General features: G+C 42.6%; 1 protein-coding gene across 1 annotated transcript; it reads right to left on the bottom strand.

Annotated features, from left to right (window-relative positions):
- Positions 1 to 36,790: 36,790 nt before the first annotated feature.
- CEP78 (centrosomal protein 78) lies at positions 36,791 to 139,993 on the bottom strand. Its single transcript, XM_056523610.1, has 16 exons — positions 139,853 to 139,993; positions 129,758 to 130,031; positions 119,762 to 119,937; positions 116,275 to 116,347; positions 105,753 to 105,856; positions 102,525 to 102,699; positions 89,028 to 89,141; positions 85,707 to 85,771; positions 78,210 to 78,309; positions 76,258 to 76,387; positions 74,387 to 74,417; positions 71,505 to 71,651; positions 70,573 to 70,650; positions 68,582 to 68,748; positions 43,830 to 43,977; positions 36,791 to 38,292 (listed from the first exon to the last, which is right to left on the bottom strand). The coding sequence occupies exons 2-16, from the start codon at positions 130,008 to 130,010 to the stop codon at positions 37,828 to 37,830; spliced, it is 2,226 nt and encodes a 741-aa protein (XP_056379585.1). The 5' UTR covers positions 130,011 to 130,031; positions 139,853 to 139,993; the 3' UTR covers positions 36,791 to 37,827.
- Between the last annotated feature and the right edge of the window lie 708 nt (positions 139,994 to 140,701).

The raw sequence follows: 140,701 nt of genomic DNA, 5'->3' as shown, positions 1-140,701 counted from the left end.
TCAGGGCCATAAATGTTGCCACCCCTGCATTTTTTTTCTAGAAAATGAAGTATTTCTCACAGGAAAGGATTGCAGTAACACATGTTTTGCTATACACATATGTATTCCCTGTGTGTATTGGAACTAAACCAAAAAAAAAAAAAGCAAAATTGGACATAATGTCACACCAAACTCCAAAAATGGGCTGGACAAAATTATTGGCACCCTTTCAAAATTGTGGAAAAATAAGATTGTTTCAAGCATGTGATGCTCCTTTAAACTCACCTGGGTCAAGTAACAGGGATGGGCAAAATAAAAATCACACCTGAAAGCATATAAAAAGGAGAGCAGTTCACTCAGTCTTTGCATTGTGTGGCGTGGACAGAAGAGAAAAATTGATGAAAGGTGTCAATGTAGGATAGTCGGGATGGTGGATAAGCAGCCCCAAACAAGTTCCAAAGATATTCAAGCTGTCCAGTAGGCTCAGGGAGCATCAGTGTCAGTGCGAACTATCTGTTGACATTTAAATGAAATTAAACACTATGGCCGGAGACCCAGAAGGACCCCACTGCTGACACAGAAATAAAAAAGCCAGACTACATTTTGCCAAAATGAACTTGAGGAAGCCAAAATCCTTCTGGGAAAACATCTTGTGGACAGATGAGACCAAGATAGAGCTTTCATCATTCTACTGTTTACCGAAAACAGAATGAGGCCTACAAAGAAAAGAACACATTACCTACAGTGAAATATGGTGGAGGTTCAATGATGTTTTGGGGTTGTTTTGCTGCCTCTGGCACTGGGTGTCTTGAATGTGTACAAGGCATCATGAAATCTGAGGATTACCAACAGATTTTGGGTCGCACTGTACAGCCCAGTGTCAGAAAGCTGGGTTTGCGTCCGAGATCAATGACCCCAAACATACGTTAAAAAGCACCCAGAAATCTCTCTCTGGAGAGATCTTAAATAGTGTTGAGCGGCATAGGCCATATTCGAAATCGCGAATATTTGCGAATATATGGACGAATATTCGTCATATATTTGCGAATATTCGCATATTCGTTATATTCTCATTTTATTTTCGCATATGCGAAAATTCGCGTATGCGAAAATTAACATATGTGAAAATTTGCATATACAAAATTAGCATACGCGAAAAATCGCATATGCGAAAATTAGCATATGCTAATTTTTGCATATGCAAATTTTCGCACGCCAGTCTCAAACAGTAGTATTACAGCCTTCTTTACACCACACAAGCTGGAAGCAGAGAGGGGTGATCACTGTGATGTGTACTGTGAAGAAAAAAAACCAAAAAAAACAATATTCGTAATTACGAATATATAGCGCTATATTCGCGAAATTCGCGAATTCGCGAATATGCGATATTCGCGAATAATATTCGAATTGCGAATATTCGCGAGCAACACTAATCTTAAAATTGCTGTTGGGAAAAGGCTCCCTTCCAATAAGATAGACCTGGAGCAGTTTGCAAAGGAAGAGTGGTCCAACATTCCGACTGAGAGGTGTAAGAAGCTTATTGATGGTTATAGTAAGCCACTGATTTCAGTTATTTTTTCCAAAGGGTGTGCAACCAAATATGAAGTTACGGGTGCCAATAATTTGGTCCAGACCATTTTTGGGAGTTTGGTGAGACATTATGTCCAATTTGCTTTTTTCCTCCCTTTTTTTGTTTAGTTCCAATACACACAAAGGAAATAAACATGTGTATAGCAAAACATGTGTTACTGCTATCCTTTTCTGTGAGAAATACTTCATGCTTGTAGGGTAAGTACACACTGAGGGACTTCTATATTAGTATAAACCCCTTCATGTACATATATACCTCTAGCAACAAACCTGCATTTGGAGGGGGGCGGAGCCTTACTTCGGACAGCTGTACACTATGTAGACACAGGAGGGATATTACATATATTTATATCTATCTATAAATATATATAAATAATGGTATAGACCGCCTTCATGTACATATGTACATCAAACAAAAAAACCTGCATGTGGAGGGGCTGGAGCTTCACCTCAGGGGACAAACCAGTACACTAGAGAGACATATGGATAATACATATTTTATTTATCTTTTCATTTATATATAAATATTAGTATAGACCCCTGTATGTACATATATACATCTAGCCAACAACAAATCTGTACAATTTAGAGACATGGGTGACATACACAGGACACACAGTCAAATACTGTACATATATAGATCCATTAGTATAGACCCCTTCATATACACATATACAGTGGTCCCCCAACATATGATGGTAATCCATTCCAAATGAACCATCGTTTGTTGAAACCATCGTTTGTTGAGGGATCCGTGCAATGTAAAGTATAGGAAGTTGTACTCACCTGTCCCCGCCGCTCCGGACCGTCACCGCTCATCACCGCTGCCCTGGATGTCGCCCTCCATCGCTGTCACCGTGTCCCCGCCACTCCGAAACGTCTCTGCTGCCCGGGATCGTCGCTCTCACGTCGCCGCCATTGCGTCACTACGCACACCGCTCCTATTGGATGACGGGACGGCGTGTGTGGCGAAGTGATGACGACGATGGAGAGCGCCAGCGATGCTAAGGATCGTGAAGAGGACGCTCCGGAGCCCCGAGGACAGGTAGGAGACCATCATCGGAGCACACGGGGCACCGTAAATGGCTATCCTGCGGCAGCTGAAGCAGTCAGCACTGCCGGATAGCCGTTTATGCGATGGCCCCGCCATAGAAAAGCATCGTATGTTGATGCTGCCTTCAACATGCGATGGCCTCTGAGAGGCAATCGCATGTTGAAATTATCGTATGTCGGGGCCATTGTAGGTCGAGGGGTCACTGTACATCCAGCAACAAACCTGCACGTGGAGGAAGTGGAGCCTCACCCATGGCACACAACAAACCTGTACACTATAAAGGCATATAAGCGACATATACAGTATACGCTCCCTCGTATATTGTACATATATAAACCCAGCGAGAGCCCTCCTGTACAAAGAGTTCTCAATGAGGAGCATATACCGTATACACTCACTTATATACTGTACATACGACATATACGGTATACTTTGTATTTTATACTTGAAATGTCCCTGTACAGGACATGGTCCTGTACTACCCTTAGGCCCTGTCAGTGACCTGGGGGCTCCCCTGCAGGGTCCCCCCCTGTTGTTTCCAGAATGTTGTGTGTATTGCTTTAACCCCTTAAGGACGCAGGACGTAAATGTATGTCCTGGTGCGGTGGTACTTAACGCACCAGGACGTACATTTACGTCCTGTGCATAACCGCGGGCATCGGAGCGATGCCCGTGTCATGCGCAGCTGATCCAGGCCGCTGATCGCAGCCAGGGACCCGCCGGCAATGGCCGACGCCCGCGATCTCGCGGGCGTCCGCCATTAACCCCTCAGGTGCCGGGATCAATACAGATCCCGGCATCTGCTGTAGTGCGCGATTTGAATGAATGATCGGATCGCCCGCAGCGCTGCTGCGGGGATCCGATCATTCAGAACACCGCACGGAGGTCCCCTCACCTTCCTCCGTCCGACTCCCGGCGTCTCCTGCTCTGGTCTGAGATCGAGCAGACCAGAGCAGAAGATAGCCGATAACACTGATCTGTTCTATGTCCTATACATGTCCATACATATTAGCAATCATGGTATTGCTATGAATAGTCCCCTATGGGGACTATTCAAGTGTAAAAAAAAATTTAAAAAAATGTTAAAGTAAAAGTAAAAAAAAAAGTGAAAAATCCCCTCCCCCAATAAAAAAGTAAAACGTCCGTTTTTTCCTATTTTACCCCCAAAAAGCGTAAAAAAAATTTTTTATAGACATGTTTGGTATCGCCGCGTGCGTAAATGTCCGAACTATTAAAATAAAATGTTAATGATCCCGTACGGTGGAAAAAAAAAAGTCCAAAATTGCTACTTTTTTAATACATTTTATTAAAAAAATTATAAAAAATTTATTAAAAGTTTTTTATATGCAAATGTGGTATAAAAAAAAAGTACAGATCATGGCGCAAAAAATGAGCCCCCATACTGCCGCTTATACGGAAAAATAAAAAAGTTATAGGTCATCAAAATAAAGGGATTATAAACGTACTAATTTGGTTAAAAAGTTTGTTATTTTTTTTAAGCGCAACAATAATAGAAAAGTATGTAATAATGGGTATCATTTTAATCGTATTGACCCTCAGAATAAAGAACACATGTCATTTTTACCATAAATTGTACGGCGTGAAAACGAAACCTTCCAAAATTAGCAAAATTGCGTTTTTCGTTTTAATTTCCCCACAAAAATAGTGTTTTTTGGTTGCGCCATACATTTTATGATATAATGAGCTATGTCATTACAAAGGACAACTGGTCACGCAAAAAACAAGCCCTCATACTAGTCTGTGGATGAAAATATAAAAGAGTTATGATTTTTAGAAGGCGAGGAGGAAAAAATGAAAACTTAAAAATTTAATTGTCTGAGTCCTTAAGGCCAAAATGGGCTGAGTCCTTAAGGGGTTAATGCTTAGACAGTTTCCTAATGTATAGGTAGTACAAAGGACCTGTGGGAGGTCTAAAGGACCTGTGTAAGTCTGTCACATGTTATGTTATGCAGTCACATGATTTGTTGTCACATGTTCTCCCAGAGAGCAGCACCAGCGTAACCTATGACTCACAGCTTTACCAATGGGCTTTAGTCCAGCCCCCCAATATATAAAGGGGCGGCATTACAATTCATTCTCTTCCTTTACTGAGAACCATCCAGTACAGATCTCAGTGCAAGTGATCAGCATCTGGAAGACCCCAAGAGCTACAGTCATTCCAGTAAGTCAAAAGTCTATGTCTGCTGTCACTGAAACTAGTCAAGTCCTGCATATAGTCAAGTCAAGTCCAATCTCGAGTCTAGTTAATTACAAGTATAATTGGTCCCAGCAAGCTGCGAGGTCCTTCTGGGTGTTACGCCGAGCGCTCCGGGTCCCCGCTCCTCCCCGGAGCGCTCGCTACACTCTCCCCACTGCAGCGCTCCGGTCAGATCCACTGACCCGGGGCGCTGCGATTCCGCTTCCAGCCGGGATGCGATTCGCGATGCGGGTAGCGCCCGCTCGCGATGCGCACCCCGGCTCCCGTACCTGACTCGCTCTCCCTCGGTCCTGTCCCGGCGCGCGCGGCCCCGCTCCCTAGGGCGCGCGCGCGCCGGGTCTTTGCGATTTAAAGGGCCACTGCGCCGCTGATTGGCGCAGTGATTCCAATTAGTGTGTTCACCTGTGCACTTCCCTATATCACCTCACTTCCCCTGCACTCCCTTGCCGGATCTTGTTGCCATCGTGCCAGTGAAAGCGTTTCCTTGTGTGTTCCTAGCCTGTGTTCCAGACCTCTTGCCGTTGCCCCTGACTACGATCCTTGCTGCCTGCCCCGACCTTCTGCTACGTCCGACCTTGCTTCTGTCTACTCCCTTGTACCGCGCCTATCTTCAGCAGTCAGAGAGGTTGAGCCGTTGCTAGTGGATACGACCTGGTCACTACCGCCGCAGCAAGTCCATCCCGCTTTGCGGCGGGCTCTGGTGAAAACCAGTAGTGACTTAGAACCGATCCACTAGCACGGTCCACGCCAATCCCTCTCTGGCACAGAGGATCCACTACCTGCCAGCCGGCATCGTGACAGTAGATCCGGCCATGGATCCCGCTGAAGTTCCTCTGCCAGTTGTCGCTGACCTCACCACGGTGGTCGCCCAGCAGTCACAACAGATAGCGCAACAAGGCCAACAGCTGTCTCAACTGACCGTTATGCTACAGCAGTTACTACCACAGCTTCAGCAATCATCTCCTCCGCCAGCTCCTGCACCTCCTCCGCAGCGAGTGGCCGCCTCTGGTCTACGCCTATCCTTGCCGGATAAATTTGATGGGGACTCTAAGTTTTGCCGTGGCTTTCTTTCCCAATGTTCCCTGCACCTGGAGATGATGTCGGACCAGTTTCCCACTGAAAGGTCTAAGGTGGCTTTCGTAGTCAGCCTTCTGTCTGGAAAAGCCCTGTCTTGGGCCACACCGCTCTGGGACCGCAATGACCCCGTCACTGCCTCTGTACACTCCTTTTTCTCGGAAATCCGAAGTGTCTTTGAGGAACCTGCCCGAGCCTCTTCTGCTGAGACTGCCCTGTTGAACCTGGTCCAGGGTAATTCTTCCGTTGGCGAGTATGCCGTACAATTCCGTACTCTTGCTTCAGAATTATCCTGGAATAATGAGGCCCTCTGCGCGACCTTTAAAAAAGGCCTATCCAGCAACATTAAAGATGTTCTGGCCGCACGAGAAATCCCTGCTAATCTACATGAACTCATTCACCTAGCCACTCGCATTGACATGCGTTTTTCCGAAAGGCGTCAGGAGCTCCGCCAAGATATGGACTCTGTTCGCACGAGGCGTTTCTTCTCCTCGGCTCCTCTCTCCTCTGGTCCCCTGCAATCCGTTCCTGTGCCTCCCGCCGTGGAGGCTATGCAGGTCGACCGGTCTCGCCTGACACCTCAAGAGAGGACACGACGCCGCATGGAGAATCTCTGCCTGTACTGTGCTAGTACCGAACACTTCCTGAGGGATTGTCCTATCCGTCCTCCCCGCCTGGAAAAACGTACGCTGACTCCGCACAAAGGTGAGACAGTCCTTGATGTCTACTCTGCTTCTCCACGTCTTACTGTGCCTGTGCGGATGTCTGCCTCTGCCTTCTCCTTCTCTACTATGGCCTTCTTGGACTCTGGATCTGCAGGAAATTTTATTTTGGCCTCCCTCGTCAACAGGTTCAACATCCCAGTGACCAGTCTCGCCAGACCCCTTTACATCAATTGTGTAAACAATGAAAGATTGGACTGTACCATACGTTTCCGCACGGAGCCCCTTCTAATGTGCATCGGATCTCATCACGAGAGGATTGAACTTTTGGTCCTCCCCAATTGCACTTCTGAAATTCTCCTTGGACTTCCCTGGCTTCAACTTCATTCCCCAACCCTGGATTGGTCCACTGGGGAGATCAAGAGTTGGGGGCCCTCTTGTTCCAAGGACTGTCTAAAACCGGTTCCCAGTAACCCTTGCCGTGACTCTGTGGTTCCTCCAGTAACCGGTCTCCCTAAGGCCTATATGGACTTTGCGGATGTTTTCTGCAAAAAACAAGCTGAGACTCTACCTCCTCACAGGCCTTATGATTGTCCTATCGACCTCCTCCCGGGCACTACTCCACCCCGGGGCAGAATTTATCCTCTGTCCGCCCCAGAGACTCTTGCCATGTCTGAATACGTCCAGGAAAATTTAAAAAAGGGCTTTATCCGTAAATCCTCCTCTCCTGCCGGAGCCGGATTTTTCTTTGTGTCCAAAAAAGATGGCTCCCTACGTCCTTGCATTGACTACCGCGGTCTTAATAAAATCACGGTTAAGAACCGCTACCCCCTACCCCTCATCTCTGAACTCTTTGATCGCCTCCAAGGTGCCCACATCTTTACTAAACTGGACTTAAGAGGTGCTTATAATCTCATCCGCATCAGAGAGGGGGATGAATGGAAAACGGCATTTAACACCAGAGATGGACACTTTGAGTATCTGGTCATGCCCTTTGGCCTGTGCAACGCCCCTGCCGTCTTCCAAGACTTTGTTAATGAAATTTTTCGTGATCTTTTATACTCCTGTGTTGTTGTATATCTGGACGATATCCTAATTTTTTCTGCAAATCTAGAAGAACACCGCCAGCATGTCCGTATGGTTCTTCAGAGACTTCGTGACAATCAACTCTATGCCAAAATTGAGAAATGTCTGTTTGAATGCCAATCTCTTCCTTTCCTAGGATACTTGGTCTCTGGCCAGGGACTACAAATGGATCCAGACAAACTCTCTGCCGTCTTAGATTGGCCACGCCCCTCCGGACTCCGTGCTATCCAACGCTTTTTGGGGTTCGCCAATTATTACAGGCAATTTATTCCACATTTTTCTACCGTTGTGGCTCCTATCGTGGCTTTAACCAAAAAAAATGCCGATCCCAAGTCTTGGCCTCCTCAAGCGGAAGACGCCTTTAAACGACTCAAGTCTGCCTTTTCTTCGGCTCCCGTGCTCTCCAGACCTGACCCTTCCAAACCCTTCCTATTGGAGGTTGATGCCTCCTCAGTGGGAGCTGGAGCTGTTCTTCTACAAAAAAATTCTTCCGGGCATGCTGTCACTTGTGGTTTTTTTTTCTAGGACCTTCTCTCCGGCGGAGAGGAACTACTCCATCGGGGATCGAGAGCTTCTAGCCATCAAATTAGCACTTGAGGAATGGAGGCATCTGCTGGAGGGATCAAGATTTCCAGTTATTATTTACACCGATCACAAGAACCTCTCCTACCTCCAGTCTGCCCAACGGCTGAATCCTCGCCAGGCCCGGTGGTCTCTGTTCTTTGCCCGATTTAATTTTGAAATTCACTTTCGGCCTGCCGATAAGAACATTAGGGCCGATGCTCTCTCTCGTTCCTCGGATGCCTCGGAAGTTGAACTCTCTCCGCAACACATCATTCCTCCTGACTGCCTGATTTCCACTTCTCCAGCCTCCATCAGGCAAACTCCTCCAGGAAAGACCTTTGTTTCTCCACGCCAACGCCTCGGAATCCTCAAATGGGGTCACTCCTCCCATCTCGCAGGTCATGTGGGCATCAAGAAATCTGTGCAACTCATCTCCCGCTTCTATTGGTGGCCGACTCTGGAGACGGATGTTGTGGACTTTGTGCGAGCCTGCACTATCTGTGCCCGGGATAAGACTCCTCGCCAGAAGCCCGCTGGTTTTCTTCATCCCCTGCCTGTCCCCGAACAGCCTTGGTCTCTGATTGGTATGGATTTTATTACTGATTTACCCCCTTCCCGTGGCAACACTGTTATTTGGGTGGTCGTTGATCGATTCTCCAAAATGGCACATTTCATCCCTCTTCCTGGTCTTCCTTCAGCGCCTCAGTTGGCTAAACAATTTTTTGTACACATTTTTCGTCTTCACGGGTTGCCTACGCAGATCGTCTCGGATAGAGGCGTCCAATTCGTGTCTAAATTCTGGAGGGCTCTCTGTAAACAACTCAAGATTAAATTAAATTTTTCTTCTGCATATCATCCCCAATCCAATGGACAAGTAGAAAGAATTAACCAGGTCTTGGGTGATTATTTACGACATTTTGTTTCCTCCCGCCAGGATGACTGGGCAGATCTCCTTCCATGGGCCGAATTCTCGTATAACTTCAGAGTCTCTGAATCTTCCTCCAAATCCCCATTTTTCGTGGTGTACGGCCGTCACCCTCTTCCCCCCCTCCCTACCCCCTTGCCCTCTGGTCTGCCCGCTGTGGATGAAATTTCTCGTGACCTTTCCATCATATGGAGAGAGACCCAAAATTCTCTCTTACAGGCTTCATCACGCATGAAGAAGTTCGCGGATAAGAAAAGAAGAGCTCCTCCCATTTTTTCCCCTGGAGACAAGGTATGGCTCTCCGCTAAATATGTCCGCTTCCGTGTCCCTAGCTACAAATTGGGACCACGCTATCTTGGTCCTTTCAAAATTTTGTGTCAGATTAATCCTGTCTCTTACAAACTTCTTCTTCCTCCTTCTCTTCGTATTCCTAATGCCTTTCACGTTTCTCTTCTTAAACCACTCATCATCAACCGTTTCTCTCCCAAATCTGTTCCTCCCACTCCTGTTTCCGGCTCCTCGGACATCTTCTCCGTCAAAGAGATTCTAGCATCTAAAAAGGTCAGAGGGAAAACCTTTTTTTTAGTGGATTGGGAGGGTTGTGGTCCAGAAGAGAGATCCTGGGAACCTGAGGACAACATCCTAGACAAAAGTCTGCTCCTCAGGTTCTCAGGCTCTAAGAAGAGGGGGAGACCCAAGGGGGGGGGTACTGTTACGCCGAGCGCTCCGGGTCCCCGCTCCTCCCCGGAGCGCTCGCTACACTCTCCCCACTGCAGCGCTCCGGTCAGATCCACTGACCCGGGGCGCTGCGATTCCGCTTCCAGCCGGGATGCGATTCGCGATGCGGGTAGCGCCCGCTCGCGATGCGCACCCCGGCTCCCGTACCTGACTCGCTCTCCCTCGGTCCTGTCCCGGCGCGCGCGGCCCCGCTCCCTAGGGCGCGCGCGCGCCGGGTCTTTGCGATTTAAAGGGCCACTGCGCTGCTGATTGGCGCAGTGATTCCAATTAGTGTGTTCACCTGTGCACTTCCCTATATCACCTCACTTCCCCTGCACTCCCTTGCCGGATCTTGTTGCCATTGTGCCAGTGAAAGCGTTTCCTTGTGTGTTCCTAGCCTGTGTTCCAGACCTCCTGCCGTTGCCCCTGACTACGATCCTTGCTGCCTGCCCCGACCTTCTGCTACGTCCGACCTTGCTTCTGTCTACTCCCTTGTACCGCGCCTATCTTCAGCAGTCAGAGAGGTTGAGCCGTTGCTAGTGGATACGACCTGGTCACTACCGCCGCAGCAAGTCCATCCCGCTTTGCGGCGGGCTCTGGTGAAAACCAGTAGTGACTTAGAACCGATCCACTAGCACGGTCCACGCCAATCCCTCTCTGGCACAGAGGATCCACTACCTGCCAGCCGGCATCGTGACACTGGGTTCCTGGCCACCTCTCTGGGATTCTGGCCTAGCTGTGAAGATAATTCCATCTGTCTCAGTAAAGCCTCCGTTTACCCATAACTGGTTGAGGACTCTCCTTTCCCTACTAGCCATTGGAATAGCAGAGATATCGTGGTGTGGTTTCGGTACCCAAAACCACTCTGGCGTCACGAACACTAGGGGTTAATACCATCTTGCCCCCGAGGTTAATACCATCTGATCCCGCTACCTACACCGCCACAACCGTGGTCCCGCCATACACCAATGGTCCACCACATCCTGTACATACTTTCAGAAATACTTCCTGCTTGTACAGGGAGCACTCAATTAGGAGCATATACCGTATACACTCACTAATATACTGCACTTATATGACATACACAGTATATACTACCTTTTATACTACACATATATACATCCAGCAGATGCCTGCCTGTATGGAATGTACACCCTGAGTAACATACTCTCACTAGGGGACATTTATCAAAACCTGTGCGAAGGAAACGTTGCCCAGTTGCCCATAGCAACCAATCAGATTGCTTCTTTCATTTTGCGGAGGCCTTGTTAAAAATGAAAGAAGCAAGCTGATTGGTTGCTATGGGCAATGTTTCCTCTGGACAGGTTTTGACAAATCTCCCCTTTTATCCATTTTATTAGGTACATCTTGCTAGCTATTTACCAAACAGAGGGACGAATTTCATAATCCCCGCCACTGGGAGATGGGAGCTCCTGGCGGCGGGGATTATGAATTATGAAAACTGTATACAGGAGCCGGCATGGGAGCGCAGTTGAGCCGCATGTGCCGCTGGCTTGTACAGTTAATAAATGAGGATCGCAGCAGGTTTCTGGAGAATGACCTGGTGTGATCTGCCCTTCAGCCCCTGGACTCCCATAACTCCCATCATGGACAGAGTCAGTCCCATGATGGCTGCGATACTACTATTACTACTACTCCGATCATGGGACACAGAATGTCCCATGATGGGAGTACTAGTCCAAGGGCAGAGGGACAGTTCGCAGGGGGTCTCACTCCTGAGACCCCCTGTGACCTTCACTGCTCTGCCCCCTAGTGATGACATCATTAGGGGGCGAAGCAACACAACCCAGGCCTGAAGCCAGGGTGGGAAGTATGTCTCTGTTCTCATTATATGTTTTGCATAATGGGAACAGAGCCTTTCTGGCAGTGTGTTTCCAAACAGGGAGACACCAGCAGTTGCTTAAATATAGCTCCCCATGATGGGAGTTGTAGTTTAGCAACAAGTGGAGGTTCCCTGTTAAGGAACATGCTGCATTATGTGTGCTCTCCCCAGGGGTACAGTGAGTTGTAGCTTTGTAACAGCTGGAGAGCCACATTAACCTAGGTGATCAGTGGGGGTCCCAGCAGTCGGACCCCAAACAAAAAAAAAAAATTAGGCTGCTTATTCTGAAATGCCCGGGCCTATTTTTGGTCTAAGTCCACTCCTGGCGTGTGGTTGGGGATGGGGGACCTGAGGCAATTTTTTGCATTGGGGCCCTGGTGTTTCTAGCTATGCCCCTGCATCTATAGACAGCTGTATATACAGGATAGCGCACAAAGACTTAACCCAGAACTGCTCAGCAGCAATGTAGGTTAACTCTTTCCTTGCTGGGCTCCTGTATAGTATACATGGGTACACTATGCACTCTAGCATACTATACAGCTGGCGGAGGTACAGTGGGGATCAAAAGTTTGGGCACCCCAGGTAAAAATTTGTATTAATGTGCATAAAGAAGCCAAGGAAAGATGGAAAAATCTCCAAAAGGCATCAAATTACAGATTAGACATTCTTATAATATGTCAACAAAAGTTAGATTTTATTTCCCTCATTTACACTTTCAAAATAACAGAAAACAAAAAAATGGTGTCTGCAAAAGTTTGGGCACCCTGCAGAGTTAATATCTTGTACTGCCCCCTTTGGCAAGTATCACAGCTTGTAAATGCTTTTTGTAGCCAGGCAAGAGTCTTTCAATTCTTGTTTGAGGTAACTTTGCCCATTCTTCCTAAGGCTATGTTCACACTGAGTAATTTAAGAGTAATTCACGCCGAAAAATTTACAGCGGAAAAAATAATTTTATTTTAGCGCGAAATTCGCAAGCGGAAATGGGGGAGAAAGAAGTGAAGGGTTTTTCAGCCATTTCCGCGTGAAAACGATGTCGGGCGGAATTTTTTTTTACCATTGACTTCTATTGATTTCTGCTAGTGGATTGCGCTTGAAGAATGAACATGCTCATTCTTCAAGCGGAACGGAATTCAGCGTCGGAATTCCGCTAGCAGAATTTCCGCAGTGTGAACAGGACAGCGTTAAAAAATTAAAGTCAATGGGCAGGGGAGATGTGCATTAATTTGGAGCAGAGAATTCAAGAGGAATTATTCGAGTAAATACCTCTTGAATTACTCCGTGTGAACGAGCCCATACAAAAGTCTTCCAGTTCTTTGAGATTTCTGGGCTGTCTGTCACGCACTGCTCTTTTAAGGTCTATGCATAGATTTTCAATTATGTTGAGGTCAGGAAATTGTGACGGCCATGGCAAAACCTTATGTTTACGCCTCTTCATGTAATCCCCCGTGGGTTTCGAAGTGTGTTTAGGATCATTATCCATTTGTAGAAGCCATCCTCTCTTTAACCTCAGCTTTTTCACAGATGGCATCAAGATAGCATCCAAAATTTGCTGAAATTTTATGGAATCCATTTTTCCTTCTACTCATGAGATGTTCCCTGTGCCACTGGCTGCAATACAACCCCAAAGCATGATTGATCCACCCCCATGCTTAACAGTTGGACAGAGGTTCTTTTCATTAAATTCTGTTCCCCTTCTTCTCCAAACGTACCTTTGCTCATTCCGGCCAAAAAGTTCAATTTTAACCTCATCGGTCCACAGAACTTGTTTCCAAAATGCATCAGGCTTGTCTATATGTTCATTTGCAAAGTTGAAAAGCTGATTTTTGTGGTGAGGACGTAGAAGAGGTTTTCTTCTGATGACTCTTCCATGAAGACCATATTTGTACAAGTATCTCTTTATAGTGGAATAGTGTACCACAACTCCAGTGTCTGCCAGATCTTTCTGGAGGGATTGTGCAGTCAAACGTGGGTTTTGAATAGTTTCTCACAATACTGCGAGCTGTTCTGTCTGATATTTTTCTTGGTCTTCCAGATCTTGCTTTAACTTCCACTGTTCCTGATGACTGCGATTTCTTAATTACATTCTGAACAGAGGATATTGACATCTGAAAATGTTTTGCTATCTTCTTATAGCCTTCTCCAGCTTTGTGAGCGTCAACTATTTTCAGTTTCAGATTTCTAGACATCTGCTTAGAAGAACCCATGGTGCTGATTGTTGGGGCAAGGTCAGATGAGTCTGGGCATTTAAAACCTTTGAGATTGACATCACCTGGTCTTCCCAGATGATGATTGAGAACAATCCATGACACTGGCAGGTCTCAGCTTTGCAAAGGGGGCAGTGCATGCTATAATTTCTGCAGGGTGCCCAAACTTTTGCAGACGCAATTTTTTAGTTTTCTGTTATTTTGAAAGTGTAAATGATGGAAATAAAATCTAACTTTTGTTGACATATAAGAATGTCTAATCTGTAATTTGATGCCTTTCGGCGATTTTTCCATCTTTCCTTGGCTTCTTTATGCACATTAATACAAATTTTTACCTGGGGTGCCCAAACTTTTGATCCCCACTGTAAGTAGTGATGCTCTGCACCCTGTATAATTATATGCATATGTATATGCTATACATCACCCTGAAGGCAGTGAAAAAAATCGCCACAGGGTACAAAAATGACTGTTTCCACACCCCAGCAAAGAAGCAAGAAAAACTGCCAAAACGCAGGAAAAAGCTGTGACAGTTTTTCTGGTGTTTTTGCTGGTGGACAAAAAAAGTCCTGGCCTCAAAGCAATAGAACAAAATCCCTGTGTCAACTTTTCCTGTGAGGTGCAGTTCAGGTGTACAAATTGAACTGTGTGGAGATTTAGAACTTTGCACAAAATTTATCATGTGCCTTGCACAAGTATAGTAAGTTTGGTGCAATTGCACCAAATTTAGACCAACCACAATGATCAACAAAAAACTTCTACCTACACCAACATTGGACACCAAACCAGACAGGGGAGTTCAAGGAGTATGTAGGTGGGTGAGCGCCCGACTGAGAAACCTCATGCTTTCCGTTGCCTTGAGACGACTTCCTCAGGAGTTCTGCAGCATCTGTGGGCAATATACGTTTTACACATATAGTGGGAGATTTATCAAAACCTGTACAGAGGAAAAGTTGCCCAGTTGCCTATAGCAACCAATCAGATCCCTTCTTTCATTTTTGAAAAGGCCTCTGAAAAATTAAAGTATCTGATTGATTGCTATAGGCAACTGGACAACTTTTCTCTGCATAGGTTTTAATAATAAAGTTTAATTCAATTCCATGACTCCTAGGTGCACAGTTTTTAGTCAATGAATATATAATTATATATTCAGCACCAACACAAATGAAATGATACCTTCGATATCTGGCACCAAGAAGTTAGTAGCTGATCCTTTGAAGGGAATATGTCAGTTGTATTTGCTGCTAGTAGCTGCAAACACTGTCAGATAGCTGTTATGGTGTAAAAGCACACTGTACCTTTTGAATGTCAAACTTTTTAAAATCACCTTTTTATTTATCTGCCAAGTGTCAAGGAGGCGGGGTCTAGCTGCTCAAGTGCAACAAGCTGGCAAACCTTCTCACACTCCCTTCCCTCTCAGGTCCTCCATGATTGCAAGCCGAGACCTGTAAGTTAGTTTTTTGTTGATTTTTGTAAATAAGATAACTGTTAAATACTTTGGGGGAAATTTATCAAAACCTGTCCAAAGGCAAAGTTGCTGAGTTGCCCATAGCAACCAATCAGATCGCTTCTTTCACTTTTAGAGGCCTTTTCAAAAATGAAAGAAGCAAGCTGATTGGTTGCTATGGGCAACTCAGCAACTTTTCCTCTGGACAGGTTTTGATAAATCTCCCCCTTCTGTTTCCGGTTTAGGGTAGCCAACTTTTTCTTTTATGCTCCCCCATACACAAAACGCTCCCCCATACGTCCTCCGCCGACACCCGTGTTATGCCGCGGGGTCACGCGGTGACCCCGCGTCATATCGGGTCGGTCCCAGCGGCCATCAACGGCCGGGACCCGCGGCTAATACAGGACATCACCGACCGCGGTGATGCCCTGTATTAACCCTTCAGACGCGGCGATCAAACCTGACCGCCACGTCTGAAGTGAAAGTGAAAGTATCCCGGCTACTCAGTTGGGCTGTTCGGGACTGCCGTGGTGAAATCGCGGCGTCCTGAACATCTTACAGGACATCGGGAGGGACCTTACCTGCCTCCTCGGTGTCCGATCGGCGAATGACAGCTCCGTGCCCGAGATCCAGGCAGGGGCAGTCAAGAGCCGAAAACACTGATCACTGTGTAAAAGATCAGTGTGTGCAGTGTTATAGGTCCCTATGGGAGCTATAACATTGCACAAAAAAAGTGAAAAAAAGTGTTAATAAAGATCATTTAACCCCTTCCCTTATAAAAGTTTGAATCACCCCCCTTTTCCCATAAAAAAAAAACTGTGTAAATAACAATAAACATATGTGGTATCGCCGCTTGCGTAAATGTCCGAACTATAAAAATATATTGTTAATTAAACTGCACGGTCAATGGCGTACACGTAAAAAAATTCCAAAGTCCAAAAAAGCGTATTTTAGGTCACTTTTCATACCATTAAAAAATGAATAAAAAGTGATAAAAAAAAGTCAGATCAAAACAAAAATGGTACCGATAAAAACAAAAAAAATAGCTCTCATACCGCCCTGTACGTGGAAAAATAAAAAAGTTATAGTGGTCAGAAGAGGACATTTTTAAACGTATACATTTTCCTGCATGTACCGTATTTTTCGCCATATAAGACGCTCCGGCATATAAGACGCACCCAATTTTAAAGGAGGAAAATCTAGAAAAAAAAAGTTTCTGAACCAAATACTGTAGTAAAATATTTTATATCAGTATAGTTCCCCCACAATAGTTGGCAGTATAGTTCCCCCACAATGGTAGGCAGCTTCCCCCCCCCCCACAATGATTGGCAGTATAGTTCCCCCACAATAGTTGGCAGTATAGTTCCCCACAATAGTAGGCAGCTCCCCCCCCCCCCACCCACAATGGTTGGCAGTATAGTTCCCCCACAATGGTAGGCAGCTCTCCCTCACAATAGTTGGCAGTATAGTTCCCCCACAATGGTAGGCAGCTCCCCCCCGCAGACATACAGTTTCCAGCCATATACAGTGTACGGCTGGAGGCTGTATGTCTGTGTGCTGCCCCAACAGTGTTCCGGTCACCGCTCCTCTGGCCCGGTGTCACAATCTACTGCTATGGCCTATGGACCATAGCAGTAGGTGCGGGACCAGAGGAGCGGTGACCGGAACACTGAAGATTACGCGCCGCCGGTCACTCACCAGGCCACGGCCAGCGCGCGTCTTCCTCCGGTCCTCCTGCGCCTCTATGGTTGTACGCACGGGACGTCACTGAGGTCCTCTGCGTACAACTATAGAGAGGCGGAGGATCGCAGGAAGACCGCAGGAGGACCGGATGAGGACGCGCATCGGCCGGGGAATGGTTAGTGACCCGCGGACATCCTTATGTCCCGAAAAGATTTTTCGGGACACAGGGATGTCTGGCATAGGAAAACCTATGATTATCTGCCCGGGCCGGCTCCTGTCTGCGGCTGCAGGCGGGGGCCGGCCAGAGCAGGTAAAAACAAATTCATGTATACTAAAAACCAGGGCGCCTCCAGCTGTTGTGAAATTACAACTACCAGCATGCCCGGACAGCCTTTGCTGTATGTTCCAGGCGTAGGGCAATAAACATAGCCGGTGTGAGGTGAAAAATTCACCGGCGGTCATGAGGCTGCTGCGGGCGGGGAGCGGGTAGTTAGCGCTGTACCGCACCGCCGCAGCCTCTGTACTTACTGCTGACTTCCCGCTCTCGCCCGCAGCAGCCTCGGGCGTATATTCGCCGTATAAGACGCACCAACTCCCCCCCCCCCCCCCCCCCCGTTTTGAGGAGGAAAAAGTGCGTCTTATACGGCGAAAAATATGGTAGTTATGATTTTTTCCAGAAGCACGACAAGATTAAACCTGTTTAAGTAGGGTATCATTTTAATCTTATGGACCTACAGAATAATGATAAGGTGTAATTTTTACCAAAATATGCACTGCGTAGAAACGGAAGCCCCCAAAATTGACAAAATGGTGTTTTTTCTTCGATTTTGTCGCACAATGATTTTTTTTTTCCGTTTTGCCGTGGATTTTTGGGTAAAATTACTAATGTCACTGCAAAATAGAATTGGTGACGCAAAAAATAAGCCATAATATGGATTTTTAGGTGGAAAATTGAAAGGGTTATGATTTTTAAAAGGTAAGGAGGAAAAAACTAAAATGCAAAAACTGAAAAACCCTGCGTCCTTAAGGGTTATCCAGAAAAAATCCAGGAGAAGCAAATCCCCATAGCAAACCTCTTCTACTCTGTGCAGTTCCCAAGACAAGCAGAGATGTCAGCAGAGAGCACTGTTGCCAGACAGAAAACAACAACTCAACTTCAGCAGCTAATAATTATTGGAAGAATTAAGATTTTTTTAATAAAAGTCGTTTACAAATCTGTTTAACTTTCTGGAGTTTTTTTTTCCTGGAATACCCCTTTAAGAACAAAGGGATCAGACAGTTGAAATTCAACATGCCCGATCATTCTCTCCCCAGACATCATCTGTCAGCGAATAGGGAAGGCCATCATGCAAATTAGATGGATGATATGGGTAGATTCTGTTCCATAAATATTTTTAAATACCTCAACAGACTAATTCCACTACATAAACTACACTTTTTTGCAGGCACATTGTGACTTTAGGTACGTTACTTGACATATCAATATACTCATTATTATCTAATGTTAAGGGGGAAAAAAGTAGCACATAAAATGTTCATAGGACAGACATGAACTACATGAACTCAACAAACTAAGTAAGGCACGTGATACAACCTGTGGTCTAAAGGTTGACCATTACTTCCAGCAAAACTAAGTACATTGCTACAGACTCTAAATGTACTGGAAAAGATATCAGTAGGCATATTTATTCATGGAATTCGGAAAAAAAAAAAATGCTTGTTTCTGCATTTGTAAAAAGAAAGTACACCCATGAAAATATATTTTAGTTCTACAAAGTGACCTTTATATACACAAACTAACTAGCAAACAGTAATTACTGTAATGCCAATGTCTTTAACCCTCTAACACAGTGGTTATAAACCTTTTTCATGACTGTAACCCCAAAGGGTGAAAGTATGTTCGCGGGTACCCCTCGCGCGTAAATTCGCACAAGGGGTACCCGCGGACCAAATAAGTAATAAAATTACTTATTTTCATAATGGTGTGTGCTTACCTTTATACTATATCAATACTTAATCCCCTTGTGCCATTATTCCCCTCTCCCTCTGATCTCCTTTTACCATTATTCCCCTCCATCTTAATCCCCTTGTGCTATTATCATCTGATATGGGGGACAAAGATGAAAAGGGGAATAGTGGCACAAGGGGATTAAGATGGGGGGGTATAATCATCACCCCCCCCCCATCTTAATGCCCTTGTGCCATTATTTCTCCCCCCCCCCCCCCTCCCCCGATCCCCCTGGGCTAATATATACGGTGCATATAAAATAACATCCCTCCCTCCCATACACTTAGTTTTAACCTTTATTTATTTTTTTACATTACCTGGCCTGTTCGGGTATACAGTGCGTCCCGTTCAGCAGGGCTGCACTGATGGTGAAGTCCTCCTGCGCTGTGCGGCACTTACGCAGGGGACGTCACACGTCTGCCTGCCAACTACGCAGCTCCCGTAAAGTAGCCGCGGCCGGAGCTGCAGCCGCGGTACTTTACAGAGAGCTGCTGCAGCCATTCCCCACTCTGCGCTGACAAATACTGGCCAATGCACGGCCGGTATTTGTCAGCGTATTGGTGTACCCCTAGGGGTACGCGTACCACCGGTTGAGAACCCCTGCTCTAACAGTCACATTAATAAAGGAAAAACCCTCCCAATAATGTCAATTTTTATTGTTGATTTTACATTTGTTACAAATATAGTTAAAGCATTTTAACTCCTTTTATGTAATGTAGATAATAACATTATATGTATATTTGTATTATATATTGGTAATAAAAAATGGTGTACTGCATATCTTTGGGTGAAAAAATGCCGTCACGTCCCTGCAGGTTTTGCCTGTGTCTCGGCTCGGACAAAATACAGGAAGTGTGAATGGGGCAAGCAGGTCTCTGTGTTGTGCACTGAAGCTCTGTGACACCCCTCCCCTTCCCTGATTCACAGAGCAGGCTGATTGACAAGACCGGAGCCTGCACAGAGCCAGTTGTCAGTTAGCCAGAGACATTAGCTGGGTTAACACCATGTTTACTTCACATGTATCCTTCGGCATTTTGCAAAGAATGGGAAACCAACATATACTGTGGTGCCATTCATTTTAATGGCCTGAATGGAATCACTAGGCTTTCTGCTGATATAGTCCCATTAAACTACATACACCAGTGGAAAACTTTGTGACTCCCTTCAGGCCATTTAAATGAATGGCACCAGCTATTGTAGGCTACAGTATACCGCTGAAGACAGGATGCCGACGGATACATATGACTGACAGCACAAACAATATGTTAACCCAGCCTTCCTGAAGTTACTGACTAATTTTAACTATTGAGTAATGGTGCAGTCCACAAGATTGTATACAGCCTAGTGTATCACATTGTACTGCAGCTGAAGCTCCATGGTGAACATCAATTACTACAGTCACAAAAACCTCTATGTAGGGCAGGCCTTCTATTTCCAGGAGAAATAACAAGAGGAACATCACTACACAAAGTTAAGTAAAAATACTCCATAATTATCTCATAAGTAATAAAACGATTTAAAATAGCACACATCAGGATGATGACAATCCAGTGACTCAAAGGTGATGTCTACTTTGATCAGAATCTTTGTCTTTCTTTTCTTCTCGTTCCAGCCTTTACCTCCCAAACAACTTCTGAGGACTGCAGTTTCTTTCCAAGACTTCTTTGGCCCCTCACTTCTGAAGAAATCCACATCCTCTACAACACAAGTAAATTCAGATGCCAAATCCTTAAAGGGGTACTCCGCCCCTAGACATCTTATCCCCTATCCAAATAATAGGGGATAAGATGTTTATGGCGGGGGTCCCGCCGCTGGGAACCCCCGTGATCTCTCCTGCAGCCCCCCTGTGATCTGGTGCACGGAGCAAGCTTCGCTCTGCGCCTGTTGACTGGCGATGCAGGGGATGGAGGATCGTGACATCCCACCCCCTCAATGCAAGTCTATGGGAGGGGGCGTGACAGCAGCCACTCCCCCTCCCATAGACTTGCATTGAGGTGGCGGGGCGTGACATCACGATCCTCCGGCCCCTGCATCACCAGTCATCAGGCACAGAGTGAAGCTTGCTCTGTGCACCAGATGACAGGGGTGCTGTAGGAGAGATCGCAGGGGTTCCCAGCGGCAGGACCACCGCGATCAGACATCTTATCCCCTATCAATAAGCCTACAGATATAGTGACCAAAATAGTATAGTAACTCACTATGTGAGATCTTTAGAGGTAAATACACAGTCCTACAAATTGACCTCACTAAATGTAGAAAAACTCTTACACTATAATGAAACATAGAAATCTTTGTTATCTGCAAAAAATTTATTACAGAAATCAATACCCCACATGAATCCCATAAAAAGCATAAAGGCACAAGACATGTTAAAAACAAATAGTAAGGGAAACACAGGAATGGCCAACAATTAATCAATAAAGACTCCCTAACATGGGAGTCACCAGTATTCAAGTAAATAATAAATAAAAGGGAGATACAGTAGATCCATGTGATTGGGAACCAGGGATAGACCACATACAAAGAATAAATAATGGATGTCATATAATTCATGAATAAATGATTGAAACCCCATACCACATAGCCCTATATCAAACTAGTCACTTGCGTTCCCCTTAGATGGAAAAACAACTTACACGTGTGGCGTGAGTTACCGGGCGCTCCATGCACATCCGCCGGAAGCGACTGCTGGGCGGAAGTGCGCACTTGCCATGTCAGAGAGGCCGCATTATTGTAGCGGATACACCCCCTTGGTGCGTCATCCCCGAGGATGCGCATAGAGCGCACCACCACATGGATCCATCTTGGATGTGGGCACGAGTGTGTGTAAAGCATGGTAATACAAAATACATTTACAAAGGTAAGTTAGAAGAAGGTAGTCATCAGAAATTCATGCAAAAATATATTGGATTTCTATATTAGCAGCCATGGGAGCATAGGTACTAGTTAAACAAAATACAAATCATTCCTTAATGTATTGCAACTACCCCAAGTAATAATTACCGTATTTATCGGCGTATAACACGCACTTTTTAGGCTAAAATTTTTAGCCTAAAGTCTATGTGCGTGTTAGACGCCGATACCGCCCCAGGAAAGGCAGGGGGAGAGAGGCCGTCGCTGCCCGCTTCTCTCCCCCTGCCTTCCCTGGGGTCTAGAGCCCTGCTGCCGGCCCTTCTCTCCCCCTGGCTATCGGCGCCGCTGCCCGTTCTGTCCCCCTGACTATCGGTACCGGCGCCGACAGCCAGGGGGAGAGAAGGGGCAGCGGCACCCATTGCCGGCGCCGCTGCCCCGTTGCCTCCCCCCATCCCCGGTGGCATAATTACCTGGGTCGGGTCCACGCTGCTCCAGGCCTCCGGCGTGCGTCCCCTGCGTCGTTGCTATGCGCTGCACGGCGCGGCGCATGACGTCAGTGCGCCGCGCCGTGCATAGCAACGACGCAGGGGACGCACGTCGGAGGCCTGGAGCAGCGCGGACCCGACCCAGGTAATTATGCCACCGGGGATGGGGGGAAGCAACAGGGCAGCGGTGCCGGCAATGGGTGCCGCTGCCCCTTCTCTCCCCCTGGCTGTCGGCGCCGCTTCTCTCCCCCTGGCTATCGGCGCCGGCAATGGGGCGCCGGCACCGATAGTCAGGGGGACAGAACGGGCAGCGGCGCTGATAACCAGGGGGAGAGAAGGGCCGGCAGCAGCGCTCTAGACCCCAGGAAAGGCAGGGGGAGAGAAGCGGGCAGCGACGGCCTCTCTCCCCCTGCCTTTCCTGGGGGTATATCGGGGTATACACGCGCACACACGCACCCTCATTTTACCATGGATATTTGGGTAAAAAACTTTTTTTACCCAAATATCCTTGGTAAAATAAGGGTGCGTGTTATAGGCCGGTGCGTGGTATACCCCGATAAATACGGTATACATGTAAAAATAAATGCAATAAATAATATGAATCATAAAAAATCACTATAATATGTGTGGGACTAATTAGTATATTGAATACGTGTATAAAAAATATATGTTACCATAATAAATAATGTGTGATAATATTGATGTAACGAATTCATTAAGAAATATAATAAAAATCCTATAATTAATAAATATGTGTACTGGTGTTATGTGAAAAATTATATATATAAAAGTGAAAGAATGTGCCAATTGTGCAAAAGTGATGGGTGTATATGCACATGAATAAAAATTGGTCTGCTAGTATTTAACTAGAACCCATGACACAAAACAATATTGTGTATGTGAACCTAAAAAAATATAAATAAAGTAAAGAGTGTGACTGAAAGAGTGATGTGAAGTCAAAAATTACCGAAAAAGATGTGCTGCACCCCACACAGAGAGGAAAAAAAAGAAGGTAGAAACAATAAATGAGTTATTAAAATAATTATTCATTTCCAAACAGCTGTTCTGTATAAACTTGTTCGATGTTGGAAGAAGACATGTTAATCAATATCTCTCCTGATGCTGTATAATACCTGGAAAATACAAAAACACAGAGAATCACATTCAATTTACTCATGACTGTAATTCCATCATTTTGTGACCCCCCCCCCCCCCTTCCAACAAAACACAGTCACTCATATATGGGTGAAATAGACATTTGTCTCACCCACCCCCACTACTAAAAAATGATATTACAACATAAATAAAAACTGCATTATAGGACCCAGAGATCAAGTGGGTTATAAAAAGCTAGTGAAACTCAATTGTTCATTAAGTCCATAGGGTGACATTGTTTTCAGCAAGGTAATCCACTTACATTCTGTCTGTGCATGTCTCTTCATCAGATTTCCTCCTCTAGTGCCCAGATGAATTTTGTCAATCCGCCTAAAGTACAATAACTTTTCTTGACAGTTATGACATTTTCTGAAATGACGTGGTATGGGTTTCAATTTCTGCATCTCTTCATAATCATCCAAGTCAACCTTAATTGCATTTCTGATGTTTCTGATATGTTCTTGAGCTCTGATACGTAATTCCCTGGATGTCATTCCAACATATGTTAAGCCACAAGGGCAAGTCGCACAATATATCACTGATGTTGATTTTCAATTGATCTGATGGTCAATTTTGTACTCAAGGTTACCTTTTGAATCACAAAATGTTTGTGTTCTGACCATTTGAGGACAGATAGAACATGATCCGTATGGGTAGGATCCCCACTTAGGCCCCCGGGATGAGAAAATAAACTTTGACTTTGAGGGTACATAATGGCTCTACACCAGCATGTCCTTTAAAGTTTTGGACCGTCTGGCCAATTATCATCCTCATGTCATGCCAAGTCATATGAAAATTTGTGATCAATGTTATCTGTTTCTTTTTTTTGGGGTCAAGAAATTTGCGTCTATCCAATGCTTTCACTTTGGCATACCCATTAGATATATCTCTTGGTCATACTCACTTTCTTGATCCCAAATTCTCCTCGTTCTGAGAAATTGTCCCTACGGGATGGCACAGATCATGTGTGATGGAGGAGAGGATTTGGCATGTAATAAGGCATTAACACTAGTGTCCTTTCGGAAAACGGTCGTGTGTAAACTTCCTGATTCATCTGTAAAGATTCTGATGTCCAAAAAGTCAATCGAATCCCTTTTAATAACATGGGTAAGTCTGATATTTAAATCATTCCGGTTAAAATCTGAAATAAAATTTTCAAGAGCATTTCGTGAGCCTTGCCAAATGAATAAAATATCATCAATAAAACGCATCCATGAAATGATCTGACCATCTTCCGTACCTTCATAAGTTAAAACACTTCTTTGTTCCCAGTATCCAAGAAATAGATTTGCATATGACGGGGCACATGTTGCTTTCCATGGCCACTCCCCTTGTCTGCAGAAAATACCTGTCCTTAAACAAAAATAAAATGGGGGAGATTTATCAAGGGATTTAGAGCAGTTTGTTTACTTACAAAAGTCGCACGAACACCTCAGCAAATTTTTGTGCGACTTTTGGCTGTAAGCAAAAATGAACAAAAGAGCTCACCAAAGCAAATTTCAGTTTTCACTTTGCAGTGGTCAGGGATTTATCAAGGACCAAAAATGTACTAACCAACTTATTTTTTTTTTTTTTTCAGCGTTTCAGATCCGTGTATGCAGAGGATTTCGGTGGATTATGGTGGTGAACTAGATTATTTTTTCTTTTAATATGGCTAACGAGGGCTGTGAGGGAGTGTCTTTAAAATAAAATTTTTTTTCCAATGTGTCCTGTTTTTTTTTTATTGAATTTTTAGGCTTAGTAGTGGACTCAGTCTTATTGACGGAATCCATTACTAAGCCATGGGCTTAGCATTAGCCCAAAAACAGCTAGCGCTAACCCCCCCCCCCATTATTACCCCAGTACCCACCGCCACAGGGGTGCTGAGAAGAGCCAGTACCAACAAGTCAAAAATTGTGCTCCTGGGACCAAGCCGTAACAGGCTGGTGTTATTTAGGCTGGGGAGAGCCAGTAACGATGGTTGCTGCTTGGTTGGTATCTGGCTGAGAAAGTTTTGCAACAATTGGAGGCTCTACATTTGGGAAGACATTGCATTTTGGGTGCTCTCTCCAGCAGAGAGTGCCAAAAATGTCCTAACCCATTTTCTATATTTCTCTTTTCTTCTCGTTTCATATGTGTGTATGCAGTGGATTACGGCGGATTCGGTGGACTACTGCAGATGAACTGTATTTTTTTTCTTTTACTAAAATGGCTAATGAGAGCTGAGAGGGAGTGTTTTTTAAATAAAATTATTTTTCCAATGTGTCGTGTTTTTTTTAAATTGAATTTTCAGGCTTAGTAGTGGAAGCCGTCTTATTGACATAATCCATTACTGAGCCGGGGCTTAGCGTTTACCCCAAAAACAGCTAACACTAACTCCCAATTATTAGCATTATTAGTATCCATTGCCACAGGGGTGCCGGGAAGAGTCGGTACGAACAGGCCCGGAGCCTTAAAAATGGTGCTCCTGGGCCTAGGCGGTAAAAGACTGGAGTTATTTAGGCTGGGGAGGGCCAGTAACAATGGTCCCGCCCACCCTTGTACCATTCAGGCTGTTGTTGTTTGGTTGGTGTTTTATTTATTTATGGGAAAAAACTAAACCGCATAGGGTTCCACGTATTTTTATTCTCAGCCAGATACCAACCAAGCAGCAACCATCGTTACTGGCTCTCCCCAGCCTAAATAACTGCAGCCTGTTATGGCCTAGTCCCAGGAGCACCATTGTTGACGCTGCGGGCTTGTTGGTACTGGCTCTTCCCGGCACCCCTGTGGCGATAGGTACCAGGGTAATAATTGGGGGGGGGGGGTTAGCGCTAGCTATTTTTGGGCTAATGCTAAGCCCACGACTTAGTAATGGATTCCGTCAATAAGACTGAGTCCACTACTTAGCCTAAAAATTCAATAAAAAAAAAAAAGGACACATTGGAAAAATTATTTTATCTTAAAAACACAGCCCTCGTTAGCGATATTATTAAAAGAAAAAAAATCAAGTTCACCGCCATAATCCACCGAAATCCTCTGCATACACGGATCTGAAACGCAGAAAAAAACAAAAAATAAATTGGTTAGTACCATACCAGACCGGGATGCGGCCGGGAGCGGCGGGGACCGGACCAGGATGCCTGCTGAAATCATTCCCATAGTACTGATCAGCGTTTTTTTTCTGTGTTATAGTGGCATATTTTTTTTCACACCCGTAGCAGGCCTGTGCTGTGTGGATGGACCGTACCTGTGTGTAAGGCCTTGCCCGACCGCTGTCCGTGATTTATCACTGATCACCATTTTTTGGGGGTTCAGGTGGGGGCTTTTTTTCCGGGTTGTAGCAGTGTGCACACCACTGATAAGGTAAAGTTTTGTTTTTTTGGCACAGGGCTTTTTGCGCTAGAAGTCTTTTTATTTTTTTAATGTTTTATTTTTTTGTTTTGTTTTATATTTTTGTTCTTAGGGCGGGTTAGTTAGTTTGGTTAGGGTAGGAAGTCTTGCACCACACTACATGCAGCACACACACACCAATAGTTTTTCCCCCACACATATTCACACTTCACCCCCCCCCCCCCCCCCATTAGAGTAGGGAAATGGCCCGCAAGGCGTTTTCAGCGGAGGAGGCATATGCCATACTTGCCTCCGAGACTGAAAGCTCCACAGAGGCGAGGAAGTCCCCACCTTCCTTATTTCTTCCGTGTCCTCCTCATCATCTTCTGATGATGAGCAGCCAAGGCGGCAGAGACACTGCCATGCGAGGCTGCAAACCTCCTCAGGTCTCGACCATGTGCCCCATGCTAGTATGAAATTTACCCATTACCCCGTGTGAAGATTTAAAAAATTGGGTAACCCCAGCATTTTAGTGTAAAAAAATCTAATTCTTCAAAAAACCTGTGAGGTGTAAGTACTCACTGTACCCCTTGAGGGGTGTAGTTGCAAAATTGTGGTCACTTTCCGGGATTTTTTAATTTTTTTTTTAGATTTTATGTCAGAACCTCAACCATTGCAATGCAAATCTCATCGGTGCGGTCTCACTCCTAAGCCCTGTTTTACACACGCATAGTGCTTTACCGCCATATATATGGGATATTTCCTTTTTCTGGAGAAATTGTGCTACAAATTTTGTGGAGCTTTTTTTCTCTTACTACTTGTGAAGCGAAAACATTTTTGGTTAATACCAGCAATTCAGTGTTAAAAATCAATTTAACTTTTACGGCCCAGTGTTAAAAAAAACATGTGAGGTGCAAGTACTCACTATAACCCTTGTTACGTTCCCTGAGGGTTGTAGTTTCTAAAATTGTGTCACATGTGTGGGGTTTCTGCTGTTTTTGCACAATGGGGGTTTTGTAAACGCACATGGCACCCAACTTCAATTCCAACAAACTTTTGCTCCAAAAGCCCAATGGCGCTCCTTCTATTCTGAGCATTGCAGTGCACCCGCAGAGCACTTTAAATCCACATATGGGGTATTTTCTTTCTCAGGCGAAAATTGCACTACAAATTTTGGGGGCCTTTTGCCCTATTACCCCATGTGAAAATGAAACATTTGGGGGTAACACTATCAATATAGTGTGAAAAATCAAATTTTTCCCTTTTACAGCCCACTGTTCAAAAAACTTGTGAGGTGTAAGTACCGTATTTATCGGCGTATAACACGCACTTTTTAGGCTAAAATTTTTAGCCTAAAGTCTGTGTGCGTGTTATACGCCGATACACCCCCAGGAAAGGCAGGGGGAGAGAGGCCGTCGCTGCCCGCGAGAGCGTGGAGGAGAAAGTGGTGTGACCTGTCCAAGTTGCTGTTGAGGCTGTGCAGGAACAACATTTACCCAGTGGGCCGTAAAAGACATGTATTGTCCCTGCCCGTAGTTAGTGTTGAGCGGCATAGGCCATATTCGAATTCGGCGAATATTCGCGAATATATGGACGAATATTCGTCATATTCGCGAATATTCGCATATTCGTAATATTCTCGTTTCATTTTCGCATATGCGAATATTCGCATGTGCGAAAATTAGCATATGCGCAAATTCGCATATACAAAAGTTAGCATAATCGAAAATTCGCATATGCGAAAATTAGCATATGTAAATTTTCGTATATGCGAAAATTCGCACACCGGTCTCACACAGTAGTATTAGAGCCTTCTTACACCACATAAGCTGGAAGCAGAGAGGGGTGATCACTGTGATGTGTACTGTGAAAAAAAAAAAAAAAAAAAACAATATTCGTAATTACGAATATATAGCGCTATATTCGCGAATATTCGCGAATTCGCGAATATGCAATATTCGCGAATAAAATTCGAATTGCGAATATTCGCGAGCAACACTACCCGTAGTTACAGCTCCACACGTCGGCGCTGCCGTGCACTATTGAACACACCACAGGCTCAAGGACTGGCCCACCTTCTCTTGTACAAACTTATGCAGGGCTGGTACTGCCTTCTTCACAAAGAAATGACGGCTTGGGACTCTCCACCTCAGCTCGGCACAAGCCATCAATTCCCTGAAAGCTGCAGAGTCCACCAGTTGGAAAGGGAGGGACTGCAACACCAGCAACTTGGACAGGAGCACATTCAACTTCTGCGCCGTTGGATGAGTGGGCGCATACTGTTGTCTCTTGGACATGGCTTCGCCAATCGATTGTTGGCGGAGTGGCTGACTACGAGCGGAAGATGCAGGAGCGCAAGAAGGAGGGTTTGACACAATGCTCCCTTCGGCTTAGGTGGTGGAGCTTTGGCTGGATGACGGAGGGAGCGGATGGCCACTGAGTGATGCGGCAGGCTGGACAACTACATCAGAGCCACGGTTATCCCAGGCCGCTTTATGGTGGCGAATCATGTGTTGACGCAGGGCCGTGGTGCCGAGATTGGGACCCTGGCCACGCTTCACTTTCTGCCGACAGATTTTGCATGTGACTACGCTAAGGTCCTCTGGATTCTTTATGAAGAACAACCACACTGGAGAGTATCTGATTTTTCCACCCGCAGTCCGCACTATTTCACTGCTATTGGTGCAGTCTCCAGGAACCCGTTCCACTACCTCCCTGAATGGTAGCTTGCCGCGAAGCAGGTGGTCTCCCCCTGGCACGTTTGGCTCCTGAATTTCCACTACTGCCATCACCACGCTGATTGCCAACCATGCTACCGCCTTGCTGCCTCATAGACAAAGAGCAAATCTCTTCTCCTGATGATAAAGCCCTGGCTTCTGCACCCGGCTCCCAATTGCGATCGGCTTCATCATCATCAAAAGATGTGTGCACGTCACTGATGTCCTCCTCGTGTTCCACAATAGTGTCTGCCTCAGGACCCTGAACAATTGAAACACCGCCTCCCACGTCACTCTCCACATCACTACTTGCCCGCCTTGCGGAGCAAGCAACGCATGTCTCCTCACATTCTTGGCTGCCCATTAGCTGCTCACTGTCCTCTATTGGATCGTCCTCAGTTAATAGTGGAGCTGAACCCAAAGCATGAGATACTTATTTGGGAGAAGGAATAGCATAGGACAAAGGCACTGGGATTACGGGGACTGCTCCCAGGCCATGCCAACTGAGGGTTGTGTCTGAGGAACCCACCGACTCTTGACTGGGGTTGTCACATGTCGCTTGTGATGATGGGGATGAGTGTGCAAACCAATTGACGAGGAGAGATGGGTCGACGACACGACCGATGGGTGTTAACGGGAGCTCAGGCCTATTGCTGCGACTCCTGCTGCCACTCGCCCCAATTCTGCTGCCAACTTTGCCTGACGTATTTAGGCCTCTGCCCCTTCTCTGTGCACGTCCTGGCACTTCCCTGCCTGACATACTTAGTGCGTTTATGAGGGTATGGAATCGCAGCAGGCAATTACTTACGGCTGTCCTTTCAAAGTATATAGGCCCTAGACAAAATAAACAGTTACTAAATAGTACACTCCTTTGTTGTATGCATGCCCTTTGCAATGATGAGCACACTGGTATGCGTGTTTCTACGCAGAAAAAACACTTTAAAAAAAAAAAAAATACACCAGCAGGTGTATACTAATGTATGGAATAGCACTGAATTTAGCACAGAGACAAAATAACAGGTAGTAAATAGTACACTATTTGGTTCTATGTATGCCCTTTGCAATGATGAGCGCACTGTTGAGCGTATTTATACGCAGAAAAAAACTTTTTGTTGTATACACCAGCCGGTGTATACTAATGTGTGGAATAGCACTAAATTTAGCACCGAGACAGAAATACAGGTACTAAATAGTACACTACTTGGTTGTATGTATGCCCTTTGCAATGATGAGCGCACTGTTAAGCGTATTTGTACACAGGAAAAACTTTTTTTTTTCCTTTAATACACCGGCAGGTGTATAAAGTGTGGTATAACACTGAATTTAGCACAGAGACAGAAAAAAGGTGGTATATGGTACGCTATTTTCTTGTATGTAGGCCCTTTGCAATGATAGGGCCACTGTTAAGCGTATTTGTACGCAAGAAAAACTTTTTTTTTCTTTAATACACCGGCAGGTGTATAACGTGTGGTATAACACAGAATTTAGCACAGAGACAGGAAAAAAAAAGGTAGTATATGGCAGGCTATTTGCTTGTATGTAGGCACTTTGAAATGATAAGGCCACTGTTAAGCGTATTTGTATGCAGGAAAACCTTTTTTTTCTTCTTTAATACACCGGCAGGTGTATAACGTGTGGTATAACACTGAATTTAGCACAGAGACAGAAAAAAAGGTAGTATATGGCACACTACTTGCTTGTATGTAGGCCCTTTGCAATGATAAGGCCACTGTTAAGCGTATTTGTACGCAGGAAAAACTTTTTTTTTTTCATACACCGGCAGGTGTAGAACGTGTGGTATAACACGGAATTTAGCACAGAGACTAACAGGTGAAAAATGGTAAAAAGGCACTAAAGTCCACACTAATATGACTTATTTCTGAACAGCAGCAGGACCCAACAGTGCAGCACCACAAAAGAAAAATCCAGGGATTAAACCCTAAATTGCACTCTGTCACACAATTCTGAGCAGCAGAAGATTTGTGGAGCAAATAAAATTAAACTCAATTGGGCTGAACAATGAGGAGATAAGATGGTTGATAAAGTTCAGGCAGCTTGGAGATCTGTATGAGGCAGCTGACAGCTATCTGCCCCTCTCTGCTGCAATGCTCAATAACGTGAATAGGAGGTTTATATATCGTAAGATCTTCCCCAGTGAGAACACAACAGCACTGCAGTCATGTCTTTCCCTAATGCTGGTGTGACTAGCAGTTGCAGTGTAACGCTGTGGTATGAGCTATTCACACACACACAGTCCCGTCCTCTCCATCTGAGTGCATAGATGAAACGGAGAGGCAAGATGGCCGCCGATTATATAGGGGCTGTGACATCACAGGGGTCAGTGAACACTGATAGGCTGCATCTCACATGTGATTCAGGGTCAGCCCGCCTACCTTCATTCCCGCCACTGTTTCCCGCCCTCCCATAATCCCCTGCCCCATGTACTCACATGTGGATCCACCATCTTAGGTCTCCAATAGCCTGGAAAGCTGTAAAATGGAGTTTAATGAAGCTATTCGCGCGATAGAATCGCGGCGATATTCATTGCGAATCAAATTTTTCATGAAATTCGTAACGAATTCGGGTTCGTCAACTTCGATTCGCTCATCTCTAATGTCAACATAAAGTAGACATATTGTATTTGTGAATAAATATATAATTTATTTGGAATATCCATTTTCCTTACAAGCAGAGAGTTTCAAAGTTAGAAAAATGCTAAATTTTCATGAAATTTTGGCATTTTTTCACCAAGAAAGGATGCAAGTAACAACAAAAATTTACCACTATGTGAAAGTAGAATATGTCATGAAAAAACTATCTCAGAATCAGAATAAAAGGTAAAAGCATCCCGGTGTTATTGATGCATAAAATGGTCAGAATTACAAAAAAAGGGCTGAGTCCTTAAGGTGAAAATGGGCTGAGTCCCTAAGGGGTTAAAGTGTGGCAAACACACACAAACATGTAAAAATGTTTCCATTGTACTCAGTGATATAAATGTATTATTGTAGTTCTAACAACCCACCACAATGTAAATGCCATGTAAAACAAAACCTAGAAATAAAATGTAAGATTGCAGATTAGGTGTTTTTTCCAACAAAAGTTATAAAATATATGTAGCCCAAAATAGAGCCATTGGAAAAAAAAAAAACAACAACAACATATCCTGCAATTAACAAGTGCTCATACATGTACATAAAATAAATATGGCCTTTCAAATAAATGAATATAAAATTATATATATGTATACACACACACATACAGTATTTCACATTAAGTAAGTCCACCCCTCACATTTTTGTAAAATATTTTATACAACTTTGCGAGAATGTGAAGTACTGGGTGCAAATCCAAGTTGCTGTCCCCTCAACTAAACTCAATACACAGCCATTAATGTCTAAACCTGGGCAATAAAAGGGAGTACACCCCTAAGTGGGAATTGGGTCCAATTAGCCATTTTAACTCCCGTGTCATCCGACACGTTCGTTTTACAAGGTCTCAGGTTTGAATGGAGAGCTGTTTTTTTGTGTTATCACTCTCACACACTCTAATACTGGTCACTGGAAGTTAAACGTGACACCACATGGTAAGAACTTTGCTTTACATAAAGCCTTATAGCCTAGGATATAAAAAGATTGCCAAGACGCTGAATCTGAACTGCAGCATTGAGGGCAAGACCATACAGCAGTTTCACAGGGCAGGTTTCACTCAGAACAGGCCTTGCCATGGTCGACGAAGAAGTTGAATGAGCATCATATCCAGAGGTTGCATTGCTGCAGAAATGCATTGACGTTTTGTGTACAGTTTTTTTTGTTTTCTTTAGATTTTTAACAGTTTTCCAATAAAGCCTAAAATTTTTAAACCAGGAGCTGGAAGTACAAATCTTTTTTTGCCTTGGATCATCAACAGACTCGGCTCAGCAGTTCTGAATCTGGGCTTCTGAAGAAGACATGTTTTTCCTGCTATGTGGATTTTAAGGCATCTATAGGCGGTAAGCTGATCCTATATACGTTTTTTGCTATGATACTGTCAGTGCTCAGACCATACACCGCATTAAATTGGTCTACATGGCATCCCAAAAGAAACCCTTTTTCTAAAGATGATGGCAAGAAGAATAAGGACATAGATTACCGGAACATTGTCCTGTCAGGGCAGTGGAGTCGAAGTCGAAGAGTCTGAGTCGGACAAAATTTTGGGTACCTGGAGTCGGCAAACAATGCACCGACTCAGACTCCTACTATTACTAAATTTAGATTGGAATAAAAAAAAAAGCAAGTTTAAATGTCCCAATTCACAAAAAGTTATAATTAATGACTTCTCTACTGTAAGAATAAAGACCAATGCATACAGTGAATCACGTAACCGCAAAACGAACACGTTAAGTGACCGTGAAAAAGCATGCTTTTCATATGCTTCACTATATGGCACGCAACGCACAATTAGGAGCGGCAATACTTATACTTTCCATAGTTTTGTGTTCTGCTGTTACAGGGAACCCATGGGTAACCTAGTCTCTCACTGATAAGGGATTAAGGAAATATGTTTTTTGCAGGACTAGAGAAACTTAAGTGAAGGGTCAATAGTTCAAGACTGAAGCTGTGAACCATTGGAAAAAACTGCTGCCATTCAGCTAAGGCTATAAAAACTTGTAAACTCTGATTTTTAGCTTAAAGGGGTTATCCAGGAAAAAACTTTTTTTTATATATCAACTGGCTCCAGAAAGTTAAACAGATTTGTTAAAAACTTCTATTAAAACATCTTAATCCTTTCAGTACTTATGAGCTGCTGAAGTTGAGTTGTTCTTTTCTGTCTAAGTGCTCTCTGATGACACCTGTCTCGGGAACCGCCCATTTTAGAAGCAAATCCCCATAGCAAACCTATTCTACTCTGTGCAGTTCCCAAGACAAGCAGAGATGTCAGCAGAAAGCACTGTTGCCAGACAGAAAACAACAACTTCAGCAGCTGATAATTATTGAAAGGATTAAGATTTTTTTAATAGAAGTAATTTACAAATCTGTTTAACTTTCTGGAGCCAGTTGATATAAAAGAAAAAGTTTCTTCCTGGAATACCCCTTTAAACTTTAACCCTTTAACGACCACGGACGTAAATGTACGTCCTGGGTTGACGGGACTTCCCGCACCAGGACGTACATTTACGTCCTGTGAATGACCTCGAGCATCGGAATGGAGCTTGCGTCATACATGGCAGGTTCCGGCTGCTATCAGCAGCTGGGGACCCGCCCGTAATGGCCGACATCCGCGATCCCGCGGATGTCCGCCATTAACCCCTCCGATGCCGTGATCAATACAGATCACGGCATCTGCGCCATTGCGGCACTTTGATTGGATGATCGGATCGCCCGCAGCGCTGCCGCGGGGATCCGATCATCCAGCATGACAGCCAGAGGTCCCCTTACCTAGCTCCGGCCGTCTCCCGGGGTCTTCTGCTCTGGTCTGAGATCGAGCAGACCAGAGCAGAAGATCACCGATAATACTGAGCAGTGCTGTGTCCTATGCATAGCACTGCACAGTATTAGCAATCAAAGGATTGCTATAGATAGTCCCCTATGGGGACATAAAAAGTGTAAATAAAAAAGTTGAAAAATGTAAAAATAAAAAGTAAAAAAAAAAGTGAAAAATCCCCTCCCCCAATAAAAATGAAAATTCCCAGTTTTTCCCATTTTACCCCCAAAAAGCGTAAACATTTTTTTAATAAACATATTTGGTATCGCCGCTATGTTAATGATGCCGTAAACGTAAAAAATTTAACAAAAAATGCTGCTTTTTTGTCACATTTTATTTTAAAAAAATTAATAAAAAATGATCTAAAAGTTTTATATATGCAAATGTGGTATAAAAAAAAAAAAGTACAGATGACGGCGCAAAAAATGAGCCCTCATACCGCCCTATATACAGAAAAATGAAAAAGTTATAGGTGGTCAAAATAGGGCAATTTTAGATCACTGATTTTGTACAAACAGTTTTAGATTTTTTTTAAGCGGTACAAAAATATAAAAGTATCTAGACATGGGTATCATTTTAATCATATTGACCCACAGAATAAAGAACACATGTCATTTTTACCGTTAAGTGTACAGTGTGAAAACAAAACCCTCCAAAATGTGCAAAATTTTGGTTTTCATTAAAATTCTCCCTAAAAATTTTTTTTGGGGGTTCGCCGTACATTTTATGGTAAAATGAGAGGTTTCATTAAAGTACAATTGGTCACGCAAAAAACAAGCCCTTATATGGGTCTGTAGATGGAAAAATAAAGGAGTTATGGATTTTAGAAGGCGGAGGAGGAAAAAACGAAAACGCAAAAATAAAATTGGCCTGGTCCTTAAGGTGAAAATGGGCTTGGTCATTAAGGGGTTAAACATGACTATGGGATTCTACTAGGGAAATCATGTTTTATAATAAATGCCCCTTCCTGGATCCTCCCACTGCCCTATCTTCAGCAGCAGATCAGCACACAAAAAGAAGGCATCAGCTTCTGCCCAACTACCTCTCTCTGCTAGAAGAGCTTAGAAGAACTTGGTGGAACAGCTTCTTGGATTCAACTGTAAGTGTTTATAAATACATTTGCATATTAATACAGAGGAGTCGGAAGTACAAAAACTGTGGAGCCCTGGTCCTGTGGTCTGATGAGAACAAGATGAACTTATTTGGTTCAGATGGTGTCAAGCGTGTGTGGCGGCAACCAGGTGAGGAGTACAAAGACAAGTGTGTCTTGCCTATAGTCAAGCATGGTGGTGAGTGTTACGGTCTGCATGTGTGCTGCTGGCACTGGGAAACTACAGTCCATTAAGGGAACCAAGAATGCCAACATGTACTGTGACCTACTGAAGCAGAGTATGATCCCCTCCCTTCAGAGACTGGGCCACAGGGCAGTATTCCAATATGATAATGACCACAAACACACCTCCAAGACAATCACTGCATTGTTAAAGAAGCTGAGGGTAAAGGTCAAGGAAGGGCCAAGCATTTCTCCAGAACCTAAACTGGTTCAGCTGATGTCCCCTTCCATATTATAACTAGGAGCAAGTCTAGTTGTACAACAAATCTGAAGTATATAGCATCCTGGAATGTAAAGGCTAGGTTTCCACACAGTTTTTTCTCTGTTGTCTTTTTTATAAAACTTAAAAAACAAAAACAAAGCCAAAGATCACATTATAAGTTTAGCTTTCAATATTACAGCCTCATTTTTTTTTTTTTTTTTATAAAATGTGTGTTCATTTGTTTTTCTTCTTTTACAATCGTTTAACAATGCAATTCAATATAGTAGATTTTATTTAATTATAAAACCATTAAAAAACTTTATTTGGTTACTAAATGATTTTTTTACATGTCATAAATATAAAATATAATGACAAACAAATATATGCACAACGTAAAGCTAACAATATATAAAAGTATTTATTGCTCATCTGATTGCTTTTGACACAGGGTAGTGCCACACACTGCCTATATACAGCGTATTAAACACTTTGCAAAATCAGCTGCGCAGCAGGAAATACACTCTGCTGTGTATCCTCCTATGAGCAAACACACAGGGACTCCCCACAGAAGCCCTGGGTGTGCAGTGACACTTGGAGGCGGGGCCAGCATGCCGACATGACTGATGCATGGGCCCGCATCCAAACCTCTGTGCATACAGGACCAGTGCTGGCTGCTTAAAGGAGAACATGCAGCCTATTTCCCGATGCATAGCGTGAAAAACACTGTGTATACTCTATGTGTGACCCTACCCTAAGTGTATCAATTAATGTAGGTAGACCTGTAGGGCATGTCAAGATCAAAATTTTAGCAAATTCATTAATTTTCAAATTTGTCTCCCTATCTTGATATTCCTGCTGCTTTCTTTCTCTTGTTAACAGCTTGTTTCCTGGGTTACAGACCCCCACTTCAATCTAGAGGTGTGGGGCATGATAGATAGATTAGACAGATAGATAGATGTACCCTACAAGTTCAATTCTGTTAGTTGAGATGGGAATATCCATTTAAAACATCTTTTTATTGCAAACACTATTCACAAAACACAAAAGAATAACTTTTACCAACAGTTTTACAAGACTATATATCTGGGGATTTTAGGCTCCATTCATCTCTGTATTGTATTTCTGAATTGTTTCTGCAGCTAAAGGCACCATTTTCCATAATAAAATGACATAAATTAATTGGTGTTTAATCAATGTATTAGTGTTGCTTTACTTTTTCATATTTTTGGCTTGGTATCTCTAAGTTTACCCACTGTTTGCTAAAAGTTACCAGAGACTCCTCATTCTACACTAGCATCAAAGAAAACTGAAGTTTTGTGTCTATCCTGATTGCCTAAATCATCGAGTGGAGCTCTGCTTGTCCCTTTTGGAAGGTTTCTTTTTGAAGAGTGTTTTTGATGCTTACTGCTAGTTGATTCCTTAGAATTACTACTGGCATGACTTTTTCTGCTTCTGGTGGAATCTGATGCAGAGCACGCGCTACCAGCTTTACTGTCACACAGGTTGGATTTTTTCAGAACATCTGCATCTTGGTACTTGGTACTTTGCTGTTCAGAGGCAGTGATGCTGTTCTTGCAGGTCTCTACATCCTTTGTAGAAAGATCAAAACCCATTTCTCCTTTGCTCATCTCACTGGTGACATGAATTTCATCAGATACACATGGTGGAGGGTTAGCTGTTACATCTGCTGTATAAGATCTCCCTAAAGAATCTGGGGGAGAAAGTATATTTTCTCTGCAGTCAGCCTAAAAATAGAAATCATTTAAAGACACAGAAAAAAATGTTAAGCTCTATTCATGCTTGTCTGTATTTTGCACTTATACAAATTATATATACAGTGAATATAAAAAGTCTACACACACTATTAAAATGCCAGGTTCGAGGGGAACAAAAAAAAATTAAAAACACACTAAAACATATCCCCTATCTGCCGGATAGGGCATAAGAGTTTGGTAGTGGGGGGTCCAACTGAAGACCCCTTCATGCATCTCTATGGGATAGCGGGAGATCCAACGCTCCTGTATCTCTCCCATAGAGATGCAGGGAGGGGCAGTTGGGATAAGGGCTGGTTGTTAAGCAGTCGCCCCACTCCCAAACCCCTCCCCTGATCTAAAACACCTAATCCCTATCATACGAGGAGGAATTTATAATTGTCTTTAGAGCTGTTTTTGTGTGTATAATAGTCACTGCCCAGCATTTCAGGTTTTTGGTCTATACTGCTTTTTAAAAAGTGTGTACGGACCAGCTGTTAAGGTTAGTTATTTGCAGTGGTAATTTATCAACTGCAACTTTTTTTCAAATGTTGCAAATTGTTGCGCAAATGCCATCAAAGACACAAAAAATACACCACCCCAGACTTAGCTTAGCTTTTTGGTGTGTGTGTGTGTGTGTGTGTGTAGAGTAGAATTTTAGGAATTGTGTACCTGCACAAAATATATCAAATGTCCTGTGACCATTTAATACATTTGGTGCACCTACACATTACCAGCACACAAAAATGCTTCATCTATACCTACAATTATTCCCTTAAGGATGCAGGGTGTACCTGTATGCCCTGAGTCCACTCCCTTTCTATAACGCGGGACCTGTGGCTAATAGCACGCTGCACTGATTGGGGTGCCGAATGCTATTAACCCTTTAGACGTGACATTCAAAGTTGATTGCCAGGTCTAAAGTAAAACAAAACTGCTCCCGGCTAGCTCAGTGGGCTGTTCGGGACCGCTGCAGTGAAATCGCGGCATCCCAAACAGCTGTAGGACATGAGGAGGGTCCCCCTACCTTCCTCCTATGTCCGATCACCGAATGACTGCTCAGTGCCTGGGATCCAGGCATGAGCAGTCAAGCTGCAGAATCATCAATATATGTTATCCTATGGGATAAAAAAATTTGATGTAAAAGATCAGTGTGTGCAGTGTTATAGCCCCCTATGGGGGCTATAACATTCCCCAAAAATAGTGAAAAAAAAAAGTTAAGATAATTTAACACCTTCCCTAATAAAAGTTTGAATCACCCCCTTTTCCCACTTAAAAAAAACCTGTGTAAATAAAAATAAATGTATCAGGTATCACCGAGTGCGAAAATGTACGAATTATAAAAATATATCGTTAATTAAACCGCATGTATTTTTGGTAACTGTTTATATCATGAAAAAATGAATAAATAGTGATACAAAAATGTATATGTCATATGAATGTGTTATGAGGTAGGATGGCAAGATGGAAACCTTTCCTTAAAAAGAAAAACATCCAAGCACGTCTGATGCGTTAAAAGAAACATCAAGTCCCACAAAAGCATGTGAGAAAAAGTGTTATGGTCTGATGAAATCTAAGTTAAACATTTTGTCCATGATCCCAGAAGGTTTGTTTGGCGCAAAGTACAATTGGTGGCGCAAAAACACTCACTCATATGGGTCTGTAGTTAAAAAAATAAAATAAAATAAAAAGTGTTTGATAGAGAATTCTATTGGATAATTAAGTTACAGACACTTTATCCCAAAGGATTAAATCAAAGACAGGACGTGATTTTACACTGTTAACTAACTTATTTTGGAAGGGTCTCAGATTATAATCATGTTGGGATATTGTAATATGTAACCACTGGGTGAAGTAATTTTTTTCTCTTTTTATTTTATGTACTTTGAACTTTGTTGAGTATATTATATAATTATATTGTATTTTATAGAGCAAGAGATTGTATAACAGGTCCATTAATTATATAGTTCAGCTTTCTGAGATATCGCTTTATGCAATTCTGTAAAAATATTTTGGGAAATGCCTTTTATTAACCCCTTAAGGACCAAGCCCATTTTGACCTTAAGGACCAGGCCAATTTTATTTTTGCGTTTTCGTTTATTCCTCCTCGCCTTCTAAAATCCATAACTCCTTTATATTTCCATCTACATCTATAAGGGCTTGTTTTTTGCGTGACCAATTGTACTTTGTAATGAAACCTCTAATTTTACCATAAAATGTACGGCAAACCCAAAAAATTTAAATGAAAACCACAATTTTGCACATTTTGGAGGGTTTTGTTTTCACACTATACACTTTACGGTAAAAATGACTTGTGTTCTTTATTCTGTAGATCAATATGATTAAAATGATACCCATGACTAGATACTTTATATTTTTGTACCGCTTAAAAAAAAATCTAAAACTTTTTTTTACAAAATCAGTAATCTAAAATTGCCCTATTTTGACCACCTATAACTTTTTCATTTTTCCATATATAGGGCGGTATGAGGGCTGATTTTTTGTGCTGTCATCTGTACTTTTTATTGATACCACATTTGCATATATAAAACTTTTAGATAATTTTTTTATAAGTTTTTTTCTTAATAAAATGTGACAAAATGTGCATTTTTGGACTTTTTTTTATTTTTTACATTTACGCCATTCATCGTACGGGATGATTAACATTATATTTTGATAGTTTGGACATTTACGCACGCGGCGATACCAAATATGTTTATAAAAAAAAAATTACGCTTTTTGGGGGTAAAATGGGAAAAACGGACAATTTTCATTTTTATTGGGGGAGGGGATTTTTCACTTTTTTTCCTTATTATTTTTACATTTTTCAACTTTTTTTTAAAACACTTTTTATGTCCCCATAGAGGACTATCTATAGCAATCCTTTGATTGCTAATACTGTTCAGTGCTATATATAGGACATAGCACTGATCAGTATTATCGGTGATCTTCTGCTCCGGTCTGCTCGATCTCAGACCAGAGCAGAAGACCCCGGGAGACGGCCGGAGCCAGGTAAGGGGACCTCCAGCCGCCATGCTGGATGATCGGATCTTTATTGCTAGCAGCCGGAACATGCCGTGTATGACGCGAGCACCGTTCCGATGCTCGCGGTCATACACAGGACGTAAATGTACGTCCTGGTGCACGAAGTCCCGCCAAACCAGGACGTACATTATACATCCGTGGTCGTTAAGGGGTTAAAGGGTATTTTATTTCATAGGTTGTGTAATATATAAATAAAATCTTTTTGGGAGGCACTGGCGATACTCAGAGAAGTAGATTAAATTGGGTTTTATCAGTATTGTTATGTGCATATACATGTATATATGGTTTTAACTCCACATATGTAGGAGAGGTGGATGGGTTAACTTTCAAATGTTTTACCTGATTGGAGATCCCACCCTCTTCTCCTATAAATATGAATTCACTCACTATTTTGTATGACTAAGGCCGCATACTGTGGCCGAAACAAGTCATTTGTGCATCTGCATGTTTGCTTAATTGCTGAATAAAATACAAGATTGCGCTGGACATTTAGTTTGTATCTACAAGAGGGTATGGAAGGGAGAAAGCATTGAACATACAGCAGCCGCCCACTTCCATTGCAGTTAAGAAGAAATTCCAAAAAACAAAAAGGACTTTGCTATTAAAGGGGTACTCCGCCCCTGACATCTTATCCCCTATCCAAAGGATAGGGGATAAGATGTTAGATCGCCACGGTCCCGTTGCTGGGGACCCCGGGGATCGCTCCTGCGGCACCCCGCCATCATTACTGCACAAAGCGAGTTCGCTCTGTGCGTAATGAGGGGCGATACAGGGGCCGGAGCAGCGTGACATCATGGCTCCGCCCCTCATGACATCACGGCCCGTCCCCTTAATGTAAGTCTATGGCAGGGGGCGTGACGACCGCCACGCCCCCTTCCCATAGACTTGTATTGATGGGGGCGGGCCGTGACGTCACGAGGGGCGGAGCCGTGAAGTAAGGGTGCTCTGGCCCCTGTATTGCCCGTCATTACGTGCAGAGCGATCTCGCTCTGCTCAGTAATGATAGCGGGGTGCTGCAGCAGCGATCCCCGGGGTCCCCAGCAGCGGGACCCCAGCGATCTGACATCTTATCCCCCATCCTTTGGATAGGGGATAAGATGCCTAGGGGCGCAATACCCCTTTAATCATACAGACATTGTAAAATACTACTAGCTGTGTCTGATTAAGGCTGCGTTCCCACATGCCAGTAAACACATGCGACCAAAACCATGTTCCCATGTGCTGAGTGTATCGAAAACATTGCACTCCCTTGAATGCATAGGAGCGTGGTTTTGTCCGCATGTATTGACCAACATGGCCTAACAGAAAACATTGTCAAATTAATAAATAATAAAATGTACCTTTTTTTTTTCTAATTTCCCCACACAAATAATATTTTTTTGATTTTGCCATACATTTTATGCTAAAATGAGGGCAATAATTCACAAAGTCCTCATATGGGTCTGTGGATGGAAATATAAAAGAGTTATGGCTCTTAGACAAGGAGGAAAAAATGAAAATGCAAAAAAACTTGGACGTGTCCTCAAGGTCAAAATGCGCTGTGTCCTTAAGTGGTTAAATGGTTAACGCTGCAAGGACATTTCTAAACAATTGGTCATCTATATCTATTTCCATTGTAGAGAGTAGAGTTCAAGTTGTATTACCATGCACTACCTGAGGACAAGGGTGGTGCTGTTTTTTGAAGAAATTAGCTCTGTTTTTCTATTCCTGGATAACCCCTTCATTAACCAGCAAAAACATTTTTGTTTGGCTCATGTTTATTTTTTTTTCCTCCTCACATTTCAATACCCATACCTTTTTTATTATTCCAATGACAAAGTTGTATTAGGGCTTATTTTTTGCGAGACAAGTTGTACTTTTCATTGGCTAAATTGAAATACATATGCAACTGCCCAATTTTGTGGGCATTAATGTTTTCGGAGTTCACAATAGGGTAATTCCGACATGCTAACTTTATTCTATGGATTTTTTTTGTTTTATGGGGTCAATGTGACCACTAGTCACCAGGGAATAGCGGCATTTAATGTTATAATTAGAGATGGTTGAAGTTACAGTGATTTGATTCATCGCGAACTTCTCGGCTTGGCAGTAGCTGACTTTCGCCTGCATAAATGAGTTCAGCTTTCAGGTGCTCCGGTGGGCTGGAAAAGGTGGATACAGTCATAGGAGAGAGTCTCCAGCCCTGAAAGCTAAACTAATTTATGCAGGCTAAAATCAGCAACTGCCTAGTCGAGAATGTTCGTGACAAATCGAATCGCTGTAACTTCGCTTATCTCTAGTTATAATGCTGTGATCTGTAAAGATCATGGTATTTAACCAGTTAAATGGACAGACATTGGCGTGATCTCTGATGTCCGTCATTACCAACAGATGTCTGCTGCTGATAGCAGCGAGCATCTCCCAGTCCGCCCACCCGTCCCATGACATACATGTATTTAATATTGGTTAATATGTAATGAAAACTGCTTCTACTAGATGACATTTACCTGATCAACCAGATAGGTTTTTTGTAGATTCTGGAATATCTCAGATGAAGGTTGCTGAGCTCTTGCAATTGTAGAGGACAACTGAGGATCTCCAGGTATGGCAAAGTCTGACTGATCAATGCCAGCCAAACTAGCAAGCTGTCCCAACCTAAAAACAAAGCATTTTAATGGTTATCATTCCTGAATGCAAAATATGTGCTGCAATGGGATCATGATTAATTTTTACCATACTACATTTACGCACGTGGCAATACCACATATGTTTATTTTTATTTACACAGTTTTTTTTTTTGTTTTTTTATGGGAAATGGGGGGTGATTCAAACTTTTTCTTTAGGGAAGGGGTTAAATGACCTTTATTAAATTTTTTTTTTAACTTTTTTTTTTTGCAGTGTTATAGGGACCTATAACACTGCACACACTGATCTTTTACCCTGATGCCTCCAAAGCCATAGCTTTGCATGGATCAGCGTAATAGGGGGTTGATTGCTCAAGCCTGTAGCTCAGGCTTGGAGATATCAAACGCCGATCGGACGCGACGGAAACAGGTGAGGGGACCTTCGCTCGCGTCCTAGCTGATCGGGACATTGCAATTTTATCGGGATAGTCCCGATCAGCCCAACGGAGCTGCCGGGAAGCTTCTACTTTAGTTTTGGTCGCGTTTGAACGGTTAATAGCGCGCGGCACAATGATCTGTGCCACGCGCTATTAGCCCAGGGTCCCGGCTATCATTAGCAGCCGGGACAGACCCGATGTGATGTGGGGTGACGGCGTGACCCCGTTTTAAACACTGGGACTGGTACGCCCTGCATCTTTAAGAAGTTTAAGATTGGTTATGGGGTCAGATTTAACATTTACTTACATTTATTACTTTATTTTTAACTATTTTTAAGTCCCCGTGGGGGACTATAACCTGCAATCTTTAGACTGCACAGCACTGATCAATGTTATCTGGAAACATCTGCCTCTCATGTAAGCTGATCTGGACCCCGCGATTACCTTGCAGTGGTCCCAATCAGCAACATACACCAACTATCCACAGTTCGCAACTGGTCCGCAATCCACTTTTATTGCAGGATCTAAAAAGGTTAATAACCTAGTAGCAGTGACCTATATGACCTTAACCCCATTAGGACACGCACCGTAAATGTACGGCGCTGCAGTGAGTAACGACGCACGTCGTCGTACATTTAAGCCTCGGCTATGATGCAAGCGGGTCCCAACAGCAGTCAGCAGCCACAGACCCGGCGATAATGGCGGACATTAGCGATCGCGCTGATGTCCTCCATTAACCCCCCTGATGCAGTGATCAATACAGATCACGGGATGTGCGGCCTTCCAGCAGACCAGAGCAGAAGATCTCCGATAATACTGATCAGTGCTATGCATAGCACTGAAGAGTTTAAGCAATCTGATGATTGCTTTAAATAGTCCCCTATAGGGACTAAAAAGGTGTAAAATAAATGTAAAAATAAGTTTTACAAAATTTGAAAAAGCCCATCCCCATAAAAATTTTAATCAACCATTTTAAACAAAAAAGCATAAAAAAATGATAAATAATAGACATATGGTATTGTTGCGTGCGTAAATGTCTAAACTATGAAAATACAATGTTAATGATCCCATACGATGAACTGCGTAAACTTTTTTTTTTTAATTTACGTTTTTTGGTCACATAAAATTGCAAAAAATGCAATTAATAAAAAGCAATCAATAAGTCACATATGCGTAAAAGTGGTACTTAGAAAATCTAAAGATCATGGTGCAAAAAAGAGCCCTCACATGTATATGGAAAAATAATAAAGTTAGAGGTGTTCAACATAGGGCAATTTTAAACAAACTGATTTTGTAAAAAAATAAAAATAAAAAAGTTTGAGATTTTTTATAAGCAGTACAATAATAGCAAAGTATGTAACCATGGATATCTTTTTAATCGTATTGACCCACAAAATAAAGAAAACATGTCATTTTTACCGTAAATTGGACAGCATTGATTTTCGTTTAAGTTTCAAAACACAAGAAATATTTTTTGGGGGTTAACCATTCATTTTAGGGTAAAATGAGTGATGTCATTATGGGGTTAAGCTATAAAAGCCTAGTGCTGATGGTGGTTGCCAGTCTTCTATAATTGCCTTTTATTTTTCAGCCAAGTGATATAGGGGTATTCACGATAAGGTGATTTTAGTACGTACCTGGCAGACAGTAATGGACATGCTTAGGAAGGATCTGCGCTCGTCTTGGGGCTAAATGGCTATGCTATGAGATTACCATAATACTGTGGCTAGCTTTTTGTGAATTTGTGTTTCCTGTTTGACTTTTCTTTTTTTACTACAAATTCCACAATTTCAGTTTCCTCCCTCCCACACATCAGCCACCCCACCCATTGAAACCTAAATGAGCTGCATTCATTGACAAGACCTGTGGTTTTCAATCAGGGTGCCTACAACTGTTGCATTAGTTGCAGATTTATCTCTATCCCCACCAAGCGATCCCTCCACCCATTCAAGCAGACAGGCTCCCTGTCATCAGCTGACTAGTCAGTCAGGTCTCGGCCGCATTGCAACCTGGGAAAAAATCTGAGACAACAGTCATTTTGTATGCTGTTAAAAATAAATATTGGGGTGAAAATCACATAAAAATTGTGAAAACCGTCACACAGGTACAGACACTATATTATGAACAACACTAACTTTACAGCCCCTGTAGCATAGTCAAATAAAAAAATTCCTGGAATACCCCTTTAAGGAGGTTAAGCCAAGCTGCTCAAGTGCCCCGGCCCAGCATGCTTCCTCGTTCACTCACACCTCTTAGCCACTTCTTGACTGACATACATTGTGATAGATACAGCTCTGTCATATAGACCTGACTAGCACCAAGACACCATGCAGTGACTTTTCCCTGATTTGCTCATGTCCAATAATGAGTACATTGTTGCCCTGATTTATCAAACTGTATGAGAGAAAACCTGAATAGATTTTCTCATAATAACCAATCACAGCTCAGCTTTCATATTTTAATGAGCTCTGGTAAAGTAAAAGTTGAGCGGTGATTGGTTGCTGTGGGAAAAAAAAAATCTCTCCAGTTTTTATCACGCATTTTGAAAAATCAGGGCAAATGGCCCAGATTTATCAATCTACCGGAAACCAAAACTGTCTGGTGTTGCCCATAACAACCAATTACAGATCACTTTTCATTTTACCAGAGTTCATCAAGATAAGAAAGCTGAGCTGTGATTGCTCGTTATGGGCAACACAAGTTTTTGGTTACAGGAAGAATTTTATGTATGTGTACATAGAGTCTTGTTTACAGTATAAAAGCATATGCAAAGAAAACATGAGGTTAAAAGAAATCTGTCATCAGTGTCACCTGCATTAACCTGTTGGTACAGACAGGTAGTGCAGGTGACACTGATGACAACGGTACTTACCTTGTCCCATTCTGTGCAGTCGTTCTCCAGCAATCCTCTTTGGTATCTTCAGCATCGGGCCTGACTTGGAGCATGGGCGGAGCTTAGTGACATCACTACTGCTGTTTGGTGATATCACTAAGCTCCGCCCATGCTCCAAGTCGGATCCGGAGCTAAAGATTCTGAAGAGGATTGCTGGAGAACGACAGCACGGAATGGGACAAGGTAAGTACCTCGGTTTTGTCTGTACCGGTTAGTGAAGGTGACACTGATGACCGATTTCCTTTAATGCTTATTACACCCTGTCAGATTTTCTGATATTGCTTCTGATCTTCCTTCCCAACTAACCTTAGGTTGTGCATCCTTGTTCTTGTGTTTTCTTATTAAATACAAATTATGTTCTTTAAGTAGTTCTTGGTAACATTTATGCTCAAAGGGTGGTCTAGCAAAATAAACAACCAACTTACTAATATAATTTCATTAGGCATAGTGCACATATCTCTCTATATCACGTGTGATATCACTTCACATTCACACTTTAGAGCTCCATCTATGCTCCAACCCCCTCCTGTCTGCTCAGGGAGAGACAAGTAATATGGAGGGGGAGCTCATACTACTGCTAATTAGATTTTAAGATAGTTTCCTTCAGAACAGGATAATTACTGTCTTATCTCTGATAAACACTTCCTTCTACCTTAAATTGGAATGAGCAGTAATATGAGCTCCCCTGTTTACACATAAATGGTCTGGTCCTCAGCAAAAAGGAGGGAATGGGGTAGGGAGAGAGCTGTGCTTTCATAAATTGTGAAAAGAAGTCAGACAGCTCAGTTGATTTGGAGAGATCTGTGCAGTATGGATAATAACATTATACACAGGTTGTTTCTTTGACTGGACCTTTAAGACCTTTCATCATTTTATTAGTCAGTCTTTGGAATCATTCTTTTTATAGAGGAGGTCTCCAGAACTGATCGAAGACAGACAGATTTATCGAAAGGTTCTTTAAACCTTTAAGGACACAGCCCATTTTGGCCTTAAGGACACAAACAATTTAATTTTTGCATTTTATTTTTTTATTTAACCAGTTCAGGATGGAGGGAGTATGGGTACGCCCTTGTGCCCTGGTACTTAAGGACGCAGGGTTATCAGTATGCACAGGTCCAGTTACCGGTGTTTGAAGAGTGCTAGGACCCAGGGTTAATGCAGGGCATCACTGATCGGGCCGATGCCTGGTATTAACCCTCTGATCGTGGTGTCCAAAATGAAAATAAACTGATCCCTGCAGCTCAGTGGAGCTGATTGGGCCATTGTGTTCTAATCGCAATGTCTCAATCAGCTGAGAGGATGGCAGGGGGGCCCTTACCTGCCACCTCGATACTAATCGACATACTAATTTTAAACATACTAAACATACTAATTTTGGTGCATGTAGTTATTTTTTATTTTATTTTGTGAAATAAAATAAAACCTACGAATTGTAAACCTATGAATTGGGTATCCTTGTAACCGTATGGAACTACAGAATAAATATAAGATGTAATTTTACCAAAAATTGCACTGTGTAGAAACAGAAGCCCTTAAAATAAAAAAATGGCATTTTGTTTTTTTTGTTTCGCTGCAGATGGTTATAAAATAAGTGATGTCAATACAAAGTATAATTGGTGATGCAAACAAGCCCTTATATGGGTCTGTAGGTGCAAAATTGAAAGAGTTATGATATTTAGAAGGGGAGGAGGAAAAAACGAAAGTGCAAAATCAAAAATTGGAGGGGTTAAAGGACTCCTTTAGCCGTACACTTTACGGTAAAACTCACATGTTTTATTCATTCTGTGGATCCATATGACTAAAACATTACCATTAATGTTTTACATGCTTTTCTATTATTGCACTACTTTGAGAAAAAACGTATGCATGTTTAAAATTACTCTATTCTAATTCCCTGTAACTTTCTCATTTTTCTGTATTCGGGGTTGCATGAGGGCTAATTTTTTGTGCTTCTGTAGTTTTTCCATCGATACCATTTTTGTTTTGATGTAACTTTTTGATTACTTTTTATACATTTTATGGTCTCACTTTTATATGGTCTCACTTTAGCTCTATACAGTAGGATCTAAATCTCCCTTGTCCTACTGGTTATAACTCAAGCTATGTAACCAACCATTCAATTTTCCACACTGTTGACTTATTTCAAAGCTGTCAAAATCCCCATCCCGTTTAACGTGATTTTTATTGGGATTTTTCAAAGAATAAGACAAAAGGAATACTTAAAGAATTAATTTGGAATGTAATATAGAACAAATGAATATGTATTCATTCATAAAAAGACAATGCTATTAATAATGCATGTGTTGTAAAAATGTTGCACTATATATCACCATCCCTATATCTTTCTCTTCCGAAGTCTTTGATAACACAGGACTGTCCATACAAATCGGCAAATAATTCTGTCTTCTTAAGGGTGTGTTCCCACCTGGCATATACGCAGCGTATTTCACGCTGCGCAAAATTTATGGCAGCAGTGGGAAATACGCTGCGTATTCCTCCCTCACTATACACACAGGGCTTTCCAGTGGCAGCCCTATGCGTGTAGTGAGTTTTGGAGGTGGGGCCGTGTGCCATTGTGACTGACGCGCGGCTCCGCCTCCAAAACTCAAGGAATACGCAGCGTATTTCCCGCTGCTGCCATAAATTTTGCGCAGTGTGAAATACGCTGTGTATACGCCACATGGGAACGCACCCTAAAGGTGGAGATCCTCAGGTGCCCCAGAAATCATTGGCGGTAGGACCTCGTGAACGTTCATTCTTTTGGTTGGCCCTGAATTTATAATTTCTGCAGTGGAATTTTCCTCCATTGGAAATGCTGCAGCACATTGGACTCTGTTGCAAGTAGAATTCCACAGTGTGGCTGGGCCCTAAGTACATTATGTTACATTTAGAAACACTGGACTGCAAATTCTAGTTTTACCAGCAAAGCTAAATCATTTTCCATATTACAGACACCACCATCCCCAGGAATATCGGTGGAGATTTATTAAAACCTGCCCAGAGGAAAAGCTGCTGACTTGCCCATAGCAACAAATCAGATTGCTTCTTTCATTTTTGAAAAGGCCTCTGAAAAATGAAAGAAGCGATCTGATCTTTTCCTCTGGAGATGTTTGGATAAATCTCCCCCATCATTCCTATAGCACACAGCTTTGTAATTGACAAACAAACCTTACATTCAAAACATTCTACTATGTAACTTACAAACATATTGAAAAGAAATCCAACTGTCACTTTTCCTAAACAAGTTTCAAAACAAAACCAATGTCCATAAAGAAGCTTACACTCACACATACAGGATCTACTGCATATTTTGTGCAGCTGATTTTGCTACCCATTAAAGGGGTTATCCAGGAAAAAACTTATATATATATATATATATATATATATATCTCAACTGGCTTCAGAAAGTTAAAAAGATTTGTAAATGACTTATATTAAAAAATCTTAATCCTTTTAGTGTTTGAGCTGCTGAAGCTGAGTTGTTCTTTTCTGTCTAAGAGCTCTCTTATGACACGTGTCTCGGGAACTGTCTAGAGTAGAATCAAATCCCCATAGCAAATCTCTTCTACTCTGTGCAGTTCCCGAGACAAGCAGAGATTTCAGCAGAGAGCACTGTTGCCAGACAAAAGAACAACACAACTTCAGCAGCTGATAATTATTGGAAGGATTAAGATTTTTTTAATAGGAGTAATTAACATATTTGTTTAACTTTCTTGAGCCAGTTGATATATATAATATTTTTTTTTACTGGAATACCCCTTTAACTTCAATGGGTAGCAAAATCGGCTGCAAAAATATGCAGCAAACATATGCAGCAGATCCTGTACGTGTGAACGTACCCTAAATTACTGTCCTTTCAGCAAGGTCTACATATATAAGCACAGTAATTACCAGGGTTTAAAGCATGCTCATGAGCTGAGCACGCTTCGTACCCGGTGGGTCCCGGTTGGTATCAGCAGCCAGGACCCATGATTAATGCTGGACATTGCCGATGCCTGTCATTAACCCTTTAGACACCGCAATCAAAGTTGATTGCGGCATCTAAAATGCAAAGTTAACAATGCTGGTTAGCTCAGGGCAGCTTATCGGGACATCCGTGGCAAAATTGCATGTCGCAATCAGCTGGGTGGTTGGGGGGAGGGCCCTTACCTGCCTCCTCGCCATTCAATCGATCCTCTTAACTCTGGCCAGGCTAGAGCAGCAAAGCACCAATAACACTGATCAACACTAAGCCAAAGCTCTGCGTTGAACGATTTATGCAATTGTAAGATTGCATGTTATAGCCCTCTATGGGGACAAAAAAAAAAAGTTAATAAAAAAGTGAATTAGCCCCTTCCTAATAAAAGTTTGATTCCCCCCTCCCCTTTTCCCATTTTTTAAATAAAATAATGTAATAAACAATCATATGTGGTACCGCCACGTGCATAAATATCCAAACTATTAAAATATATGGTTAGTTAAACTGCACAGTTGATGGCGTACATGTAAAAAAAAAAAAAGAACTGAATTTTGGGCCACTTCATATACCATAAAAAATTTTTTAAAATAAAAAACGATCAAAAAGTCCTATCAAAATAAAGATGGTACCGATAAAAACTAAAGATCACGGCGCTAAAAATGAGCCCCCATATAGAGGTCATACTAATTTTGGTGCATGTAGTTAAGTAGTAAAAGTAATAAAATAAAATCCTTTTAACCGTATGGACCTACAGAATAAAGATAAGGTGTCGTTTTTACCGAAAAAGAATACTGCATAGAATGGAAGCCCCCAAAATTTACAAAATGGAAAATGACATTTACTTATTTTTTTCAATTTCAACCCACATATTTTTATTTTTTGGGTTTCGCCATGGATTTTTTCATGAAATGATTTATGTCATTACAAAGTACAATTGGTGACACAAAAAACAAGCCCTTATATATGGGTCTGTAGGTGCAACATTGAAAGCTTTATGATTTTTAGAAGGAGGAAAAAACTAAAGTGCAAAAATGAAAATTGGCCCGGTCCTTAAGGCCAAAATGGGCTTGGTCCTTTACCCTTAAGGACTCAGCCCATTTTGGCCTTAAGGACTCTACAAATTTAATTTTTACATTTTTGTTTTTTCCTCCTCGTCTTCTAAAAATCATAACTCTTTTATACTTTCATCCACAGACTAGTATGAGGGCTTGTTTTTTGCACGACCAGTTGTCCTTTGTAATGCCAACACTCGCTTTACCATAAAATGTATGGCCCAACCAAAAAAATACTGTGTGGAGAAATTGAAAAGAAAACCGCAATTTTGCAAATTTTGGAAGGTTTTGTTTTCACGCTGTACAATTTACGTTAAAAATGAAATGTTTTTTTTTTATTCTGTGGGTCAATACAATTAAAATGATACCCATGATTACATGCTTTTTTATTATTGTATCGCTTTAAAAAAAAAATCGTAAACTTTTCAAGCAAATGAGTATGTTTTAAATCCCTCTATTTTGCTGACCTATAACTTTTTCATTTTTTCGTATAAGTGGCGCTATGAGGGCTAATTTTTTGTGCCATAACCTGTACTTTTTATTGATACATATATAAAACTTTTTTTTTTTACTGTAAATTTATATTACATTTTGACATAGGAAACCATACAAATAAGAAACGTCATGGGAATAATTATCCCCAAAAGGTCAGAATAACAGACGGCAAAAATAATAATAAGAGAGCAGACCAGACAAGCCAGTCCAATTCTGAACACAGGTCAAACACCAATGGTGAAAAACAATAACAGAAATCAAGGACAACACACAATAGACCACAATGACGGGAAACACAAAAGGAAAAGAACACAGAGAAGAGAGAGAAGAGGAGGTAACAGTAAGGAAAGGTGGTAAGAGAAGAGGTCCGATCAGGGGAGTACAAGTCAGGGAGGTTGTCTGTCAGTGAATCTGTCCCATGGATCCCATACCGAAAAGAACTGCTGTGTAGTATTATTAAGGGAGGCAGTCAGAGACTCCAGGGAACGAATCTCCCGCACCCTGACAATCAGCTCATCCTCTGATGGGGGTTGGGTCCTCTTCCAATGTTTGGCAATAAGGGTATTGGCCGCCAAGACCATATGTAAAAACAGCTTAAACGTTTTTTTGGACAGGCCTCTAGTCGATAGGTGAAATAGGTAAATTAAAGGGTCTAATGGAACCAAAACACCCAGCACCTCCCGGAGCAATTTCTGGACCACCCCCCAATACGGACGTATGAGCGGACAGGACCAAAATATGTGGAGGACATCACCCAAACCCACCCCACATCTCCAACACTGGGGGGGGATATCAGGATTCAGCTTATCGAGCAGGACAGGGGTGTGGTACCATCCCATTAGCATCTTGTATTGGGTTTCTTTGTACACAGTGCAGATAGAGGCCTGAGAGGCCCATTCCCATATGACCTTCCACTGTGGAAGAGTAATAGCAGAAGAAGTGCTTCTTCCCATTGGGTCATATATCGATGGGAAGGAGGGGCACCATCTGGAGGGGAGATAAGTAGGGCATAAATGCTCGAGAGTAGTCCCTTTGTCTGAGGCCCACCCCTACACAGCCTCTCAAAGCTCGACGGGAGCGACACAGTCAGCGTTCCCCATCTCGAGGACAAGTAGTGCCGAAGCTGAGTATAGTGGGCAAATTCAGAGGTCGGGAGCTCCCATCGCTCAACCCTCCATTCAGACGAAAGGAGAGTGCGCGTGGTGAGGTCTACAACATCAGCCCAGCAAGAGAGTCCCGGGAACCCCAGACCCTAACCATAGGAGAAGAAACCCCCGGGGAGAAGTCTGGGTGAAAGAGAAAGGACTGCATGGGGGAAAAGGTGGAATGAAGACCAAACCGTCGAAAACAATAAGTCCACACATACTTGGAGAATGACATAGCGGCCAATAGAGGGCTAGCCAAGGAGATATGGGGCATGGACCACAGTAAGGAGTTAGGGTTAATGGTCGCCAACCATAGTTTTACCAGCTCCATCCACTTACTATAAGCCTAATAGGAGGACCAGGCCGCTAGGTGGCGCAAGTGGGCCACCCAATAGTATTTCGCCATATTCGGTACTCCCAGCCCTCCCAAAGAGCGATTCGCCATCATCACCGACATGGGGAGCCGATGTCTCTTTCCATCCCAAAGGAACCGAAAAACAGCCGACTGAAACAAGCGTAGTGCAGCCAAGGGGACCCGCACCGGCAATGTTTAAAAAAAATAGAGTACCTTAGGGAAGAGCATATATAAAACTTTTAATACATTTTTTTCTTATAAAATGTTACAAAAAAAAAAAAAAGCTGCGATTTTGGACTTTTTTTATTTTTACGTTCACCGTACGGGATCAATAACATTATATTTTCATAGGTCGGATATTTACGCATGCGGCATTACCAAAGTTTATAATTTTTTTTTTTTTACACTTTTTTGGGGGGCATAGGGCATTGCACTGATCAGTTTTATCGGTCATCTTTTGCTCTGGTCTGCTCGATCTCAGACCAGAGCAGATAACCTCTGGAGACAGCCGGAGGCAGGTGAGGGGACCTCCGGCCGCAATTACAGCTGATCGGATCCCCCTGGCAGATTCTGTGATCTGTATTGATCACCGCATCTGAGGGGGTTAATGGCACACATCAGAGCGATCGCTGATGTGTGCCATTACCGGCAGGTCCCTGGCTGCTGATAGCAGCCGGGACCTGCAGTGCATGACCCAAGCACCGATCAGATACTTGCGGTCATGTACAGGATGTAAATGTACGTCCTGGTGCGTTAAGTACCACCGCACCAGGACATACATTTATGTCCTGCATCGTTAAGGGGTACTCCGGTGAAAGGAAATTCTTGTCTTTTTGGTTTTATTTTCTGCCTGTCCACAGTGCTCTTTGCTGACAACTCTGTCCATTTTAGGTACTGTTCAGAACAGCATATGTTTGCTACAGGGATTTTCTCCTACTCTGGACAGTTCCTAATATGGACAGAGGTGTCAGCAGAGAGCACTGTGGAAAGTCATAAAAAAAATCCAAAAAGAAAAGAATTTCCTCTGTAGTATTCAGCCGCTAATAAGTACTGAAAGAATTAAGATTTTTTAATAGAAGTAATTTACAAATCTGTTTAACTTTCGGCCACCAGTTGATTAAAAACTAAAAAAAAAAAGTTTTCCACTGAAGTACCCCTTTAAGGGGATAAGAAAGGAGGTAAGTTGGTAAGTTGTTTGTTATGGATTCATGTCATCCAGAAAGAGCAGTGTTTTTGTATGTATACATATAATTGCATAGAAAAATAGAAGAAAAGCAAAACTGCCACTTGATTCATGTGCACGTATAATAGGAACCTGCAAATTTACTGCTAAAGGCATGCCTCAAACCTGTGCCAATTTGAAACTAATTCAAATAAAAAAAGGTAATGTTTTAATATTTTCCAACACTGATCGATATAAACAAAACAAGTATATACAATTATATTTGGAATTTGAAATATCTAACTATGGAGATCTTGTTTACATGCAACTTTTCTATGCTAGGAATATTTGCCAATGTTCTGAGAAGATCATATCTTGCATTAGTAACAGTGTCCACTAGAGACATCAAACATTCATTTAAACAGATTACATGAAAGACCTGGTATGCACCCTAAGCAGGCCACCAGAACTGTTATCCAGCAGAGTTAATGAATACCATAATTAGGTGGAGTGCAAAACAATATAGTCACATTCTGCCTGATACATCTCTGCAGCCAAGCATTTACCTGGCACTGCTCTCCAGCAAACATCATGGAAAGTCAATTTGTATTCCTCAACATTTTCCTTGTCCTGCTTTTGATTTTAAAGTGAAATATTATCTCTTGAGGATGATTAGTATGCCACCAGGACTGTTTATGATAAAACACCAGTAAATGCTGTTATTTAATTTCTCACATGCATGGATAAAAATAAAAAAATAAAAATTATATTATATTTTATATATATATATATATATATATATATATATATATATTTAGTAAGTACTGAAAGAATGAATATTGGAAGACTGGAGAATAGTTTGTGTACTTGCTGTTCCCTATGGGCTTGTGCATTATTTTCTACCCATGTTCAATTTGTTGGGATAAAGTCACTCTGATGCATCACTTATTACTCTGTTTGCGGCAACATTTTTCAAGAGACCTTTTTATCAGAGCCAATATTAACGTCCTCAACAATCTGTACTACAAGTAGCATTTTTGTGTAATTTGACAAGCTAGCCTTTTCACTGGTTGTTCTTCCTTTGACCACTTTTGATACATGCTAACCATTAGATACGAAGAATACTAAAACAAGAGCTGCTATTTTGGAAATTGTTTTACCCAGTGTTCTAGACAAATTGACATTTGCCAATGTCACAAAGATCCTTACGTTTGTTGATTTTTCTTGCTTCCAACACATCAATTTTAGGTCACAATACATTATATATATATATTTTTAATATATCCATGCAACCACAGTCATGACAAAAAAGTACACCCTCTTAGAATTAGGCCCCTTTCAGACTATAAAATTAATCAGTTAAAAGATCCGTTATAAACGTCCGTTAGAAAAGCTTTAAAATCGGATGTTAAACGTCCGTTACAAAATCCCATTCAAGTTATGAGATTTTTTTTATTATCCGTTATGACCCATTATAGTCGGTTATGAATAACGGCCTTTAGTTGACACGGAACAAAAAACGGCACATGCACTAATTTTTCTTCCATCACAAGAAACGGGTAAATTAACGGCCGTTATTTTTAACACTGACTTCTATGGCAAACGGATGAGCCTTTATGTCATCCGTTTGCACCTGGTTTATAATATCCGTTATTACTTCTGAGCATGCTCAGAAGAGGTGACATCAGCAGACTCCTGCAGTGTTGAGGGACTACTACTACTCCCATCATGGAACAGACTTTTTTCCATAATGGGAGTAGTAATTTCCTGGCTGCGGGAGTCTGCCTGTGGCTGGGGTGGCTACATTAGTGTTTGTACTACAACCCCCATCATGGAACAGACTCTGTTCCATGATGGGGGTTGTAGTACAGGGGCTGAGGGATTGATCGCACTGGGTCTCACTTCTGAGACCCGATGCGATTAGACGTTATTAAACAGGGGAGAGGGCAGCAAGCTCCGCAACCCTGCAATGTACGATGTATTTACTTTCATTTTTAAATTCCCCGCCGGGAGCCCTGAATGGCCGATACTGAGGAGCCATTCAGGGCTCCTGGCGGGGTTTTCAAATTGAAGCGCTGCAGTGGGGATCCTTGGGAAGGGGGGGGGGTATATGTCTGGCTCCCGCAGCGCTTCTATATATCTTGCCCCTGCAGCGCATTTATACATGTTCCCCCCCACAGCGCATATATATGTTCCCCCCGCAGTGCTATCATAAGGCCTCGGCAGCACTATGAATGAAAAGTATTCTAACAGTAGTGCATCTGGCCGGCGCGATGTGCTGCTGAAAGAATACTTTTCATTCATAGTGCTGCCAAGGCATATGATTATAGAAGCGCTGTGGGGGCCAGACATATCAATATATGTTTGACCCCTGCAGCGCATCTATATACAGATGCCGCTGCAGCGCTATGAATGACAAGTATTCTTTCAGCAGCACATCGCGTCGGCCAGATGCACTGCTGTTAGAATACTTTTCATTCATAGCGCTGCCAGGGGCTTATGATAGCGCTGCGGGGGGGGGGGGGAACATATATAAATGCGCTGCGAGGGGCGAGATATATAGAAGCGCTGTGGGAGCCAGATATATTCCCCCTCCCAGTGATTCTATATATCTTTCCCCACCGCATTTTAAAAATGAAAGTAAATACATCGTACATCGCAGGGGAGTGGAGCATGCTGCCCGCTCCCCTGTTTAATAACTTCTAATCACATCGGGTCTCAGAAGTGAGACCCAGTGCGATCAATCCATCAGCCCCTGTACTACAACCCTCATCATGGAACAGAGCCTGTTTCATGATGGGGGTTGTAGTACAAACACTAATGTAGCCTCCCCAGCCACAGGCAGACTCCCGCAGCCGGGAAATTACTACTCCCATTATGGAAACAAGTCTGTTCCATGATGGGAGTAGTAGTAGTCCCTCAGCACTGCAGGAGTCTGCTGATGTCACCTCTTCTGAGCATGCTCAGAAGTAATAACGGATATTATAAACCAGGTGCAAACTGATGACATAAAGGGAGTAGTAGTAGTAGTAATGGCTGTGGGAGTCTGTAGGGAGTCTGTTATTTCATCCGTTATTATACATCCCTTTTTACACAGAAAAAGGACTCTGCCATGATGGGAGTTGTAGTCCAGGGGCTTAGGAGCAGATCGCAATCCACATTTATTAAGTTAACAAGCCGGCGGCACATGCGGCTCCACTTTGCTCCCCGCATGCTCCTGTATATGCGGTCACAATTCATAATCCCCGCCGCTGGGGGACGGGAGCTCTGATTGGTGAAAAGCTATTCACCTATCAGAGCTCCTGTCTCCCAGCGGTGGGGATTATGAAGCATGACAGCTGTATACAGTATTTCCCACCTGGAGCCGGTGGGGAGTGCAGTGTAGCAGCATTACAAGCAGAATCTTATGAAATAACCTGATGCTCTCTTTCCAAAATTATTAGTAATCCGGTAATACATATAGAAATAGAGATCTAGTATTTCAATATTAATATATAGGACTGTAAAGAGTTATCCCCACTCCCAGTGAACTCGTACCCGAGTCTGTCAGATGACCTAGATGCACAGGTGGACAGGTAGTATAATGACGTACGCAGTATGGGAGGATCTGTGGGTTTGTTTTAAAAGTAAGACCGCAAATCCATTAGCTATACGGCCGCCATCAGAGCTGTAACGGCAGCCCAAATAAGTCTCAAATCAAAAGCTGTACTACTTCCATTCCTGATGAAATCGACAGCAGGAAACGCGTTGAATCAGAATCTTTCCAATATCACGGCATAATCTTACAGGACCGAGCAACCGAACGCACTTTTTCATTCAAGCTACCGGAGGTGATCAGTATCACGCCTAGGACTGCTATATCAATTACGTACGCCTGACGCCCAAGCAAGTTCGGGATCACAGGTTTTTTCTCCTTCACACTGCTGCACTTTATACCTGTATGAAGAGTAGACATGTGCAATTCGGTTCGGCACGAATGTCTAATTTACCGAATTTTACCGTTTTCGGGCATTCGGACCGATCCGAATGCACGAAAACATATTTTGAACATTCCCGAATAGCCACGATAATACGAATAGCAAAGTAACGAATGCATCCGTTATTTCCCGAACATATGCTGTAAATAACGAATGCATTCGTTATCCGTAAACAAACGTAAAGAATTCATTCTGATAACAAAGATACCGTATTTTTCGCCATATAAGACGCTCCGGCATATAAAACGCACCCAATTTTAAAGGAGGAAAATCTAGAAAAAAAAGATTCTGAACCAAATACTGTAGTAAAATATTTTATATCAGTATAGTTCCCCCACAATAGTTGGCAGTATAGTTCCCCCACAATAGTTGGCAGTATAGTTCCCCCACAATGGTAGGCAGCTCCTCCCCCCCTCCCCCCACAATAGTTGGCAGTATAGTTCCCCCACAACAGTAGGCAGCTCCTTCCCCCTCCCCCCCACAATGATTGGCAGTATAGTTCCCCCACAATGGTAGGCAGCTCCTCCCCCCTCCCCCCCCACAATGGTTGGCAGTATAGTTCCCCCACAATAGTTGGCTGTATAGTTCCCCCACAATGGTTGGCAGTATAGTTCCCCCACAATGGTTGGCAGTATAGTTCCCCCACAATGGTTGGCAGTATAGTTCCCCCACAATGGTTGGCAGTATAGTTCCCCCACAATGGTTGGCAGTATAGTTCCCCCACAATGGTTGGCAGTATAGTTCCCCCACAATGGTTGGCAGTATAGTTCCCCCACAATGGTTGGCAGTATAGTTCCCCCACAATGGCTGGCAGTATAGTTCCCCCACAATGGCTGGCAGTATAGTTCCCCCGCAATAGTAGGCAGCTCCCCCCCACAGACATACAGCTTCCAGCCATATACAGTGTATGGCTGGAGGCTGTATCTCTGTGTGCTGCCCCCACAGTGATCCGGTCACTGCTCCTCTGGCCCAGTGTCACATCTACTGCTATGGCCTATGGACCATAGCAGTAGGTGCCGGGACCGGAGGAGCGGTGACCGGAACGCTGAAGATTACACACCGCCGGTCACTCACCAGGCCCCGGTCGGCATGCGTCTTCCTCCGGTCCTCCGGCGCCTCTATGGTTGTACGCACGGGACGTCACTGAGGTCCCGTGCGTACAACCATAGAGAGGCAGAGGATCGCAGGAAGACCGCAGGAGGACCGGAGGAGGACGCGCATCGGCCGGGGAATGGTGAGTGACCCGCGGACAGCCTTATGTCCCGAAAAGATTTTTCGGGACATAGGGATGTCCGGCATAGGAAAACCTATGATTTTATCTGCCCGGGCCGGCTCCTGTGTGCGGCTGCAGGCGGGGGCCGGCCAGAGCAGGTAAAAACTAATACTGTATATTAAAAACCAGGGGGCCTCCAGCTGTTGTTAAACTACAACTACCAGCATGCCCAGACAGCCTTTGCCGGTCCGGGCATGCTGGTAGTTGTAGTTTCAGAACAGCTGGAGGCCCCCTGGTTTTTAGTATACAGTTATTAGTAATTCACTTGCCCGGCACCCGGAACTGTATGTTCCAGGCATAGGGCAATAAACATAGCCGGTGTGAGGTGAAAAATTCACCGGCGGTCATGAGGCTGCTGCGGGTGGGGAGCGGGTAGTCAGCGCTGTACCGCACCGCCGCAGCCTCTGTACTTACAGCTGACTTCCCGCTCTCGCCCGCAGCAGCCTCGGGCGTATATTCGCCGTATAAGACGCACCAACTTTTCCCCCCACGTTTTGGGGAAGAAAAAGTGCGTCTTATACGGCGAAAAATACGGTAATAAAAAAGGATACAGATACAGATTTTTCGGATACATTCGGTATTCGGGTACATTCGGTAAATCTTTTTATTCTTTTTTTGGACGTTAGCGATCCTTAAAAATTATGGAGATACCTTTTTTATTAAAATTTCGTAGGGTACCATAAAAAAATCATAATAAAAAAGATACAGTAGTGATGGAAAAAATTGTATCTAACGAAATGTATCTTTTTTATTATGAAATGTTTATTCATTTTTAAACAGGGATCAATTTATGTGAGCGGGTAAAGCACTAAAAATGTAGCCGACAATAGTAAAAATGTAGTGTGTGCGTGTTTTTCACTTTTTTAAAAAACATTTTTTAGGTAGTACTACTACTCCCAGCATGGAACACACTCTTCCATGATGGGAGTAGTAGTTACCTGTACTAATTGACAGATCACAGGGGTCCCTTGCGATCCTCTTGTATAATGTATAGATGCGGCGGCCGCTCTTCTATGGTCTCCTGCACTACATATTCATATTTCCCGCAGAGCTGTGATTGGCAAGATGGTTCCAGCCAATCACAGCTCTCTGTGAGAAATAGGAATATGTGTATATATACGGCAGTGCAGGGGACCATAGGAGAGCGGCGGCCGCCGCATCTATACATTATACAGGAGCATCACAGCGGGTGTCAGGAGTGATACCCCCAGTGATCTTTCCTTTACTACAAGTACTACTACTCCCAACATGGAGTACACTTTGCTCCATGCTGGGAGCTGTAGTACCTGCATTAATAGACAGATCGCAGCGGGTGTCAGAAGTTACACTCGCTGCGATATGTCTATTAATGCAGGTGCTACAGCTCCCAGCATGGAGCAGAGTGTGCTCCATGTTGGGAGTATTAGTACCTGCAGTAAGGGACAGATCCCAGTGGATGTCACTCCTCCTGATATCCGCTGCGATCCTCCTGATGTGAATGTCGGGATCAGCTGTTCTCAGGGCTACAGAGCTGGGAGAACAGCTGACGCTGAGCCGTAGGTATACATCGTATATCTACTGCCCAGCAAGAACTTACAGTGAGCCTGCAATGTGTATACAGTATATACATTGCTGGCTCACTTAACCCCTTGCTGAGCTGTGCGCTATGCGCAAGCACAGCAAGGGAAGAGTTAACTTACACTGCTGGACAGTGTAGGTTAACCCTTTGGGCGGTATACACTATATACAGCTATCTATAGATAGCTGTATACAGTGTATACAGAAGACGAAGTCCAGCTTACTTCCCTCGAGTGCCGGGCAGGTCCGTGTAGCTCCGCCCCCTAGTGATGACGTCATTTGGGGCAGAGCTACAGAAGGGAACAAGGCTAGTTAATCTGAAGCCCTGTTCACATTGTCCGTTTTGTATAATGTGAACAGACCCTTCTGGCAGTGTCTACCCAGACAGGGAGACTCCAGCTGTTGCTAAACTACAACTCCCAGCATACCCAGACAGCCAAAGGCTGTCTGGCCATGCTGGGAGTTGTAGTTTTGCACCAATTTGTGGCTCCCTGTTTGGGTAGACATTGCATCATGGGTGCTCTCCCCAGTGGACAGCGCCAAAAATGTCATAACCAATTTTTTGTGGTTTTTTTTCTTCTCGTTTCAGATCAGTGTATGCAGAGGATTACGGCGGATTATTTTTTTTTCCTTTAATAAAATGGTTAACGAGGGCTGTGGGGGAGTGTTTTTTTAAATAAAATAATTTTTCCAATGTGTTGTGTTTTTTTTTTTTTATTGAATTTTCAGGGTTAGTAGTGGAAGCTGTCTTATTGACGGAATCCATTACTAGGCCAGGGCTTAGTGCTAGCCCCAAAAACAGCTAGCGCTAACCCCCAATTATTACCCCGGTAACCACCGCCACAGGGGTGCCGGGAAGAGCCGGTACCAACAGGCCCGGAGCGTCAAAAATGGCGCTCCTGGGCCTAGGCGGTAACAGGCTGGCGTTATTTAGGCTGAGGAGGGCCAGTAACAATGGACCTCGCCCACCCTGGTAACATCAGGCTGTTGCTGCTTGGTTGGTATCTGGCTAATACTGAAAATAGGGGAACCCTATGTGTTTTTTTTTGTTTTTTTTTAATAAATAAAAAAAAAACGTGTGTGGTTCACCCATTTTTCAGTATCAGCCAGATATCAACCAAGCAGCAACAGCCTGACGTTACCAGGGTGAGCGAAGACCATTGTTACTGGCCCTCCCTAGCCTTAATAATGCCAGCCTGTTATAGACTAGGCCCAGGAGCGCCATTTTTACCTGTTGGTACCGGCTCTTCCCGGCACCCGTGGCGGTGGGTACCGAGGTAATCATTAGAGGTTATCGCTAGCTGATTTTGGGGCTAACGCTAAGCCCCGGCTTAGTAATTTATTCCGTCTATAAGATAGCTTCCACTACTAAGCCTGAAAATTCTATTATAAAAAGACACAAAACATTGAAAAAAAAAAATTCTTTAAAAAAACACTCCCGGTACAGCCAGTGTTAACCCTTTTGTTGACATTTAAAAAAACGCTGTTCATCGTCGCAATCCACCGAATCTGACGTAGTCCTCCCCACAAAGACTTAACCCAGAACTGCTCAGCAGCAGCGTGGGTTAACTCTTTCCTTGCTGGGCTCCTGTTTAGTATATATGGGTACACTATGCACCCCTGTATACTATACAGCCGGCGGAGGCAAGTAGTGATGCTCTGCACCCTGTATTTGCTATACATCACTCCTCACCTCCTTACCCTCTGTGGACCAGGCGCTCTGCATCCGATACATGGAGTGATACCCTGAAGGCAGTAAAAAAATTTGCAGTGGTCTCTAAGTTATAGACCTCCAGATGTTGCAAAACTAATATCCTCAAATGTGCATGGTGCTCTCTCACTTCGGAGCCCTGTCGCATTTCAAGGCAACAGTATAGGGCCACATATGGGGTATTTCCGTACTCAGGAAAAATTGCTCAACAAATTTTGGGGGGCTTTTTCTCCTTTTACCCCTTATGAAAAGGTAAAGTTGGGGTCAACACCAGCCTGTTAGTGTAAAAAAAAAAAAAAAATGTTTACAATTACATGATGGTGTTGGCCCATACTTTTCATTTTCACAAGAAGGAAAAGGAAAAAAAAGACCCCCAAAATTTGTAATGCAATCTCTCCTGAGTATGGAAATACCCCATATGTGGACGTAAAATGCTCTACGGACGCACAACAAGGCTCAGGAGTGAGAGCGCACTATGTACATTTGAGGCCTAAATTGGTGATTTGCACAGGGGCGGCTGATTTTACAGCAGGTCTGACATAAACGCAAAAAAATAAATACCCACATGTGACCCCATTTTGGAGACTACACCCCTCACGGAATGTAACAAGGGGTATAGTGAGCTTTAACACCCCACAGGTGTTTGACAAATTTTTGTTAAAGTTGGACGTGAAAATGCTGGTGTTATCCCAATTTATTCATTTTCACAAGGGGTAATAGGAAAAAAGCCCCCCAAAATTTGCAACCCCATCTCTTCTGAGTATATAAATACCCCATGTGTGGACGTAAAGTGCTCTGCGGGCGAACTACAATGCTCAGAAGAGAGGGAGCACCATTAGGCTTTTGGAGAGATAATGTGTCTGGAATTGAAGGCCATGTACATTTACAAAGACCCCATGGTGCCAGAACAGTGGAAGCCCCCACATGTGACCCCATTTTGGAAACTACACCCCTCACATAATTTAATAAGGGGTACAGTGAGCATTTACACCCCACAGGTGTCTGACAGATTTTTTGAACAGTGGTCCGTGAAAATGAAAAATGTAATTTTTCATTTGCACAGCCCACTGTTCCAAATATCTGTCAAACGCCAGTGGGGTGTAAATGCTCACTGCAACCTTATAACATTCTGTTAAGGGTGTAGTTTACAAAATGGGGTCACGTGTGGGGAGTTTCTGCTGTTCTGGCATCATGGGAAGTTTGTAAATGTACATGGCACCCGACTTCAATTCCAGCAAAATTCTATCTCCAAAAGTCCAATGGCACTCCTTCTGTTCTGAGACCTGTACTGCGCCAGAAGAGCACATAACATCCACATATGGGGTATTTTCTTAACAGGAAGAAATTGAGCTTCAAATTGTGGGGTCCATTTTCTCCTATTACACCATGTGAAAATGAAAAATTTGGAGTAACACCATCATTTTAGTGTTAAAAATCTAATTTTCCATTTTCACGTCCAACTTCAACGCAAAGTTGTCAAACATCTGTGAGGTGTTAAGGTTCACTATATGCCTTGTTACGTTCCTTGAGGGGTGTAGTTTCCAAAATAGTATGCCATGTGGGGGGATTTTTGCTGTTCTGGCACCCTGGGGACTTTCTAAATGCAACATGCCCCTCAAAAACCATTTCAGCAAAATTCTATTTCAAAGAGCCAATTTTTGCTCCTTCTCTGTAGTGCGCCAGCAGAGCACTCAACGTCCACATATGGGCCATTTTCTTAATCAGGAGAAATTGGGCTTCAAATTTTGGGGTCCATTTTCTCCTATTATCCCTTGTGAAAAAGAAAAATTTGGGGTAACATTATTTTAGTGTTAAAAATCAAATTTTCCATTTTCACGTCCAACTTCAACGCAAAGTTGTCAAACACATGTGGGGTGTTAAGGCTCACTATACCCCTTGTTACGTTCCTTGAGGGGTGTAGTTCCAAAATAGTATGCCATGTGTTTTTTTTTTTTTTTTTTGCTGTTCTGGCACCATGGGGGCTTCCTAAATGCAACATGGCCCCCAAAAACCATGACAGCAAAATAATTTTTTAAAAATCCTACAGTTGCTCTTTCCCTCTTGAGCCATGTTGTGAGCCCACAGAGCACTTTATGTCAACATATGAGGTATTTACGTACTCGAGAGGAATTGGGCTACACATTTGGGGGCTTTTTCTCCTTTTACCACTTTTAAAAATAAAAAAAATAAAAACGCAGGTTTTGATTTTTCTCCTCCACTTTGCTGCAATTCTTGTGAAACACCAAGGGTTAACATGCTTTTTGAATGTTATTTTGAAAACTTTGAGGGGTGTAGTTTCTATAATGGGGTCATTTATGGGGTAATTCTCACAGAAAGGCCCCTCAAATCCAGTTCAAACTTAACTGGTCTCTGAAAATTTCAGAATCTGAAATTTTCATGAAAATTTTGAAAATTGCTGCTATACTTTGAAGCCTCTAATGTCTACAAAAAGTTAAAAAAAAAAAAAAGTTATGGTGCCAACATAAAGTAGACAAAATGTATTTGTGAATCAATTTAAATTTTATTTGGAATATCCATTTTCCTTACAAGCAGAGTTTCAAAGTTAGAAAAATGCTAAATTTTCATGAAATTTTGTGATTTTTCACCAAGAAAGGATGCAAGTGACGACAAAAATGACTATGTTAAAGTAAAATATGTCACAAAAAAACAATCTCGGAATCAGAATAATCGGTAAAAGCATCCCAGAGTTATTAATGCATAAAGTGACAGTGGTCAGAATTGCAAAAAAGGGCTCAGTCCTTAAGGTGAAAAATGGCTCAGTCCTCAAGGGGTTAATACTCATGCAGTCCAGTAAAGCCTGAGCATCTGCTGAAACCAAATGGCCTCTGGCAGGCAGTAAGAACTTTGAACAGTTGACGCGGCTGCTACTACCGCTTCCTGTAGTGGTGCTGGTACTGTCACCAACATTCTTACTGCCAGAGGACATGGACGGGAAGAGGTCCGAATTCCCCTGCCAACGTTTCCTTTACTAAACATAGTTTTGGAGGATAGTTTGGATTTCTAGGTTCATTTTCTTACAAGCAGGTAGGTATAACACAAGTTTGATTTACCCCTCCCAAAAGAATGTAAACGCACAGCCACTTGAGAAGGTTTAAGCTTATGGGATCCAGACCCTCTTTAGTGTGCTGCTATGTCCCAAACAGACAGATGTAAATGGTGTTTGCTTAAACCAATATAATAATTACCAATAACATTATCAAGGATGATCCCTGTGAAATGCACCCCCTTGTAAGGCACTAGAATATCGCAAAAAGTAATGCGCAATGCTGTGTTAAGGGCGCTTTGCGTATGTATAACTATCAGACAGGTCTGCTGCAGCACAGCCTTGCTCAGTTCACTGCTTGCTGTGTTTTGGCTTTTGTATTAGCCTTTAAAAAGACTTGCTGGGCTTTGTGGTACACAATGGGGGAGATTTATCAAAAACTGTGCAGAGGAAGAGTGGTGCAGTTGCCCATGGCAACCAATCAGATTGCTTCTTTAATTATTAAAGTGACCTGTGAAAAAAGTAAGAAGCAAGCTGATTGGTTGCTATGGGCAACTGCACAACTCTTCCTTTACACAGGTTTTGATAAATCTCCCCCAATGAGTCTTGTGTACGAGTGGACAGGAGGTCCCTCTGTGAACAGCCAACACACATACACACAGGCTGGGGATGAGCACTTCTTTGCTGTGGATCCTTGTATCAGGAATGGACTTTGGCTCCTAGATTAGACTTGTGGCTCCTGTTCTCTCTCAGACACACACAAAGACACACACACGGGGGGGGGGGGGGGGGGGGGGGATTTATTGAAACCTGTAGAGAAGGTAAGTTGACCAGTTGCCCATAGCAACCAGATTGCTTATTTCATTTTTCAGAGGCCATGTTAAGAATAAAAGAAGCGATCTGATTGGTTGCTATGGGCAGCTGGCCAACTTTTCCTCCCCACGAGTTTTAATAAATCTCCCAGCTGTCTGTTTTTCTTTGTTCCCTATTCTGTCCTATTTCTACCCCTCTCTCTCTGCCTTTCTGTCCCCCTTTCTTCCATCTGTCTAAGTGCAGGGCGCAGCAGCTTATGTGAGCCCTTTTGGCTGTGCAAAGCTGCCCTCCCTACTCCTTCCTGTTTCCTATTGGCCTTTGGCCCGACTCCCACTTAAAACCAGCAAATCATATAACCTGGGGTTATTATGTGATATGCTGGTCACCTGAGGTTCTGACACCGCCCCCTGGTACTCCGGCTTCCCCTTGGCACCAAAACACCATGCTTTTCACATATTTTTCCCTCTTTTACCAGTTCACGCAAACCGAACTGGTAAAAGTTGGGGAGTTCTGCAAGCCGACAAAAAACACAAAGTATGTGTCGAATTCGGGTTCACCATAGTCGGCTCTCTAATCTCTAATGTTGAACAAGCCTTGTTAGTGCTAAATGCTATGCGCTACTATTTAAGAAAAAAAGCATTGTAAGAAATATTGTGCATTCACAATGTCCACTTTCCTTCAGAAAATAAATCATATAATGCAAATCTTTTTGCGCATTCCACTTTCCTGATAAGCATACAGACATAGAAGAAAAAGGAACAAACATTTTAATTTTGGGCAGCTATGGCCTGTTTTATACCTACCCTGCATCTTTTAAAAGATCCAGGAAAGCATGGAATTTGTTGAACGATTTTTCAATGCTGTCAAGAACACCTTCATCCTCAAGGAGAACAGAAGTTACATTTCGTGCTTCAAGTGCCTCCGAAAAGGTTTGATTTATTTGTCGTAAACGAGTATTTTCAACTTCCAGCTAGAACAAAAAGCATAAGATAAAATGGTTAAAAGTAACTTAGTATAGTTATATTAACATTTCTCTTTAATATGATATAGTTTTTAGCCTTGTATCAAAGGGCTTTTTTTTTCTTTTTTCTTTAAATTAAACAAATTTGCTCCACAAATAACAACAAAACTAATTTTCATTTTCTTAGATATATATCCCCCACTATCCAACAACTTTCCATTCATTACTAACACATTTAGAGAAGTTTCCTTTTTGTACAAAAGTTTTTTTTTTGCATAGATTTTTACAGCCTGACTATATGTTAATACAGATGCCCTTTTCAAATAATAAATAGGCAGACCAGAGAAGTAGATTGCAGATAACACTAATCAGTTGAATGCATATAGCACTGATCAGTATTAGGGTGCATTCACACCACGTTTTTACAATACAATTCCCGTATACATTTTCAATGTGAAAACCGTACGGAGCCGTATTGAAAACCGTATGCATTGACTCTCCATTGAAAACCGTATGCCAAACAATGCATCCTGTTGCATCTGTTTTGCGTCTTGTACGGTTTTGTCTGTTTTTTTCCCCATACCCAAAACTGCAGCCTACCACGGATTTTGGTCCGGGAGAAAAACCATATTAAACCGTGTACGTTTTTTTTTTTTTTTTTTACATGAGAGTCAATAGGAACCGTACAGGACCATATGTGCATACGGTTCCATCTGGTTTGCACCATACAGTTTTTGACTTGCAGTTTTTTTTCTTAGAATTTCAATCAAGCAAGTGAAACTTTATAATGGATTGAAAGGTTAAAAACATATAAGTTTTTTTCTTAAAAAGCGGATGCAACCGGACATCATTTTTCAAACCGTATACGGTTTTTAACCATATACGGGTTAAAATTTGTACACATGTTTTGATACAGTTTAGTCCGGTTTTGAGGAATCTGGTTTTCATCAAAAACCTGATACGGGAACTGTACTGCAAAAACGTGGTGTGAATGCACCTTTAGCAATCAAAAGACCGCTATTAATTGTTCTCTATGAGACTTTAAATAGCGTAAAAAAAAAAAGTAAATGCGTGTGTGTATAATTATTATTATTTTTTGTAATAAATGTGAACAAGCCCCCCCCCCCCCCCCGAAAAAAAATTACCCTCTTTTCCTATTTTACAAATAGAAAAGTCAAGCAAATAAACATATCTGGTATTGCCACACGTGGAAATGTCCAAACTCTTTAGATAAAGTGTTAAAGGGGTATTCCCGCCATCCCTGCAGGGATGGTGAGGATAGGAACTTATAAACTAGTCCCCGCAAGAAGTCCCCTGGGTGGTGAGCTCCTCTTACCTAGTTTCATTGTTCGGCCGGCAGCGACGCCCCCTCGGTTTGAGTGAATGGCCGCTTTATTGCTCTGCCCACTGTACAGACTGAGCAGGGCGATGATGCGGCCCGTCAATCAAGCCGAAGAGGTGTCGCTGCCGGCCGAAGTAACGGGACTAGATAAGAGAAGTTTCCTGCCCAGGGAACGACTTGCGGGGCCAGCAGAGACTAGTTTATAAGTTCATATAAATGTTGCTTTTATCATAAAGTGCATTGCATAAAAACAAACAAAAAAAAAACACAAAATGGCCAAATCAAAGATGTAAAATGCTTCCAATCATGTATTATAAAAATCATGCCCACGTTATCTATTTCCTCTGTTTTATAATTTTAACAGATTAGTGATAATGACGGAGATGGACAAAAAGTAAAAACACTGTGCATGCATCTCCATTGTGTCCATATAACAGTTTCTATTTATGAGGATTAAGGTTATAACTGGATTAAATGTCTTACTTGATTACCTCCATTATCCTGTCATCAGCTCTTAATCTTGTTTTTCTTTCTTTCTCCAACCTCATTTGGCATTCCTGCAATGCAACCTGTCAACAAGAGACATAACACTTCAGACTGTGGTTACCCTGAAAGCAGTCATTAAACGGCAAGTATATTAGTTCTCCAAAAGAAGACATTACACTTCATGTGTTTGACCTTTCATGACATACTGTAAAGTTAGAACACCTGCAATCCATGTAATGAAATGAACAGCCCTGTTACATAGAAGACACTTGCTGTACATAAGCGCTAAATGCGCACATTGGCACTTGTTTTAAAAGCTTATTACAAGGCTAGAATATTGTGCAGGGAGGGACGTGCAAATAATCGATTGATTGTGGCCACACATCCTCTATTACATGGGGAGGTGTGCAACCAACAAATGATGGCTTTTAAATTGACATAGTCACTTTAAAACTTTTGACATGTCTCTACGAAACAGCAATTTTTTTTTAAAACAGTCAGAGTTTAGGTGTTTAGACCCTGACCAATCACTAGAATGAGGCGGGAGAAGTGAGCACTAAGCGTGTTCTCCCCCAGCTCTGTGCCACATGACCACGACAGACTTTCAATGTCTTGGTGGTTTTATTTCAAGTGACAGGTACAATAAACAGGCAAGCACTGCCCGGTCCTGACACCTTAGTTACAGGTGTGATATGACTACTCTTCTGTGAAGCCTTGATTTGTTAAAAATACTTTTCTAGTATATCTATTTAAACACACACACCACACTGTTGCCAGTTACAAGCACTCAAGTGACTTCTCTCGTTTTAGAATTTACACTGAAAACTTGACAACTGGAATTGGATAGGTTGCACGATTTAATCTTTTTGCCAGTTTACATTTGTTAAACACCCAGAGTAAATAAGTACAAAAACATAGTCACCATTATGTCTCCTACCTGCAAACGCTTGTAGTTCTTCACACAGCTTTTATTGAGTACCTCACACACAGCAGGCTCTTGAATAATGAGGTCTGAGGAAATGTCTGAATCATCACTGTTTGAGAAGCTTTCACTATGAATGGAGACTTTTAACGGGGTTCCTTTCTAATGACAGAAATGACAGCTATTAGATATTTATCATAGTTACATAGTTACATAGTTAGTACGGTCGAAAAAAGACATATGTCCATCAAGTTCAACCAGGGAATTAAGGGGTAGGGGTGTGGCGCGATATTGGGGAAGGGATGGGATTTTATATTTCTTCATAAGCATTAATGTTATTTTGTTCCAGGAATGTATCTAATCCTGTTTTAAAGCTGTTAATTGTTCCTGCTGTGACCAGTTCCTGAGGTAGACCGTTCCATAAATTCACAGTCCTCACGGTAAAGAAGGCGTGTCGCCCCTTGAGACTAAACTTTTTCTTCTCCAGACGGAGGGAGTGCCCCCTCGTCCTTTGGGGGGGGGGGGGGGGGGTTTAACCTGGAACAGTTTTTCTCCATATTTTTTGTATGGGCCATTAATATACTTATATACGTTTATCATATCCCCCCTTAAACGTCTCTTCTCAAGACTAAACAATTGTAACTCCTTTAATCGCTCCTCATAGCTAAGATGTTCCATGCCCCATATTAGTTTAGTAGCACGTCTCTGCACCCTTTCCAGCTCTGCAGTGTCCCTTTTATGGACAGGTGCCCAAAACTGAACAGCATATTCCAGGTGAGGCCGTACCAATGCTTTATAAAGGGGGAGTATTATGTCCCTGTCCTTTGAGTCCATGCCTCTTTTGATACATGACAATATCCTGCCGGCTTTGGAAGCAGCAGCCTGACATTGCATGCTATTCTGTAGTCTGTGATCTACAAGTACACCCAGATCCTTCTCTACCAGTGACTCTGCCAGTTTAATCCCCCCTAAGACATACGACGCATGCAGGTTATTAGTACCCAGATGCATAACTTTACATTTATCCACATTGAACCTCATTTGCCAAGTGGATGCCCAGACCCTTAGTCTATCCAAGTCATCTTGTAACTTATGCACATCCTCTATAGACTGTACCGTGCTACAAAGCTTGGTGTCATCATGTGTAAAATAAAAATGATCATAAAAGAAAAGGACATTGATCTCTACCTAATAAGGTTTGAAACATGTGTCTTGGGATTGGCTGACAGAATGGGACTAAGTGGGCCATCACTGTTCAGCACAAGGAAGCAATCTCAGAAGGTGGAGCCCAGTGTTGGGGAGTGCTCAGCAGGAAAAGCAGCATCCACAAGTGAGAGATGGAGTTCCATTTGGGAGATCGTGGGGGGAACGGGAGAGTGGTTCTACAGAAGTCAGACCCCTAAGATCAGACACTTATCCCCTATGGTTGTTCACTAAGCATTTCCTATAAGGGGTGTATAAATAAAAGAGCATTTTAGGGCTCAGGCTAGGATTGAAAAAAATTTACCAAACTGAGGTCACTGTGGTTCAGTAGAACTATAAAGTCAGTGTACTGCAACCATAATATGTAAAAGTGTTATGGCTGTCTGATCGTGTATGTTTTTCTCTAAGAATATAACTTGTGTGTATGAGTGGCTTATAATGAAAGAACATTGAGTCATACATGAGAAAAACAATATATAAACAAGATCATGACTTATTTTACATATTTTCTGAAGGAAACCAAAAGACACATGCCTATAACCCAAATTCTATATGCTCTGTACTGCTCCCTACCTGTATTGGGAGCTGCATTCTATCATTTTACCATACCTGTCTACTACACACAGAAGGTGATCCATCAGCTGTACACACCTTTTTATGCAAAGTATTTTATGTTCATCTTAGTTATGTAGTCATTTTAGTAATATTTTATTATTATTTTGGGATGTATATACACACACTGTAACAATTGTAGCAGTACTCTTTGAGTCTGAATGCAACCTGTAAGTGAATATGGGGGAGATTTATTAATACTTATGCAGAGGAAAAGTGGAGCAGTTAGCAATAGAAACCAATCAGATCCATTCTTTCACTTTCCAGGGGCCTTTTAAAATATGAAAGAAGCAATCAGATTTGTTGCTATGGGCAAATATGCTACTATTTCTCTACACGGGTTTTGCTAAATCTCTCCCATGTGCATACTGAAATCACATTGTGAATGAACATGTGAGTTTATATGTTTCAAATACAGAGCGGCAAAACATGATGATGCTGTAGAACTAAAAAATTAGAATGTGAAAAAGGAATGTAAGGTGAAAGTGATCAACTTCTTTAGGCAGAATGTGTATTCTGTGTAGAAATGCTGCCCTCTAGTGGAAAACATTTAACAATGTTAACATCAAACCCTAAACAGTATGAAGACACTGGAAAGGTTTTAATAGTCCTGTCTTGAACTTCTTTAGACTGTGGAATGTTTCAGTTCAGTACAGTTTCCCACTAGTCTTATGGTATTGGGCTAAAAGGGCAAGTACATGAGAATGATATCGTACTTGGCAAAATAAACTTCAATCATAAGCTTTTTCTGGTGCCAACAAATCAATCCCACATATGTTTAAAGATGTTTAAAGAAGTACTATGGTGCAGTAAAACTTGTCACCTATCTAAAGGATAAGGGATAAGTGTCCCTTTAAAATACAGAGGATATTTGTGAAAACAAAATCCGACATTACATAAAAAGGAAAGCTAATCAACAATTCTAACAAAAGGAATGAGGGTGCTGCTAACAGGCTTACAATCTATTTTGTAAAGGGTTGACACAAGAGGTAAAAAGTGCTTAATATGAACTACAAAGACTCATCTTCAACTATTAATAAAAATACATTTGGATGTTTCATAAAACTAAAGCAATACTTTACCCGTTCAGGAGTAGAGTCTGACAGCATTTCCCTGGGGAAAAACAAAATTCAGGGCAAAGTAAAACAGTAGCACATGACCTTGTCAAAAACAGCAACACACCTTCTGTCATTTTAGTGTATTCAATAAAAAGTCCGTAATTTTAAAGGTTATTCCCATTTTATAAAATAAAGGGATATCATTAGGATTTGCCATTGCTTTCTGATGGGTGGGAGTCTGTCCCCAACCACTCCCTAAAAGAAAGCTGCAGCACTTTTTTTTTAGAAGTTCATTTCCGTGGTTCCGTTCATCACACATTTGTTTTCTGATAATCAGGCATTTCTGATCTTGGCAGCCAGGCAATAAACATTTGGTATTCCATCCACTGACATTTTTTATGTATTTCCAACTCAGTCACATTGTCAGGATGCAATTTGGTGCAGTTACAGAATTTTCCAGGGTGGGGCAGACTTTCCCACGGACCTTTCCAAGCCACTTCCTCAGGCCTCCCCCTCCTCCTCCAATCGGTAGGACAGAGTCCATTTTCTGCTGCTTATTTGAAGTGGGTGGCAGATATACCAATTCTTACCCCAGAAATGTGGAAAGAAGTGGATACAAAACCTATTATGCCATAGGGGATTACGTGAGGGATCTTTTGATTCAATCAAAATTCCTTCTTAGATTTATGTTTCCGCTGCTCCTCAGAGGCAGGGACTTTTCTTCATGCAGTTAGGGGTGCCCAGGGGTGTTCCTTTTTGGATGGAGGTTGTTCAATTCTTGCATGACCACCTGGAATTTGTATTTATCCTCACTCCTCAAGTCTGTCTACTGGGTCTTGGTTATGGTTATGTGGTTATGAGCTCTAACGGAAGGACACAGGCATTTCTCCTTTGTTGAGGTGGATCTCCTCAGTCAACAAACAGGTCACGCTGTACCAAGCATTGTACATTAGTAGGATGCGCCCTCAAAACTTTTACAAAGTGTGGAGGCCATGGCTGTTCTTAGATGAAACTGTTAATATCCCATACCGAGATGGCATGAGTGGTTGCAGATTTTATCCTTGTTTTACCACTTCTAGATGAGGAATGGTGGGTGGGGTGGCAGTGTGCTCCAATGTTGTGTGTTGATTGTGCATTGTTGTCAGGACCTATGGTTCTTGTTTCTTCCTATTCTATTTGCTGGCTGTGCTGCTTTCAGCTTCCTGGTAGAGCCCTGGCTGCCCTCTGACACTCATGATTACTGGACTTTTATTATGCACTCAGACAGCAGCACTTCTTTATATTGTTCATGCGTTTATTTTTTATTTTTTTTATATTATGCAAAAATAGAAAACCTTTACAAAAAAGTGAATCCCCTTTAAAGTTTTTCCTTTCATGCACCTCCTATGTACAGAGGTGCAATAGGGCTGATACCCCTTAATTCTATGATTTTCTGGGGGTCTGAGGGTTCAGACCCCCCCCCACCCCCTACTGATCAGAAAGAGCTGCCAAATTCTAAATACATTTTTTTAAATAATAAAAGGGCAAACTCCGTAGTGGTGTCATACCCATGATGATCATGTACCCAAGGTATTTCATATAGATTTTTGCTAAATATCCTGTCTATAAAGACAGGACTATCGCTCCCAACTTTAGGTAGTCACATACTATTGTTTTCCCTTGAGCATATGTAAAACTTGTCTTAGTTTTACAGATGCTAAAGTGCTAAAGGCAAAGTAAGCGTCTGACACAGGACTCTCCCTTGTTATACCATAAACATTACAAAAAAAGTGTGGAATTGGCTATGGATCATCTTCCTTATACAATGCTCACTACCATCTTTCTACTTCAGGCATAATGCATTACACGCATCTATACAATGCCCAGTCCCTTTTCAGACAATGATTTTACAGTACCTGTGTCTGTTTGCTCTTTCTGCAGTTCTCCAAGGTAGGAATCCTTGCTCTCCTGGAGTCTTTGGTTCAGGTGCATATAATTCTTTGGGTGTACTTTTTCTTCCAGAAACTGTCTTTTTAGTGCAAAACCCTGCACAGAACATCAAACGTAAGAAAACCTCAGTATTTATCTACTGTAAATAGAACTTACCCTAAATATGCCACAACAATTACACCACAGATGTAGACAATGGTAAAACTTCCTGGCAAGCCAGCCCCATGATGTGCGGTCTAGCTGTACCTGTCGCTGCACCGCCATTTAATGCATCCCCCGCTGTCACGTGATTCAGCAGTCTGCAGGCAGCAGGCAACAAAAGTAGGCCCTAGGATCTCTGGCAGATGGCAATCCATTTTCGAGAGGATTCCACAAAAAAGAATCGACATGTTCATTCTTTTTGTGGAGTGCGGAATTTGAAATGAAAGCAGAATCCCACTAAAAACTATGAGGGTCTGCTGCAATGTAATAGTGGATAGGGGATACGTTTAGTGTCCTCAAACTATCATTTTAAAATTGCTGGCACTAGCGATCACTCAATGCTGACTACCAATGTCGGCCAATGTAGGTGCTACTAGGTAGGTAGCAGGTTAAAGTCCTGAGTCCACTCCATACACTGTTATCTAGGATGAGTATACTCCATCTGGGCCATCAATAATTAAAACCGCTATGAATAAAGTGTACCAGTCGCTAAAAAGAATTTTTAAAAACTTCCATGGTTTTAGTGTTCTCCCTGATGTTACTATGCCCCTGAGAGTTCCTTCCATGGAGCACAGATATTTCCAATTCATTCAATTTCAGCCAGTAGTGGGCACACACACACAACTTGCTTTCCCTTACTTTTCTAGCTAATCATAGCACTTCTTTCTTACTATTATGTTATAACAGTGCTGGTGAAAGTGTACATTACTAAATTGGCTGGCAATGTGCTGGGCTGATAATTGACAGTACACTACTATAGATAGCATGCACACACACAAAAAAAAGGTAACATTCAGCACTGCTAGTCAGATGAAATGAAAGCCTTGATTTACATTTCAGAGACAGTATAATTCTTCTTACAAAGACAGACAGGCTCCGTTTTATGCACACAGCCAGACTTGCTCTTCCCTTTTTCAGTAAGGAGTCATTTTTGCTAAAGTCATTTACAAGTATGTTAGGATTCTCATAGGTCATCCAATGGAGGGAAATGGTTTGAAACTACAGTGGCCTTTTAAGCTTAATTATATTATATTGGCATGAAGAAGCCTATTTGCTCCTGCTGATAAAATGGAAGGGTTCCTGTATTTGCAAGTGCACCGTACTGTTTTATAATGGTGCAAAAATATAGAACAGGTGACTAAATTATTAATATTACCTTACCTGAATGTCTCCAAATTACTGGAGCACAAATGTAAAAGCAAATAAAGAATTTGTAAATAAAAACAATATAAAAAAGACAATCAAAGTAAAAAACAGAGCAATGGCCCCTCCCAGCTACATCCAGTTATTACTGATGTTGGGTCTGAAAGTCACTTTGCACATGCCTTTTTGCCTTTATGATAAGCACATATTTACATACATGACAACCATGCTGAAAGGAATTTTCCAACTCCTAGTAAGTGGCAGCATAACACTAGGAATTATGATCACTCCTTGATCACTGAGGCTATGAAGGAAGGTACTGCAAATGAGCCCTATTAAAGTTGTTATCTGTGCTTAGTTTGGACGGCAATGACTCTGCAAAGAAAGTGCTGAAGGGACCTTTGCACTCATAATTGATTGGGATACCTGTGATCACATAGCTAGCAATCAGCAAAGTGATGGCAGATTATAGTGATATTCTGTCCCATCCTATGAATAAAAATACACTTTCCTATGAGTATAATTTGCTTGATTGAAAATATGTATTTCTATTCATGAACCAAGAAATACATACCAATGCGGATTGTGTTCTTTCCCTTTAGTCCATTTCTTAGAGTTGTTGACCGTTTCATTTTAGTCCCTTCCTTTGAAGATGGTGAAGTAAACCATTTGTACTATTAAAAAAAAAAAAAAGAAGGAAACTCTCAGTTATTTAGAAGAACTGGAAGCCCTTAATTCTAACTCTTCTCTATTTTTAATCAACATGGGACATACAGAAAACCTGCATTATTGCATCGCGATCTATACATGTGTTATCAATAGCTTACTGAAAATCTCTCATATAAATTCTACGCTATTGCTCCAAAAGGCCATTACAGTGTGCAATGACCCACATAATCTGGGAATCTGTGTTCCAACTTATGAACCTTCAGGGTTTCATTTGCTGTAGCAGGTCAGAAAAATAGGATTTCTCTCTAAAACGCTGCACAATTTTCACCTGATGACAGACTATTTAGTGAGTATTTAAATGGATACTCCGCCCCTAGAAATCTTATCCCCTATCCAAAGGATAGGGGATAAGATGTCAGATCGCGGGGGTCCCGCTGCTGGGGACCCCCAGGATCTTGGCTGCAGCACCCACCTCAATGGCTTCCGGCAACGCTGGAGGCTTCGGATCACGACCACGCGAGCGAAAGAGTGTGACGTCACGACTCAGTCCCCCAATGCAAGTCTATGGGAGGGGGCATGATGGCAGTCACACCCTTCCCATAGGCTTGCATTGAGGGGGCGGAGCTTGAAGTCACACAGGGGCAGAGCCATGACATCACAACGCTCCGGCCCAGTGATCGACAGTAATTGGACTTGATTTTAACTGGGTGCGGTGTGCAAGATCACGGGGGTCCCCAGTGGCGGGACCCCCGCGATCAGGCATCTTATCCCCTATCCTTTGGATAGGGGATAAGATGTCTAAGCGCCAGAGTACCCTTCGCAACCAGTTTTTATAGAGAAAGAGGTACATAGAAACCTATGGCTGTGCAACATAACACCTGAACATTACATCATTACATAACATCTGAATTATTTGCTACTGAAATGCTGCAAATAATAATAATGATTGTCCACACAGAAATGTAGCAGGTTGATGACCACATTCAAGAAGCACTCTTATTCCCCCCCCCCCCCCCCCACATTATGCACATTCACCATCACTAGTCTTACAGCGCCATTTGTTTTTATTGCTGCATCTTAGTTTCATTACTATAACTTGCTCATGTGATAATCAGTCTGACCTACAGAAAATGACAGTGCCTTACGTGTCAGAGGCAGAGGCCAGTCCTGGGTCAGCTGACTTCCTGTGAACTACAGGATGACATCATCACCTAATAGGGTACGTTCACATGGCCGCCGCAGAAATACTTCTGAAATAGGACTGCACGGCCTTGCGCTGTCACCATTGACCGCAATGCAGTGCTCGTGGATTTCCGCGCAAAGACTGAATATGTTCTTTCTTTGCGCGGATCAGTTTCAGCGGCAAAATTGTCCGCTGCTGAAATTCCTCAGTGTGAACAGGTTTCGCAGGAGGCCCATTCACACTGATGTTAATGTCCACTGCATGGAATTGCGCAGTGTGAACATACCCTTAGATTGCTCATGCTAGCTCCCAGGCCACTCCTCCCTGCAGCTCTATCTATATACTGTTCAGGATATATTATATATATTATATATATTAGTATTCCTTGAGACTGTTTACACATTTCATTTTTTCTGGCTTTTTTTTGCTGTGCTTTTTCCCAAAATTGAGGCAAAGATGCTTCAATTTTACTTCAATTGTGCAAATCACAGGAAGAATGTGCAATTTTGACAGCAATTTTGTAAAATCCCAGCAATAACTGCCATTTTGTAAACTACACCCCTCACGGAATGTAACAAGGGGTATAGTGAGCCTTAACACCCCACAGCTGTTTGACGAATTTTTGTTAAAGTTGGATGGAAAAATGAAAAAAAAAAAGAAAACATTTTTTCACAAAAATGCTGGTGTTACCCTAAATTTTTCATTTTCTGAAGGGAAAATAGGGGAAAAAAAGCCTCCCAAAATGTGCAACCCCATTTCTTCTGAGTAAGACCATTCCCCATATGTGGATGTAAAGTGCTCTGTGGGTGCACTACAATGCTCAGAAGAGAAGGAGCGCCATTGGGCTTTTGGAGAGAAAATTTGTCCGGAATTGAAGGCCACATGTGTTTACAAAGCCCCATGGTGCCAGAACAATGGACCCCCACATGTGACCTCATTTTGGAAACTACACCCCTCACGTAATGTAATAAGGGGTACAGTGAGCATTTACGCCCCACAGGTGTCTGACAGATTTTTGAAACAGTGGTCCGTGAAAATGAAAGCTATAATTTTTCATTTGCACAGCCCAATGTTCCAAAGATCTATCAAACGCCAGTGGGGTGTAAGTACTCATTGCACCCCTTATTAAATTCTGTGAGGGGTGTAGTTTCCAAACTGGGGTTACGTGTGTGTGTGTGTGTGTGTGTGTGTGTGTGTATGTGCGGGTCCACTGTTCTGGCACCATGGGGGCTTTGTAAACGCACATGGCCACCAACTTCCATTCCAAACAAATTTTTATTTACACATCCGACTTTAAAAGAATTAGTCGTCAAACACCTGTGAGGTGTTAAGGCTCACTGTACCCCTTGTTACGTTCCTTGAGGGGTGTAGTTTGCAAAATAGTATGCCATGTGTTTTTTTTTTCTGCTGTTCTGGCACCATAGGGGCTTCCAAAATGCAACATGCCCCCCCAAAAACCATTTCAGCAAAATTAACTCTCCAAAATCCCAATATTGCTCCTTCCCTTCTGAGGCCCTCTACTGCACCCGCAAGTAGAATAAGTCATGAAAAAACTGTCTCGGAATCAGAATAAAAGGTAAAAGTATCTCAGAGTTATTAATGCATAAAGTGACAGTGGTCAGAATAGCAAAAAAGGGCTAAGTCCTTAAGGTGAAAATGGGCTGAGTCCCTAAGGGGTTAAAGGGGTATTCCAGGAAAAAAACTTTTTTTTATATCAACTGGCTCCAGAAAGTTATACAGATTTGTTAATTACTTCTATCAAAAAATCTTAATCCTTTCAATAATTATCAGCTGCTGAAGTTAAAGGGGTATTCCAGGCAAAAACGTTTTTTATATATCATCAACTGGCTCCGGAAAGTTAAACAGATTTGTAAATTACTTCTATTAAAAAATCTTAATCCTTTCAATAGTTATTAGCTTCTGAAGTTTTCTGTCTAACTGCTCAATGATTATGTGACGTCCCGGGAGCTGTGCATGATGGGAGAATATCCCCATAGGAATGGCACAGCTCCCGGGACGTGAGTCATCAGAGAGCAGTTAGACAGAAAACAGCAACTCAACTTCAGAAGCTAATAACTATTGCAAGGATTAAGATTTTTTAATCGAAGTAATTTACAAATCTAAAAAATACACAATGTAGCCCGGACCTTCTAAGTGAGTAAATGAAAATAGATATATGTGGATCGTGCTTCAATAATAATCAATATTTATTATAAAATATGAATAAGATTAGATACTTCTCACAGGGCCCTTGTGAGAAGAACATACATATTAAAAGGCAACCTAACAATATATTTAGGCATATAGGGGGAGATTTATCAAAACCTGTGCAGAGGAAAACTTGTCCAGTTGCCCATAGCAACCAATCCGATCGCTTCTTTCATTTTTCACAGGCCTTCATAAAAATGAAAGAAGCGATCTGATTGGTTGCTATGGGCAACTGGGCAAGTTTTCCTCTGCACAGGTTTTGATAAATCTCCCCCATAGTAGTTAAAACTATAATCCTGGCATAAGATAATAAGATAACAAAGTGAGATCTGTACCAAACAAATATGTTAAAGAGTTGCCCTTCTGAGTATTTAGGGTAGATATGTCCCTTTTAGATACAGTAGCAAACAGTCTGTAATATTAGAAATTGTTACCGGTCTTTGAATGGTAACTCAGGCGATGGGTGTTGTTCCTGCAATGACTGGGTGTCCGTGGTGCACACAGTCCTCTGTGGGCCACTTCCAATCGTGAGCCTGGTCCAGTATTGTCCGATTGAGAGCGGTGGCAGTCGCTAACGGCTGAGGCGCTGGCAGGCGCCGAAGATCGCAATGATGCCCGGGGACTGCTGGCGTGCGCTGGAGTTGGTATTCCTCTCTGCTTTGCTGGTTGGCCAACCAGCAAAGCGGTGAGGAATACCAACTCCAGCGCACGCCAGCGTCAGCAGTCCCCGGGCATCATTGCGATCTTCGGCGCCTGCCAGCACCTCAGCCGTTAGCGACTGCCACCGCTCTCAATCGGACAGGGATTTGCTTCTAAACTCGGCGGTTCCCGAGACACGTGTCATCAGAGAGCATTTAGACAGAGAATAACAACTCAACTTCATCAGCTCATAAGTACTGAAAGGATTAAGATTTTTTAATAGAAGTATTTTACCAATCTGTTTAACTTTCTGTAGCCAGTCGATATATAATAAAAAAAAGTTTTTTCCTGGACAACCCCTTTAAATGCAGAAAAGTCAGGGGGTTAGGGTTACAACCACAAAAAAACATGGGTGCTCAACCTCTATATCAGAGTACACATGAGGGTGCAAAGTAGTATATCTCAATAGCCATATACAAAACAAACTGAGAAAAAAGCGGATATATTAAAGTGCAGTGCACACCATCAACAACAATATTCTGTATAAAATATAAATCTTTATTAGAAAGGCAAAGTAATGTTGCATTATACTTTATATACAGGCTGAACATACAGGCTACAGAGCATAAGTATAGCAATGAATGTAAAAGTAAAACATGCAAACCAGTGCAGGATACAAGGCAGGGGATTAGACGGATGCAGGTATAAACAGGTCACAACATGTGCCCCCCCCCCCCCCCCCCCACAGGGCATATAAGATGGTTGGCAAGATCAGACGACTTTCATTTGATATGTATGAGCACCTTGACAAAACTTTGATGGTCAATACATTCAAATAGTACTTTTTATGGCCCAGCTAACCCTAAAAATCCTGCCCAGATTCTACTCAGCACTCATATCCTTTTATAGTATCAAGTAACATGTTGTGTATTGTAAGGCTGAGCAACAGGAATCCTTTTCCTAAATCCTCACAGGTTAAGGAATATAAGATCTGCAAGAATAAATCCCCCTGTTCTGCCTTGTGTGATGAGAACGGATGATAACTGTTACATAATCAACCTACAAAAGTCCAAACAAAAGCCTGCATTTTCTTTTACAGAAAGCCAGCTCTCATAGCCCTGGCAGGATCCAAAAACAACTAAATGTTGCTTATATCTTTGTGATTTCATGCTCCAAACTTGTAGAGTCTGAAGGAGTTATAAGAGGTGCATATAAATTACTGGTAACCTCAAAAGACAAATATGAGACACCCTTTTGTCAAGAAAAAATATATACTAGAAGATTAGGAAATAATGTCAATGTGAAGCTGCTTACATATTTGGTAAACTTTGCTAGAGTTAGTCTAAGAGCAGTAACTTCAGAATTTCTACTACCTTCATCTTGCAAGTTTGATAATTGAAGCGAGAGAAAGAATATCCATAGACACAGCTGATAGTTGACAGCAATGTTACTGACATCAGGGATGTGGAAATTTAACAAAAAACTACTTGCCCACGGGACTAAAACGGAGCAAAATCTACTTGTCCCTCATGACGATCCACTTGTCCTGGTCTATAGTCATAACTAACTACTACAGTGATACCTTTAAATTTTTCCATAACATTTTTCCATAATTCTGAACTTTTTCAATTTTTTTTTGCCATTTTCTGACCCCTGTAACTTTTTTTTACATTTTTTTTTCGTTCACATACCAGGCTGTACGAGGGCTCATTTTTTGAGCCATAATCAATTTTTTGTATCGGTACCATTTTGGTATTGATCTGACTTTTTAATCGCTTTTAACATTTTTTCTGGGATATTAAAAAATTGCAATTCTGTGTTTTTTTTCATTTTTTTTACATTTACGTCATTTACCATACGGGATACATAATGTTATATTTTAATAGTTCGTACAATTACGCACGAAGCGATACCAAATATGTTTATTTTGATTATGTTTACATGTTTTTATATAGGAAAAGGGGGTGATTTAAACTTTTAATATGGAAGGGGTTAATGTGTGTCTTTTAAAAACTTTTATTAAAATATTTTATTTAAAGGGGTATTCCGGGCAAAAACATCTTATCCCCTATCGAAAGGATAGGGGATAAGATGTCTGCGGACCCCCCGCGATCTCCCTGCAGCAACCTGCATTCTATGCGTAGCTGCATCTGGAGTCTCCGAAACTGCCGGGCTTCCGAGACGGAGACGTCACGCCACGCCCCCTCCATTCATTTCTATGGAGACGTAGCTACGCATAGAATGCAGGCTGCTGCAGGGAGATCACGAGGGGTCCCAGCGCCGGCCCCCCGCGATCAGACATCTTATCCCCTATCCTTTCGATAGGGGATAAGATGTTTTTGCCCGGAAAACCCCTTTAACACCTTATTAGTCCCTTAGGGGACTTTTAGGAGGAATCATTAGATTCCTCATACAGATCAATAGAGTTCAATTGAACTCCATTGATCTGTGTGCTCTGCGATCCATTGATAGACGCTGGCTGGACTAGGCTCTATCAATGACAGAGCCACGGACACGAGGGAAAAAGAGGAAAGCTGCGTGGGGGACGATCCACCTCACTAGCCCACCAGGGAGCATTCACATGTCCCTTTAGACACCGCTGTCAGCTTGGTCAGCGGCGATCTAAAGGGTTAATAGCCAGCCGCGGTGATCGGGATCGCCGCATGCTGGCTATTAGTGGCTACGGAAATAAGCTGGGGCTGCAGAGTACGGAGCGGGCTGGTCTGGAGCCTGCTCCATACTCCCCTGTGAGCGCCGCCATGCTTGTCAGAGGCTTTCAGGTCCGGCCCTGCTTACCCGATGCAGGGCTAAGGACCTGAAATATTCACCTGCCCGGCACTCGGAACTGCATGTCCCGTGCATCGGGCGATAGATGTCCAGGGAGGTGGAATTCCTATCAACCAGGTGTGCTTATTTACTTCATGGCTTTAACTGACTGTAAATTTTTACAAACCAAACTTTATTACGGCCTGTAGTTAAAAGGTAACTTCTTTTTAAATAGAAACCGGCATCTCTAACACCCAGCAGTAAACAGTTATCACCTGGGGAAGTTGTGTCAGATTATTCATTTTCTCTGCAGCATTCAAACAAATGACTAAGTGGCTCTCCATTTTGGCTTACAGGGGACGGTCTTCAGCATGAAATTTGCCTCTATGATGTCCATATACCTTAACAGGGCATATGGACTAGAGATGTCTTTATGGGCCATGAGGAGGCCACCTAGCTGTAACAATAAAGACATATGGAGAGACCTTTCAAAGAAGAATATGCATTATACAGAGAGCAGAATTATACAGCTGAAAAATTACACTATATGTGCTTTCATATTAAAAATAATATTGTATAATGTACAATACAAGCACAGAACCATACCTCAGAATTTGTGTCATGGGCATTCAAAAGTACTCTTTCAATAACAGTCTTGAGCAACGAATGGTCTACAAGAAAAATTATATAAAAAAAGGTATATCCTTTTTCCAACATATATTATATACATAAGATAGGCATAAAACTGACAATTTCACATGGTAAAAATTGATGCTAAACTTGTATTGCATTAATAATGTTAGAAAAATTCACAGGATGTGATTTCTGAAGATGTAGTCATTAAATATATTTTGATTAGCATATTTAAAGTGGTTGTCTGGTGAAAATCATCTACCACTAGGACCAACCTAGATCTCCGGAAGAGGAACCAGGCTCTTAGTAAGGGTGTGTGCTGTATAGATGGAACATGCTCAATTCATTTGTTAAATTAGATATTTTTATTACATTTTTAAACATTGTTTTGACATACAAACAAAAATAAAAAAAACTCCCACAACCTGCACCGCTGACCCGGCAAGCTAAACTCCTCCTGTAGATCCCCGAAAGTCCTGACCACACCCTGGGTAGCTAGTTGTTCCAAGATACAAAGTCCCCTCCTCTCCCAAAATCCAGCATCCACAAAAGAGAAAAAGTCAGGCAGACCAGGGTTATGCCAACAACAGGGTAGATTTAGTGCAGCCCGTAATACCCAACAATTTGCACATGTGACCCCAAAGTTTGTATAAAAGCTGAGTAGTGGGAGAGGAGTCAGGAGGTCTAGTAAAGGCACCAATCTCCAGCATATGCAGCAGCACATGACCCCCAGCACATGACCCAAGCGGGTTGTGCCCGTTACAAAGATTGTTTTCAGCACAGGGTGCCTCTAGTTGTTTTACCACTACAATTCCCAGCATGCCCTGACAGCCAATAGATGTCAGGGCAAGCTGGAAGTTGTAGTGGTAAAACAGCTGGAGGCACCCTGTTTCGATGAACTAAGGGCGGAAGTCAGCCCCCCCAGCAGGCATCAGTGATGTCACGCCTGCTGGGGAAGTCTGCCTGGTAGTGAGCACACTACCAGGCAGACAAAGTTATTTCTAAGATGTTAAAAAAAAAATTAAAGGCAGAGAGGTGGTTAGTGATAGATGGGCAATAGGCAGGGACAGAAATAAAAAATATAGGATGGTGGGATCTTCGTGCATCTTCGGCACTCCCATAGAAATAAATAGAGGTACTCCCCTGGAATTTATTATTTTTTTTTTAAATCAACTGGTGCCAGAATTAAAACAGAATTGTAAATTACTTCTATTAAAAAATCTTAATCCTTCCAGTACCTATCAGCTGCTATATGATCCACAGGAAGTTATTTTCTTTTTGAATTTCCTTTCTGTCTGACCACAGTGCTCTCTGCTGACACCTCTGTCCATTTTAGGAACTGTCCAGAGCAGGAGAGGTTGCTCCTACTCGGGACAGTTCCTAAAATGGATAGAGGTGTCAGCAGAGAACACTGTGGCCAGACAGAAAGGAAATTCAAAAATAAAAGAACTTCCTGTGGGTCATATAGCAGCTGATAGGTACTGGAAGGATTAAGATTTTTAAATAGAAGAAATTTACAAATCTGTTTAACTTTCTGGCACCAGTTGATTTAACAAAAAAAAAAAAAAAAGTTTTCCAGTGGAGTACCCCTTTAAAGGGGTACTCCACTCCAGGACATCTTATGCCCTATCCAAAGGATAGGGCATAATATGTCAGATCGCGGGGGTCCCGCTGCTGGGGACCCCCGGGATCTCGGCTGCAGCAACCCGCTTTCATTACTGCACAGAGCAAACATGTTCTGTGTTTAATGACGGGCGATACAGGGGCCGGATCATCGTGATATCACGGCTCCGCCCCTCATGATGTCACAGCCCGCCCCCTTTCATGCAAGTCTGTGGGAGGGGGCGTGACAGCCACCACGCCCCCTCCCATAGACTTGTATTGAGAAGTGGGCTATGACATAACGAGGGGGCGGAGCCGTGACGTCACGATGCTCCGGCCCCTGTATTGCCCGTCATTACACACAGAGCGAGTTTGCTCTGTGCAGTAATGAAAGCGGCTGAGATCCCGGGGGTCCCTAGCTGCAGCCGAGATCCCGGAGGTCCCTAGGGGCAGGACCCCCGCGATTTGACATCTTATCCCCTATCCTTTGGATTGGGGATAAGATGTCCTGGGGCAGAGTACCCCTTTAATGAACCACACTACTGCTCAGCCCATCGCCGGGACATCGCCGTGGTCCGCAATTTGCTGAGCCGCAGTGTGATTCATTGACCACAGGCAAACCAGGAAGAAGACAGCAGCAAAGGACTTGAGTGTGATACCAGGACATTGAGGGAGTGTCGGCAGGTGAATCCGGTTTATTGTTTTATATGCAGGCAGCCCGGGCATAATACTGCAAAAAAATTGAGCATGGGACTTCTCCTTTAAGTTAAACAAATTTGTAAATTACTTCTATAAAAAAAAACTAAAAAAAAAAACTCAAGCCTTACAGGGGGAAGTTACATAGTTTTTTTCCAGTCAGATATGATACTCTCTGTTGCCACATCTGTCTATGCCAGAAATTGTCCAGAGCAGTAGCGAATCCTTAGAGGAAACCTCTCCTGCTCAAGAAAGTTGCTGACACTGACAGAGGTGGCAGCAAAGAGCACTGTGGTTAGATCGGAAGGATGAAAGTACTGGAATGCTTGAGTTTTTTAAAGCGTACCCATCAGATCCAACAAAAACATTTTTTTTAATATATCACTCAGTACCTAATCCTGACCATGTACATCTAATTTTTTATGTGTCTAGCACCTTTATTTATTTTTTATTACACTTAAATTAGCTCACTAGTCCGAATTCCTCTCAAAGGGAAGGGGTGTGGCCTCACTGTGCCGGTCTCCGCCCTCTCCCTCAGTACACTGTCTGCTCACATCTCCCCTAGCATTAGCAAAAGTACAACACCCAGCTGGTCCTCACTGACAGTAGCGGGACACAAGCTGACAGTGGGAGGATTTTTCCTCCAGCTGTGAGCCCTGCGCGCACAGCTGTCAATCAAGGAAGTGTGTCCATGACATAGGTGATGACGCATGGACACAGCAGGACTTGTATGTGTCCACGCAGGCAGGGGGGGCAGTTGTTTGACTGGCTTTTTAAGTATGAAATACTGAAAATTCTCTAATGAAAGCAATTGCAGAACCTATTGGTTTAGCATGCTTTACAACATATCAAAAGTTTTTGTATCTAACAGTGCCCATTTAAATAGGAATTTACAAACCTGCATAACTTTCGAGCTCCTAAATGGTTTTGTAAAACACAGTTGAAAACATATTGGTATTTTTTACAACTAGGTAAAAAAAAGAAACTGCCCCATACCAATAAGAGGGTTTTTTCTTATATCCAAGACAATCAGAGTTGTATTCGTTTGCAGCGTGTGAAGAAATGCTGTTGCACCCTCATTGGATATTCCACACTGACGCATGTCTAATGCTAGAAAAAAAAAAAAAAAAAATATGACCAACCATATCAGTACTCTAAAAACAAACAAACAATAACATACTGAAACTGAAGAGATTTTGCCCACATCAACCAATCAAAGCTCAACCTTCCTATCTTAACAAGCTTTGGCAAAATGAATGGGCAAAATCTCTTCAATTTGTTTCCGTACACATTATGATAAATCAGGGCCATTATGTCCAGACTGAGTACCATATTTATGAATTACTTGTCCCACTCTTTTCGTCATACAAGTCCGGTAAAATTAAGTGCCTGCACTGTGCCTCATGAGTGTTAACACGCTCTCCTATAAACATTGGTTATAAAATTACAGTTAAAATTATAGTAAATCAAGTGATAAATGGGTTAAAATCGATTAAAATTAATGAATTATCCCCCATAAGGTGATTTCAGTACTCACCTGCCAGACAGTAATGGACTTGCTTAGGAAGGATCCATGTAACGCTGCTGCTTTCTTTTTGTGAAATGGCTATTTCCTGTTGGAGTTCCCTCCCTACAACTACAAGTTTAAGGATTCCTTGTTTGTAAGAGTGAGGTCACTTTTCTTCCTTCCACACATCAGCCACCCCACCCATTGCAGCACACCTGAGCTTCCTTGCATGCGTGCTGTGCTGTAAACTACAATTCCCTGCAGCCCTTTTAAAAATGATCTCGCTGTCACCCAGCGGTTGTCCACCCATTAAAACTCAGACAGGCTTCCTTTCAACACCTGATTAGTAATGTAATATCTCGGGCCACACCGCAACCTGGGAAAAGCGGAGACGACACTCATTTTGTATGCTACTAAAAATGAACATCAGGGCAAAGCTCACATAAGAATAACAAGACCAGCCATCAAACACAGGTAGAGACACTATATTATGAACTACACTAACTATACAGCCACTGTAACACAGCCAAATAAAAAATCCCGGAATAACCCTTTAATACAATTTTAGTAAATTTGGCACAGAGAGGTTTACTACAGGACCCTATGATTTTGAGATAATGTGAGCTTTGTAGCATGGTGCATTATTATGCTGGAAGTAGCCATCAGAAGATGGGTACGATGTGGTAATAAAGAGGTGGACATAACAAGCGTGTTTAACCGTTTAATGACGCAATTTTTTGCGTTTTTATAATTTTTTCCTCGTACGTGGGACTAATTGTTACTTCGTTGCTTGTTGTATGTGGGACTAATTGTTCTTTGTAATGGCATCACTTTCATCACAAAATGTATAGCGAAGCGCAAAAAAAAAAAAAATGTGTAATATATATATATATATATATATATATATATATATATATATATATATATATATATATATATATATAGTCGCGGGGCGAACAAAAAAAAAAACCACTATACAACTTTTGGGGGGTTTCGTTATTAAGTTAAGTTATCTTTATTCTGTAGGTCCATAAGATTACAACAATATCCAATTTCTCATTCAAAAAGTTTTTATTACCGGTAATTGTAAGACAAATCAGATAACATACAGAACATGCATGACAATGCCAATAAACATTTAAGTTTGTTCGGTCAGATCATGTAACAAAATGCTCAAACGGCAAATACAAAGACTAGCTCAGATATATCATAAAAGCAGGATGCTAACTCTGAGATGGTAGGTAGGGCACTTAAACCGGAAAAGATTAGAGCTGATAACAGAACAATACACAGCGCTGGGAGCCCTGACCTATGGGCAGTAGACAACTGAGGCAAAACCACATGCAAGTGAAGACAAGAACCAATAAGACAAACAGACATCCAAAACTAAAACCAGATTGACAAAGAAAGAGAGAGAAAAAAATTAGGAAAGTAGGAAAAAGAAAAAGAGGGGAAAAAATGGGTCTGAAAAGAGGGCGGGGGGGACTACGAGAAGAGAAAGAGGCCAGTAAGACCAGACCGAAAAGACCCGGCCGGTCAGACCAAGGTGGGGTATTGGGAGGATGAACACAATTCCGACCAGGGCAACCAAGTGGAGGTGAAGCAAACTAGGTCGATAGGGGCTGTTGCAAGGAGTTCCTCCATGCGGTGGGACAAGGCCACCTCAGCGATCCACTCAACAACTGTAGGAACGTCAGGGGAGCGCCAATGTCTCAGGATGACCATCTTAGCCGCCTAGGGAAGATTGCGCAAGAGGGAGCGTTTGTATTTGGAAGCCGCCATGGGAAACAAATAGCAGAACAGCTTCAGGTTCACGAGGAAAGGACACTCCAGTGATCGTCCGAGTTACTGTGAGAAAAGAGTGCCAGAAAGAAGACAGGGCCGAACAACTCCACCAGATACACGTAAATGTGCCCTTGGCAGAGCCACACCGCCAACAAGAGGCCGGTACTACCGATGCAGTACAGATGGCAACCGATACCATCAAGAAAGAATTTTAAAGCCCGTTTCCCGAGCCTTGGTAGCGATAACCGCCATATGGGTGATGCAGAAGTATCTGGCCCATTGGTCAGGAGAGAACTGTTTACCTAGCTCGGCCTCCGAGGCCTCGCAGAAGGGAAGGAGGGCTTGCGATCGGGTCTAGATCAAGAGGGCGTAAAAGAAGGGAGATGGAATGCTGAGGGAACAACAAAGCCATACAAAAGACTCTCAAAAGGGGTAAAAGGGCGGTGAAGGTTCAAGTCAGTAGGCAAGAAAGAAAGAAAAAAAAAAGAGATAGCTGGAGATATTCAAACGGGGCATGGCGAGAAATGGGCCAGGACTCCTGGATGGTTGCCAGGGGCTTAAGGGAGCCCCCAGCCAACATATGGGTGAAGCGCAAAGAGCGAAAAATGGAGGAGCCGAAGATCCCGCCCTCCAAAGAAAGGCAGGGAACGAAATCTGGATGGTCTGAAAGGTCAATAAGGGACCCCATGTTCCTGGAAGTATGTAGAGAGGCCAAGGTGTGTCTAGTGGAAAACGAGCTAACAATCCTGCGCTAACAATACCTAATTTATATAGGTTTTGCTTTATTTTACTAGTAAAAATATTTTCACCTTTTTGTAAGAAGATTAGTATGCTTAAAATTGTCCTCTTCTAACTTTTTTTCTTTTCATATACAGGGATATAGGAGGGCTTATTTACTTATTTTTTTTCAAATAGTTTTTATTGGTACCATTTTTGTTTTGATGGGACTTTTTGATAGATTTTTATTAAATTTATAAAAACGTTTCTGGTATATGAAGTGACCAAAAATAAGTAGTTGTTGACTTTGGTATTTATTTTTTTTATTTTTTTTACGTCTACACTATTCCCAGTGCTCCTTAATTAACATAATATTTTACCACTTTGGACATTTCCGCACAGTGTGATACCACATATGTTTAACCCATATGTTAAAGCCCATTTTGACATTAAGACCCATATGAGGGATTTTTCTTTTTTTGCAAGAAGAAATTGTAATTTGTAATGACCTCTTTCATTTTACCATAGGATGTACCATGAAACCAAAAAATGAATATTTGCTGGCAGAAATTTATAAGAAAACTGCAATTTTGCTGTTTTACCGTACGGGATCATTAACATTTTATTTTAATAACTTTGACATTTACGCACGCCATATTTGGCGATACCAAATATGGTAACTATTTTCTTTTTGTGTAAAATGGGGAAATAAGGATAATAAAATTTTTACTAGGGGAGGGAGTTTTATTAGGCAAGAGGCAGGTAAGGGGACCCACCTTCACCATTTTAGCTCACGGAACCACCGTGATCACGCTGCGAGGGTTCCGTAAGCCCCTCTGAGCTACCAGAGATTTTTAGTTTTTACTTTGGACGCAGTGATCGGCATGGAGCACGGCTTCTAGAGGGTTAATGACCGGCAGCGGCGAGATTGCCGCTGTCTGTCATTAACAGTGAGTGTTCAGCTACTGATAGTAGCCAACACTCCCTGTTCTGAAACGAGAGCAGCTCCTGCGATCACTTCAAAGCAGCTTAAGGACTCAGGGCGTACAGGTACTTTTTTTTTTTTCATTTATGTCAGAACTGCTGTAACTATCAGTCACCCCTGCACAAATCACCAATTTAGGCCTCAAATGTACATGGTGTACTCTCACTCCTGAGCCCTGTTGTGCACCCGCAGAGCACTTTACATCCACATATGGGGTATTTCCGTACTCAGGAGAAATTGCGTTACAAATTTTGTGGGTCTTTTTTCTCCTTTTACCTCTTGTGAAAATTTAAAAGTGTGGGGCAACACCAGCATGTCAGTCTAAAAAAAATTTTTTTTTTTTACACCATGTTGGTGTGGACCCCAACTTTACCTTTTCATAAGGGGAAAAAGGAGATAAAGACCCCCAAGATTTGTTGGGCAATTTCTCCCGGAAATACCCTATATGTGGCCCTAAACTGTTGCCTTGAAATATGACAGGGCTCCAAAGTGAGAGAGCACCATGCGCATTTGAGGCCTAAATTAGGGATCTGGATAGGGATGGACCTGGATGCAAGCATTAGACTTGCCTTCTCCGCCAAAATACCCTACTGCAGTGTTTCCCAAACCGGGTGCCTCCAGCTGTTGCAAAACTCCCAGCATGCCTTGACAGTCAGTGGCTGTCCGGCAATACTGGGAGTTGTTGTTTTGGAAACAGTGCCATACGAGATATACATATTTTTATTGGGGGGGAATAACTGTGTAAGGGTGTGTATATGTAGTGTTTTACTTTTTATTTTGTGTTAGTGTAGTGTAGTGTTTTTAGGGTACATTTCACATGGGCAGGGGTTTACAGCGAGTTTGAGCTGAAACTTGCAGCGGGAAACTCACTGTAAACCCCCACTCGTGTGAATGTACCCTGTACATTCACATGGGGGAGGGGGGTGCAAATCTCCAGCTGTTGCAAAACTACAACTCAATAAAGAAAATACTGCTCAAATTATAAGGGCCCAACAATTGACCCACCGCTCCCAGTCAAACTTATCAGATAGTAGGAAAACTCTTGGTAAACAACCAAAGAATATGGGGAGTGACTATATTAAAATATAACTTTTACCAAGTCATCTAAAATAATATCAGTGCTGCATCCAGTGTGGATGACTAAGTGCAATTACATAGAAGTAATGATCTCAATACTCATTATGGGTTCATGGATCGGATATGACCAAAAAAAAAAGAGTCTAGAGATATTAAAATTGTATTAAATACTATCACACTAAATGTGATTTTGCTCATAAGGTTTCTCGACGCGTTTTTGCCGAAGTGCCTCGGCGTCCTCAGGGGAAACCCTTAGAGAGTGTTTGTATATAAAGTATTACATAAATCATCACATAAATAATAAAATTGCCAAACAAAACCCTAACAGCCTGATACAGGTCCGATGCTTATAATTTCAAGCAAGCTTAGAACCAAATTGCTGTAGAGGTAGCCGCAGGATATCAGGTACCTAGAAAAAAAGAGAGGGCACAATATAGAATAGAGTGGGGGACATCCATATTCACTTTTACACAATTCCCCCTCGGCCTCTGCTCACATACAGGCAATGCTGCCTAGGTATACCTGAAAAAAAGCACAAAAGGAAGAAAAAAAAACTATTCACTCACTGTCATGTGAAGAGAACCAAGGAGACAGTATCTGCTCCATATAGTGGTTACTCACAGTTACGAAGTTCGGGCTTCAGATAATGTGATGATGTTTAAACCTGCTTGAGCAGGGAGCCGCGATCCCTGGCTTCACTGCACACACCACATGTGAACGTCATCTGACGTTATATCCGGTCGCCCAGACACATGCATCAGAAAGCTGCGCCCTATGGCTCTGATAGGCGCGGCTTGGATTATCCATGCGCATGCGCAAAATAACGGCGATCCCGGTCGCTTACATGGCTAAGTGTTTACATAGGCTCAGTTCAATTCAGTCTTGTCAATAGACGCGATGATTGCAGTAGTAAAGATATGTATCCATATCTCATGAGAAAAGAAGGTACCGTATTTATCGGCGTATAACACGCACTTTTTAGGCTAAATTTTTTTGCCTAAAGTCTACCTGCGTGTTATACGCCGATAAGCCGCTGCAGTTCAATGATTTAAAGCGGGCACTTTAAATCAATAAACTGCAGCGGCTTTGCAGGTGCAGAGACCGCCAGCGCTGCCGGCTTCTCTGCCCCTGCCTGTCCTGGGGTCTAGAGCCCTGCTGCCTGCCCTTCTCTCCCCCTGGCTATCGGCGCCACTGCCAGTTCTCTCCCCCGGACTATCGCTGCCCCGTTGCCTCCCCCATCCCCGATTGCATAATTACCTGTTGCCGGGGTCGGGTCCTCGCTGCTTCAGGCCTCCGGTGTGCGTCCCCTGCGTCATTGCTATGCGCTGCACGGCTCGGTGCAATGACGTCACTCGTCATTGTGCCGCGCCGTGCATAGCAACGACGCATGGGACGCACACCGGAGGGCTGAAGCAGCGCGGACCCGACCCCGGCAACAGGTAATTATACAACCGGGGATGGGGGAGGCAACGGGGCAGCGGCGCCGGCAATGGGTGCCGCAGCCCCTTCTCTCCCCCTGGCTATCGGTGCCGCTGCCCCATTGCCGGCGCCGTTTCTCTCCCCCTGTCTATCGGCGCTGGCAATTGGGCGCCGGCACCGATAGTCAGGGGGAGAGAACGGGCAGCGGTGCCGATAGCCAGAGGGAGAGAAGCGGCGGCAGCAGGGCTCTAGACCCCAGGAAAGGCAGGGGTAGAGAAGCGGGCAGCGACGGCCTCTCTCCACCTGCCTTTCCTGGGGGTGTATCGGGGTATATGCATGCACACACACGCACCCTCATTTTACCAAGGATATTTGAGCAAAAAACATTTTTTACCCAAATATCCTTGATAAAATGAGGGTGCGTGTTATACCCCGATAAATACGGTAAGTATAAGAGGTCATGTAAGGAGGAGCGTATAACCATATTACCTGTGTATGTAAGAAGTTTTTTATATTGCTCAGGCAGAAACAGCAGATATGGACTCTCTCCAACATTGGACCATTACTTGAATCATTTAATAATGTATAGATGTATAGGGCCTCCTACCCCGAGGAGACCATGTCTTTGAGTACACCTAGCCTTGCTATATTTCTATTGCTAGATACACACATGAGACGCCCACGATTCCTTAGGCTTCCACCACTACCATCAGCGGCATTAGTGCCCAATTCATACGTGGGCACATTGGTGGTTTCCATGTTTTGGTGGGCCTCTCTTGTGCAATGAATAATCTATACTCCGTGAGGGAGATGTATCAAACCTTGTCCAGAGGAAAAGTAGCAACCAATCAGATCACTTCTTTCACTTTTGAAAAAGCCTCTGAAAAATGAAAGAAGCGATCTGATTGGTTGCTATGGGCAACTCGGCAACTTTTCCTCTGGACAGGTTTTGATAAATCTGCCCCAGTGACACTATAGCTTCTAAAAACCTATACTTAGGTGCCCAATATGTCTCAAACAATTCATCTATACATCATTAAATGATTCATTTACTACTGCGATCGTCACGTCTATTGACAAGACTGAATTGAACTGAGCCTATGTAAACACTTAGCCGTGTAACCGACCGGGATCACCTTTATTTTGCGCATGCGCATGGATAATCCAAGCAGCGCCTATCAGAGGCATAAGACGGGGCGCGGCTTTCTGACGCATGTGACCGGGCGACCGGATATAACTTCAGACGCCGTTCAAATGTGGTGTGTGCAGTGAAGCCAGGGATCGAGGCTCCCTGCTCAAGCAGGTTTACACATCACCACATTATCTGAAGCCCGGACTTCGTAACCGTGAATAACCACTATATGGAGCAGATACTGTTTCCTTGGTTCTCTTTACAGGACAGTGAGTGAATAGTTTTTTTTTCCTTTTGTGCTTTTTTTCAGGTATACCTAGGCAGCATTGCCTGTATGTGAGTAGAGTCCGAGGGGGAATTGTTTAAAAGTGAATATGGATGTCCCCCACTCTATACTATATTGTGCCCTTTCTCTGTTTTTACTAGGTACCAGATGTCCTGCGGCTACCTCTACAGGAATTTGGTTCTAAGCTTGCTTGATATTATAAGCATCGGACATTTATTAGGCTGTTAGGGTTTTGTTTGGCAACTTTATTATTTATGTGATGATTCAGGGATGTGGAAATCCTATCGCCCGACGTCCGGGACAAGTAGTTTTGGGCGCCGGGCAGGTGAATTTGTCATAGATTTAGCCCTGTATCGGGCTAGCAGGGACAGACCGACTTCCCCCTTTTTTTTCTTTAATGTCGGTGTGAGGCGCAGGAGCGGATGGAAGTCTGTACCTCACACCGGCACTCAGAGTGTATGGAGGGGGCGGCGGCCTCCAGCTGACTGCAGAGTCCCCTTATCTCCCCTCCCGGATGATGGACGCAGCTCAGAAGACACAGCAGGGTGAGAGAAAGGACGAGCACAGCTCCGTGCAAAGCTCCATCCCCAGCACACAGCTCTACCCCTCCCCCTGATCTGTCTCCACAGGACCTAATCCACCACGGGGAGGTTGCTAGTTTGCACGGGGAAAACACAGAGCAGGGGGGGGTGAGGGGGGAGGACGGAAATCTCACCTCACACCGGCGGTGACTACAGCTCTGATGTCCACTCATGGCGGCTCAGGTGAGGAGGCCGAGAATACAGGCGGCGGCAGGAAGGGTGGTTGTATATGTATGGTGTGAGTGTATGTGTGATGTGTGTATGTAATGTGTGATGTGGGGGCAGCGGCAGGTGTATGTATGATGTGTGCATATGTATGGTGTATATCAGTGTTTCCCAACCAGGGTGCCTCCAGCTGTTGCAAAACTACAACTCCCAGCATGCCCTGGGCATGCTGGGAGTTGTAGTTTTGCAACAGCTGGAGGCACCCTGGTTGGGAAACACTGGTGGATATGTATATTGTGAGTGAATGTGTGTATGATGTCTGTCTATGTCTGATGTGTATGTAATGTATGATGTGTGTATGATGTCTAAGTGTGATGTGTATGTAATGTATGATGTCTAAGTGTGATGTGTGTGTGTGTGTATATGTGATGTATGATGTGGGGTGGGCAGCGGCGGGTGTATGTATGATGTGTGTATATGTATGGTGTATATGTATGGTGTGAGTGTATGTGTGTATGTAATGTATGATGTGGGGGGGCAGTGGCGGGGGTGTGTGTATGTATGATATGGGGGCAGTGGCTGGTGCATGCATGAATGTTTTGTATAGGAGTGGACTGTCACGTCGGGCATTAGGGCAGTTGTGCCATCTAATTTTATTTATTTTTAGTGGCACCCGCACTGAATTGCACCCCCAGAATCCCATCCCCTTCATACTCACCCGCCAACCAAGAGCCCCACGGATGCACACAAACACGCCCGAACCAAAACTACAACTCCCAGCATGTTGGACCATAACCTAAACTGTAGAACTATAAAGTGTAACATGCTGAGAGTTGTAGTTTTGGTTTGGGTCAGCTGCAGAGCCATAGGCTGCATCAGGGCATGCTGGGTGTTGTAGTTACTAACTGAAATTCCCAGTATTCCTTGACACATCCTATGGCTCTGCAGCCAACACAAACCAAAACTACAACTCCCAGCATGTTACACAATAACCTTAACTGTACTACTATACAGTGCAACATGCTGCAACACCCACACAACTATAGGCTGTATCAGGGCATGTTGGGAGTTGTAGTTATCTAGTAACTAAATGCAACTTCCAGCATTTTCTGACACAAAATGCAGCACATAAACTGGAGAAGCAGAACCCCCCCCCCCCCCAGTAACACATAAGTCCCTATGAAGACTGAAAAATAGTGATTAAAATATTTTAAAAAGTGCGTATGTATGTGAATAAGCCCCTTTCCTAATAAAAGTTTCCAACTTTCTTTACATAAAAATAATGTACAAAAATAAACATAAGTGGTATCGCTGCATGTGGAAATGTCCAGGCTATTAAAATATAATGTAAATTAAACCGTACAGTGAACGGTGTAAATGTAAAAAATAGTCCAGAATTGCTCATTTTTGGTCACTTCATATGAGAAATTTTTTATGGTGATCAAAAAGTTACATCTAGACTTTTCTGGGCTCGCCTCGGGTATAAGAGGATCTACAGCTCTCCGGCCGCTAATAGCCTGGCATACTGCTGTCAGCAGTGTCTAAAGGAATCTTATATCCATCCCTGGTGGTCTAGTGGGGGGGGATAAGACTATTTTGGTTGAAATTATTTCATCTACCAGGACAAGTGGATTTTCTTGAGGGACAAGTAGATTGTGTTCCGCTTTAGTCCCTTGGACAAGTATTTTTTTTTTTTTTAATTTCCACACCCCTGTGATTTATGTAATACTTTATATACAAACACTCTATAATGGTTTCCCCTGAGGACGCCGAGGCACTTTGGCAGAAACGTGTCGAGAAACCTTTTTTCTAGAGAAACCTTATGAGCAAGATCACATTTAGTGTGATAGTATTTAATAAGATTTTAATATCTCTAGACTTTTTTTGGGCATATCCGATCCATGAACCCAAAATGAGTATTGAGATCATTAAAACTACAACTCCCAGCATGCACTGAGACCATGCATGCTGGGAGTTGTAGTTATGCAACAGATGGAGGCACACTACTACATCTCCCAGCATGCCCTTTGGCTGTCCACGCATTCTAAGAGTTGTACTTATGCAACAGATGGAGGCATAAGGGACCCCCGCCTGCCCCGATCGCCGCCCAGCAGGGTAGTGATTGGTAGATCGTTCCGACCAATCATGTGATCGTGAGGTGGCCCCTGTGCCACCTCACTCCTGCTGGGGAATGGTGATTGGGGTTGTCTCGGACCGCCCCAATCAAACTTTTTTTCTTGGTGACCGGAGACCCGATTGACCCGGAATCTCCACAAATCGCCAGTCTGAATTGACTCCGGTCTCAGGTCCCCAAGGGATTTGCACGGGATGCCTGCTAAACGATTTCAGCATGCATCCCGTTCCGTGCGGTGAATGGAGACGCTCAGTGTGTACCCGTATTGGTCCTTAAAGGAGATCTGTAGTGCTCTGAACATTATCCCCTATCCGAAGGATCTCCTGTACGGGGCCGCAGCAATGTACAGGAAAGGAGGCGTTCTGACCCCGCATGACGAGGCAGCCGGCACGCCCCTCCATGAATCCAATAGAGATACATGGAGGGGCATGCCGGCTGCCGCGTCCTGCGGGAACGGAACACCCCCTTTCCTGTACATTGCCGTGGCCCTGTACAGGAGATCGCGGGGGGCCCCAGCGCTCGGACCCCCCACGATTTAAAACTTATGTCCTATCTTTCGGATAGGGGATAAAGTTCAGAGCACTACAGATCTCCTTTAAGTCCAAGGACGCGAGGGCGTACCTGTACGCCCTTAGTCCTGGACGGGTTAAGGTCCATTTACACGCGCTGATTATTAGCCGATTGAGCATTCATAGGAATGCTTTCTCCAGTAAGAACTAATAACTAGCCCATGTAAAACAGAGAAATTTTCTGACAAATGAGAAAACGTTTGTTCAATGGCTCATTTGATCTTTTATGCAGGCCTAAAAAGTCATTGCACCCTGGCTATGGGATGTGCGACCAACAATTCTAAAACTTAAACATAAAAACCATCTTATAAGTTAAACAGCTTTATGGATTTATTTGTTATTTGGCTGTTACCACTTGACATTTCACGCTGATGGCAAAGGCTCAGCTTAACTCCTTAAGGACTTTTACGTTTTAGTTTTTTCCTCCTCGCCTTCAAAAAATCATAACTCTTTTATATTTTCATCCACAGACTAGTATGAGGGCTTGTTTTTTTGTGCGACCAGTTGTTCGTTGTAATGCCCTCACTCACTTTACAATAAAATGTATGGCACCCCAAAAAAATACTATTTGTGTGGGGAAATTAAAAAGAAAACCGCAATTTTGCCAATGTTGGAAGGTTTAATTTTCACGCCGTACAATTTACTTTATTCTTTGGGTCAATACGATTAAAATGATACCCATGATAACATACATTTCTATTACTGTTGCGCTTAAAAAAAAAAATTGCAAACTTTTTAACAAAATTAGTACGTTTAAAAGCCCTATAATTGAAGACCTATAACTTTTTCATTTTTCTGTATAAGCGGCCGTATGAGGGCTAATTTTTTGCGCCGTGATCTGTACTTTTTATTGATACCATATTTGCTTATATAAAACTTTTAATCCATTTTTAATTAATTTTTTGGGGAATAAAATGTTATAAAAAGCAGCTATTTTGGACATTTTTTTTTTTACGTTCACGCCGTTCACCGTACGGTATCGTTAACATTTTATTTTAATAGTTCAGTTATTTACGCACGCGGTGATACCAAATATGTATATAAAATATTTTTTAAACATTTTTGGGGGGTGAAATAGGGAAAATGAGACAATTTACGTTTTATTGGGGAGGTTTTTTTTCACATTTTTACTTTTATTTTTACACTTTAATAGTCCCCATAGGGGACTATTTATAGCAATCATTCGATTGCTAATACTGTTCAGTGCTATGTATAGGACATAGCACTGATCAGTGTTATCAGTCATCTTCTGCTCTGGTCTGCGGGAAGGCAGATCAGAGCAGAAGACGCCGGGAAGGCAGCGGAGCTGCCATGCTGGATGATGGGATCACCGCGGCAGCGCTGCGGGCGATCCGATCATTCATTTTAGTGACCGCGATGCTGCAGATGCCGTGATCTGTATTGATAACGGCATCTTAGGGTTTTAATGGTGGACATCCGCGGGATCGCGGATGTCCGCCATTACCGGCGGGTCCCTGGCTGCGATCAGCAGCCGGGACCTGCCGCGCATGACCAGGGCATATCTCCGATGCTCGCGGTTATGCTTAGGACGTAAATGTACATCCTGGTGCGTTAAGTACCAGCTCACCAGGACATACATTTATGTCCTGCGTCCTTAAGGGGTTAAAGGTCTGCACCACACAGGTACGGTGTTTTGCAGGAACCAATAGCCTGCTGAACCATACATATAAAGCATTGAAAGGGGTTACACAATTATTATTTTAGACTGGACATCCCTTTAAAACACTGGTCTATAGTCAGAATTTAGTTTGTAAAGCGAGCAGTTCCTAAAAACCCTATAAATAGCCAAACCTTAAATGAGAGCCATGAGTAGCTAACAAAAGGTATTTATTGCATGCATTAAAGGGGTACACTGCCCCTAGACTCTGCCCCTATTCGAGGTGGCGGGGCCATGACGCCCCTGTATCGCCTGTCATCAGGCACAGAGTGAAGTTCGCTTCATGCAGCAGATGACACAGAGTGCTGCAGGAGAGATCGGGGGGACCCCCGCGATCAGACATCTTATCCCCTATCCTTTGGATAGGGGATAAGATGTCTAGGGGCGGAGTACCCCTTTAATTTAAGGGTAAACCATTTGAACATTTTCATATGATGTTGTTCTTCATTTTCTCATACCTTTCAACCACAGGTCCTCTCCAAGTACATCTGCTATTGCCTTTGCTCCTTTATCTCCAATAAGTGTATTACAATTCAAGGAGATTCGTCTCAATCCAGCCATGCAGTCAAGATCAGGTCGCCTATATCTTAAGCTTTCTGCCCAAGCCTCACTGTGCCTTCTTGTTGCCTGATGCTAAAAGAAAAAAAAAAAAAAAAGACAAATGCATACATCCCTTTAATAAAAATAAATAAAAAATACAAAATAAATACTGAAATTAATTTTTTTTAACCCCTTAAGGACCAAGCCCATTTTGACCTTAAGGAACAGGCCTATTTTCGTTTTTTCCTTCTAAAAATCATAACGCTTTAAATTTTGCCCCTATAGACCCAAGTAAGGGCTTGTTTTTTGCGCCACCAATTATACTTTGTAATGACATCAATCATTTGATAAGAAAATCTACAGAAAAACCAAAAAATATATATTTGTGCAGTAAAATAAAAAATAACGCCATTTTGTAACTTTTGTGGGCTTCCATTTCTACACAGTGCAATTTTCATCAAAAATGACACCTATATATATGTTTAAAATTGTCATCTTCTGACCCCTATTACTTTTTTATTTTTCCGCATACAGGGCTATATGAGCTCAATAACTAAACCCCAATGGCCACCATTGCCTCTTGAGAAAGCCGCGGAGGCGGCGAAACATGTAGAGGCGGCAATTGTGTGTATTTTTTAAGCGACACCAGAGTGATCCTTAAAATAGGCAGCCACTGCAGGGCTACCTAGTACTTGAGAGGACATTGATCCTGTTAAACGCACTCACTGCTATATTTGGATCACCTGGTTGTCAGTTTTAATCCTTTTGTTGTTGGGAATTATCTTTTAACATTAATTAAAGTTAATTTTTAAGGGGTAAGCAATAGGGGTTTATACCCCGGGCTTCAGCCTTGGGGTTTAGTTATTGAGTTTATATACGGCCCCTTACTACCCTAGGGAAGTTTGTTTAGTACAGGGCTATATGAGGGCTCATTTTTTGGTCTGTAGTTTTTATTAGTACCATTTTTGTTTTGCTGGGACTTTTTGATCGCTTTTTATTTTTTATGGTATATGAAGTGACCAAAAATGCACAATTTTATTTTATTTTTTACTGTATGGCATCAGTGGTTCAGCTAACCTTGTATTTTAATAGTTCGGACATTTACGCACGCGGTGGTACCACCTATGATTATTTTTATTACATTATTTTATTTAAAAAATGGGAAAAGGGAGGTGATTTAAACTTTTAATAGTTAAGGGGTTAATTCACTTTTATAAATTTATTTTTTGTTTTTGTTTAACATTTTTACACTTTTCTTAGCTCCCACAGGGGGCTACAACATGCAATCTTTTGATTGCTTACACTGATCAATGCTATGCCACAGCATAACATTGATCAGTGTTCTTGGCACTCTGCTGCTCTAGCCTGCTGAACAGGCTTCGAGCAGCAGATCACCAAACGGGCGACGAGGAGGCAAGTGAGGACCCTCCCCTCGTCCAGTAAGCTGATCGGGACATCGTGATTTTGTCGAGATAGTCCCAATCAGCTCCATCAAGCTGCCGAGATAGTTTTAGCTTCATTTTAGATGCTGTGATCCACTTTGTTCGTGGTGTCTAACGGGTTAATGCCGGGCACCAGCCAGATCGGCGTAGCAATCGGGACCCACCGGGTTTAACCCGTTCTCCCCTAGTGAGAACAGTTTAAACCCCATGAACAGGACCAGGGCGTACATGTACGCCTTGGTCCTTAAGTACCAGGGCTCGGGGGCGTACCTGTAAACCCTTTGTCCTGGTCGGGTTAAAGAATGTTTCTCAGGAGACAGAACCTGAGCCTCATGGAAAGGAATGCCTAGCTACAATTATGCAGAAACAGGCAAGTGAATGTGCTCAGTTGTTACCATATCTATGTTAAGAATGTCCTTATAGCAAGTCACACAATACAGGAAGTTGTACATTTTGTTAAGTTAAGGAAATCTAATTTTCCAAAACACAGTTGCATTTTCTCTGACATTTGTTGCAGCTCAGAATTTTGGCTGATTCTCAGCAACAAACCATTACTTTCACAGCAAGTATTTTTACAAATAAAGCCATAAGTGACCAACTTTCAGACAGTGCTACAAAAAAGTCAGGCTATGCTAATAAATAAGTTCAAGATGCAGTTAAGGCAAACAGTGGTCCAGATTTAAAGGGACACTGACAGCATATTCACCCCCCACTAAACCCAATATACTGGGTTATAGTGACTGTGAACAGCATTAAAAAGAGGGGTCAATTACTGTAATTGGTGATGTCTAGCGAGGCATCAATGCCCGCGCTCTGCTCACGTGCCACCAGGCTCTCATGAGAGTGAAGAAATTTGAATATTCATCCCAGGGGTGGGACGGGCGCTGAATAGTGAGGAGGCGGGGGAGCTTGGCGAGTCAGCTCCCTGTCTCCATTGAGCACAGCAGCGCAATAGCATTAGATGAGGAAAGGACCTAACTCTGCAACTCCTTCACCAATTTAAGCAAGTAATTACTCTTTTTAATACTGTTCACCCACACTATAATCCAGTATATCGGGTTTAGCATGGGTGAACCGGTCTTTCAGTACCAAATCTCATTTCCTATATGGCACTAGTATAATTAAAACAGTGCTCTGATTGGTTGCTCTAAATAAATTAAGACATTTTCTGTCTCAGATTGATAAATCTGGACTATTGTATTATAGGGGTTAACCAGCACTTAACTACTTATCCCATATCCTGGTAAGTGTCTCATCACAGGGGGTCAGACCTCTGGGTCACCCGTGATCTCCAAAATGGGGCCCTGGCTCTCCTTGCTGTATGGAGATTTAGATGGCACATACTCCATGCATTGTTTATGGGAGCGCCATTTACCACTGATTGAAGAGAGGAGAGGCCGAACCCCATTCTGGTGATTGTGAGGAACCCCCAGCTGTCAGTCCAAGCACGATCTGACACTTTTTCTTGTGGAGAGGGGATGAGATGTTAAGTACAGCATAACCCATTTGAGTGCAGTGTATGACAGAGATTCAAAGAACACCAAAGACAGAATCTGACCTAAAGTGTGAGAAAAAATATTGTGTGAATAATGTGGGTACAAGGCTATAATCTATCTGTACCACCTTTGTATTACAACAGACAAAATCACTTATCCACACACTGTCTAATTACCTTCAAGGAATAAAACATCATGTTTCATTTACCTTTAAAATACTTGCGATCCATTCTGCTCCATGCCATGTCAAATTACATCCAGTGAAATCTATTACTATGATTGTCGGTGAATTCTTCACACTTTTGCAAATTACTACATAAACAAAACAGAACTCAATAAATAAAGATGTTACAATCACATTAAGTACAGGAAACCAACATGAGTCAATTCCAGTGTCATTGCAAAAATACAAAATTCAGTAATAGTAAAAGAAGGGTTGCACTCACTGGTAAAATTCAATGGCTCCATGCGGACATTCCGCAAACTGCGGGCACCGGCATAAACGTGCCAGCGCTAGGACCGCACAGAAATGCGCCGTCTCATAGACGGCTATGCATTCCGTGTGGAGTCCGCAGTAAGAATGAACGTGTTCATTCTTTCTGAGGACACGGAAAATGGAATTTCCATGCCGGAAAAATCTGGCACGGAAATTTCACCGTGCGCACAGTGCAGCAGAATCCTGTTAAATTCTTAGGGACACTGCTGAAGAGGAATCTCCGTGCTGAATTCCAATGCGGAATCCGGCACAGAATTTCCTTACTCAAACAGAAAAACAGAAGAGCTATAATTGGATTACAAGTCCACAAATTGGAGATGGCTCAGTCATTTAAAGAGTGATTGCTTCACTTAAAGTTCTTTAATTTCCACGTTGGAGAACATCAAAAACAACCGATTTTATCTGTTTGAAAAATTTATAAACTCAGTTTTGTTACAAAAAAAAATAAACTGAAGGTTACAGCTTCACAAATACTGTTTAAAATTATACTTTGCTAATCTCCATGGCAGCCAAGGGTACTGTAAGAACAAGACCCTCAAAATAAAAGCAGCAAGTCACAGAAGGAAAATCTGCCAGGGAATGAATGACTCACTGTGTCCATTGCTTTAGCAATCTGTATGGTAACATTTTTCCCCAGATAGGTTTGACATCAAGTGTCAATAAAAGAGCTTGACGGCTGTTAAAGATTGTGTTGTACATACTAATTGATACAACTAGTTCAATCAGTATACAGCCTCTGCCTTTCTATATCCTATATGACTTTATCTAAAACAAAATCTCACACAAGCACAGTTCCAGCTTTTGCTACAACAGTAGAAAAACAGAGGGGCCGCAAAAATCTGATTATTACAGGAGACTTTTTGGGATGATTAAAACATCTAAAAATATGTAAAACAGCCCAAAAGAAGTTCCTTGCACTTAATTTAACATCTGGAACAATTACATAAGTAAACCTAACAATGTGCATTTTTTAAGACATAAAACAGACTTTCTTGAAGAAAGCACATAGCCTTAGAATTACTTGTTTGCTCAACAGTGTTTCTCATAAAATGTGGAGAAAATACAGCATTTCGGCATCAAATTTTAAATTTGAAACATTGTCCTTAGGACTCCATCAGACAGTACAGTTCACAACTGTCTATATTCTGTGAATGAAGGGCAGACTGCAGACTGTTCTAAATTATTCTGTAATCTGCTAAATTTCCAAATTGTTCCTGTGGCCCACAGAGCAATTTCATTAAAAAAATATATATAACCTGACATTTTAATTCAATTTCCCAAATGTACGAAAGATATGATCTAATGATACATATATCATGATAAGTTTCGTGCATTTATACTCCACTATAAGAGGAAAGGTAGCTTTATTTGGGAGGATAGACATGTTATCCTCTATCCAAAGGAGAGGGGATAACATGTCTGATTGTGGGGGTCAGCCGCTGGGGACCACCACAATCTCTGTCGCAGCACCCCAATTATCCGATGCCATTCCGATGCACCATGACCTTTACAGGAGCTGCGCTCGCTTCATCAGGTCTCTGTCAGCAGTAATGCACTTACAGACAATAATGGAGAACAGCAATCTCATTAACACCTTAATTAACCCCGTCATTAATCCCTTAAGTGCCATACTCAATAGCGATTCAGGCACAGAGGTGTCAGCAGAAAGCACTGTCGTCAGGCAGAAAGGAAATTCAAAAAGAAAAGAACTTCCTGTGGATCATAGAGCAGTTGATGAGTACTGGAAGGATTAAGATTTTTTAATAGAAGTAATTTACAAATCTGTTTAACTTTCTGGCACCAAAAAAAATGTTTTCCAGTGAAGTACCCCTTTAACCGCTTAAGGACCAAGCCCATTTTCACCTTAACCCCTTAAGGACTCATAACGCTTTCAATTTTGCACCTAAAAATCCATATGATGGCTAATTTTTTGCACCACCAATTCTACTTTGCAGTGACAGTCATTTTACCAAAAAATCCACGGCGAAACGGAAAAAAAAAATCATAGTGCGACAAAATTGAAGTAAAAATTTCATTTTGTAACTTTTGGGGGCTTCCGTTTCTACACAGTACATTTTTCTGGTCAAAATGACACCTTGGCCCTCATTTACTTAGAAAATCGGGTTGTAAGTCTATCTTGCTTTCTTACCCGACTGCTTTTTTCCCCTGGTATTTATTATTATGTCACATCCTGTTTGTCGCACGTGGGTTTTGTAGGTTTTGGTTTCCAACTCCTCTGAGTTGTCAGGAAAAAATCCACAACAATTCAACAAATTCGGGTTGGAAACCTTTATAAATACGTGGGAAAGCTCAGAAATGTCGGGTTACGCCCCTTTTTCGGGTTTGGGAGAATCCACATCGGGTCCGTCGGGAAAAAATGTCGCATCGTGTCGCACGATGTCTGCGACATGTCGCAGACAAAGAAGCGCCAAAAAAAACGACAAAACAAGTCGGGTTTAGAATAGTAAATGAGGGCCCTTTTCTTTATTCTGTAGGTCCATACGATTAAAATGATACCCTACTTATATAGGTTTGATTTTGTCGTACTTCTGAAAAAAATCATAACTACATACAGGAAAATTTATACGTTTAAAATGGTCATCTTCTGACCCCTGTAACTTTTTTTATTTTACCGCATATGGGCCGGTATGAGGGCTCATTTTTTGTGCCTTGTTCTGAAGTTTTTATCAGTACCTTTTTGTGTTGATCGGCCTTCTTGATTGCTTTTTCAAAAAAATTTTACGATATAAAAAGTGACCAAAAATACGCTATTTTGGACTTTGGAATTTTTTTGCGCGTACGCCATTGACCGTGCGGTTTAATTATTGATATCATTTTATAGTTCGGACATTTATGCACGCGGCGATACCACATATGTTAATTTTTATTTACACTGTCTTTTTTTCTATTCTATGGGAAAAGGGGGGCGATTCAAACTTTTATTAGGGAAGGGGTTAAATGACCTTTATTAACTTTTTTTTTTTTTCCACTTCTTTTTGCAGTGTTATAGCTCCCATAGGGGGCTATAACACTGCACACACTGATCTCTTATGCTGATCCCTGCAAAGCCATAGCTTTGCACGGATCAGCGAGATAGGGGCTCGATTGCTCAAGCCTGTAGCTCAGGCTTGGAGCAATCAAACCCCGATCGGACGCGGTGGAGACAGGTAAGGAGAAATCCGCCTGCTTCCCAGCTGATCGGAACATGGCAATTTTATCGCCATGTCCCGATCAGCCCGACTGAGCTGCCGGGAAGGGTTTACTTTCGTTTTCAGACGCGGCGGTCAACTTTGATCACCGTGTCTGAAGGGTTAACAGCGCGCGGCACAACGATCGGTGCCGCACGCTGTTAGCCCAGGGTAACGATAGCCGGGATCGACCTGGTGTCATGCGGGGTCACAGCGTGACCCCGTTTTTCACACCGGGACCAGGCTCAGGGTGTACAGGTACGCCCTGAGTCCTTAAGAGGTTAAGGACCAGAGCGTTTTTTGCACATCTGACCACTGTCACTTTAAGCATTAATAACTCTGGGGTGCTTTTACTTTTCATTCTAATTCCGAGATAGTTTTTTCGTGACATATTCTACTTTATGTTAGTTGTCGATACTTGCATCATTTCTTGGTGGAAAATTCCAAAATTTGATGAAAAAATTTAAAATTTTTGCATTTTTCTAACTTTGAAGTTCTCAGCTTGTAAGGAAAATAGACATTCCAAATAAATTATATATTGATTCACATATACAACATGTCTACTTTATATTGGCATCATAAAGTTGACATGTTTTTACTTTTGGAAGACATCAGAGGGCTTCAAAGTTCAGCAGCAATTCTCCAATTTAAAAAAAATAAAAATAAATTTAAAAAAAAATCGGAATTTTTCAGGGACCAGTTCAGGTTTGAAGTGGATTTGAAGGGCCTTCATATTAGAAATACCTCATAAATGATGCCATTATAATAACTGCACCCCTCAAAGTATTCAAAATGACATTCAGTAAGTGTGTTAACCCTTTAGGTGTCACAGGAATAGCAGCAAGGTGAAGGTGAAAATTCAAAATCTTAATTTTTTGCACTTGCATGTTCTTGTAGACCCAGTTTTTGAATTTTTACAAGGGGTAATAGGAGAAAAGGCCCCCCAAAATTTGTAACCCAATTTCTCTCGAGTAAGGAAATACCTCATATGTGTATGTCAAGTGTTCGGCGGGTGCACTAGAGGGCTCAGAAGGGAAGGAGCAACAATGGCATTTCGGAGAGGGAATTTAGCTGAAATGGTTTTTGGGGGGCATGTCACATTTAGGAAGCCCCTATGGTGCCAGAACAGCAGAAAACCCCCACATAGCATACCATTTTCGAAACTACACCACTCAAGGCACGTAACAAGGGGTCCAGTGAGCCTTAACACCCCACAGGTGTTTGACGACTTTTCGTTAAAGTCGGATGTGTAAATGGAAAAAAAAATTTTTTTTCACTAAAGTTTTTTCCCCAAATTTACAATTTTTACAAATGGTTATGGGATAAAATGCCCCCCAAAATTTGTAACCCCATGTTCGGAAGTAAAATGCTCTGCAGGCTAAATACAATGCTCAGAAGAGAAGGAGTCACATTTGGCTTTTGGAAAGCAGATTTTGCTGAAATGGTTTTTGCGGGGCATGTCAAAAAAACACCCATTTGGAAACTACACCCCTCAAGGAACGTAACAAGGGGTACAGTGAGCCTTATTACCTCACAGGTGTTTGATGAATTTTTGTTAAATTTGGATGTGTAAATGAAAAAAAAACTGACTGCCAAAATAGGAGAAAATGACTGCCGAAATCTGTAACCCCATTTCTTCCGAGTACGGAAATACCCCATGTGTGGACTTCAAGTGCTCTGCTGGCGCACTACAATTCTCAGAAGAGGAAGAGCGCCATTGAGCTTTTGGAGAGCGAATTTGTTTGGAATGGAAGTCAGGGGCCATGTGCATTTACAAAGCCCCCTGTGGTGCCAGAACAGTGGACCCCATTTTGGAAACTACACCTCTCACAGAATTTAATAAGGGGTGTAGTGAGTATTTACACCCTAATGGCGTTTGACAGATCTAAGGAACAGTGGGCTGTGCAAATGAAAAATTACATTTTTCATTTTCATGGACCACTGTTCCAAAAATCTGTCAGACACCTGTGGGGCGAAAATGCTCACTGTACCCCTTATTATATTCCGTGAGGGGTGTAGTTTCTAGGGATGTAAGAAAAAATCGATTCTCGCGATAATCGCGATTTTTCATTTGCCGATACAGAATCGATTCAAAATATTTTTGAATCGATTCTTTTAGGGATGTGGAATTTTTAATAAAACGCACTTTATCTTACCTGCCAACGAGCCCGCGGAGCTCCGGTACAGTCCGGTACAGGTGTTCGGTCCCCGGGCTGTATTCTTCTTACTTCCTGTTAGTCCGGCACGTCACATGGAGCTTCAGCCTATCACCAGCGGAGGCGGGACATCGCTGCGGCTGGTGATAGGCTGAAGCTCCATGTGACGTGCCGGACTAACAGGAAGAAGAATACAGCCTGGGGACCGAACACCTGTACCGGACTGTACCGGAGCTCCGCGGGCTCGTTGGCAGGTAAGATAAAGTGCGTTTTATTTTATTTTGCAGCCCGGACGGGATAACATGAGAAAAGTGAGCACCGGAGTACTAGATCGCCGCTGTCAAAGCTGACAGCGGCGTCTATTGGGATCTATGAATGCTCCCAGGTGGGCGATATATCGCGATGTATCGTCACCTAGACGGTATCGCGATATATCGCGATATATCGAATCGCCACACTGGTATCGCGATTCGAATCGAATCGCCAAATTCTTGGCGATTCACACCCCTAGTAGTTTCCAAAATGGGGTCACATATGGGGGTCCATTGTTCTGACACTATTGAAGCTTTGTAAACACACGTGGCCTTCAATTCCGGACAAATTTTCTCTTAAACAGCCCAATTCTTCTTCAGTCCTTCTCTTCTGAGCATTGTAGTTCGCCCGCAGGGCACTTTACATCCAGATATGGGGTATGTTCTTATTCAGAAGAAATAGGGTTACAAATTTTGGGGGGCTGTTTTCCTATTTTCCCTTGTGAAAATTAAACACCAGCCTTTTAGTGAAAAAAAATTAGTCAAACACCTGTGGGGTGTTAAGGCTCACTATTCTCCTTGTTATGTTCCATGAGGGGTGTAGTTTTCAAAATGGGGTCACATGTGGGTATTTATTTTATTGCGTTTATGTCAGAACCCCTGTAAAATCAGCCACCCCTGTGAAAATCACCAATTTAGGCCTCAAATGTACATAGTGCGCTCTCACTCCTGAGCCTTGTTGTGCGCCCGCAGAGCACTTTACGCCCATATATGGGGTATTTCCGTACTCAGGAGAAAATGCATTACAAATTACGGGGATCTTTTTTTTTTCCTTTTACCACTTGTGAAAATGAAAAGTATGGGGCAACGCCAGTATGTTAGTGTAAATGTTTTTTTTTTTTTACACTAAAAGGCTGGGGTAGACTCCAACTTTTACATTTCATAATGGGTAAAAAGAAAACAACCCCCCCAAAATTACGGAAATACCCCATATGTGGCCCTAAACCGTTTCCTTGAAGTGAGAGCATCATGCGCATTTGAGGACTAAATTAGGGATTGCATAGGGGTGGACATTGGGAATCATTGGCATAGAATACCCCTAACAGGGTGCATCCAGCTGTTGCTTAACTCCCAGCATGCCTGGACAGTCAGTGGTTGTCCTGAAATTATGGGAGTTGTTGTTTTGCAACAGATGGAGGCTCTGTTTTGGAAACACTGCCGTACGATACGCTTTTCTTTTTTATTGGGGTGTATATGTAGTGTTTTACCCTTTATTATGTGTTAGTGTAGTGTTTTTAGGGTACATTCACACTGGCGGGGTGGTACGGTGGGTTTCCCCCTAGGAGTTTGCGCTGTGGTGAAAAATTTGCCACAGTTCAAACTTGAAGTAGGAAACTCACTGTAAACCTGCCCGTTTGAACGTACCCTGTACATTCACATGGGAGCATGCAGAGACAGCTGTTTGCTGTTTGGGCATGCTGGGATTTTGCATCTGGAGGGCTACAGTTTAGAGACCACTGCACAGTGATCTCCAAACTGTGGCCCTCCAAATGTTGCAAAACTACAAATCACAGCATTCCCAAACTGCAAACAGCTGTCTGGGCATGCTGGGAGTTGTAGTTTTGCAACATCTGGAGGGCTACAGTTTAGAGACCACTGTATAGTGGTCTCCAAACTGTAGCCATCCAGATGATGCTAGGCAACTAACCAGCTTCCGTAGGATCCAGGGAGCCACATCCCTGTCCTCTGTTGCCGCCGATAGCCGTCTGTTGCCACCGCCGCCTCCGATGGGTAAGTGGACCTTCGGCAGTGGTCCCCGTCGGTTAACCCCATTCTGCCTGGACAACAGTGGGTGGGCAGAGCGAGAGAACCGAACTTTAACCCCCCCCCCCCATCTGCTATTGGTCGTCGCTTCTGAACGACCAATAGCAGAGATAGAAGGGGTGGCGCCCCTGCCACCGCACTCCTATCCCTTTAGGAGGATCGTGGGTGTCTTGGACAACCCCGATCCCCCTTATTTACCCCGATCGCCGGTGTGGATTCAAGTCTTGGGACCCCCCTGGGGCATTTGTACGGGGTGCCTGCTGATAGATATCAGCAGCCCTCCCCCCCCCCCCCCACGTACGGTCCCTGCCCGACGGGGACGGAAATTCCCACAGGCGTACAGGTACGCCCTTGGTCCTTAAGTGGTTAAAGGGGTATTCCAGGATTTTTTATTCTTTGAATGTAAGACAGGGGCAGGAAAGTTAGTCTAGTTATATACTTCACTTACATGAGTTTGGTGGTTAATATCGAATTAACTATCTTTCTTTTCCTGGAAGATCATTTTCTGCCGACTATATAATGAGTGCTGTCTCAGACTTTTCCCAGCTTGCTGTGTAGCCCAAGACAATACAAGTCATGTGCTAAAAGGGAGCTTGGCTGCTTTGTCTGTTATGTGTGAAGCCAGACTCCTGATGAAGTGACTGGCGCACATGTGCTTGTATTAGTCATCACACAGTTCCACAGATTGTGTGTCAGGTGATATGGGGCAAGACATGTGATCAAAGGGAGCATGGCTGTGTTGCAATGGGTGGGGCGACCTATCTGTGGGGGGGGTAAACAAGACACTTCCATGTAGTCTGAGGAAGGCCACAGAAACAGGAAGTAGCCAGTTCCGAAATAAACAAGCCAACAACATTATTGGGGACACAGGATACTGCCATTTACAACCAACACAAACACAGATCCTTTGTAAGCATGTCCATTACTGTATAACAATTAGTAAAGTCAACTTATATTGGATAACCCCTTTATGGGGTTAATGACTGGGTTAATTAAGGAGTTAATGAACTTTCTGTTCTCAGTCATTGGCTGAAAGTGCACAGCACAGTCTATGCAAAGTTATGTCTCTTTACCTTTTAAAGGAGAACTAGGCTGAAACTTTTTTTCTATCTACTGTGCCCGGACTGCAAAAAGTAAAATAAATATCAAATAACACAGCCTCGGCTAGTGATACACTGAGCCCAGTGACATGTAACAGGCCGGGAAGCAGGGAAGAAGGTGGGGCCCAGGCCTGTTACATGTCACTCCACTCAGCCTATCTCTAACCGAGGTGGGACATCGCTGCAGCCGGCGATAAGCTAATCACGAGTGACGTGTCAGGCTCTAAGATGCAGAAAAAGACCAGGCCCAGAAGGCAGATATCAGCACACCGGGGGAGCGGTGGAAGGTGAGTTAAAGTTTGTTATTTAACTTTTTGCAGCCAGAGTTCTCCTTGAGGGACACACACCTTTTTGGCCTTGAGGACAGAGTCAAGTTTAATTTTTGCATTTTTGATTTACCTCCTCACCTTTTAATAGCCAAAGCTTTAATTTTCCCCTACACGAGGGCTTGCTTTTACTATGAAATGTACAGTACCACAACAATGGTACTGTGCAACTTCATACAGCGGGAGCAGGCACAGGACGTACATGTACGTCCTGTCTCCATAAGGGGTTAAAGATCAACTGTTTGTGCTCCCTTTTGATTTTTTGTATCAGTTTACCTTACTTTGTATCCAGTTTTAAACTGATCTTTTTTGTTTTGCCTTTTTTGTGGTGTTAAAGGAGCTCTCTCATTGATAAAAACTTATCCTCTATCAGAAGGATAGGGGATAAGCTTTAGATTGCTGGAGTGTCCGAGCGCGGGGGCCCCCGCGATCTCCTGTATGGATCCCCGACTCTCCCCTGGAGCGGCGTGTCACAAGCCCCCCCCCCCCCCCCACTGCCCGAAGCGTGGGCCGCAGCCACACCCCTCCATATAGTAACAGCCCCTTTGAGAAAGGTTACGAAACGGCGTTGGGGACGGAGGAGCAGCACACAAATGGGTAAGACACTGGCACTTTAAATCCTACATTCAGACATTGTTGACAGTATCATGTACTTTATGACTAGGTCTTATGTCCAGTCAGGCACTTTCTTATTATAGAATACCACACACCTTCAGGTTAGGTAGCAGTCTGCACTTTATGTTGAGGAGGTGTAGGTAAGGTACCCTATATGTATAGAAGAGACATGATATATAGTCATTTTTGAGATTGGTAGTGCTCCCAAATATCTGTGGTGTGTTATGCTCCCTGTATGTTTGCTCGGCCTAAGCTCTGAGGTCCTCCATTTTTGTATCCAGTTGGTTAATATTTTACCATGATTATAATAAAAGTTACATTTTATTTAAGTGGTATTGTGTAAACTCTTTTTTTCTTTTGTTGTTATATTGTGATATGAGTTTTCCACTATAAATGAAGGATCATTATAGACACCATGTAGCTGAATATGGCCATTTATCATTGTAGGTGTCAATTTGGATTTATTTTTTGTTTTTGGTTAACATGGAGGAAAGTAGGGACCCTCCGGCTGTCCTGTAAGCTGTTCGGGATGCCACGATTTTGCCGAGGCGATCCCGAACAGCTCCCTGAGCTAGCCGGCAGTACTTTACTTTCACTTTAGACATGCCGTTCAACTTTGAATGCCGCGCCTAAAGGGTTAATAGCGTGCGGCACCGCGATCAGTGCCGCGCGCTATTAGCCACGGGTCCCGGCTGTTAGAGGCCGGGCCCGACCCGCCCTCTGTCCCCAAGGAGTTAATTTAATGAATATATAATATCTATTTTATGTACTTACTTTTCAGACCTTCATCTCCACATGAACAATATGGTAACGCCAAGCTCTCCAAGGATGACGAGGCAGCCAAGCCCTTAGGTAAAAGAAAACAAGGTACTTGAAAAACAAACTGCAAACATCGTTTCATACATAATAAAAACAACTAGCCAAATAACGCATTTATTAGTATTATTTTCTGGTTTGCCTCGAGTCTGCAGAAAAAAGAAACCACCCGACACGCTCCTCCTCCATGTGTTGGAAAGTCTATTAAGGCAATTTATAACCTCTGTCCATTTACACTTTCAGGGCCTACAGACATGTTGGGGGAAGGTTTAGATTCCCCTTTATAAACCAGAACAGAACAGAAAGACACTCTTGTAACATTAGTTCATTTTCTGGTGGCCTTAAGCCCTCTAAATATATCACAGTCAGCTATTAAGAATAATGACTGCCATGTAATACTACATTGGCTACCTGGATATAGCTTTTCCCCAAAACATCTGTTCTGATGTGCCAAACCCTTAGCTTTCCACAATTAAATGTTGTCACTTAAATACATTTAAGTGAATGTATTCCCTAGATTTTTACTACTGCTTAGATACAGACATTGAGACTTGTTCCTATTATACAATTGGTTTCTATTCCCATTTTATTTTTATTTTTTTTTGGTTTCATATTTTTGTGTACAACCATCTTGACAAAGTGGAAACAAAATTTTAGAAAATGTATAAAAAAGAAAAACTAAAATTTCACGACATAAGTATTCAGACTAGGGATCGATCGATTATCATTATGGCCGATATTATCGGCCGATAATCACGATTTTGGGCATTATCGGTATCGGCAATTACCTTGCAGATAAGCCGATAATGCCCCCCCCCGCACCGCCCCCACTGCACCCCCCCCCCCGACCCGCCGCACCGCGACTGCCCCCCCCCGACCCACCGCGTCGCACCCCCACCGTAGTGCTGGGCGGTATACCGGTATGGATTTTTGCCCATACCGCTATACCGGTCGGGCCCCTCCCCCACCCTCCGAGTCAATAAAAAAATAAAAAATAAACTTACCCGTAATGCGGGTGGTCCGGGCCAGCCATCCTTCCTTCCTGTATTGTCCGTCCGGCGCCATTCCGGGTGGAGGGGGCACCGTTACGGGCTGTCCTTCTCCGGGGGTCCTCTTCTCCACTCCGGGCAGGCTCCAGCCTAGTACGCTGCTTAGACGCCGCTACGCCGTGACGTCAGGTGCGTTGCTGTGCACGGGCCTCACTGTGCAGCGGCGTCTATGCAGCGTACTAGGCCGGAGCCTGCCCGGAGTGGAGAAGAGGACCCCCGGAGAAGAAGGACAGCCCGGACCGGTGGACCCTCCACCCGGAATGCCACCAGACACTACAGGAAGGAAGGATGGATGGCCCTGACCACCCTGACAGGTAGGGGAGAGATGCGGGAGGTGGCGGCGGCGGCCTATGGCACCGCAAAAGCCACTGCAGTGCATTGATTTAAAGTGCCCGCTTTAAATCAATGACCTGCAGCGGTGTCCAGGGGGGATAAATAGCCGATAACTTATAATAAGTTATCGGCTATCGGCCCTAACCCCCACCGATTATCGGTATCGGCCCTAAAAAACCAATATCGGTCGATCCCTAATTCAGACCTTGCTTGCTACAATGATTAAAATTTAGCTCTGGCTCCTCCCATTTATTTTGATCATATTTGAGATGTTTCTACATCTGGATTGGAGTCACTTGCGGTAAGTTCAGTTTATTGAACATGATTTGGATAGACGCAGCTCTGTCTAAGGTAAGTTGACAATGCAAGCCATAAGGAGGAAGGAACTGCCTGTGGAGCTATAAGACAGGGTTGTGTGAAGGCACAGATCTTAACAAAAGTGCCAAAAATGTCTGCTGCACTGAAAGTTCCCAAGAGCACAGTGGCCTCCATAATTCTTCAATGGAAGATTGAAACAACCAGTATTCTTCCTAGAGCTAGCCACCCAAACTAGGTAATCGGGGAGAAGGGCCTTGATAAATTAGGTGACCAAGAACCAAATGGTCACTCCGGCTGTGCTCCAAAGATCCTGTGTGCAGATGGGACAAATTTTTTAAGGTCCACAATTACTGTAGTAGTCCACTAATCTTGGCTTTATAGCTGAGTGGCCAGAAAAAAAAAATCCTCTCCTAAGTTAAAGACACATAAACACCTGTCTGAGGTTTGCCAAAATTAAACTCTTTGACCTCAACATCAGGCACTGCTCATCACCTGCCCAATATTATCCCTACAGTGAAGCATTGTGGTGGCAGCATCATGCTGTGGGGGTGTTTTTCAGAGGCTGGGACAGGAAGACTGGTTAGGGTTGAGGGAGAGCTAAAGTACAGTGATATTCTTAAAAACCTGATTCAGAGTGTGCTGGATGTTAGACTGGGCCGAAGATTCACCTTCCATCAAGATAATGATCCTAAGCAAACAGCCAAGACAACAAAGGAGTGGCTTAGGGACAATTCTGTAATGTCATTGAGTGGCCCAGCAAGAGCCCTGACTTGAACCCAGTCTAACATCTCTGGAGAGACCTCAAAATGTCTGTTTACTGTCGGTCCCCATTTAACCTAAAATAGTTTGGTAGAATCCCCAAACCCAGGTGTGCAAACCTTATGGCATCACACCCAAGGAGGCTGGAGGCTGTAATTTCTGCCAAAGTACTGAGTAAAAGTCTAAAAATACTTGTCAATGCAACATTTTAGTTTTTCCTTTCCAATAAATAAGCAAATATTTCTAACATTCTCTATTCACATCATAATTATGGGGTACTGAATGCAGAATGATGGGGGGAAACTTTTTTTTTTTTTTGCAACATAAATTGTGAAAAAAGTGAAAAGGTCTGAAAACTTTCTAAATGCACTGTAATGGTCTGGCTGGATTGTTGCAGCGGCAGGGCGATTGTGAGAAAGAGTCACAACCTGGCAGATTCACTGTGCATGTACAGTAATTTCTAGAGGCAGAGAACTTGCTTCCAGTCTCTAATGACAGCTCAGCATGTAGTTTGGGAGCCTTTTGCACAAGAAGAGAACTACATCATACAGATGCAGTATTTCCACTCTGTTTATGTGTTCATGCAATAAAGTCTGTGGCCACACTTTGGGCCCCGATAAAAGTTGTTTATTTTTTAACTAAAAGGACGTGCAACAAATTATAAAAGGTATGACAGGCATTCTTTTACTAAACCATGTGACAGATGCATTTTAAACAATAGGTCATTCTGATGACACATTCACATCCCCCATTATAAACATTAAAGGGATTATCCAGGAATAGAAAAACACAGGTAATTTCTTTCCAAAACCGCTCCCTGTCTGCCTCCAGGTTAGGTGTGGTTCTGCACCTCAGTTCCATTGAAGTGAATGGAGACAAGTTGTAATATCACATTCAACCTGGAGACGGACAGGGAGTGGTTTTGGAAAGAAATTACCTGTGTTTTTCTATTCCTGGATAACCCCTTTAATCCTGGAAATACTTGCCTTTGCTAAGATGATTAAATCTCTTTCCCTTAAAGGAAGTCCATGGAGCTCCAACTGTTTTAAAGAACTGGACACAGTCAAACAGGCTGCAAGAGCTTTACATAGTTGAAAGGTCATGTCTTTAGATCGGATAGATGGGATTCGTCTTCGAAAGTGGACTCCATATTTATCAGACTCTGCTAAACAAACAGTTATCTATTAGGAAGGGGGTTTCATATAATAGTTTTCTTAAAACATGAAAAACACTTACCTGGCTACTGGTCTAGGGACCTGAACTGAAATAATGATACTGATCTATGAAATGGTTAGACTATGTCATTACACCTGCAAACATCTGTAATCTTTTTGTTTTAATATATGGGCATGTGTTCTCACCTATTTTAGCCCCTTTCCGCAAAATCAGGTACATATATGTGCTGATTATGGCTGACTTGCCTTAATTGTGACATAATTTTTTGTGACATATTGTAGTTAATATTAATGGTAAATTTTTAAATAATAAATTCTGCGTTTTTTGGGAAAAACTCAAACCAAATTAAAGTGGACTCCATATTTATCAACTGATGCCAGAAAGCTAAACAGATTTGCTAATGCTGCTGTGTGCTCCAGAGGAAGTTGTATTATTCTTTTCTGTCTGACCACAGTGCTCTCTGCTGACACCTCTGTCCATGTCAGTAACTGTCCAGAGTAGGAGAGGTTTGCTATGGGGATTTTCTCCTACTCTGGACAGTTCCTGACATGGACATAGGTGTCAGCAGAGTGCACTGTGGACAGACAGAAAAGAACAACTCAACTTCCTCTGGAGCATACAGCAGCTGATAAGTACTGGAAGATTTTTTAATAGAAGTAATTTACAAAATCTGTTTAACTTTCTGGCACCAGTTCATTTGAAAAAAAAAAAAAAAAAAAGTTTTTCACTGGAGTACCCCTTTAATGATTTATTCACATCTACAATATGTCTACTTCATGGGGGAGATTTATCAAAACCTGTCCAGAGGAAAAAGTTGCCCATATCACCCAATCAGCTCGCTTCTTTCATTTTTAACAAGGCCTCTGCAAAATGAAAGAAGCAATCTGATTGGTTGCTATGGGCAACTGCACCACTCTTCCTCTGCACAGGTTCCCACCAGCATTTTAGTGAAAAAAAATCTCATTTTTAATTTTCACATCAGACTTTAACAAAGTTATCAAACACCTGGCTCACTGTATCCCTTATTACGTTACTTGAGGGGTGTAGTTTCCAAAATAGTATACCAGTTTTTTTTTTGCTGTTCTGGCACCATAGGGGACTTCCTATATGTCACATGCTCCCTAAAAACCATTTCAGAAAAACTAACTATCCAAAATCCCATTGTCACTCCTTCCCTTCTGAGCCCTCTACTGCGCTCGCAGGACACTTTACGTTAACAGGTATTTCAGAGGTATTTCCTTACTCGAGAGAAATTGGGTTACAAATTGGAGGGGGGGGGGGGGGGGATTTCTCTCCTTTTACCACTTGTAAAAAAAAAAATCAAAAACTGGGTCTACAAGAACATGCGAGTGTAAAAAACGAAGATTGAATTTTCTCCTTCACTTTGCTGCTATTCTTGTGAAACACCTAAAGGGTTAATACACTTTCGGAATGTCATTTGAATACTTTGAGGAGTGCAGTTTTTATAATGGGGTAATTTATGGGATATTTCTAATATGAAGACCCCTCAAATCCACTTCAAAACGGAACTGGTCCCTTAAAAATTCAGATTTTGAAAATTTTGTGAAAAATTTAAAAATTGCGGCTGAACTTTGAAGCCCTCTGATGCCTTTCAAAAGTAAAAACATGTAAACTTTATGATGCAAACAAACATGTTTTATATGTGAATCAATATATAATCTATTTGGTATGTCTATTTTCCTTACAACCAGAGAGCTTCAAATTTAAAATAATGCTAATTTTTTAATTTTTTCCTGAAATTTTGGAATTTTTCATAAGTAATTATGTAGTATCAGAATTACTGGCTGTTCGGGGCAGTCTCTGACGGCCCCGAACAGCCAGAGCCTGCAGGGGTGAGGTGGCACTGGTGCCACCTCACGATCGCCTTGATTCGTCGGCCGGATTACCGGACGACCAATCAGGGCGCCTGCTGCGGGTGTCACTCCCGCACCCGCTCCGCCCCTCTTCCGGAGGGCGTGAGCGGATGCAGGAAGACGACCCCGGGTGCTGGGGACACCGATCCCCGGCGTCCATGTTGGGATCGGGGCCCCAGGAGTGATGGCGGCGGCGAGGGACAGCCTGCGATGGAGCAGCAGCAGGAGGTGAGTTACAGCCTCCTGCTGTTGCTTAGCAACAGCTCCCAGCATGCAAAAAGGGCATGCTAGGAGCTGTAGTTATGCAACAGCAGGAGGCAGACCACCACAACTCCCAGCATTCCCTTATGGGCATGCTGGGACTTATGGTTTTGCAACAGCTGGAGGCACATTTTTTCTATGGAAAAGTGTACCTTCAGCTGTTGTATAACTACAACTCCCAGCTTGCACAAACAGCTAAAGTGCATGCTGGGAGTTGTAGTGGTGCATCTGCTGGTTGCATAACTACAACTCCCAGCATGCCCGTTGGCTGTCGGTGACTGCTGGGAGTTGTAGTTTTGCAACAGCTGGAGGCACACTGGTTTTGAAACACTGAGTAAGGTCACAAACTCTGTGATACATAACCAGTGTGCCTACAGCTGTTGCAAAACTAAAACTCTCAGCATGTACAGTCTGTCAGCGCATGCTGGGAGTTGTGGTTTTGCAACAGCTGGATGTCCCCCCCAATGTGAATGTACAGGGTACACTCACATGGGCGGAGGCTTACAGTAAGTATCGGGCTGCAAGTTTGAGCTGCAGCAAATTTTCTGCAACAGCTCAAACTGCAAGCGAGAAACGACTGTGAACGCTCGCCCGTGCGACTGTACCCTAAAAACACTACACTACACTAACACAAAAAATAAAATAAAAAGTAAAAAAAATACTACATATACACATACACATACCCCTACACAGCCCCCCTCCCCTCCCCAATAAAAATGAAAAACGTCTGGTACGCCACGGTTTCCAAAACGGAGCCTCCAGCTGTTGCAAAACAACAACTCCCAGTATTGTCGGACAGCCGTTGACTGTCCAGGCATGCTGGGAGTTTTGCAACAGCTGGAGGCACCCTGTTTGGGAATCATTGGCGTAGAATACCCCTATGTCCACCCCTATGCAATCCCTAATTTAGGCCTCAAATGCGCATGGCGCTCTCACTTTGGAGCCCTGTCGTATTTCAAGGCAACAGTTAAGGGTCACATATGGGGTATCGCCGTACTCGGGAGAAATTGGGCTTCAAATTTTGGGGGGTATTTTCTGCTTTTACCCTTTTTAAAAATTTAAAGTTTTTGGGAAAAGAAGCATTTTAGGTAAAAAATTTTTTATTTTTTTTACATATGCAATAGTCGTGAAACGCCTGTGGGGTATTAAGGTTCACTTAACCCCTTGTTACATTCCCCGAGGGCTCTAGTTTCCAAAATGGTATGCCATGTGGGGTTTTTTGCGGTCCTGGCACCATAGGGGCTTCCTAAATGCGGCATGCCCCCAGAGCAAAATTTGCTTTCAAAAAGCCAAATGTGACTCCTTCTCTTCTGAGACCTGTAGTGCACCAGCAGAGCACTTTTCACCCCCATATGGGGTGTTTTCTGAATCGGGAGAAATTGGGCTTCAAATTTTGGGGGGTATTTTCTGCTACTACCCTTTTTAAAAATGTAAAACTTTAGGGAAACCAAGCATTTTAGGTAAAATTTTTTTTTTTTTTTTACAAATGCAAAAGTCGTGAATTACCTGTGGGGTATTAAGGTTCACATTACCCCTTGTTACGTTCCCCGAGGGGTCTAGTTTCCAAAATGGCATGCCATGTGGGGTTTTTTGCTGTTCTGGCACCATAGGGGCTTCCTAAAGGTGACATGCCCCCCCAAAAACCATTTGACGCTCCTTCCCTTCTGAGCCCTCTACTGCGCCCGCCGAACACTTTACATAGACATATGAGGTATGTGCTTACTCGAGAGAAATTGGGTTTCAAATACAAGTAAAAGTTTTCTCCTTTTCACCCCTTGTAAAAATTCAAAAATTGGGTCTACAAGAACATGCGAGTGTAAAAAATGAAGAGTGAATTTTCTCTTTCACTTTGCTGCTATTCCTGTGAAACCCGTAAAAGGGTTAAAACGCTTACTGAATGTCATTTTGAATACTTTCGGGGGTGCAGTTTTTCTAATGGGGTCATTTATGGGGTATTTCTAATATGAAGACCCTTCAAATCCACTTCAAACCTGAACTGGTCCCTGAAAAAAAGAGAGTTTCAAAATTTTGTGAAAAATTGGAAAATTGCTGCGGAACTTTGAAGCCCTCTGATGTCTTCCAAAAGTAAAAACTCATCAATGTTATGATGCAAATATAAACTAGACATATTGTATATGTGAATAAAAAAAAAAATTATTTGGAATATCCATTTTCCTTACAAGCAGAGAGCTTCAAAGTTAGAAAAATGCTAAATTTTCAAATTTTTCATCAAATTTTGGGATTTTTCACCAAGAAAGGATGCAAGTTACCAAAAAAATGTTACCACTACGTTAAAGTAGAATATGTCACGAAAAAACAATCTCGGAATCAGAATGATAACTAAAAGCATTCCAGAGTTATTAATGTTTAAAGTGACAGTGGTCAGATGTGCAAAAAATGGCCGAGTCCTTAAGGTGAAAAAGGGCTCAGTCCTTAAGGGGTTAAAGGGGTACTCCGCACCTAGACATCTTATCCCCTATCCAAAGGATAGTGGATAAGATGACAGATCGCCGGGGTCCCGCTGCTGGGGACCCCCGGGATTGCCGCTGCGGCACCGCGCTATCATTACTGCACAGAGCGAGTTCGCTCTGGGGGTAAAGACGGGCGATACAGGGGTTGGAGCACCGTTACGTCATGGCTCTGCCCCTCGTGATGTCACGGCCAGCCCCCTCAATACAAGTCTATGGGAGGGGTTGTGGCGGTCTTCACACCCCCTGCCATAGACTTGCATTAAGGGGGCGGGTCGTGATGTCACGAGGGGCGGAGCTATGACATTACGCTGCTCCGTCCACTGTATCGCTCTGTATCCGTCCTCCGAACTTGCTCTGTGTAGTAATGTAAGCGCGGTGCCGCAGCAGCGATCCCGGGGGTCGCCAGCAGCGGGACCCCAGGGATAAGATGTCTTGGGGCGGAGTACCCCTTTAAACGTTAAACATGACTATGGGATTCTACTAGGGAAATCATGTTTTATAATAAATGCCCCTTCCTTGATCCTCCCACTGCCCTATCTTCAGCAGCAGATCAGCACACAAACTGTTCAATACAGTAGACTGTTGGCTTCCCAGCCAATAGTCCTGTGGTAATGACAGGTATGTTACCTTTCTTTCCTTCAAGGAATGTATAAAATACATTCGCATATTAATACAGGAGTCGGGGAGTCGGAAGTACAGAAAACTCCGGAGTCTGAGTCGGAACATTTATCTACCGACTCCACAGCCCTGATTATTATACCGCTTAAACAAAAATCGCTAACATTATAAGCAAATTAGTGCGTTTAAAATAGGGGACTATTTATAGAAATCATTCGATTGCTAATACTGTTCCGTACTATGCATAAGGCATAGCACTGATCAGTGTTATCGGCTAACTTCTGCTCTGGCCTGCTCAATCTCAGACCAGAGCAGAAGACGCCGGGAGACAGGCGGAGGCAGGTGAGGGGACCTCCGTCCAATACTACAGATGATCGGATCGCCGCGGCAGCGCTGCGGGCGATCCGATCATCCATTAGGATGTATAGGATGTAAATGTACGTCATGGTGCGTTAAGTGCCACCTCACCAGGACGTACACTTACGTCCTGCGTCCTTAAGGTTTAAAAATAAATAAAAAAAATAAAAAAAACACACACACACACACACACACACACACACACACCACAACACAGCAAGTGGCCGTAACCTAAGAGCCGTAACTTTTTAATTTTTTTCTGAGGATGTTTTCAGGGGGACTATTTTTGGGTGAGTAATTTTTTTTATTATATATATTTTTCCATTTTTTATTTTCCACATTTTTGTACACAACTTTTTCTATTACTGATCATACGATAACACAGTTGAGTACACATCTGTTACACTGACAGACATAGTATAGCAGATCAGACTCTACCTTAGGTAAAGGCTAATCAGCTTCTGTAGCCATTACAATGAAGGCCATTGTTAGGCCTCCGGCTGCCATGGCAACCATGGTGCTCTGCTTTCACTTTCACTTTGTAGCGTCTATCAGGGTTACAGAGGGAGCTCCTGCCCTCTGTAATCCTGATAGATGCTGCTGTCACACTGACGGGTTCTATAGGGTTACTTCAGGATCGAAGCACAGTGCTGCGGCCCATCCTCTTCTCTGATCACTTCATTGCCTCAAGCAACGGAGGAGGAGGGAGGGGGAAGGAGGAGACCCCACAAATGTCACTTTTATTGGTCTGTGAGTACTGCCAGACCAATAAAAGCGATAGCCAGCCAGGGACCACTGCCATTGGTCCCTGACCAGCTTCAGGGATACTCGGCTGTGCTGCACAGCGTCAGATGGCCCTGTGACAGTTTAAACTCATCAGGTACATGTATCTGGTGATGCGGCAAGTAAGCCTTAAAGAGGTACTCCAGAGGAAAACTTTTTTTTTTTTTAAATGAATTAGTGCAAGAAAGTTAAACAGATTTGTAAATTACGTCTATTAAAAAATCTTAACCCCCTAAGGACCAGGGGTTTTTCCGTTTTTGCACTTTCATTTTTTCTTCCTTACCTTTAAAAAATCTTAACTCTTTCAATTCTGCACCTAAAAATCCATATGATGGCTTATTTTTTGCACCCCCAATTCTACTTTGTATTGACATCAGTCATTTTACCCAAAAAGCAATGGCGAAACGAAAAAAATCAGTGTGCAACAAAATTGAAGAAAAAACACAATTTTGTAACTTTTGGGGACTTCCGTTTCTACGCAGTACATTTTTCGGTAAAAATTACACCTTTATTCTGTAGGTCCATACGATTAAAATGATACCCTACTTATATAGGTTTCATTTTGTATTACTTTTGGAAAAAAATCATAACTACATGCAGCAAAATGTATACGTTTAAAATGGTCATATTCGGACCCCTATAACTTTAATTTTCTGCGAATCAGACAGCGCATTCTTTGCGCCGTGATCTCAAGTTTTTAGCTGTACCATTTTTGTACTGATTGTACTTTTTGATCGCTTTTTATTCAATTTTTCATTTTATAAAAAGTGACCAAAAATACCCTATTTTGGCCGTTGGAAATTTTTTGCGTGTACGCCATTGGCTGTGCGGTTTAATTAATGAAATATCTTTATAAATACCACATGTTTATTTTATTTACACAGTTTTTTTATTTTGTTTTTTTAATGGGAAAAAGGGGGGGGGTGATTCAAACTTTTATTAGTGGAGGGGTTAAATGATCTTTATTCACTTTTTTTTTGCAATGTTATAGCCCCTATAGGGGGCTATAACACTGTACAAACTGATCTCTTACACTGATCACTGTTATCCCATAGGCTAACATTGATTAATGATTCTGCCGCTTGACTGCTCATGCCTGGATCTCAGGCACAGAGCAGTCATTCGGCGATCGGACAAACAGGAGGAAGGTAGGGACCCTCCTTGCGTCCTGTAGCTGTTCGGGACGCCGCGATTTTGCCGCAGATTTCCCCAACAGCCCACTCAGCTAGCCGGGGGTAGTTCACTTTCACTTTAGACGCGGCAATCAACTTTGAACACCGAGTCTAAAGGGTTAATAGCGTGCGGCACCACGATCAGTGCCGCGCGCTATTAGCCACGGGCCCCGGGTTATAGAAAGGGACCGGACTCAGGGCGTACAGGTACGCCCTTGGTCCTTAAGTGGTTAATCCTTTTAGTACCAGCTGTATGGTAAAGAGGAAATTCTTTTATTTTTGAATTTCTTTTTTGTGTTGTCCACAGTGCTCTCTGCTGACAACTCTGTCCGTGTCAGGAACTGCCCAGAGCAGTATAGGTTTGCTATGGAGATTTTCATGTGTCACAAGCTGAGCATGCTTCAAACCCGGTGGGTCCCGACTATCAGCAGCCGGGACGCAATGGTTAATGCTGGGCATCTTGATCGACCAATGCCCAGCATTAACCCTTTGGACACCGTAATCAAAGTTGATTGTGGCATCTAAAATACAGGGTTAACGATCAGTGGAGCTGATCGGGACCACTGCAGTAAAATCGCGATGTCCTGATCAGCTGAGTGGGTGGCGGGAAGGCCCTTACCTACCTCCTCGCTGTCAGATTAGTCCTTTGCTACTCCAGGAAGCTTCAGCAGGCTGGAGCAGTAGATCACCGATAACACTGATCAATACTATGAAAGTTAATAAAAGTGAATTAACTTCTTCCTAATAAAAGTTTGAATCACCCCCTTTTACAATTTTTTTAAATAAAATAATGCAATAAAAAAATAAAAATAATCATATGGGGCACCGCTACGTGCGTTAATGTCCAAACTATTAAAATATAAGGTTAATTAAACCGCAAGGTCTAATGTACACATAAAATAATGCTAAAGTCCAAAATTGCGAATTTCTGGTCACTTCACATACCATAAAAAAATTTAAAAAACTATCAAAAAGTCACATCAAAATAAAAATGGTACTGATAAAAACCGATCACTGCGCAAAAAATGAGGTTCAGAAGATGACAATTTTAAACATACTAATTTTGGTGCATGTAGTTATAATTTTTTTAAAGTAGTAAAATAAAATAAATCCTATATAAATTGGGTATCCTTGTAAGCGTATGGACCTACAGAAGATAAGGTGTAATTTTTTATGAAAAGTGCACTGCGTACAAAAGGTAGCCACCAAAATTTACAAAATGGGGTTTTGTTTTATTTGATTTCACCCCACAAATTTTTTTGCTATTTCTGCTAATTTTGGTTTAAATAAGGTATGTCATTACAAAGTACAATTGGCGACGCAAAAACAAGCCCTTAAATGGTTCTACAATAGTAAATAATTCAAGAAGTAAAAAGATGCACTCACCCAGAATACTTGCTAGAAGGAATCTTTATTCACTAACAGCTTAGGCTGCTCTCACACAATGAATTTCTCCGTTTAGGAACTTCCGTCAGCAGTTCCGTCACTACAGCTGCGAAGCCCGGCCGTTACAAAACCCCTGACGGCCGTGACTAAATTGCATTGCAGCCTATGGGGTTTTGTAACTGCCCGTTTGCACCCGTATATGCCCGTAATTCATTACGGGCGTTATACAGTGACGGGACATCGTGGTGGAAAAATTACTGCATGCAGACTGTTTCCTGCGCTCCAAGCGCACTTCCTCGGGTTTCCCATCTGCATTGCCGCTCACAGGCGAGTATTAAATAGACAATCATAGGGTTACTATAGAAACATCTAAACAAATATGAGCAGTAGCTCAGAACGAAGTAAAACAAATTACAAAAATTAACTAAGATCATTCCGGTCATTCAAACTGGCCGGCCCTGGAGCTTCTAGTCTGAGGATCCATCATGCCTCACACTGGAGCAGCATTTTATGATGGTCACCTCCATTCCTAGGACATTGAATCTTTTCCCGAAATTTCAGAACTGTCCCATCTCCCCATTTTAGAAGGGGATGCGGAAAAAAAGAAAGTGCAAAAATGAAAATTGGCCTGGTCCTTAAGGGGTTAAAGAAATGGTAAGAGCTCAGCTTTATCGTGAACATTCAATTGGCTGCAATAATAACCATAAATGCATGTTAATGAGAAACACAGTTATTGTAAACCTAAAATCAACTAGCATTAACAGACTAAATTTCAGCCACCTTTTTTTTTTCCCAAAAACTGTGAAATACATTTTTTTATGCCAACAACCATTTACTAGTACAATCAAGAAGAACACCATTTGTATGAAAGACATTTTACTAACCTGACTCTCCAAGTCCGGGTTGATGGCAGCTTTTAATAGCAACACACGTCAAACTTTTGTTAATTTTGAGAGTATTAAGAATGGGTGGCCAATCTGATAATTTTACTCTGTCTGCATTAAAGCTGAGGGTTCCTCGTTGGAGATTGGTTTTCACAGCTTGTAAAGGAACAGAGTCTTGTAAGACACATAAGTAGTCATAATGTGATCTGAAGTCCATGGCCCCTTGACGGCGTATTCTTACAGAATCAATCATCTTTCTCTTTTAACTTATGCTCTGTGACAATAAAAGCAGAATATTAATTCATTTCATACACAGCTTTTTGATGGAAATATTGCCAACCATGATCTTTATTAAAAAATAAATAAATAAAAGTGAAATTCTTAATCTACTCCCTTTTCCCTGTGAACAATACGTCACACCATGGCTCAGCAAATCGTAAGCACCAAGCTGTTAGCAGTCAATTTTCATTACTGGATATGCATTTTTTAAATGAATTAATAAAAAAGAAAAGTTTTTTTTAATTTATCTAGAACCCCGTGCTGGACTAGGATTTTCGTTTTCATGCAATTTGGGACGGCAAAGCTCCCCATCAGCCCGAGCGCATATACTAGAGACCATGGGAAAGATTTATCAAAACCTGTGCAAAGGAAAAAAAAAGTTACCCAGTTGCCCATAGCAACCAATCAAATCACTTCTTTCATTTTGCAGAGGCCTTGTTAAAAATGAAAGAAACGATCTGATTGGTTGCTATGGTCAACTGGGCAATTTTTCCTCTGGACAGGTTTTGATAAATCTCCTCCCATGTGTGCTGAATAACCTGTTTGTGTTACACTGGCATAATGGAAATGTCGCTTAAAAAAAAAACTATATCCCGGAGTACTTTTAACCCTTAAAGGTGTACTCCCGTGGAAAACTTTTTTTTTTTTTTTTAAATCAGCTGGTGCCAGAAAGTTAAACAGATTTGTAAATTACTTCTATTAAAAAATATTAATCCTTCCAGTACTTTTTAGGGGCTGTATACTACAGAGGAAATGCTTATCTTTTTAGATTTCTCTGATGTCATGACCACAGTGCTCTCTGCTGTCCATTTTAAGAATTGTCCAGAGCAGGAGAAAATCCCCATAGCAAACATATGCTTGCTCTGGACAGTTCCTAAAATGGACAGCAGAGGGCACTGTGGTCATGACATGGCACTCCTGAGCCTTGTTGTGCGTCCGCAGAGCATTTTACATCCACATTTGGGATATTTCCGTACTCAGGAGAAATTGCGTTACAAATTTTGGGGGCCTTTTTTCCTTTTACCGCTTGTTAAAATTAAAAGTATGGGGCACCACCAGCATGTTAGTGTAAAAATTTTTTTTTTTTTTACACTAACATGCTGGTGTAGACCCCAACTTTTCCTTTTCATAAGGGGTAAAAGGAGAAAAAGCCGCACAAAATTTGTACGGGGAAATACCCCATATGTGGCCCTAAACTGTTGTCTTAAAATACGACAGTGCGTCATTTGAGGCCTAAATTGGGGATTTGCATCCGCCACAAAAATACCCTATGGCAGGGATTCCCATGGCTATCCGGCAATACTGGGAGTTGTTGTTTTTCAACAGCTGGAAACTCATTTTTTGGAAACAGTGCTGTATGAGACATTTTTTCTTTATTTTTATTTGGGGGGGGGGGGGGGGGGAAGAGACTGTGTAAGGGTATGTGTATATGAGTTTTACTTTTTAATTTGTGTAGTGTTTTTAGGATACATTCACATGGGCGGGTTTACACCGAGTTTCTCGCTGGGAGTTTGAGTTGCGGCGGAAAAATTGCCGCATCTCAAACTTGCAGCAGAACATGCTGTAAACAAACTTTTTAACCAATAACAGCGCAACGGGGGAACTTTGGAAGGGGAGTTAAAGGGGTTATCCACCATAAGGTGATTTTAGTACGTACCTGCCAGGCTATCTGGGTATTTCCTGTGGTCTCCTAAACTACACATCCCATAGTTTCATGCAGTGTTTCTAAAACGGAGCCTCCAGCTGTTGCAGAACAACAACTCCCAGTATTGCCAGATAGCCATTGATTGTCCTGGCAGGCTTGGAGTTTCACCAGCTGGAGGCACCCCATTTGGGAAACACTGCCGTAGGGTTTTGGTGGAGACCAGCCCCATCCTTGTATCCGAGTCCGCCCCTATTGCAAAGTCCTAATTTAGGCCTCAAATGCTTATGGCGCTCTATCACTTCAGAGCCCTGTCGTATTTCAAGGAAACAGTTTAGGACCACATATGGGGTATTTCCATACTCAGGAGAAATTGTGTTACAAATTTTGGGGGGATTTTTCTCCTTTTACCCCTTATGAAAAGCAAAAATTAGGGGCTACACCAGCATGTTAGTGTAAAAAATACAAAATGTTACACTAACATGCTGGTGTTGACCCATGCTTTTCATTTTCACAAGAGGTAAAAGGAGAAAAAGACCCCCAAAATTTGTAACGCAATTTCCCCTAAGTACGGAAATACCCCATATGTCGACGTAAAGTGTTCTGCGGACGCACAACAGGGCTCAGGAGTGAGAGAGAGTCATGTACATTTGAGGTCTAAATTGCTGATTTGCACAAGGGTGGCTGATCATTACAGCGATTCTGACATAAACGCAAAAGAAAAATATCCACGTGACCACATTTTGGAAACTACACCCCTCACGGAATGTAACAAGGGGTATAGTGAGCCTTACAACCCCACAGGTGTTTGACAAATTTTCGGAAAATTAAAACTTTGTTGTTTTTTTCCCTGAAATGCTGGTGTTACCCCAAATTTTTCATTTTTACAAGGGGTAATAGGAAAAAAGCCTCCTAAAATTTGTAACCCCATTTCTTCTGAGTATGGAAATACCCTATATGTGGATGAAAAGTGCTCTGCTGGTGAACTAAAAGGCTCAGAATAGAATGAGCGCCATTGGGCTTTTGGAGAGAGAATTAGTCTGGAATTGAAGGCCATGTGTGTTTACAAAGCCCCCATGCTGCCAGAAGGGTGGACCCCCCACATGTGACACCATTTAGGAAACTACACCCCTCGCGTAATGTAATAAGGGGTACAGTGAGCAATTACACCCCAAAGGTGTATGACAGATTTTTGGAACAGTGGTCCATGAAAAATTAAATTTTTAATTTGCACAGACCACTGTTCCAAAGGTATGTCAAACGCTAGTGGGGTGTAAATGCTCATTGCACCCCTTATTAAATTCTGAATTTAATAAGGAGTGCAGTGTGAATGTCATTTTGAATACTATGAGGGGTGCAGTTTTCATAATGGGGTCCATCATAGGGGATTTGCAACATAAAGACCCTCAAATTCACTTCTAAACTTAACTGGTCCCTGAAAAATTCTGATTTTGAAATTTTTGTGAAAAATTGGAAGATTGCTGCTATGCTTTGAAGCCCTCTGTCTTCAAAAAGTAAAAACATATCAACTTTATGATGCAGACATAAAGTTAACATAATGTATATGTGAATCAATATGTAATTTATTTGACATGTCCCTTTTCCTTACAAGCAGAGAGCTTCAAAGTTAGAAAAATTTCAACATTTTCCTTTAAAATTTTCCTGAAATTTTGGAATTTTTTACCAAGAAATGATGCAAGTATCGACGAATATTTGCCACTAACATAAAGTAGAATATGTCACGAAAAAACTATTTCAGAATCAAATTTATAGGTAAAAGCATCCCAGAGTTATTAATGCATAAAGTGATAGAGGTCAGATTTGAAAGAAAATGCTCACATCCTTAGGGTTATAATAAGCTCCGTCCCCAAGGGGTTAAAAATCTTAACCCTTCCAGTACTTATCAGCTGCTGTATGCTCCACATGAAGTTATTTTCTATCTGAATTTATTGTCTGCCTGACCACAGTGCTCTCTGCTGACACCTATGTCCATGTCAGGAACTGTCAAGAGCAGGAGTAAATCCCCATAGCAAACCTATCCTGCTCTGGACAGTTCCTGACATGGACAGAGGTGTCAGTAGAGAGCACTGTGCATTTCTGCTTGGCAGGTTGTAAAAGCAGATCACAGAGAATGTAATTCCATGCACTGTAACAGCAATGAGTTGTATGAGCAAATGAATGATTGCTTTATAAAAGTCCTCAAGGGAAAAGAGAAAAAAAAACAAAACTTTTAATTAATATATATATATATATATATATATATATATATATATATATATATATATATATATATCCCCTATAATAAAAAATAAAAAGAACCCCTCTTTTTTCAGTTTTCAAATAAAAAAAATGTATTTGATATTGTCGTGTGCGGAAGTGTCCGACCTATTAAAATATAACATTAATAAAACAGCACTGTGAATGGTGTAAATGTAAAACAAAATAACAAATGAAAAATTCTGTTTTTTCTTTGCCATCACATCCTACCAAAAATTAAATAAAAAGCGGTCAAAACAAAAACTCAGATCAATACCAAAATGACACTAGATTATGGGGCAAAAAATTTGCCCCCATACAGTTTTATAGACAGAAAATTAAAGTAGAGGACAGAAAATGTAAATTTTTAATTAATTTTTATAGTAACTTTTTTGTTGTCGTTAATTTCTTTAACCCCTTCCCACAGAATGTCATATATAAACGCAGGGTTGTGCAGTGCGTTCGTGCATCCGGACGTTTATAAATGACATTCAGTTAACCAGCAGAAATCCCGCTGTTTCCAGCAGGAGACAACTTCTGCTTCACCCCCCAGGACCATCCATTGATGGTCCTGCTCAGCGATCACTGTGATTGGTCCCTGTGGACCAATCACAGTGACCTGGGGTGAAAGTTAAGATCCCCCGCACTGCCCGCCCCTGGAAGTCGGGCAGAACGGGGGAAGATGGCTGCGGGGGCTCGCGGGGACCTGCGGCATAGGGGGGGGGGGGGGAACACGCGGGGACCGGCGGCCTTACCTGGAGCAGCGGCGGGACCGGCCACGTGGAGGAGCAGCAGCGGGACCGGCAGGTAAGTACATGGTCCTCACTGCTGCTTCTAGGAGTCTGAAAACTACAACTCCCAGCATGCCCTGTCTGGGCATGCTGGGAGTTGTAGTTTTGCAACTTCTGGAGGGCCCCAGTTTGGAGACCATTGTATAATTGTCTCCAATCTGTGCTCTGTCCAGGCATGCTGGGAGTTTTAGTTCAGCAACATCTGGCCCTTCTTATGTTGCCGAACTACAACTCCCAGCATGCCTGGACAGTCAGTGCATGCTGGGAGTTGTAGTTTTTCAACAACTGGAGACACACTGGTTTGGAAACATTGTCTGTTTCTAACTCAGTGTTTCCTAACCTGTGTGCCTCCAGCTGTTGCAAAACTATAACTCCGAGCATGCACTAACAGACCATGCAAGCTGGGAGTTGTGGTTTTGCAACAGCTGGTGCACCCCCCCCCCCCCCCCCCCCCTGTGAATGTACAGGGTACATTCACATGGGCGAGGGTTTTACAGTGGGTTTCTAGCTGCAAGTTTGAGATGCAGCAAATTTTGCTCTGGGAAACTCGCTGTAATCCCCCGCCCGTGTGACTGTACCCTAAAAACACTACACTACACCACCACAAAATAAAATAAAAAGTTAAAAACATTACATATACACATACCCCTACACAGTATCCCCCCCCCCAATGGCGCTCTCTCACTTTGGAGCCCTGTCGTATTTCAAGTCAACAGTTTATTGCCACATAAGGGGTATCGCCGTACTCAGGAGAAATTGCGTTACAAGGTTTGGGGGGGCTTTTTCTCCTTTAACCCTTCATGAAAAGGAAATGTTGGGGACTACATCAGAATGTTAGTGTAAAAAAATTTAATTTTTTACACTAACATGCTGGTGTTGCCCCATACTTTACATTTTCACAAGAGGTAAAAAGGAAAAAAGCCCACCAAAATTTGTAACTCAATTTCTCCCGAGTACGGAAATACCCCATATGTGGGCACAAAGTGCTCTGGGGGCGCACAACAAGGCCCAGAAGGGAGAGTGCACCATGTACATTTGAGGAGATTTGCACAGGGGTGGCTGATTGTTGACAAACGCCAAAAAAACAAAAACCCCACATGTGACCCCATTTCGGAAACTAAACCCCTCACGGAATGTAATGAGGGGTGCAGTGAGATTTTACACCCCACTGGTGTCTGACAGATCTTTGGAACAATGGTCCATGGAAATGAAAACTTTTGTATAGCCCACTGTTCCAAAGATCTGTCAGACACCAGTGGGGGGTAAATGCTCACTTAATTCCTTGTAACGTTCCTCAAGGGGTCTAGTTTCCAAAATGGTATGCCATGTGTTTTTTTTTTTTATTGCTGTCCTGGCACCATAGGGGCTTCCTAAATGCGACATGCTCCCCCGAGCAAAATTTGTTCTCAAAAAGCCAAATATGACTCCTTCTCTTCTGAGCATTGTAGTTCGCCCGTAGTGCGCTTCAGGTCAACTTATGGAGTACCTCCATACTCAGAAGAGATGGGGTTACAAATTTTTTTTTTTTGGGGGGGGGGGGTATTTTCTGCTATTAACCCTTGCAAAAATGTGAAATTTGGGGGGAAACATTTTAGTGAAAAACATTTTTTTTTTTACATATGCAAAAGTTATCAAACACCTGTGGGGTATTAAGGCTCACTTTATTCCTTGTTATGTTCCTCAAGGGGTCTAGTTTCCAAAATGGTATGTCATGTGGGTTTTTTTTTTTTTGCTGTTCTGGCTTCCTAAATGCAACATGCCCCCCAAAAACCATTTCAGAAAAACGTACTCTCCAAAATCCCCTTGTCGCTCGTTCGCTTCTGAGCCCTCTATTGCGCCCGCCAAACACTCTACATAGACATATGAGGTATGTGCTTACTCGAGAGCAATTGGGCTACAAATATAAGTATACATTTTTTCCTTTTACTCCTTGTAAAAATTTAAAAATTGGGTCTACAAGAACATGCGAGTGTAAAAAATGAAGATTGTGAATTTTCTCCTTCACTTTGCTGCTATTCCTGTGAAACACCTAAAGGGTTAAAACACTAAATGTCATATGGAATACTTTGGGGGGGGTGCAGTTTTTATAATGGGGTCATTTGTGGGGTATTACTAATATGAAGCCCCTTCAAACCTGAACTGGTCCCTGAAAAATAGTGAGTTTGAAAATTTTGTGAAAAATTGGAAAATTGCTGCTGAACTTTGAAGCCCTCTGATGTCTTCCAAAAATAAAAACTCATCAATTTTATGATGCAAACATAAAGTAGACATATTGTATAAGTGAATAAAAAAAAATTATTTTGAATATCCTTTTTCCTTACAAGCAGAGAGCTTCAAAGTTAGAAAAATGCTAAATTTTCAAATTTTTCGTCAAATTTGGGGATTTTTCACCAAGAAATGATGCAAGTTACCACAAAATTTTACCACTATGTTAAAGTAGAATATGTCACGAAAAAACTAACTCGGAATCAGAATGATAAGTAAAAGCATTCCAGAGTTATTAATGTTTAAAGTGACAGTGGTCAGATGTGCAAAAAACGCTCTGGTCCTAAGGTGTAAAATGGCCTGGTCCTTAAGGGGGTTAAAAAAAAAAATAAGTTTTGCGTTGGAGTACACCTTTAAAGGAAAACTGTAGTGAAAATTTTTCCTTTAGCCCTGTGCCCGAGCTGCAAAACTTTAGCTCACCTTCCTACTTTCCCCCGTTGTGCCGATATCTGTGACCCGCTCCTCTGGTACTGGTCTTCTTTCTGTTTCCTGAGAACGGCGAGTCATGCTGTACCCAGTGTATCGCAGGCCGCATCGATGTCCTGCATCGGCTGGCGATAGGCTGAGCGTCCCGATCCTCCGATACTGGTTTGCGTCCTGGGGACGGTGAGTCATACTACACTCAGCATACCGCTTCGGCCGGTGATAGGCTGAGTGCACTGCCATGTAAGGAGCCCGGGCAGCAGGAAGAAGGCGGGGCCCAGGCTCCTTACATTAGTAAGGAGCCTGGGCCCCGCCTTCTTCCTGCTGCCCGGGCTCCTTACATGGCAGTGCACTCAGCCTATCACCGGCCGAAGCGGTATGCTGAGTGTAGTATGACTCACCGTCCCCAGGACGCAAACCAGTATCGGAGGATCGGGACGCTGATATCGGTGCAACGGGGGAACGTAGGAAGGTGAGCTAAAGTTTTTTATTTTTTTTGCAGCCCCGGCACAGGGCTAAAAGAAAAAATTTGCACTACAGTTTTCCTTTAACCTCTTAAGGACCCATGACGTATGCGTACGTCATGAGTCCCGGTCCTGCGATATAACGCGGGGTCACACGGTGACCCCGCATCATATCGCGGCGGGCCTGGCGTCATAGTGAAGCCGGGACCCGCCTCTAATAGCGCGCGGCACTGATCGCTGTGCCGCGCGCTATTAACCCTTTAGCCGCGCGCTCAAAGCTGAGCCGCGCGGCTAAAAACGAAAGTAAAAGTGCCCGGCTAGCTCAGGGAGCTGTTCGGGATCGCCGCGGTATAATCGCGGCATCCCGAACAGCTGTAGCACAGGAGGAGGTCTCTTACCTTCTCCTGTGCTGTCCGATCGCCGAATGAATGCTTCAAGCCTGAGATCCAGGCTTGAGCATTCAATCGCCGAAAACACTGATTGATCCATCCCTATGGAGATGGATCAATCAGAGTAAAAGATCAGTACATGCAATGTTATAGCCCCCTATAGGAGCTATAATATTGCATAAGAAAAGTGTAAAAAAATCATTAACCCTTTCAATTATCCCTTCCCCTAATAAAAGTTTGAATCACCCGGCATTTCCAAAAATAAAAAAAACATTATGTAAATAATAATAAAAATAAATATATGTGGTATCGCCGCGTGCGGAAATGTCCGAATTATAAAAATATACCGCTTTTTAAACCGCTCGTTCAATGGCGTACGCGCAAAAAAATTCCTAAGTCCAAAATAGCGCATTTTTGATCACTTTTTATACCACAAAAAAGTGAATAAAAAGTGATCAAAAAGTCTGATCAGAACAAAAATGGTACCGCTAAAAACTTCAGATGACGGCGCAAAAAATGAGTCCTCAAAGCAACCTGAACACAGAAAAATAAAAAAGTTATAGGGGTCAAAATATGACCATTTTAAACGTATAAATTTTCCTGCATGTATTCATGATTTTTTTCGGAAGAGATACAAATTCAAACCTATACAAGTAGGGTATCATTTTAACCGTATTGACCTACAGAATAAAGATAAGGTATCATTTTTGACAAAAAATTTACTGCGTAAAAACAGAAGCCCCCAAAACTTACAAAATAGTGTTTTTTTCATCAATTTTGTCGCACATTGATTTTTTTTTCCCGTTTCACCGTAGATTTTTGGGTAAAATGACTAATGTCATTACAAAGTAGAATTAGTGACGCAAAAATTAAGCCATTATATATAATTTTAGGTGAAAGAGTTATGATTTTTTAAAGTTAAGGAGGAAAAATTGAAAATGAAAAAAAAGGAAAAAGCCCAGGTCCTTAAGGGGTTAAAGGGTGTCATTACAGAGTCCAATTGGTCCTGCAAAAAAACAAGCCTCAAATGGCTCTGTAGATGGAAAAATAAAAGCGTAATGGCTCTTAGAAGAGCCATGAGAAAAAATAAAAAAATAATTTAAAAAAAATTTAATCTTCTGTGTCATTAAGGGGTTAAAGGGTACTCTTAGCTCCTGAAAGCATGACCATGGCATTAGAGCATACACGAGAGGTCTCAATGATGGATGAATCTTCACTGTCAGTTCTGTAATGCAATTAGAGTATCTTTTAGAAAGCTCTAGGTAAGTGTTTCCTATCCAGGGTGCCTCCAGCTGTTGCAAAACTACAACTCCCAGCATGCCCGGACAGCCTTCGGCTGTCCGGGCATGCTGGGAGTTGTAGTTTTGCAACAGCTGGAGGCACCCTGGCTAGGAAACACTGACCTAGGTGTCAGGCTTTTTACATTAGGGAACACATCCGTAGTATGCATGCGACAGCAGACACCTCAAGGCTCACATAAGTATAATACAGAGCGCAGGGTGCACCTATTGTTCCAAAAGAACACAGCTAATCGCGACATGCAGCTAGAGCCCCAGCATACAGTGACGCGGTACTGCCATACTCACCGGCTGCTATGAAGCCCGCTCCACACCGACCAGCCGCCCTGCTCAGCAGACACAATAACCGCCTCCCGCTTCCCCCATAGCGTTCCGTTTCCTTGGTTTCCCAACCGTCCTCCAAAGCCTGCTGAGCCCCGCCCCCAGATTCCTGGTGTCCGCCCCAATCCTGTCTTCCCTCCCGCCTTCTCCGTGCACGTAAACACTTCCTGTCAATATCTCCCGCCACTGCCCTTCATACTTACTTCATGTTCCTTATTATTAATTCTGCTTGTATAACCTTAAGGACACAATCATTTAGGCCTTAAGGACAAAAGCAATTCAATTTTTTCATTTTGCTTTTTTTCTCCTCCCCATCTAAAAGCCATAACTCTATCATATTTCCATCCGGGGACCCATATGAGGACTTGTTTTTTGCAAGATCAATTGTACTTTGTAGTGATGACTCATTTTACCATAAGGGTATGTTCACACTACGGAATTCGCACCGCGAGCGGAATTCCGTGGTGTGAATTTAATTAGTGTGAACGGGTCTCCGCGAGACCCGTTCACACTGCGGAATTTCAGCGGCGGAAAATTCCGCCGTTGAAATTGTTCTGCGCAAAGAAACAACATGTTCATTCTTTGCGTGGAAGTCCGCGAGTACTGCCTAGCAGTCAATGGTGTCGGTGCAGTGCTTCGCGGTCCTACCCCTGCCGTCGGCTGCCAGGCTTAATCCCCGCTCTCGGAATTCTGCGAGCGGAGATTCCGTTCACACTTTGTAGTGTGAACATACCCTAAAATATGAAATTGAAATGAAAATCGCAAATTTTCGTTTTCATACTGTACATTTTATGGTAAAAATGACATGTTTTCTTT

The sequence above is a fragment of the Hyla sarda genome, chromosome 1 (genome assembly GCF_029499605.1).
Source record: "Hyla sarda isolate aHylSar1 chromosome 1, aHylSar1.hap1, whole genome shotgun sequence".
NCBI lineage: Eukaryota > Metazoa > Chordata > Amphibia > Anura > Hylidae > Hyla > Hyla sarda.
Note: the sequence above shows the minus strand (reverse complement) of the source record. Positions and strands in the feature narration are given on the sequence as shown.

Excerpts from the sequence above, each read along its gene's own strand:
- CEP78 (XM_056523610.1), bottom strand. The coding sequence starts at position 130,010 with ATGATTGATTCTGTAAGAATACGCCGTCAAGGGGCCATGGACTTCAGA. Across the intron at positions 78,310-85,706 it reads CCCATGACACAAATTCTGAG|TACAAATGGTTTACTTCACC; the intron begins GTATGGTTCTGT and ends TTTTTTTAATAG. Across the intron at positions 68,749-70,572 it reads CTGATGACAGGATAATGGAG|CTGGAAGTTGAAAATACTCG; the intron begins GTAATCAAGTAA and ends TTTTTGTTCTAG.